This window comes from Pongo pygmaeus, chromosome 5, assembly GCF_028885625.2.
Source record: "Pongo pygmaeus isolate AG05252 chromosome 5, NHGRI_mPonPyg2-v2.0_pri, whole genome shotgun sequence".
Classification (NCBI taxonomy): Eukaryota; Metazoa; Chordata; class Mammalia; order Primates; family Hominidae; genus Pongo; species Pongo pygmaeus.
In genome coordinates, this window is record NC_072378.2 from 126197318 (window position 1) to 126341496 (window position 144179).

Genomic DNA, 144179 nt, shown 5'->3' on the forward strand with positions numbered 1-144179 from the left:
AAAAAAGTCACATATATACATAGAATATGCAATTAAAATATATTTTATAAACTATCTGCTATGAAATCTGTGCCAGTGTGAACTTTCTCCAAGTTTTAATTTATGGCTGGCTGTGGATTTAGTCCTGAGTCTAACAAATAACACAACCTAATAATTATTGCCTACTTTGAGGAAGACATTCTTTTGGTTTTTGTTAAGAATAGAGTGAACCATAAGAGATTATCTCAGACCTCAAGAGTTTATTATAATTGGGTTATAAGGCATGTGCTCTCGAAAAGTTGTTACATAAATACGAAAAGTATACTAAGTGTTAAATGACTGGTTCAACTAAATCAGTTCCCAAAGCTGTGCTGGTTAGACAAACCTACAAGGAAATGGTGAAATTTCAGTCCAGTTTTGAAGAACAGGTTTTGAAGGGCTGTAGAGAAAGCTGGAAGCACACTCCAAGTGGAAAGATCACTGGGAAATATACTGTCTTACTGTCACAGGCTGCTCCTGAAAACCACGCGTCCCCACTCACCAGCTACCAGCGCTGGGAGACCCCTAACCACCAGGCATTCGCAGGTGAGGAAGCCCCTCCCACAGCGGCCAGAGTTTCGGACTCGGAGCGCGAGAAACGACGGGATAGCGCCTGCCTCGCAGAGCTTCCGCTTCCGGCCCTTCAGGCTCTGTCTCAGTGGAGACTCGGCTTTGGGAGGGAGAAAGAGGTGGGACCTAGCGCCGGCCGCGCAGGCGCACGGTGGGCAGCTGCAATGGCGCTGTCGTGTACCCTTAACAGGTATCTGCTCCTCATGGCGCAGGAGCATCTGGAGTTCCGCCTGCCGGTGAGTTCGTAGCGCCCTCCGGAACTTCCGACGGAAGAGGACGCTGGAGTGGAGTGGGTGTGTGGGTGGAGGTGATCTGCATAGCCCGAGGAAGCTGGGATTCGGGGGTCTTCGCTGGTCAGCGCGGGTCACGCGTCCCCAGTCCTCGGGCGGGGTGAGCTTGGCGGAGGGTGTGTGTGAGAGAAGTCCGAGACCAAACCCCTCGGCCTGCTTAAACGTTTTCATTCATTCTTTTGCCCGTGTACCAAGTACTGGAATTAGGCAGGTGAATATGACCGGTCATCTCACTCCCGGAGCTCTTCGTCTAGCGGAGAATAGAGACAGCTAACAAATGCACAGGCTGGTGTTTTAAGTATTGGAATCTGCGGATCAAGCTCAGTGGAGGGGATGGTGGTGGGGGTTAGATGATGGAGAAGTTGAGAAGAGTGTTTTATTTATTCAAGAAACGTTTTCAGAATGCATGTAGTCGAAGATCGGTACGCTGGGCATATAACGATGATGTAAACAACCTCTGCCCTCTAGGAGCTTACTGTTTAGACTACGGGTTGAGCAGACACATAGGCGTAGAATGACAAAAGAGCGTCGGTAAGTGCAGTGATAGATGCACATGGAAATATGAGAGCACGTGGAAGGGAAATCTAATCTACCTGAGGGGTTGGGGATGTTGGCCTTTAAGAGGGCTTCCAGAGGAGATAACACTTGAAATAAAGGATGAATAGGAGTTAGAGGGCCAAGGAGATAAATCAGTAAATTAGAATTACAAGGTGTTCATTATTACTGGATCACTAGTTATGTGGCAGAGAGTGGTAAGAAGAGGGCAGGGGAAGTAGATAGAGGCCAGAAAATGAAAGCCTTGAATACCCTGGAGCTTGGAAGGGGGATTTATTGAAGAGCCTTAAATAAAAAAGTGACCACAAAATTAAATCAGTTTGACAACACTATGGAGGATGGATTTGAAAAGAATAAGACTTGAGCCAGAGATTAGGAGTCTCTCGGAATAGTCTTGTTAATAGATTAAGAAGGTCTGACCTAGGGCAAGGAGTAAGAGGATGCGATAGACTGGGAAAATATTTAGGCCATACAATCATTAAGGCTGAATTGATTGAATATGTGGGAAAGGGGCACCAGTCAGGTATGACCCCTGGGGTGTATATAGATAGGAGTGTCTCCATTTAAAATAGAGAACATAGGCAGATGTAAGATTTAAATTTTGTTTACACTGAATTTGATGTGCTTGTGTAACATCAACCTGAGATGACCAAGAGGCAGTGGATATATGAATATGCATAGAGTATGGCAGAGTGATCTGGACTAGTGATAAATATTTGGGAGTCTTCTTCATATGAAAACTAGGAGCGGGGATGAAATTACTCAAAGGATAAGGTCAAAAGAGCAGTGGGCCAAGTATAGATGCTTGGAAGCATTGATATTAAGGGAAAGTCGGAGGAGGCCATGAAGAAGATGGGCAAGTGCCAGAAGGATGTCAGACCGCAGAAATCAGAAGGGTAAAATTATAGGAGGCAGGGACAAATGGATAATGTCGAATGCAGTTGCTTTTTAGTGAGAAAAGAATGCAAAAATGTCATTGATAGTCTCAATTAGAAGATAATTAATTGGTGAATTTTGCTAAATCAGATATGTTGAGTTTTAGTAGGAGAAGCCAGGTGGCTTGCTTTAGTAATCACTGGAAAGTGAGGAAGGGGAGATAGGATAGACTGAGTGCCCTTAGCTAGAGCATAAGGGAAAGTAAGAAATTGGTTAACAGTTTGAGGAGGACCTAGGGTGAAAGGAGAATTCTCCCATGGAGAGAATGAGATTGAGCTTGAGTGTATTTGTAGGCTGATGGGAAGAGAAGGGATATAAGGGCATGGTGGCAGGGGTTCTTTTTTCAGTAGGAGGGGAGATTGGACAAGGAAAGTTAGGGTGGGTGTGGAGTAGTTGCCTGAGGGCCTGTATTGTAGGTAATGAATGGGTGGAAGTTATTTTTTGAGAGATGATGGGCCAGCCGTTGAATGGGGAAATAGAGACAAATAGTAAAACTTGAAATAGTCATTGAGACCAAAGGGGAGAGTTGACAAGGAAAAGTAAAACGATTGAGTGGAGAAGAGCATAGGTATTAGAGCAGTGCTGAAAACCAGCTGAAGGTGAAAGTCGTATATCTGTAATCATGCTAAGATTCTGTGATTTTCTTCAGTTGTGTTTGACTCATGGGCCTTAGGAGTCATGAAGGAAGACTGTGGCATTGATTCAGTATTAGTGTTTTGAGTTTCTGGGGGAAATAAATTTTTAATTAAGTCTTAATTGACAAAGGACATGCTCTGTTGGTGAAGAGGATTGGAAAGCCCCCTTCTGTGAGAAACAGAAACAGGCTTAAAGGCACAGAGGTGTGATTGGTTATGATAATTTGGAAGGCTTGGGGAGGAAGATTGAAGTAGTGGGCATTGAGGCCAGAAAGGTGGTAAGATCTAGATTTGCAAATGTTTTGACACCATTCTAAGGAGTTTGGATTTTTTTTTTTTTTTTTTTTTTTGAGAAAGAATCTGCTCTGTTGCCAGGCTGGAGTGCAGTGGCGCCATCTCGGCTCACTGCAAGCTCCGCCTCCCGATTCAAGTGATTCACCTGCCTCAGCCTCCCGAGTAGCTGGGACTACAGGCTTGCACCACCACGCCCAGCTAATTTTTGTATTTTTAGTAGAGACGGAGTTTCACCATGTTGGCCAGGATAGTCTCAATCTCTTGACCTTATGATCCACCCGCCTCATGCTGGGATTACAGGCATGAGCCACCGCACCTGGCCAGGAGCTTGGATTTTTAGATTTAGTGGGTAGCCACTGACTGTTTTTCATTTTAAGCCAGGAGGTGACAAGATCATTTGTGTTTTAGAAAGATAATTCTGAAGTACTAGAGAAAAGATACCACTTAGAGAATACTGGACCAGAACTAGAGAGGCTCAGGGGTGTGACTGTGTAAAGTAAGGCAATGCACTGACAATGGAGTGGTTAGACTGTGGTCTTCAGAATAACAACCTTAATACTTGGTGGTTTTTACTTGTTTTTTCTGTCATAAATTCTTCTTAGTGTATTACCCTTGTGCCAGTTTATTCTTCCAAAAACTCTGTTCTGTTTTACACCCTCATTCTTAAGATGAAAATCTTTAGTCAGGCATTCAAGGTCCACCACTGCATGGTTCTTTCCTTTGTGCTTTCACTGCCCACCTAGTCCTTAGTGCTGCCAGAACTGACTCATTATTCCCTGAATTCCTGCTTTCACCTTTGCTCCCCGTGCTCCCTTTAGTCTGGTTTGGGTCTTTCCCATTCTTTATTGATTTTTACATAGTAAGTATTCATTTAGAGTTAATCACATATTTATTTCTTTTAGCTTTATATATTTTACATGATTATTTTTCAGATCCGCAGTTTCCTTTTTGTAGTTTTTCCTCCTCTGCCAAAATTATTTTTTTCTTCAATCCCCTTCAATGTAGAAAGCGTAGTTATGTTAAAGTACATGATAAAAGGGATCCTGTGGGTCTGTTTCTATTGTTTCTTTTGGTTCTCTTTAATATAGTGTGCTGGGCTATTTTTTAAATATATGCCAGATGCCGTATTTGAAAATTTATTTGAAAAAATAATTTGAGGGCTGGGATGATGTACATCCTTTTGAAGAAGATAAGAACCCATAGGAGCATGAGGAATCTAGGATGGGTTTAACTCATTTTCAGGTGTTAAGCCCTGTTTGTGTTCTGATTCCCATGTACTCACAGAGTGTAGCTTTTTGACATCCTAGTGTAAATTAGGTGGTTCATCAAGTATCCTTTTCTCCCCCTGGGTGGCCCTTTCTCTTTTTTTCCCTTTCTATTGGTCACTCAGAAGGGCTGTTCACTCTTGCCGCTGTTTTTGGATTTGTAAATGTCTCAGTGAAAAAGTGGCTCCACCTTGGAATTTTTGTCCTCTCTTGGATGTTGGTTTGGTAATTTTTGTTATCTTTCTATGCCTTCAATTAGATGGCCAGCTTTTCTAGTTCTTTTCTGCAGGAGGCTTAATCTGAATTACCTCTTTTGCCATCCCTGGAAGTTGAATTTCTCTGTCATTGGGTTAGATTTTTTTCAGGGATTAAGGCAGTTTCCATGAAACTTTACTTCTCAAACTGAAGTAATCTTTTACTCTCTTGTACTCTAATACTTTTTTGCTTTTACCTGTTTAAGAACATGTACTGTTTTTTACACTTTACATTTCAGTTGTGAGGTGGTTTTGTTAGTTCTACTAGACCGCAATTTCCCTAAGATAAATGTGTGTGTATTTTTACATAGATCAGGGACTTGCACATATTAGTTGCTTAAAAAAATTTTTTGGGGGTCCGGGCGCAGTGGCTTAGTCCTGTAATTCCAGTACTTTGGGAGGCTGAGGTGGGCAGATCACGAGGTCAGGAGTTCGAGACCAGTCTGGCCAACATAGTGAAACCCCATCTCTACTAAAAATACAAAAAATTAGCCAGATGTGTGGTGTGCGCCTGTAATCCCAGCTACCCGGGAGGCTGAGGCAGGAAAATCGCATGAACCTGGGAGGTGGAGGTTGCAGTGAGCCGAGATCACACCATTGCACTCCAGCCTGGGTGACAGTGTGAGACTCCATCTCAAAAACAGAAAAAAAAAATTTTTTTTGGAGACAGTTCTCTCTCTGTTGTCCAGGCTACAGTGCAGTGGTGTGACCGTGGCTCACTGCAGCCTCAAAGACCCAAGTTAAGCCATCCTCCCACCTTAGCTTCCTGAGTAGCTGGGGCTACAGGTGTACCACTATGTCTGGCTTATTTTTTTATTTTTATTTTTGTAGAGCCAGGTGTTGATCAGAGGCTGAGTGTTGGTGCGAGGGGGTGGGATTGAGATGGGGTCATGGGAGCTCTCACTGTGTTGCCAGGGTTGGTCTCAGACTCCCGGTCTCAAGTTATCTCTTTGCCTCGGCTTCCCAAAATGCTGGGATTGCAGGTGGAGCTGCAACACCTGGCTGCTTAAAATATTAAAATCAGTGATATAGAATCTCTTCTGGGAAAGGCAATCCAAAGGACAGTCTATACTTTTGGGCCCATCTACTACATTAGAACTGATAAACAAGGAAGCTATAATGAATGGCTGCTTTTATGAATTAAAATGAGAGATCAGGAATATAAGCGTGGTCCAGTTTTACCTCTGATAGAGTTAATCAGGGCCAAGTATAGTTGGCAGCTACTTAATGTAGTACTTATTGTACTAAATAACGTTTACTAAAGTTCAAACTCCTGGGTTTTATTGCTTGTCCTGAAGCAACCTTTTAAATGGATGAAAAAGCAAGTAGCTGAAATAATAGAAAAGCTCATGGAATTAATGCATCACACATGCCCCAGATCATGCTACATTTTTATATCCAATGTTCAATATAAATTATTTTTTATTCCTAATGTAGAAAGAGTCTCAACTGGAAAGTTGAATTTGCCATAAGATTAATGAACATTTTGTGTTTTGCTTTTTCCAAGTAGGTTGATGAAGTAGTTTAAACATGTTTTGCTTTTCAATTTGAAACTTGGGTTATCATATTTATTCTCAGTTTTAGGTGGCTGCTTAAGTTTTGGGTGGCAGAGATAATGCTATGCCATAAAACTTTAATCTTTTACTTTTTTTCCTCACCTAACTCTTAGGATCTTTGTGTTTTAGCTTGTTGCAGCTTTTTAACAGTATATTCCAGGAGCAGCAAACTTCGGTGTTTTAACTTGGTTGTAGTTGGATGTTTTAAATGTAAAACTGACTTTACAATGTGCTTTAATATAGAACAAACAACAGTCATGCAAGATCAAGTAATTTAATCTATAACTTTATTTTTTTTCTTTTAAGTGCTATAACTCTATCAGTCTTGGTTGACTTCTTGAGCCACTGGACTTCTAGGACAGTTATCAGGGTCCTCATCATTTTGATTCCCTTAATAACTGCCTAGGTTCTATGCTTCTCTCTTTATAGTTCACCTAACCTGATGCGGTAGCTATGATTCCTGTTTTACATTTGAGGGAACTAAAAGTTGGAGGATTTAAGATTCTTGTATAAAGCCACATCGCTAGTATTTGGAAGAGCTGATAATCAGATTATGGTCTATTTAACTTCTAAGTCTCATGATATCTCCTATTCAGATTTGTGTTTTCCTTGTTGCAAAATAGCCTTTGGGCTTCCTTCACTGATTTATCAGTAGTCTGTGATAGTTCTTGGTCGATCCATCTGATTGGATTGAATTCAGCCCCTTCTAACACTGAATTTTAAAAAATGATTTGTTGCATAGACAAAGAAAAAATAGAAGTGGCACTAGTAGCTTGAACTTCTCATTCTTTTTGGTGTTGGAGTGGGGGACTTCCTGGTCTGGGTATATTTTCCCTTTTGATGGCTGTGGGCTTGGTGTTAAAGGCTCTTCCTTCTGATTGGGAGGAAAGGGAATAGTAGGAAGCCAGCAGTGGGACACTTACCTCTCATTAGGTTCCATCTTCCGTAAGACCTATATGGAAGAGTGTGATTCTACTTGTTTTATGTGATTTAAGGAGATAACTTGTTAGTCATACAAATTATAAAATTTGTATAATTATTTGGGTTTATCAGTACAAAGTGATTGCTTCAAAGAATATAAACACTATCTGGACAGATTTCAACTTTGCATGAATGAAGCTTTTAAAGTATCTATTATGTTAGTTCTTTTTCTAGTTCTGTAACTTCATGCAGAAAGAAGATGAGATAGTTATTTGTGCTTAATGAATACATAGTGGTATGCCCTGGCTGATTATTTTTTTCTTTTCCAAACATCTTCAAATCATCTGATTTTCAGTTTAACTTTATTCATCAATTGTCAGTCTTACTAATCTGCACTTTGTGTGATCTGTTTTTTTCCTTTTCAAAATCAGGGAATTTTTTGATCAAGTGTTTCCTAACTCTTCTGTTGTTGAAAATTTCTCAGAAATTACTTACCTGTGGTTTTTACTATTAGATTTTTTCTGAACCCTTAACTGTAATTGTCTGATGTTGAAGCTTAGATGCCTCAGTTACATCATCAGCCTACTCTTATTTTTTAGTCATGTAATACCTGTCTCCCTTAGTACATTTTTAGTTCCTTTTGTTAAAATATATTTTCTCTATAATATTTTCAATACAGGAAATAAAGTCTTTGCTTTCGCTTTTTGGAGGTCAGTTTGGCAGCAGTCAAGAAACTTATGGAAAGGTAAGTTAAATTTTCATTAGACCATATGGAGTATATTTAGAAATAGAGCCTTGGGTTTGAAGAGAAGAAGTGCATATCTTAAATTTATATTTGTATGGTTACTTGTATCTGTTTTGAGAGGCAGTGGAATAAAGAGGATATTTTGGGAAAATTTGCGGTTTTGTTAAGTAATTTAGATTTATTTCTAGTATTTTATTTGTTTTAAATTTTTAGTCAACAGTTGTGTCATAATTTGTATCTGTCCTTTCACCTAAAAAAGGGCTGTGCTTCATTGGTGAGCTGTGTTTAGAATTCGAATTTAGAATTTAGCAGGATGTTGGGCTTGTGTTGAGAATCATTTTAAAATTTCAAATTATGCATTGTATAAGACTGTGAATTTATGAGCTTTGTATTTTGCATAAAACTATAGTTTATCAGTGTTTGACAGAAGTTTGGAAAATAGAAAAAATAATTTGTAGTTCCTCCTTGACATGACTTATAATTTGGGGTGCTGCCTTCCAGTCTTTTTTTTTTCATGTACTTTTTTTTCCCTATTGTAATTCTACTTCTGCAGCCTGTGTTTCTCACCTGATAGTGTCAATATAGGCCTAAGTTGTTACTTGGCCTTTATCTCTAACATAGCTACATAATATTTTTCGTTGACTAGCTCTACCATAATTAACCATTTCATTTTATTCAGGTTGCTTTAAAAATTTTCTCAATAAAAGTAATACTAAGATGAAAATATTTTTTCTTGTTTGGATTATTTTGAATTTTTTTGTTGGGTAGGGTAAATATTGGAAGGAAAAAAACGGGGTATATACCCAAAGTAATGTAAGTCATTCTATTATAAAGATACATGCATGCATATGTTCATTGCAGCACTATTCACAATAGCAAAGCATAGAATCAACCTAAATGCCATCAATGATAGACTGGATAATGAAAATGTACATATACACCATGGAAGCCATAAAAAGGAACGAGATCATGCATTACTGTGCAGCCATAAAAAGGAACGAGATCATGTCCTTTGCAGGGACATGGATAGAATTGGAAGCCATTATCCTCAGCAAACTAATGCAGGAACAGAAAACCAAACACCACGTATTCTCACTTATAAGTGGGAGCTGAATGATAAGAACATATGGACATGTCCACGGAAACAACACACACTGGAGCCTGTTGGGGGTGGTGGAGTCTGGGGAAGGAGAGCATCAGGAAGAATAGCTAATGGATGCTGGGCTTAATACCTAGGCGATGGGATGATCTGTGCAGCATACCACCATGGCACACGTTTACCTATGCAACAAACCTGCACATCCTGCCCAGGTTTCCCTGAACTTAAAAGTTGAAGAAAAAAGAAAAAAGCTAGGTGTGACAGGAAGGATTTCCTGCAAAAGATGAAGGAGCTTAAGTTGAAAGTCCTGTAGTGTTGGACTTTTATTCCTGAATGACTTTCACTTATTGAGGGGAGGAGGAAAGGAAGGAGAGTGCAGGTATAATTGGCTAAGGGTGATGAAATGAGGTCAGGATCCTTTTGGATTTTGCTATGTTCTGGCAAGAGGTTATCTGGGTGCAGCTTACCAGTGCCTGTAATCTTGGGTGTTGGGATAGAGGATTGGGAAAACACCCCTGATGCACTTGGAGCTTTTTTCCCCTAGACAAAATATAAAATAGTAAAAGCTAATGAGAATTTAATAATGTACCTCATGATTTTCTATCATAGTTGTTTCAAAGGGCCCCTCCTTCACCCTCAGATGGCCACACCTACCTAGAAAAAGGTCTCATTTAGCAACTAAGAAATACATTACTTAGAAATTAAAAATAAAATAGCTGTATTATAAGGGATGATTAGCCATGATGAATTTCAAGATTATACTTTGGGACATAATATGCATTAATTCCTTTCATAAAGCTACATAAAAGGGCAGATACAAAATTAATGTTTCATTTGAGGATATATTCGTTTATAGGGTCATTATAAAAATGTTTTTACTATATTATTCTAATTTAGTTTTTTACTATTGGAACGATTTTTATTTTGGTTACAGTCAGATCAGATATTCTTACATGAAAGTAGCAAATAGGCACTTCCCCTTATTGACTTATTGAATAAAAGCATATGAGGCCATGTAGCCACTTAGAATTAAGTTGCATATTGTTATTTCTTTTAGTCACCATTTTGGATTCTTAGCATTCCCTCTGAAGATATTGCAAGAAATTTAATGAAACGGACAGTGTGTGCCAAGTAAGAGAAACTTATGTTCTCCTGCATGAATATACTGGTACTTTTCATAACCACTCAGTCCTGTTTTTTGCTCTATTGGCATAAAGTAGTGTGAAGGCTCAGTTTAGCTTGCAGTTACATACAACTGCCACTGGGTGGTGGTGGGGGACCAGAGGAGGATTACCTGCCGAAACCAAGGATGAAAGAATCTCTGGGGAAATGTAGACACATTTGTTTTAGAATAATTTTTTAAAACTTCCATATTATGCAGGAGTATAGTATGACATATAAACACTATGTTCTTACGCAGGATAGATGCCACATGTAATTATAACCAAAGTGCTGAAAATCCAAAAATCCTTTTTTCGTAGATGGTTTTTAATTGGATGAGCAGATTAGTGAAGTGTAAAGTAACAAAAAGTGAGGACTGCCATGAGATATGTTTTAGTGTTTCAGTTGGTAGAGAAAAGAATTATGAGTATCAAGTCTTGGTATAAATTAATGTAATGATGCTGTTCATTGTTTATATTCAGTGTTTCTAGACTTTATCATTGGCATCCACTCTTTTTTTCTTTTCTTTCATTTCTTTTTTCTTTGTACTATTGGAAAATTTTCTGTCATCAGATTTGAAAATTAAACTGTATTTTTAACTAGCATCTTAAATATCAAACAGCTTGTGTTATCTTTAAGCTGCTTTTTCTTCCTGAACATTTTGGCAGATTGCTGAAAACTTTCTGTAGAAATTATATTTGCTAATGCAGTGCAAATAAAAATTTACATATATCTAGTTTTATTAACATGGTTAGCAATGTTTTATATCATCATATGTAATTGTTGTATTATGGAATTGGATACAACCCAATATTTAGTTAACTTCATCCTATTGAGAACTACCTGCAGCCTTTAATCTTTTACAGTGAAGCTTGTTAACAGGCCTTATGAAATAAAAATGACTAGAAAACAGAAACATAACTTTTAAAAAACTCTTTTTGAATAATTGCTTTTTAGGTTTAAAATAGCCACTGGAGTACTAAGAACTTGTATGCTTCTTTCATAACTGTTCTAATTAATATATTTGATTAATGGTACAATTAACAATTGTATAATATGATTTTTAATTGCTTTTTATTATCTATATATTTTGTGCAGCTGAGGTATACCTTAAGTGATAGCTAAGTGAGATTAATATTCTTGTAGAGCCTTTTCTCTGTAAATTCAGTAGAAAAGGAAGAAATCATTTGCAAAGGAAAAAAATTACAATTTAACTATATCAGAATGAAGATAGACTTTTATAAAAGCATAGATTCAAAACCAACTTAAATTCAAATTTTTCTGTGTTAGAAGGGATTGAAAGTTAATTTATTATTAACATGAAATATTTTGAGCATACGACAAAAAGGTGAAAAATATAACAAGTACCTAGGAATATGCCGTATTAGATCTCAACATTTTGGGTAGCTTAGTTACTAAACTTGTGTGTGTGTGTCCATACGTGCGCACACGCATGCATGACAGAGTCTCACTCTGTTGTCCATGCTGGAGTGGGGTGACATGATCTTGGCTCATTTTAGTTTCAAATTCCAGGGCTCAGGTGATCCTCCCACCTCAGCCTCCCAAGTAGCTGGGGCTACGGGTGTGTGCCACCATGCCTGGCCAATTTTTTGCCTTTTTTGTAGAGACAAGGTTTTACTATGTTGCCCAGGCTGGTCTTGAACTCCTGGGCTCCCGTGTTCCACCCACCGCAGCCTCCCAAAATGCTGGGATTACAGGCATTAACCACTGTGCCTGGCCAGCTAAATGTTAATAACATTTTTATTTGGTCATTAGTCTTTTTGTATTATGGAGAAGACATGGGGAATAATTGGCTTTTCTGCAGCTTTTTACCCATTTATCTAAAATAACTGATTCATTTATACTTTGCAAAACATAGGCAATAATCAGTGGAGTGTGCATAAAGAACTAGTAAAATGACTGTACGTATTCCTGTGTGAACTAAGTTCTTTACTGAGGTTAGTACCAATCATTTATTTCCTAGGTCTATATTTGAACTATGGGGTCATGGACAATCTCCTGAGGAGCTGTACAGTTCTCTTAAGAATTACCCTGTGGAGAAGATGGTGCGTAGTAAAATGTGGTTTTATATAGGCATGCGTGCAGATTCTGTAGAATTAAAATGCTCAAAAAACTGATTTCCTTTTATTTTAGGTTCCATTTCTACATTCGGACTCTACATATAAAATAAAGATTCACACTTTTAATAAGACATTGACACAAGAAGAGAAAATCAAGCGAATAGATGTAAGTAAATTTAGCAAAGCAAAAAACCTACATGATGAATGCAGTCTAGCCATTGTTGATATATAGGAATACCTAATGTCTGTGAAGTGTTTATTTTGTACCACATTTTGTGCTAAGTGCTTTTCATGTTTTATTTAATGTGGACTCCAGGCTTACAAGGTAATGTTATTAGATAAGTGCCATTTTTCATTGTGAATTATTATAAGACATTAGCATTTCTTTTGTTTCCTTTAGGCACTTGAATTTCTGCCATTTGAAGGAAAAGTGAATTTAAAGAAACCACAACATGTATTCTCTGTTTTGGAGGATTATGGTTTGGACCCAAACTGCATCCCTGAGAATCCACATAATATTTATTTTGGTAGATGGGTGAGCAAGTGTTCTTTCTACCTATGTCAGTTTGTTGTTTTGAAAGCTACATACTAGGCCTTTTGTTGACTTGTATGTAGAACTTTAAAGCAGCTAAAGAGTCAGAACTACTGAATGGATTAAAATTGGTGAAGAGTATGTGATTATGTTTTGTTTTGTGTTTTCCCAGAGATTCTTAAATGAAGTGCAAGAGGCTTGTTAGATATAGGGAGGAGTTGGTATACCTGGAAATGTTAAAACAAGACTTACCAGAACATCTGGACTGTTTTTTTTGTTTGTTTGTTCCTTTTTTTTTTTTTTTATAAAGCAGAGAAAACAGAGTGCTGTGGTAGTTGAGGAATCTCATTTGTGGAGATTTCCAGTCTGGGCCTTCCATTCCAAAAGAAATGGAATTACTGTAAAGCAGTTCTGCCGACTTCTCTGAGGCTTTAAGTGGGTGATTGGAAGCTGTGAGTGGAAGTTGTGACTTATGTTAGAGATTATTGTTATGTAGGAGAACAAAGAAATGGGCATACCTTAACACCTACCTCTGGAATAATTGCATTCAAATGCAGTTCATACTTGTTTTGAAAAGACAAAGTAAATGGAATGACATTAAGAAAAGGCTTTGTTCATAACTACCTCAATTACATTATTTTAGATAAATAAGTTTAGAGCAGTAATAAGTGGAAAGAAGTTCTTATCAGCAAAATACAGTGGTCTTATTGTGAGTGATTATCTTGTCTGTTCTGTATGGCTATACTAACATGAGAAATATCTCTGATTTAGATTGCAGATGGACAGAGAGAGCTTATTGAGTCATACAGTGTCAAAAAGAGACACTTTATTGGAAATACAAGTATGGATGCTGGTTTGTCATTCATTATGGCTAACCATGGAAAAGTGAAAGAAAACGATATTGTCTTTGATCCATTTGTTGGAACAGGTATTTTTATTTAACTTTTAAGCTAGTGTAGAGATGTTGCTTATTAATGAAGGTCATGGTAATATTTTTGCTAAAAGAGTAAATGGATAATCTTTTAATTGTGTTTGGATAGTGGCCAAGAGACAACCACATACTTGTGTAATAGCTAGTATTTAACACTTTTGCCACTTCAAAGATGATGCTGATAGGATTATGGGTTTTATTCCAGATAAACCACTAGGGGGGAGCATCCATCTAATTTTTTTGTAGCAGAAAAGCTTGCAATACCATACATTGTAGAAATGTTGTAAAGCTATATAGTTTATTTAAATAGGAAAACTCTTGGTGCAAGAAAGACTTGAATGACAAGATCAAAAAAAGTATTCATCCAGTTTAAATGTATTCACACAGTTTAAATTCATAACTGTATATGTGGATGGAGAAAAATAGTTAATATATCCTATCTTTGAGTTGGTTTGTGGAGGTTTATAAGTAAGTGTGAAATAAGAAAACTGTCAAAGTATCAGTGGGCTAGATAGCCTAGTCGCTGTGGCAGTGACCTTGGTTTTTTGTGCATATGATTGGGATAATTTTTTATGGAAGTCCTAAAACTCCATCTGACTCTGTGCAGACTTTTTCCTACTTCCACTCAATTTTGCTGGATCTTGCCCATACCCAGCAAATACTTGTATTTAAATTTGTTTGACCAAACTCATTATGGCTCAGTTTGTGGTTGGAGCCTATCCCTGTAGCCATCTTTCCCCTTGGGCAGTGATGATGCAGAGCTAACGTTTATTGAATAGTAAATGTATCAGGTACTATGCTATGCATTCTGATGCTACTATGTAGTTTAATTCTTACAACAACTAACATGGAGATACTTTAAAAATTTGCTTGAGGAAATTATGGCAGAGAGAAAGGTGAAGTGACTTGGCCAAGGTTATACAGTATATTGGTTTCATAGGATTCAAACTCAAGCAGTCCAACTCCAGAGCTCATGCCCTTAACTTCGAGCTGCCTCTCTCTGCATTGGGATCTGCTAACCAGCTATTACACCATGTACTATCTTAAGGAATATGACCACATATGCTTAGGAATAAGTAGTATCAAGGTCAATAAATTTCTAATTGATGGAATAACTTTCTCTGTTTATTGTTGAGTTAATTCACTAGTGAGTCTTTCTTCTCTGCCAGTTTCTCCATATCACCTACCCTTAGCATACTCTATATTCTTTTCTTCCCCACTCTCATTATCCTAAGTAACTCACCCCAAATTTTAAACTTTTTATTGGAAATAATATCAAACTTTCAGAAAAGCTACAAGAATAAAAGTAGGACAAAGAACATGCATGTATCCTTAACTTAGTTTAAGCTGTTGTTAACATTTGGCCTCATTTGCTTTATCATTTGTTCTATTTGTTTATATTTACATAATCTTTTCTTTCCTGCATCATTTGAAAGTTGTATCCATCACATTCCTTTACCCTTCAAGTAATTATTTCTCAAGAATAAGGATATATTCTTCTACATAACCACAGTACTGTTTTCAATGTTAATAGATGTATTAATACAGTACTTTGATATTCATATTCCAGTCTTGCCAGTTGACCCAGTAATATTAATATTTTTGACAGCATCCTTTTCCCTTTCCTGGCTAGGATGAGGTATTCTATTTTGTTGTTAATATTTCTTTGATGTCTTTGATTTGGAACACAGCCAAAGTCTTTTTTTTCTTTTATGAAATTTGCACTTTTCAAGATGCTATTTCTCTTCCCTTTATTTTTTATCTAATTTTTCCTCATTTTGGGTTGTTTGATGTCTCCTCAAGATTAGGATTAGATTATACATTCCCAGCTGGACCACTACATCAGTGACTTTTGTGGCCTTCCCAGGGGTGTGTACATGATGGCATTCTGCCCTGCATTGGTATTGGTAATTTTTGATCACGTGTTCTAGGTTGTGTTTGATTTTTTTCCATTCATAATCATAAACAGTAAAATTACTGGTGGTTTTGTTTTATTTTATTTTTTTTCTTGCTATTAAGCAATCTGTGGAGAGACACATTAAGACCGTGTAGTATTCTATTCCTTATCCAGTCTCCTCTCACCACTCAGGTCGTCAGGTTTAGTAGCCGTTGATAATTCTTTCCTGAACCAGTTTTTACTTTGATGGTTTCAAAGGGATGATTTTCCAACTCCAGTGCTCCCTCCACAGTTACAAGTCAACATTCATTATTCTACTGTAAGCAAAAGCCCTTTCCTCTCTTCTATGTATTTGTTTTTCTATTTGTTATTAATATGAACTAGTGGGTTCTCCTTTTTAACCCCGATGGTCTATAATTCATTATATTTCTTAATTTTCTTAATTACTTTTGTTCCTCAAATTGTGATTTGCCCAGTGAGAGCTCTTTCACATTGAATCTGTCTTTGTGACATGTTCCTATCCTTTTTTCTTTGGAGTACTTCCTTCCTTTCTCTTCTATTTGTTCAAGCTCTGGTATCAGTCATTTCTCCAAGGAATTTTTGTTTCTTTTAGCAGGGAAATGAAATCTGGATTATAGATCCTTTCAGTGGACAAACTAGAATATATATATGCATATATACACAATATGCGTGTAAGTGAATGTGCAGATATACATGTATATATTCCTATATACTGTGCGTATGCACATACACGTGCATATACATATTTTAGACACTGTGAATTTGCACATATACTACAAATTGCAGTCAATCCTTACAGATTTCCTTTTGACTACCCTATTCTGTGTTTATGTGCACCTTTTTGCACAGTGAGAACCCTGATTCCTATCTACATCAATACATTTACTCTTTTCCTCATTCCTATATCTGAAATGGTTTCACAGTTGTTTTGCTTATGCCACTTAAAAAATCCCGTGAATAAGAGTTCAGGATGTGTTTTCAGTTCTTTACCCTAAGGGGCAGTAAAGTCAAATACTGTACCTGCTTTTTCCCTTTTCATTTAAAATTCATTTGGGTTCATTTGTTCCAGTTTGCCCTCTGTTTTAGGTTTTTACCTCCCATCCCTCACTCCTTATTGATTTACTTTTATTTTCAAATATGTATAAGATGAACTTGCTTCCAAAAGTCAGAACTACACAAGAAGTGGTACTCAGAGAGGTGTCACTTTACCTTTATAACGCTTCCAGCCTGTTCTCCCACCTATCCTAGGTGACTGACTTCATTGTTTTCTAGTTGATTCTTCCAGTTTCTTTTTGTAATGATAATACATTCTCTTATTCATAATGGAATATATACATTTTCTTATTTTCACTACTTTCTTACACAAAAGGTATCATACTGTGTGTGTTGGTTTTAACTTTGCTTTTTTCACTGAACGGTATTTCCTGGAAATCACTTCCTGTTAGTTGGTGGAGCTTATCTTTATTCTTTTTTAGTTTTGCTTCATGAGTGTATGTACCATAATTTATTCAAACAATCTCCTATAGTTGGACATCGGTAGTTTTCAGTATTTTACAGTTACAAATAATGCTTGAAATGACTAATACCTTTGTAATGTTGGAGATGTAGCTCTAAGGCAAGCTTATCCAACCCGCAGCCCATGGACCACATGTGGCCCAGATGGCTTTGAATGTGGCCTGACACAAACTTGTAAAGTTTCTTAAAACAGTATGAGAATTTTTGCAATTTTTTTTAAGCTTATCAGCTATCATTAGTGTTAGTGTATTTTATGTACAGCCCGAGACAATTCTTCTTCCAATGTGGCCCAGGAAAGCCAAAAGATTGGACCCCCCTGTCCTAGGGTAAATTCTTACAAGTAGGATTTCTGGGTTGAAGAGTGTGTGCATATGCAGTTTCATTAGATATTGCCAAATTTGTCTCCATTATACTATTTTGGATTCCTACCAACAGTTGTAGGAGAGTCCCTGTTTTTCCACAGTCTCACCAGCAGAGTATATTTCAGGCTTTTGAAGTTTTGCTTGTTCCGTTGGGTAAAAAATGGTATCTCAATGTTGTGTTAATTTGTATGTCTGTGGTTACGAATGAAGTATCACAACGTTTTATATTTTAAGGGCCATTATGACTTTCTTTGATTTGTCTTTTTTTGTCTTTTGCCCATTTTTTGATAGCATTTTTGGTCTCTTTCCCTGATTTTTCAAGGTCCTTTGTAAGCTTGGGATACAACCCCCTCACACTCCCCCTCTTTTTCTGTGATGTGTGTTGCAGTATTTTTCCCTTAGCTTGTCATTTGTCTTTTGACTTTGCTACTAATTGATTTTTGCCATGCAAAAGTTTTCCCCACACTCAAGTTATAGAGGAATTCATTTGTGTTTTCTTCTAGTACTTTTGTAGTTTTACGTTTTTTCTTTTTAGATCTCTGGTTCATTTGGAGATTATTCTCTGGTATGATGTGAAGAATAGATTTAATTTATCTTTTTCCAAATGCTAAAGCTTTTATTCTTAATCTTGTTCTTGGACTTTAAAAACTTTTTTTGTCAATTGAGAATAATTCTTTTAGATATATACATGTACAAAATGATTAATATATATACATACACATAGACTAGACCACAGAGTTAAAAAATATGGTTGCCAGTATGGGTAATATTTTTTTGTTGAGTAGATGAGGCTAGATTTTGAAATTATCTTCACAGCTGTCAATATATGGACCATTCATAGTGTGTTCAGGGGCAAGGAGACCTGCTTCTGTTTGCTTTAGGGCAGCTCCTCACAGTGGGTAGTATATTTGGAACATCTGACTGTTCATATAGGACAATTAATAGAAAATCAGAAGAGGATCTTTGCAAAGGTGCTGCTGAAATATATTTTCATAATTTGTGTTTGTAGTTTAAGTATAGCTTTAGGACCTCAGTCAATTTTTGGTGCTTTTGTTTTGAAACATAATAACCAATAATTGTGAATAGACACAGGTCTTAAGCACAGTTTGTCCTTTGTTGGGCCTTTTGCCTCATCGATGGGTGGGTAGTACCTTCTGAAGGACTGGAGAAATATGTAGCTCTGTGTCCTTCTCCATGGCCATAGTTTTCACAAAACATTTGTTGATATTTTTCTTTTGGTTGCCTTTTAAATAGTTTTTAAAAAAAATTCACGTGTCTAATCCCCTTTTTATTTTAAAGGTACAAAATTGAAATGTATGTCGTTTCCCAAATGTGTTGCCCACTTACTACTCATGGTTCGTGATTTTTCTCAGGGATGTAGAGTAGGGTAGAAAGCTTCTGGGAGACTGAAAGGAGAAGAATAATCTTTTCATGCCTAAATGTTTTTCCTTTTTTCCTTTAGACTGTTTGCTACTGTTATTTAGAATGACATTATGAGCAGCAGAAACACACTTTTCTTTCTATTTTAACAAATACATTGGTTTTCATTTTAGTAAAAAAAATTTTTTTTAAAGTGTGTGTCTCCACTTTTCCAAAGGGGAAGAGACATAGCATTGTGTCAGCTCTTAGTTGTTAGGAAGTGCTACTATTCTCATGTGAGTTTGGCTAAAGGAATGATCATCATGAATTTATTGAATACCTGTTAATGACACAGCCCTGTCTGTGATACAGTACAAGACTTGTGAGTGGCATATATAACACTCTTATTAACAGAGTATGTAGCTTTACTTAATTTAATATAACTTGTTTAGTAGCATATTTTGCTTTTGTTTATCTAATTGGTGAGTGAATATGTATTTACTTCAATTGGTGCTAATCCCAAAGGAGGTAGTATGATATAAAGAAAAGAATAAATAGAGCAAAGTTTAAATCTTTTTACCAATTAGTATGTGGCTTTGGGCAAGATTCTTAACTTGTCTGGGTTTCACTTCTATCATTTGTAAAATGGTAATACTAATATATTGTGAGGATTAAGTGAGGCAATATGTGTATATAATATTTCTAGGAAGTTGCCTGACACGTGGTAGACATTTAGTGAACTGTAATGGTTATCATTATTACTTTTTAATTATTATTTTGATGAGATTTTAGATGTCTTTTTGGTGAAAGATGTTAGCTGTAGCTAATATTAAATGGTGATGATAAAGAATTTGACCATAAACTCATTTTCTAGTACTCTTTTTGGCTAATTTCCAAGATATTAATAATTTGCACCTGTTGGCAGGTTATAGCAGCAGGCAAGGGAATTGAAATATAAAATTATAAATGTCTAATTCTTTGTTTATAATTAAAATAATATGTGCAAGTGTATGCCAGTTGCTTTAGGTAGCACAGAGCTCTGCAGCCATAGATCTGATTCCCTCTCATCCCCTCTGTCAAGTGAGTCAGCTCCTCCAGTAATGAGAATTCACCCAGAAGACTAATGTATACTCCTTGGCCATGTCTACCTTCAGATGACCCATAGGAGGAAGGAAAGGAGTGTAGCTCCTTTTGAAGTTTTATCATTGCAAAATAGTGGACACAGAAACCAGGTGTTAGGGAACTGACTATCCTGGTTCTGGGAAGAGAAAATGGGGAGAAAAAGAGAAGGTTAGGGGAGTGAGATAATGGATCTCTGTAGGTTTGTATAATATTTTCTTTCCCATTTTTTTCCCACTACCCTTTGTAGTCCCCTTTTCCTGGAATCTCATGGTTTGTCTAGTAGGAGTCCTATTGTCTAGCAGTGTTCTTTTGCTTGGTCTGCTAGTTTAATTTATTTAAGTAGAATTCTTTTTTTAAAAAAGATAAAATAGATGCAATAGTATTGCCATTTTTCTTTCTTTTTTTTCTCTCAGCAAAACCAAAGCCCAGTCTCTCATTTCTCCACGTTTGCAAAGCTTTCCAGTTAGTTCTTTAAAGATGAAAATCATGGATTAGTTTTTACATCGTGGAATAAATTCAATTCTTATTGTATTGTTTTGCCTGTAAGATATTACGCTAACCTTAAAGTGCTTACTATTTAAGTAATGAGAAATTGAAACACCGAGTTGCTAGCATAGATCACATATGCAGTATTTTTACTTTTGGTAACGTAAAAAGAAATGGGTGAGTCATGTTACTTGCCTCCTTGACACTTCACTCTCTTTTTTTTTAGCACCCCTTCTTCCACCAAAAAGATCCCCCAAAAAACTCCAACTGAGGTGTAGCTAAATGTAAAAAGTGCTTCAATTTAATCAAAAGAACAACTAGATGACTACCAGTGATTACCCAGTGACCAGTTCAGATAAGCTAATTTATTATGATTTTACTTAAAAAAAATAAAAGCTTAAAAGGCACGAAGTTAAGTATCAGGTGCAGTCTAACAGATTATTCATCTCCTTTCAGCAGTGTACTTGTAAATTGGGTCTTCTCAAAACTCACTCTAACCAAATGGATAAGGTTCTGTTTAAGGAAGCACAGGAAAGCTTTTCTGTTCCCTTTGACAACTAGTTCTTCTAGGTGAGTATCTGCCTTAATTGGCAGAATTGTAATTCCTTGTAATTTGGGTGAAGTGACTTTGTGAGTATTCCAAGTCATCACTTATGCTGCCTTTTCTAAATATGGAATGTTCCATTTCCAGAGTCAGAATTATGAGGACTTTTTAACCTTCCCTATCACATAAATGCTTTTTGTAGTTAGTATGAGAAGACATAGGTTTTGGTTTCCGCTGTACTTTTAGTCTTTCATTTCTCTTCTTCATGGGTTCTAAAAAGAACTAGCCAGTTATAATATTTTCATGAACAAAGTATTTTTAATTCCATGCTACCAGACTATGTTTTAAATGGCTATGGAAGGAACACCATTAATTTATGGATCTTGACCCTCCAGAGGCACTACCCATCTTAGTTACAGAGATTACATCTCAAAAGGATATAAGGGAAAGAGCCCTAGTATTTTTTCCCCTTGTCCAAGTCTGTGCATATTTTGTCGTTGAAGAATATATTTATGATTTTAGCTTGACTAGCAGGCCTTCCTAGAGTATAGCTAATTAAGACTTGCCCAAGCACTAAAAGCATTTTAATTTGAATGATTAAAAGAAGTGAAGTTTAATTAAAGTACAATTATTAAAAGTTCAGTTAATTGTGTACAATTTTTTCTTAATTTAAAAATACTATTACCTTTCATTTTAAAGAGTTTCATTATTATTTTAACCTTTATTAAGATTTCTCTTCATGCATGAGCTGGTCACATCTGTCACATTACTTTGGTCAGATTGTATTGGGACAGTTGTTCTTACTTTGGTCACAGCACTAGTAAAAACAGTTTATTAATTATTTTGTGCATGTTTGATAATCGTTATTCAGAAATTTGTATTTACAGTTTAAAACAAGAGATAATTACTTGATTGGTTACAGGAGTAACTATATTAAAATAGTTAATTCTTACAAAAATTAAAATATGTCCTAACCTTTTAATTTCTGTAAGAACTAATGTCTCACATAGTAATTATGCCCTTTATTTGTTTGAAACTCTGACTTCAGTGGGAATCGAGCCTAGTTGTCAGAATTTATTCTGTTTATTGCCAGCTCTTTGTGTAAACAGCCTTATATGCTCATTTTTAAGAAAGGAGCAACATGTTTGTGTGTAGAGCTCTAAAAATAAGATGAAAATGTCTAAATATACATTATTTTGACCAAAAAAAAGATAAAATAGTGCTGTTTAAAATAATGATGCCAGGGTATACATTAATTTCTCCACTTTGTTACTAGTTTAGTGAATATAGCTTAGGGGTTTGTTTTTTCAGTCCTGAGGGTAACTCAATATGTCATGACCAATGTCATTCCAGGATACTCTGCCTGCAGCTAGTTTCTAAGACTGGATGAAGTTAAATAGGAACAAACAGGAGTTTGGGACTTACTGGTTAACAGGTTAAAACTGTGTGATTTTTCAGGTGGCCTGCTGATAGCATGTGCTCATTTTGGTGCATATGTGTATGGGACAGACATAGACTACAACACAGTTCATGGCTTGGGTGAGTAGAGATTATAGACAGTGTTATAGTCATTGCTGTGGTACCAAATGTACCTTTAAAAATACAGTTGACCCTGGAAGAACACAAGTTTGACTTGCACAGGTCCACTTATACTCAGATTTATTTCCATCTCTGCCACTCATGAAACAACAAGGCCAATCCCTCCACTTCCTCTTCCTCCTCAGCCTACTCAACATGAAGGTGATGAGGATGAAGACCTTTATGATGATCCACTTCCACTTCATGAATAGTAAATCTATTTTTACTGAATAAAGTAAGTATAACAGTAGGCTGTTAGTAGTTAAGTTATGGGAGAGTCAAAAGTTATATGCATATTTTTGACTGTGTGAGGAGTTGGCACCCCAACCCCCATGTTGCTCAAGGGTCAACTGTAGTTTTATATGGCATTATTTTAATCTTCAAATACAAAATTGTGATATGATTTTACTTGTTTTTATAAGACTTCATTGGGTATCTACTTTTATGATCCATTGTGTACAGAGTGATTTCCTGGGGGAACACGAAGGTGAATGAGAAAAAGTCCTGCTCTCAGAGGGCTTTAAGGAAGTGCAGGAAAATGATAACCCAGTGACCAGTTCAGAGCTATAATTTATTAATTATAACTAATTAATAAATATACATGATAATGAAACATATTTGGTTAAGATTATCACCACTCATTTAAAGATTATCACCAAAATTATTCACTAATCATACATTGACTATATACTGGATTAATAACTAGTCTTTGAGGTACTATTTATGTTTCTAATTTTATAACTGACCAAAACCTCTTTAAAGTAACTTTAAAGATTCTGCCTTGAACTGAGGGTACTTGAAACAGTCATCTGCTTTACTTTTCAGGTAATTATGGAAAATATTTTAAACTCTAGAAGCTTGAATAATGATGTGTGATTGGATGGAATTGAATCAAACTGAAAAAGTATTTCCTTATAGCTTAATGGTATTGAAAATGTCATTTTATTGATGATTTTGAGATTATTTGTGTTTATGTTGGTATTCATTATAATAACTGAGATCAGCCCTTATAATACTCTTTTCCTTTTCCTCACCCAGTATAAGTTATTGTATTGGTGAGCATTTATTATACTTTATTTTCTTTTGTGGAAGTAATTTGATATCTTGTACTGGTGACCTGTCTTTTTCCCTACCTTGACTGTAAAGAATTTAGTAACATTTATTAGGAGAATGAGTTATAATTTATTAGGTGTACATAAATGGGCTAGCAAGAAAAAGATATTCTTTATCTGAAATCTGTTTTAAAAAGTACTAAGAATTATTCCAATTTGCTTTTAGTAGAAGCAGTATATTTCTTTTAAGGAAATTGTCTTATATAATTTACTTGAATTTTTATTTATTAAAGTTATGTTTGGAAACTTATGTTGTAACCTTCAGTCTACTGGGGTAGAATTCTGATTGAGGTAGTTTCCTTAGAGCTTATCCAAGATACTGTTAGGTATACCCTCTGTTTCCTATGGTTCTGAACTCTTACTTTATCCTAAAATATTCTCAAGTTTCTCCTGTTTTAAAAGTACAAAACTTTTTTTTTAGCAAATCTGTAGAGGTTCTCTAGCTACCACTTTGTTTTCCTTTTCCATTTGCCAAAATGCTTCTTGAAAAACTAGTATAACTTGTTGTCTCCTCTTCTTCATCTTTCACTCTCTTCTGGCCATTATTTTCCAGCTTCTGTGCCTATCATTCTGCTGAAAACGCTAACAAAGGCCACAGATTTATAGCATTTGACAGTGTTGACCTTCATACAGCCGCTCTTGGTTTCTTGACAGTGGTCTCGGCGGGTGGTACTTTTACTTTTTTGTTTCTTCTCAGTCTACTTGATGCCCTGCAATTTTCTTTGATTTCTGTTTATATATTGTTTTTTTCCAGGCGTCTACCTATCTTTGAGCACTTTTCCATCACACTGCATGTTTTTCAGAGTCATGTCGTTCTTCTTCTTTTGATTTTATAAGAATAATTATAGAGCAAACATGTCACTGCCTCCTAAGTGAACAAAAAGAATGTTATTCAGCCTTATGGAGTCAGTATAAGATTATATGCTGATAATTCCAAAGTCTGTATATTCTGGCCTTCAACTACCTGCTGAATGTCCCCACTGCGTATCTTTTTCTGAATGTTCTGCAGGTACCTCAAGGTACGTCAAGATTGATCTATCTTAAATGAATCTCATCTTTTTTCTTAAGCTTGTTTTTCTTCCTGGTTTCTCTGATATTAATCACTGGTGTCATCATCCTAAACTATCATGTCTCCTAAATAAGGAACTTACGAGCTTCTTTAGTCTTCCTTCCACTCCCACTTTAACTTTCATTAGCAATGTCTCCATTTTGCCTCCCTTCTCCATGGTCACAACTGCGGCGTTTCCCAAGTTCGCTCTCTTCATTTCTGTTTCATTTATCTGATTCATACTATCTCTACACAGGTCTGTTTACTGCTGGAAGAAAGGAACCATATTCTCTTCAACTCTATCTTACTACAAAAATCTTCATACTTGAAAATATTGAATGAGTGTTTTAAGGCAGTTTTACTTGGAAGTTGACAGAACAAGATAAGTTAGACATCAGTACATTTTACTGTTATGTTGAAATTAAAATAACTATTTACTTGTATATATAAAATTAAGATTTTAAATGAAAGCAAATTTTGAATAAATGTAGGTTTCAGTGAGTTAAAACATTACTTCTTCTAAATGACAGAAAATAAGAATACTCTGTTTAATACTTTCTCTCTTCCTTTTTCTTTCCCTTCAGGAAAGGCTACTAGGAAAAACCAGAAATGGAGAGGACCAGATGAAAACATTAGGGCCAATCTTCGTCAATATGGTTTAGAGAAGTATTACCTTGATGTCCTGGTTTCAGATGCATCTAAACCTTCCTGGAGGAAGGGCACATATTTTGATGCAATCATTACTGATCGTAAGTTTATTTTTATACAAAAGTAGGAGTAGGATTCGTTTTGTAAAATCATTTACATTTAAAGTACAAAATTTACCAACACATGCACAAAATGCCAACTTGTCAGTATTTCTCCCATCTACCCCCAGCTTCCTCATCTTGTAAGGAGAAAGTTATGAAGGTACTTAACTACCTTGTTAAGGGCTTACTGTTTTGTCTTTCTAAACAAATATATTGACTTGCCATCCACTTTTATATCTTTTTATATTAACTTGTCACCCGTTTTTCCCTTCAGCTTATTTTTTTGAGGCATATATTTAGTATTTGTTTTTGTATTGACTATAATTGGTTATTATACCAACTGGAGCTCAAATGTCATTTGCAATTATGGTGTCAAATTTTGAACAGAGTTTCGGATATCACACATTTCTCTATGTGTAAGCATTTGTGTTTTTGTAGTGCCTGTTTTCACTGGCATCTCCTTTCTAGCATTACAAGAAATTTGGGGTTCTGTGGAACCACTGGGCCTGTGAACCTACTGAGCTTCAGGAATGTGCATGAAAATTTATTTTCCCATGCCTCATGAGGTCGTGAGTTTTTTAGGCAGCCTATCTAAGAATAGGTCTGCCTTTTCTATAGTATTTGACAGTAAATCTGTAAATAGTGGCAAAGTTCAGCCCTTCTATCTCAGCTCTCTTTAGTTCTTTGCTAACTTAGATTTTGTCAAATGTAATGTAACAAAAGAAAAATTATCAAGGCATATGGTTTCAGTGTGAATATACTTGATGAAAATTTAGTTTTTTTTAAATTAACAGTTTGCTTTATTATTTGCTCTCCCACTCTGTGTTTACTTATATAAAATACATTTTTTTTTTCTGATCAACTTGAGAGTAAGTGGTATACATTGTGGCGTTTTACTCCTGTACTTCAGCGTGTATTTACTAAGAATAAAGATAGTCTCTTAGCAAAAATACAGTTATCAAGTTCAGTAAATTGATAAAATACTTTCATCTACAGTTTGCCATTCAATTTTGTCAGCTGACTCAGTAATAGCTTTTATGGCATATATTTTCCCTCTAGGACAGGCTCTACTCTAGAGTCAGGTATTGCATTTAGTAATGATATCTTTTAGGCCTCCTTTAATTTGTAACACTTCCACAGCTTTTCTCAATGACTTTTATGACATTGACATATTTTAAGAAGACACTTGCTCCTCCCCCAAGTCTTTATGTTGTACATTTTCAGTTGGATTTGTGCATTGGTGATGTTGTGTGCTTCTCAGGGTGTCACATTTGAAGGCAGCATGGCTGTTTGCCCTTGATCCGTGATTTGGTGACTTTTGACTATCTGTGTTACCTTTGTTTTCTGTCTAGCTCCATATGGTATCAGAGAATCTACAAGAAGAACAGGTTCACAGAAGGAGATACCAAAGGGGATAGAAAAATGGGAAAAATGGTAAGTGAAATTTAAATATGACGTATTACTACTTTGAGAAGAAGCATGTGGCTTCCCCGTTAACTTAGCACTCTTAAAATTTTTCACTGATTTTGAAATTTTCTTTCCTTTGTGTAGTCCAGAAAGCCATGTTCCTGTTTCCTTGAGTTATCATCTGAGTGATATGTTTCTTGACCTGTTAAACTTCGCAGCTGAGACCCTCGTTTTAGGTGGAAGACTAGTCTATTGGTTACCGGTGTATACACCAGAGTATGTAATCTTAATTTTATTTTTAATTTCATTTTTCTTACAATGTTTGCATATCTAGTATAATTTTCTCTTTATCTCTTCTTGCATTTGGTGCATCTTTGTATTTAATTTGTAATAGCCTTTGTTTGCCTTCAAATGTGTGTAAAATAGTCTTTTTATTTATTTAGTTTTTTGAGACAAGGTCTTGCTCTGTCGCCCAGGCTGGAGTGCAGTGGTGCAATCATGACTCACTGCAGCCTTGACCTCCCAGGCTCAAGTGATCCTCCCACCTCAACCTCCTGAGTAGCTGGGACTACAGGCATGCGTCACCATGCTCAGCTATTTTTTATTTTTATTTTTTGTAGAGGTGGAGTCTCACTATGTTGCCCAGGTTGGTTTTAAACTTCTAGGCTCAAGCAGTCCACCTGCCTCAGCCTCCCGAAGTGTTGTGATTAGAAGAGTGAGCCACTGTACTCAGCCTCCTTCTTTTCATCAACTGAATTGTTTTGACCTTGTTATTTTGTATCAGGGGTTGGCAAACCACGGCCTATGGGTCAGATATGGTCCTCAGCCTGTGTTTGTAAGGTTCTTGAGCTAGGACTAGTTTTTAGATTTTTAAAGTGTTGTTAAAAAATATCCACACAAAATAATATGTGACAGAAACATACAGTATGTGAACCACAAAATCTAAAATATTTACTCTCTGGCCCTTTATAGAAAAAGTTTTGCCAGCCCTTATTGTACCCTACACTTAGCTTAGTACCTATGGATCACAGCTGTTTTATAGCTCTTTTGCCAGTCTATAGATGTAATTTTCAACAGCTTACCTAAAGGATTCACGCATCTACTACCTTCTAATGCTAGCTTTAATATATATTGGCTATTATGATTATCTTAAGTACAATAAATCAAAAGCTAAGACCAAAATAAGAGCTGTGCATATATTTAAAGCCCTGATTATGTTCAGCATTATTGCTTTGAGTTATGTTATTCAGTAACTATTAAATATAAAGCTATATATATTAACAGTAAAAGACAAGATGTTTGAACAAGACGGAATGTTTAAATTTGAAAGGTATTGCCAAGCTCAGTAGGTTATTTCTTCAATCTGCCATAGATCTATTTTGTAATGCAATTATTTTAATTCCTACATTTGTATTTGTATTTTATTTTATTTTATTTTATTTATTTTTTGAGACAGGGTTTCACTTTGTCACCCAGACTGGAGTACAGTGGCACGATCTCAGCTCATTGCAACCTCCACCTCCTGGGTTCAAGCGATTCTCCCACCTCAACCTTCCAAGTAGCTGGGATTACAGGTGCACGCCACCACGCCCCGCTAAGTTTTGTATTTTAATAGAGACGAGGTTTCACTGTGTTGGCCAGGCTGGTCTTCAACTCCTGACCTCATGATCCACCCACCTCGGCCTCCCAAAGTGTTGGGATTATAGGCGTGAGCCACCGTGTCTGGCCAATTCCTATATTTACTATACATAATTATACAGTGGTAACTGTCTTTTTCTACAAAGATTGGTAGTCCCTCAGCATTTGGGACCCTCAGCTATTTCTTGTTGTTTGTTTTACAAATGCTGTATTTAAAATTACCATGGCCTAACTTTAGTTGTGCATTTTGTTATCAGCTGATAAGAGAAAATACATTTGTACCCAGATCCCTTAACACTGAGTTTTTTTTTGTTGCTAATGATCATCTCATTTAACCTCTTTTAGAAATGAGGAAACTTAATTCCAAGGAGTGAAATGACTTATCTAAAGTTAAAAGCCAGCTAGCTAATTTGTTTCCTTATTCCCAGTGCTGTATTCACTTAATTCAACATCCTGCCAGATCTCGTATACTTAGTACATGAAATGATAGGTGAGGTTTTATTAATATTTTCATATAAGAGTATATTTGTTCATGTCTTTGTAAAAAGGGTTGCTGCCTTAGACAAACTGAATTCCAGCAACAAGCTACTTTCTTTTTGTTTAATTCAAGTTGTAGGGCTAAAATTAAAAAAAAAAAAAATACTGTGAAGTAATTTCAAACTTACAGAAGTTTCAAATACAATACAGAAAACTCCCATCTCTACCCTTATCCAGATTTTTCCAATATTAACATATATCTACCTCCCCCCAACTCCTGCACATATCTATTATCACTAATCTTTTTTTTTGAGACGGAGTCTCGCTCTGTCACCCAGGCTGGAGTGCAGTGGCGTGATCTTGGCTCACTGCAAGCTCCGCCTTCCGGGTTCACGCCATTCTCCTGCCTCAGCCTTCCAAGTAGCTGGGATTACAGGTGTCCACCACCGCGCCCAGCTATTTTTTTGTATTTTCTTAGTAGAGACAGGGTTTCACCATGTTAGCCAGGATGGTCTCGATCTCCTGACCTCGTGATCCGCCTGCCTCGGTGCTGGGATTACAGGTGTGAGCCACTGCGCCCAGCCTATCACTAATCTTTTTGAAACCATTTGAGAAGTTGGTTGGTATGGTGCCGTCTTACCTCTATATATGTCATTGTATTTTTCAGAAACAAGAACATTCCTATCTAACCATGATCTACCCTGCAAGTCTGGAAGTTAGCATTTATAACACTATTCCATCCAGATCAGAGACACCATTCAAATTTTACCAATTGCAATCCATGTAGGAAACTGTGCTGTAATCATCTATCCTGTCCTTTTTTGGTCTTCTGCAGTCCGGAATATTTTCTGTCTTTCCATATCTCTTGTGTCCTTGGAAGTTTTGTAGAGGACATGGCTTATATTCTGAGTGTTGACTCTCAACCGGGGCCATCTGATATTTCTTCTATGACCAGACTGAGGTCATGCTTTCTTGGTAGGAATACCACAAACATGATCTTTGCAGCACATCACAGGGCACACAAAGCCACTCCTCCTGGTAATGTTAACTTTGATTGTCTGGTCAGGCTCTTCTCTGTCAGATTTCTCCTCTCTGAATCATCATTTTCTTCTTTGATTTGTATTTTATGGGGAAATAAGAAGATTACACTAATATCTTGTTTTTCATCAAACCACTACTCAGATTGATGACTCCATTGTTGACAGCCACTTCTGAGGTGGTTGCCAAGTGATTCTTTTTTCCATCATTTCTTTTGCATTTGTAAGTTGGTATTCTGTAAGAAAGAGCTTTCTTTCTGCCCCATTTACTTCATTAATTTATTTATAGTGGTATGGAGTCATGGATTCCTATATTATTCATTGGGTTGTAATTTATTAGTAGCAGTATTTTGTTGCTCAAATTGTCCCAGATTTAACCAGTGGGAGTTTCTTTGAGCTGGCTCTTCTGTCCTTTTGAAATATCCTCAGTAGTTTTTTATGTAAGTCCTTCCTTTTTAGCATATCTGACTGTTCACTGTTTTGTAGTTTATTATTTAATTATAATCAAAATCATATGTGGTTGAGAATTTATTTTGGAGTTCTTTAATTCCTTTATAAAAAGTAATATTGGAGGTTCTTTAAACTGAATGTATTTCTAAAGACTTTAAAAAGTGGCCACTGGATATTTCTTCAATGACTTCTCTATTTTAGTAATTTTAGATGAGGGAAGATTTCCAAATACGTATAACCAAAGTGATGTTTTAGAAAGGGAAAAGGGAGACATGTTTTAGTGACTTTTTTTGTCTTAGATGTTTTATCAATGGATAGATATCTTCTAGTTATGTGTCTAACACATGTGGGAAGACTATGGTGGCATTTATTTCCCTGAGTTTTTGGCCCCTGGAGAGGGTTATTTTCAGATCCCCTGATGTTCATTATTAGACCTCAATTGTGTCTTCTCTCTTTAAGCCTAAAGCGATCTTATTAATTATTAATAGTGAACCAAATTTGTCTTGAGTTTATGCTAGAAACATTAACTGTTTTCATATTCAAGGTCTTTACTCTTTTGAAAATTCTTTACTGTTTTGAAAATAACACAGTATCAAGATGAATTTGAGTCTAAAGTCATCTGTAAAAGTTTGAAATAATATTCTTCTGAATTAAACAGTTTAGAATTAGTTTAACTCTGTTATATTGAAAATGTAGCTTTATAATGGACCAGGAATAAAAAGGAATTCAATTTACAATTGTACCTTAGTGTAGTTTAATTTTAAGACTTTTGTATTTTTGGTGTGGTGAATGTAGGCTATTAGTTCTATTACTGAATTAATTTACTCTCAGCCAAACCCTGTTACATGATTCAAGTTACACATTATAACCAAGTTCAGTTATTATTTTAACCCAGGATTGATTGAAAAGTATCAGACATAAAAGCAAAATACTGCCTAAAAGCTTAGTTGTATATGGAAAATTGTGAGAGCTAATGATTGAAAAGGATTTTCTCACTGACAATTTAAATTGCAGTAAAGAAACTGCTACTCAGAAACTTCTGCTGTTCTTTTTCCTTCTAGTCTACACTCTCCCCATCCAGTATATCAGACTTTTTGCCAGCATCAAGATACTCTGTGCTTTTATGTCTTTTCACTTTTGTTTATTCTGTCCCCATTGTTTGAGATGCCCTTTCTTCTTTCCTCAACTGGTAAAAATCTAGTCATTTTTCTAGGCCTGGCTTAATTGTCACCACTTCTGTGACACTTTCTCAGATACTTCTCAGCAGAATTAATCAGTCCTTCCTCTGCGCTGTCATAATAGCTTGTTTTTACTGCTTATAGAGACTTAACACATAAAATTACTGTAGACTGTTGGTATTTGTGAGTTTATTATTTACAATTTTGACTACTTACAAATGACTCAGATTATCTGTGTTGCAGTCATGTGTACAGGGCGTCAATCCAGTGTGTACACATACAATCCAGGTGTTTGATGTCATAGGAGTCAGTGTGCTACTGAGTGAGTGTAGCTGTTTGCCCAGGCTCCATATATCCATTTAGCTTTATCTAATTTCATTGTACACAGATAACTCTTGAAGTGATTAGAAACAGTGTTTCTTTATAAATGATGACCTTTATAGAAATCCAGCTGCTAGTGTTAGTGATAACATGATGACATACTTATATTAAAATAGCACATTGTACCCCCCAAATATATATGATTATAATTCATTAAAATTTTTTAAAAAGGTGAGAAAGAAGCTAATAATGTGCCCCAAAGTAGGACTTGGAAATAAATTTTGATTGTAGTAAGATGAACTTTGCGGTGCCTGTAATCAGTGAAGAGAACATGTTTTTCATCTCTTACTTAGGAAAGAGGATTGCTGTTTTTAGTAAATGTTCAATCAATGCAAAATCTGTTTCTCAAATGGGAGCTGAAATTCTAGTGACATTTGGAAAGTAGTTGAAGCATGAAGATTCACAGGAAAATGAGTGACAGTCAAAATTGATTCGTGGAAAATCTAGGGGCCTATGTACACAATTATTTTTGTTTTTAATTGAAATAGAAATTGTATACCATGAAATTCACCCCCTTAACGTATACAACTTCATGGTTTTTAGTTTATCCACAAAGTTGTGCGACCATCACCACTAGGTAATTCCAGAACATTTTCCTCACTCCCAAGAAGTAACCCACAGACATTAGCAGTTACCACCCCGCTACCTCTGCCAACCACTTGTCAATCTCTGTGGATTTGCCTATTAAGGATGATTTAGTTTTTAAATAGATAACTTGGGTTGTAGGGGGATATTAATAAAAACAGGGAGTTAAGACAGGATTTGGTACTGTCATAATGGTCCAGGCAAAATATAGATTTATGCCTTCTACTTAACCATTTGCCAACATTCCATTGGAATGAAATATATTGGTAAATATACAGTGAATAATTTTATTTTACTTTATTTTTTTTGAGACAGTTTTGCTCTTGTTTCCCAGGCTAGAGTGCAGTGGCGTGATCTCGGCTCACTACAACCTCCACCTCCCAGGTTCGAGCGATTCTCCTGCCTCAGCCTCCCAAGTAGCTGGGATTACAGGCATGTGCCATCATGCTTGGCTAATTTTGTATTTTTAGCAGAGGTGGGGTTTCACCATGTTGGCCAGGCTGGTCTTGAACTCCTAACCTCAGGTGATCCACCTGCCTTGGCCTCCCAAAGCACTAAGATTACAGGCGTGAGCCACCACGCCCGGCTGAAGAATTTTTTAACTGCTCTTTTTAATCTTTTTAGTACGGTACTTTGGGAGTATATTGTTAAATTGATTGGCTCATTAATATAATAGATTAATTGTTAAAAATGAATTAAGATCGAGTCAAAAAAGGTAACATGAAACATGCAAATATGTTTTTCTGCTGTTAAACCAAATACAGCAACTTAGTTCAGCAGTTTAGCATCATTCATGTCATAGATGTTAATTAAAATTGTACTGGTACTTTGGGATTTGGTTGATAAATTTGCTTTTTGGGTTTTATAGTTATATTAGGGATCTAAACATGAAGAGTTTATATCTAATTTATGCTTGTGCATATTTAAGTGACACCTTAATAAAAAAATACTTTAAGTCAGTCCACCAGGAAGTAAAAGATTTTTTTTCCTTTAAAAATTAGTATATTACTTAGTTTGACCCAAACTGTTTCCAGCATCTATAGATCCTACGGTTTGCACGCTTAAGGTTAATTAAGGCTATATCTTCTCTCTGTTAGCACTTTTTATTTTAGTCTCAACCATGGTGTAGAATATATTATTTCTACTGTACTCCAGCCTGGGCAACAGAGCAAGATCCTGTCTCTGAAAAAGAAAAAAGAGAATGTTTTCTTTCATGTCATAAATGCATTGCATGAAGATTCAAAATCTGATGTCATTGTTATAAGACGTACAACATTTCTGGCTATGTAGTGAACATTAAAGAATTACTAGATGAGGTGAAATCTGAAGTGCTCATTGCTTGTTGGAAAGCTCTAGGAAGAAGTCAGAGAATGACTTCCAGATAATTCTTTCCACTGATAATAAAGTGAAGTGCATTATGAATGATGCTTGGGAAGTGGGTGATGATGGGTTTGAGCATATGGTTGAGGTAATAGGGAGAGCTTGTTAAAGGTCAGTGGGACCTAGAAAAGTTCATGAAAGAGTGGTGGTGAAAACAGTGTTGATGCATTAAAACAGGTAGCTGAGATTGTGGTCCTTTACATGAAAAACTAATCAGCACCTTTGCTATTTTGGAGCAGACCTTTAAGATTACCTGTGTAATAAATGTGTGCAGACACCATCCAAAAAGGTGTAAAAAATTGCAAAGGAAAAATAAATATTGGCCAACACAGTGTTCTTAAAAGTCCCCATGCCTAGTGAGTCCTCTCCCTTGCTGTTCTTTCACATTCTGTTCCATAGCTGTTTCTCCCACCTCTGTTACCTATTTATTTGGCCAAGATTGATGCTAACAACCTGTCAGATGCCAGATTCTGAACTCCTGCTATTGACTCCTACTTTCTAGACATTGTCATCATCTTCATCCATGTAGGACATGTGCTGTACAGCATTAGTCTCCACCACTCATTGGCATATTTTCGTTTTGTTTCCTGGTTCATATGACCAGAAGACTGATGTAATCTGTAGTGTTTATTTTAGTTGTAGTTTATTTGAATAATTTTACAAATAACTTTAGTTCTGTATTTACAAACGTAATAGAGGTCTCAAGATGTTATTAAAATTTTACGGGGCACTTCATTTTAGAGGGGAAAGTATATACTGTAGTGGATTATACACTTTGGGAATTTATAAAAATCTACAGATGAATCAGTCCTTCATGAACGTCAAGGGATGTTGTTGAGTGTATTTTTTTCTACTCTTGTGGAATTCTGTAGGGTGGAATCATCTTGTACTTTTGTGGTTTAAATGTTTAGCATTCTTCAACAAAACGTACTTACAATATTTCTCTCTCTCTTATTCTATAGGTAAAAAATTTAACTGCATTTTTGGGATATGATAAAATTAAGCTACTTTGCTTATAGATAGTTTATGGATCATGTGGACAGTTAGCATATGTGGGGAAAAAGAGCATGTAGTGGAAGAACATCCCACACTACACTGGACTATCCCCATGATTCTGTGTGGCCCACACATGTGAATGTTCCTAACAGTCAGCTGTTCTTTCTTCAGATACACTGAAGAGATGGTGCCTTGGCACCCTTGCCTGGAACTCATTAGCAACTGCGAGCAGAAGCTTTCCAGTCACACATCAAGGCGCTTGATCACAATGGAAAAGGTGAAGAAATTTGAGGTAAATTGCTTTAGTATTTTTGGGATAAATTCTGAAAGAATCAAAAATAGTTGTTTCTAAATAGTTTTCCTGTGATAGAGTTTGGAAATGTTATTCCTTGATATTTTAAAAATTACAGATGAATTTAGGAAGAGGCAGAAGTTGAAGAGATTTGTGGCATCCAGTTGGGATTGAAGGGTAGGAGTTGGATATAGACATAGACATTGAGTAGAGTTCAAATAGATGTTGACCCTCACTTCTCAGGCTTTATTTGATATCCTTGTTGCTAACTCAGTTATAAAACAGCATTATTAAACAACTGGCATCTAATTAGCAATGTCCTAGTTACCATTTTTCTCCAAAAGCAGAACCTACTTGATTGCAGACTGTAATGAAGAGAATATGTTGCTTTATAAATAAAGAGAGAAAGTAAATGTCCCCAGTTTGTTAGGACCCAACACATTCTCTCTATGTCTCTCTCTTACATGCAAAATTCTTACTCTCTTACATTCATTACATTCTTATAAAATTCATACTCTCTTACATACAAAATTCATTTAAGCTTAAGAAAGAACAAGACGTTTGTTATTTCATGCCCAGACGAGAGTTGACATGAATAGTGCCTCATAATGGAGCTTAATTAAATCTACAAAAGCCCTTTGGGCTGTACTTCTGTCGATTGACAACCAAAGCTCTCTTAAATTCACTGGAAACTTGCATGACCCCCATTCTTTCTTTGGACCTTTAGGGTAAACAGAAGAAAGGTGGTAGTGTCTGTGAAGATTTTTCCTTATTGTTTTTTTTTTTTGAGACGGAGTTCCCCTCTTTCACCCAGGCAATCTCGGCTCACTGCAACCTCCACCTTCTGGTTTCAAGTGATTCTGCTGCCTCAGCCTCCTGAGTAGCTGGGATTACAGGCGCCTGCCACTATGCCTGGCTGATTTTTTTTTTTTTGTATTTTTAGTAGAGATGGGGTTTTACCATGTTGGCCAGGCTGGTCTTGAACTCCTGACCTCTTGATCTGCCTGCCTTGGCCTCCCAAAGTGTTGGGATTACAGGCGTGAGCCACCGCGTCCAGACTGAAGATTTTTCATACCCATCTCTAGCCTGCATTTGATTTGTTTTTATATAGTTCCCATCTTACGGATTAGTAATGAAAACTAATATTTGTACAGTGCCTTTTGCATATATTATTTTATATCATTGTTTTTGTCCTTTTTATTTCCATTTGCTGTCTCTAATTTAGACCCTTATTACCGTACACCTGGTTTATGTTCACAGTCTCCTAAATGATCTCCTTCATGCCGCTAGTTTATATGTTAAATGAATTTTCCTAAAAACACTGCATTCATTATGTAACTACCTTATGCAAAATCTTTTTTTATTACTGAAAAATGTTCACAATTTTCAGTGTGACGTAAACTATCTTCTCTAATCAGGCTCCAATATCAGGGTATTTCAGAAAGCTAACCTATACATCTATATAAGTAGTTGATTGGTATCTACTATATGTATATATAGGTATATGTGTACATACATATAAACATATGGATGTATAGGTATATGTGGTGTAATTAAAATGAAAATGTATGGCAGTCATTTTTAAAACAAAAATACTAGAAGTTTATATTCAAATGATATCCTTAGAGTGGAATCTTTGTACTCATTCTATTTCTGTCATAATTTTTCAGCATGTTCCTGAAACTTACCTTTAAGATTTGCCTTTAAAGAAGTATTTTTTTATTAATCAGTTATTTTGTTTTATAGTAACACCTTGCTTTTCTTAAAATGATTTTACTGTACTTTGCTGCCCTTATTTTATACCAGATTAATTATTTAAAGTTGTTTTTGGAAATCAAATTCTATTTCAAGGATGATGATTTGCCATTAAACCATTAAACATTTAAAACATTGCAGATTCAGAAATTCTATAAATAGTTTCCAAATTGTTTGGCATCATTACAGCCTTCTAGAATGAAAATTTTAAATGACTAACATTTATTTGGGTATACAGTAGAAGCCCTCTTATCTAACGTCCATTTCAAACCCTGTTGATTAACCAATACTGGCCATTCCTTCTCTAAAACACACTGCCTGGGCCAGGCGCGGTGGCTCACGCCTGTAATCCCAGCACTTTGGGAGGCCGAGGTGAGCAGATCACGAAGCCAGGAGTTCGAGACGTGCCTGGCCAACGTAGTGAACCCCATCTCTACTAAAAATACAAAAATTAGCTGGGCATGGTGGCACACACCTGTAGTCCCAGTGACTTGGGAGGCTGAGGCAGGAGAATCGCTTGAACCGGGGAGGTGGAGGTTGCAGTGAGCCAACATTGCATCACTGCACTCCAGCCTGGTGACAGAGTGAGACTCTGTCTCAAAACAAACAACAACAAAAAAAATAAAAACCACACTGCTTGATGCAATAATATGTTGTATGTTGAATACTTTCAGCTGGTGAGTCGCTTGATCTCTACTATATTTATATACAGTACTTCTGCTTCTATGAGCTGAATTATCTGTTTAACAAGAGTCTGTTGTGTTCTCAGAGCTGTTTATGCCAGTTATATTTGTTACAGTAATTATGTAATCTACTTAAATACTAGTTAGACCAGTGAAATATTTGTGTACAAACACAGTTGTAATTTCAATAAAAACTAAGTTAATGCTTTAGGAAGAACAAAGTGAGTTGCTAAAAAAAAGACTTGAATTGGGAATGGCTTTGAAAAAAGTAATTGCAATCTAGGTTTTTGCACCCAGATTGCTTTGTAAGCTCTTGCATCATTTTATAGAAGCCAAAACTAGAATTCTTTATAGGTCTTGATTCTGTATGAATGTATACAACTGAATATTATTTTTTAAGTTAAAATAAGTTTAATGTGTTTACAAAGCATTTTAATTTCTTCCTGCTTTTATTTACCTTATCCAATTAACTAATTGTATTGGTGTGCTTGGGCTGGCATAACCAAATACCACAGACTGGGCGACTTAACAGAAATTTATTTTCTTACAATTCTGGAGGCTAGAAATTCAAGAGTAAGGTGTCAGCAGACTTGGCTTCTTGCAGGTATCCACTGTCTTGCTGTCTTCACAAGACCTTTCCTTTGTGCATCTGCACTTCTCGTGTCTCTTCCTCTTCTTTTTGTTTTGGATTTAGACAGTGTCTCACTCTATCACCCAGCCTAGAATACAGTGGCACTATTACACCTCACTGTAACCTCAAACTTCTAGGCTCAAGCCATCCTCCGGCCTTACCCGACTGTCTTCCTCTTCTTAAAAGAATGACAGTCCTATTGGATTAAGGCCCCGCCTTTAAGATTTCATTTATGCATAATTACCTCCTTAAAGGCCCTGTCTTCAAATACAGTCATATTGAGGGTTAGGGCCTTAACGTATGAATTTTAGGGTAGAACAGAATTCATTCCATTACACTAACCATTACCAATGTCCATCACATTGAATAAGAGGACTCTGTTGTATGTTAGACGATGCTTTTTTGTCTCCTCTCCTAGTCACTTACTTCTCATGTATGTGTTTGTCTTTTGGTATTTTAAAGGAAGTAAGGCATTTTGATAATTCAGATGGTAACATTACAGCTCTTAGAAATCATAGCATTTAATAGAATCATTTGAGTTAGTAATATAATAGTAACTAACATTTATGTGCCAGGCACACGAGTAATACATGTAAAAAACAAACATTACCTGTAGATTTTGCAGTTTTAAGTCGTGATATTAGAAAGTAAAGTAAATGGCATTAGCATTCTTTATTGTGTAGCCTACATAAATTGTATTCCAAAGAATTAGGAGGACAAAGCTGTGGAGACTCTTTAATAATTCATGGAGCCATATAATAAATCAGCCATTCTATTTTCATGGAAAAATTTAAAAATTAAGATCCATTGTGGACTAATTTTTATACTTGCTTTCCACTGAGTTTTATTTGTTTAAGAAAGTCTGGTATTTTTTCCCAGATTTATAATATTTCCCTAAGCAAATTTATTTGAGACTCAAGGAAAACTGGGCGTTTGAGAATTTTTGTCCTATATTAAAATGATAAATGAGGGTACTCACCTTTGGTATTTTTAAACCTATAAATGCAATGCTCATTTTTGTCAGGTTTACTTTTTATCATTTTACTTTGTTCTTTTCCAGTTGATTTAAAAAAACAACAACAAGGAAAAGCCTCAAGTAATTTTTTGAAATGGTCTTCCCATATAAGATCAAATTTAACTAGTGAATTTTTACCAGTATGATGTTTACTGTAACGGAAAATACTTTGTCATGTTAAATTAATCCTGTTTGGTTTTTAATTAATTACTTCATTTCTACCTTTTGTTTGTGTGGAGAGGAATGTATATAATTGCAGCAAGATCTCAATCCTTTATAATGCAAGTAGTGACATAAAATTGTCAAACAGTTCTCACACACGTCTAACAAATTATTCTTGGGCTTGTTCAGCATTGTTGATTTTGGCAATGGAAGACTGTTAGTTTTAGATTTTTACACTTTTGTATACTGTGTCTCTTCATTTTTGATTTGTCACTTGTTAGGTTTAACTTCAGTATAACTTTTGGCCCACTAGGTATGCTGTTATAAAATATTCTCCCTATCCCTCTTTTAAAAGTGTAAATGTAAGTTACAACAAAAATTATCTAAGGAATATTGATATTTTATAAAATGTTAAAGTTTTAGATTATTGGTCATAGTTTTCAGACTTGCTTATGGCCCATATGTAGTAAAGAAGAAAATTCTTGACAACCGTATTGAAATTTTGAAATTGCCTGATAAGAAGGGCCAGGTTTTTTCATTATTCCTTGTTGATATATTCTGAAAGCCAAGTGAATGATGAGTAACACTTTTATAATGCATTATTGTTTACAAAACTTCCCTATCCATTTGACTTTATTAATTTCCCCATTTTAGAAATGAGGAAGAGTAGCCTGGGACTATCCCATTTTGCTTAAATAGTAAGTGGAAGAAGTGGAAGAAGTGGAAGAGTTGAGACCAAAACTCCTCTTTGTACTTGAAATTCTGTGTCCTTTTTTCTACATCTTGCTGCCTCTCTACTGAAGCATATTTCTACCTTTAGAATGTGCCAAGATTAAAAGGCAAATATTCTTTTGGGGTTTTTTTTTTTTTTTTTTTGAGATGGAGTCTCGCTGTGTTGCCCAGGATGGAGTGCAGTGGCGGGATCTCAGCGCACTGCAAGCTCCGCCTCCCGGGTTCATGCCATTCTCCTGCCTCAGCCTCCCAAGTAGCTGGGACTACAGGCGCCCGCCACCCTGCCCGGCTAATTTCGTTTTTGTATTTTTAGTAGAGACGGGGTTTCACCGTGTTAGCCAGGATGGTCTTGATTTCCTGACCTCGTGACCCGCCAGCCTCGGCCTTCCAAAGTGCCGGGATTACAGGCATGAGCCACCGCGCCTGGCGGTTTGTTTTACTAGATCTTGCTGTCCCATTTAACACAACATGTAGTTGATGCTGCTATATGTGGTTGTAGTCACAGTGGTTACTTCTATAAAACATTTTTCTTATATGAAATGTATAGGATAAAAGGCTGATCTCCAGAGTTGTCCACAACAGACTGAGGTATAATAGTTACGTTTTCAATGACGGTCACCTGAAACAATTCTCTCTCAACCTTCTCCATAGAATCTACTTGAACAGATGAAAAGAGTACCCAGGGTAGCCTTTTCAAGATTTCCTTGAAATCTTTTCAAAAAATTCATGCAACTTTTATAGTCTACTCTATAATAGATACATGATTAAAAATGAAAAATTATTTTAAATTACTATTACATTAAGTGGGCCATCATGTGCCGTATTTATTTTGTGGTTTATTTACCTGACACCCTACCTTATATTCCTAGTGGTTTGAGAAGTTTTGAAGTATGAGTACGTTTAATTCAAGATATTATATGGCTGTTAATTTAGACTAAAGTTATAATGTATAAATCAGTTGTCTTTTTTTTATAGCTACATCATATAGTTTAGATTATTTAAAAGAGGAATACTGGAAGGTCACAGTGGCAGTTGATGACAGTTTATGTAATTTTTTATTTTGGATTGAATGAAAGAGTCCAGTAACATGAAGCTGATGAATGCATTAATCAGAATGGAGTGTGGCCAAAACTGAGGGTTTTAACTAAAGGACTGAAAGATTTTGAAGCTATGAAGGACAAAAGAACCATTAACTTTATAACAGTATTTTTTTAAACAAAGGAGATAATAGACACTGAGGTCACTTCAGAAAATGACTTATAGATGGCTTGAAGTGGAAGAAATTAGTCTTTATGATAAATAGTTTACATATTAGAATGATAGTAGTGTTGCTGATCATAAACTCTGCTGTTTTGCTGGCATAATGCTGATGCCTATTTCCATTAGACATTATCCTTTCTCAGGATTAATGTTGTTAGTTGTGTTTTTCTTTCACAGCTATTTGAATTAAAGTGAGTCTCTTCTGATTGACTTTTCTTTCTGAAATATATTGTGATTTTTGCCTGTCTCTTCCCAAAACTGTGGGTTCCCTTTTGATTAGAGGTATAAAAGATTAGAGATTAGGTATGAAGCATTTAAAACAAAGGGTAAGATAGATATAGGTAATAACCTCATTTATTGGTGAGAAAAACAAGGCATGGTGACACTAAAGACATATTGGACATAAACTCATTCTAGGTCTTCATAGAATCCAATATTTATCACCATCAAAGTTCATGTGTGTATCTGAGAGAAAGAGTCTTTTTAAAAATTATTTTGCATAGCAAGTCAGAAGGAAACCAATTTGCATTATTTATAAATTATGACTTAACTTGAGGTACTTAAAAAAGACTCGGAGAAGCAGACAGCAGCCTGGTGATGCTGCATATCATGCTGCCTGAATTCAGTTTTCAGGTTCATTTGGTCCACTTAGTTCCAAACGAATTTTCTTTCGCTGTTGGTGGTACTTTTTCGCTGTTGGTGGTACTTTTCGCTGTTGGTGGTACATTTCATTTCACTCTCTGCTGATTTCTTTTATATTTAGGCAAATAAAATGATTTTGTCAAACGGGATTTTTAAAGTTAATACTATCATAATAGTTTTAAACTATTGTTTTTGATAAACCATGAAAAAGCAAAACTCTTCCCCACTAGCTCCAGGAAAGCAGGCATTTAAGATATCTGGATCCTGCATCTTATGGTTCTGTTTAGAAAGAACTATTTTATTTGCAGAAATAAGCAGTTCTCTGAAGCCTGAGAGAACATACGTCTTTATGGTTCCAGCATGTTTTTAAGCTATGCCAGTAAAACAGTTTTTAAAGTACTAGTGTTATAAGAATCTTAGGCATAGGTCAGTTGAAAATATAAATATAACTCAGGGATTCTGAGGTATGAATGATTTAGAGAAATGGGAAGTTTCTATGTGGAATCAACATAATCCTTTAGAGCTTCTTTTATAATTCTTGCATGAGTGACAGATTTTCCTCATTGTATATTTTTGTATTTTTCTTATTTGTCATGTTTATTTAACTTAGAATTATCTTTCTGGTGTTTTTCAAATTCACATGTAAACTTATGTCCTCTTTCCACTTTATGATCTTCTAAGAATCTAACTCTGAGATTTTTAATGTGTATTTTTTACATAAGACATAAATATACAATTTAGTAATTATAAAGTGAACATCCATGTACCTGCCACCAAAGTCAAGGTTATAGAGTAATGCAGCACTCCAGAAGATCCCCCCTTTTGTGGCCATTGTTGATCATAAATACCTCCCCCTGCAATGTAACCACTATTCTGACTGTTACGGTAACCATTAGCTTGCTTTTCTTTTGTAATATTACCGCTATTGAATTCATCCCTAAGCAATATAGGTTTGCCAGGTTTTGATCTTTGTATAAATGCATATTCATTTTTATTGATTTTTATTTTAATGGATTGTGGAAATTTAAAAAACTCACCTAGGAGAGGAATAGTCTCTACATTAAAGTGAGAGCATATATATGTGCATGCCTGCACATGTTTTGGTCTGCTACTCATTTATTGCTAGTCAAGAAGGTGTTAAACAAGATTTTTAGTTTTAATGAAATATTAGATACAGTAACTAACAAGTGGTCATTAAATGTTTATCTAGTGTGTTGACTTTGTATTCTTTTATCATTTGAGATAAAGTTTTGACTTTTATAAAGTATAGATTCTAGTAGATAGCATATAGAAAGTGTTAATACTTCTATGTTGTCATGATAAGGACTAATATCCCCAATGTTTTTTTAATAATTATTAAGAAATTACTTGTTGAGTGCCAGATGTCAAAGTTTAATCATTGTCACTCATTTTGAGCACTCTAGATATGAAGATTTTAATATGTATTAAAATACTTTCATAGATTTTAGGTAACTTACTATCATGTAGTGAAATTTTTAAGAAGTATGGATTGTATGTAAATACCTAATTCAAGGATGAAGATTTCCAATGGTACCTTGTTCTCATTAAGAATAATGCTAGAGGTTTCTCTTAATAGTATTGGATGCCAGACTTTTGACCTGCTTGTCCTTGGTTTGGAAATGGCCTAGTGCTGTTTATAGTTGTATAACTTTAGCACAAGTGGTTTCTATAGCTACTGTCCAGTACCAGATGTAGAACAGTGGGAAGCTTTGATAAGGAGAGCAGGATTTTTAAACAAAAGCCGGACATGGGTAATTACCCTGAAGCTGAACTGAGCCCCATTATATTCAGCACTGTCATTTACATTTCATTTCACTCTCTGCTGATTACAAGAAAATAAACCGACCCATTGTTTTTCTCTTCCATCTCTTTGCCTTCTTCCTCACACCTTACTTAAGAATGTATATCATAGCTTTAATCGGTTCCATGAATCTAAAAAGTTTTTCCCCACAAAATTAGATGAACACTTCTAGTTTGGTGGCTTTCACTATGGTGACAGCATCACTGGTTTTCACTTATCATAGAATAAATTTCATAAGCCATTTGTATTCAAGCGTTTGCAATGAAACTGCTGTTTTGTATAAACTACTGTCACTTTGAGACTATAAATGACTTAAGGTTAATACTAGTGAGGTAGAAGAAATCATTATCTCATTATCAGGAACTGTCAGTGAGTAAAAGGACAGCTTAAACCTGACCTACAATTAAAATAGAAGCCATTTGGTTTTCTGCTGAATGACTGTAGAGCTCTGCAACTTCATCCTCTAGAAAGTGGAAATATCTTATTTTTAAAGAATAGTGATTTTATAAATTGATGACCATCGTTGGATATTTTCACTGAAGTTTCGGGAATTCTATTAAATTAACTCTTGGCAATGAAGGGACACCAGGAGAGAATTTTGACTTTATCATTATATTGATAGGGAGTGGTGCAGGAGATGAGACTTTACAGTGAAGCGAATAGGAGCCAGTTTGTAGTAGAGGATGGGCATGGTGGTTGGAGCAAGGAGGTTGAGGAAATTCATATCTGATAACTGCTGTTTGCTCTGTAAAGAAGGATGCAAGTTTTTTTGTTTTTGTTTTTGCCGAGAGTAAATAAGCAGATACTAATGTAAGAATTGAGGACAGGTGAACTTTTAGAAAAGGTACTATGAGAAATAGGAAAAAAAGCCATTTGCTTAACAATTTTTACATTCATATACTTTTCCTATTTTTATATACTTTATTTCTCTTACTTAATTACCTGTTCCTTGAGAGGAAGGCCATAGTTTTCATCACGCAACATGTGTTTATGGGACCATTCGTGTCAGGTGTTGGGGCTGAACAGACTAAGGCTTCTTATCCTTAGAAAACTTGCACATCAGGAGAAATGGCCACTCAAACCATATTCCAACATAGCATCTTGTGTTCTGTAGTGATCTGTGAGAGGTGTTGTGTGAACATAGGACAGCACCTACCTAAGGAGATGGTGCTTGAGGCAAGAGAGGTGGGGAATTTGGTTGGAAAGCCAAAAATTTAAGCAAGATACAGAAGCATGAGAGGCATTGTGGTACATGTGGGGAACCCTGGACTTCAGTGTAGCTGGAAATACTGAGCAGTGGGGGAAGAACAGCTGGAGATGACCTGGAAGACTAAAGAGAGAGAAGCCCAGTGTTGAGGGACCTTACCTACCGAACAGTTTCAAGTTTATCCTGTTGGTAAAAGGGCAAGCCCATGAGGGATGTTTGGAGAGTGGCAGAAGCTCTGTGTTCTGTGAAGGTCCTCCTAGCTTTACTATGTTAGTGAATTTGAGCTGTGGAAAGTTAGCTGTGATACCACTGAGGAGGCTCCTGGAATAGTCAGGCAAAGATGATGAGGCTATAAACCAAGGAAGCTAGAATAGAGATTGTAGAGGACTTGGTGGAATTGAGAATTTTGGGGGGAGGTAGATGTAGCAGGACTTGGTGACTAATTGGATAACTGGGGTGAGGGAGATGAGCTAAGGGTGATGTTTCGGAAATCTGGCTTGGGACAACTGAGCGGATGATTGTTTTCTTGTATATGTTTTTATTCCCCACCCCTACTCCCAGGACCATGGGGCAGTACTGCTTTCTTAGGCTGCTGTAATAATCTTCTACTGATTTCTCTGCTTCTGCAGTTTCTCCCTCCATTCCATGCCCTACATGGTGGCCAGAGTATCTTTCAGAATATAAATAGATAAGGAAACTCCTCTGCTTAAATCTCATCGATGGCTTTCTGCGGAATTTAGAATAAAATTCAGAATCCTTTACATAACCTTTATGTCAGCCTGATCTACTTCTGGCCTGTCCAGTCTCATCTTGTGCCACCTTCCCTTTTGCTTACCAGTTGTTATCCACCCTGGCTATCGTCTTTCAGGTCCCAGAATGGATTTACCTCCTTTTAGTCTCAGAGTCTTCTCACACACACTGTTTCCTCTTCCTAGAATGTTTTCTTCCCCTCTTTTCATATGAGTAAATTTAATTCATCCTTTAGGTCTCAGATAAATGTCACTTCCTTAGAGAAGCCTTTCTTGTCCTTTCCCTTCACCCCTTCTGAATAGGTGTTTCCTTCTATTCTTCCTGTATTCTTTTCTTCCCAGTGTTTAGTCACAGTCTGTAAGTATATGTCTGGATGTACATTGTTTAATGTCTGTCTCTCCCACCACTATACAAGCTCCGTGAATTCACAGACCTTGACTCTTTTGCTCACCATGCAATAAATATATATGGAAAGAATACTGACTTTTAAGTGATTACTCTAGGCCGTTCTAGAATAAAAACAATCATATCAGTGGTATTTAAATCATCCATTTGAAGGAAGAGTAGGAACAGATAGTTATGGCTAGCCAAAAGTTTTCTGTTTGAAAATACTTTGAATTTTATCATTACCCTGATATTACTCTTCAAAAATCAGTGGGACAAAAACATCTTAATCCTATGATCCCTAGGCCTCATTTCTCATGAGAAGCAAACCAATAAAGCAGCTGAACTGACGTATTGTGGAAAATTATAACACTTTCCCTTTATTTAAGAAGGAGGTGATAAAAGAGAATAGCAAATTCTGGGAGAAGGCAGTAATTAGGAGGATAGTTTTATCTAAGCGGAATTCTCAATGAAGAATCTTTCGTATGTTGGAAGTCTGAGCAGTTTATGATGGTCAGTTTGAGAAACCTTTTTTTACGTATGTATTCTCACGGTATAATCCGGAGGGTCATGAGTTGCGTTTAAAGCAGCAGTTTCAAATGTGACTACAGAACATACAGCTTGATTTATTTTCTTGAGAATGAATTCCCCATTAGATTAAAATTTATTATAAGGGGCTGAAATAGTTTCAGCATCTTTTTTGGTTCTTTTTAATGCTGTATTTTTGATATATAGTTGTAAACATAAAGATTGACTTGAATAAGGTCACGTTTATATACTTTTTCTTTCTTGTTCTGGAGAGTAATTTGGAATTTTAGGTTGGACACTGAGACAGTGTTACACGTTAGAATCGCTGAGGTGAATATGGAGTTGTCTGTTTCTCCATCATTATTTAAAAATGAAATGGTGTGAAAAAATGTTAACATTCCCTGAGGAAAAGGCCAGCCTGGTCATGTTGGGACTGTGGGACTCTAGATGTTTACAGCAATCCAGGACTCACAAACAGCTATCAAAACGGTGCTCCTGGCAGATGCATGGTCTGCTGTGCTGTAAGCTATTTCAGTTCACATCAGGAAGTACTCTAAAGAAGGACTGCTATGCTCCAGCCAGCAGAGGGTAGTGTACACATAAAAGTAAACTACCAATTTGTAAGCCTTCCTTTGGTTTCTTTGGCAAGTGTGTTAAAATTCCTCGAGTGGTTTATGTTTAGAATTAGCAGTACTGATAGGACAGGAAATTGGCTGGGTGGGACAGTGGTTAAAGGAGTCCTGCCTAAAAGTTTAGATCTGAAATATGTGCTATCATAATGTTGCTGTTCAGTGAGGAATGTCCTCTGAATGTCAAACTCTATTTTGAATGACCCACTAATCCGCTATGTGGGAAATTAACTCTTTAGCCATTGTTTTGATGTAATTTCTACTAAAAAAAAAAAGAGAATCATAATGGGAAAAACATGAGTTTTGAAGTCTGATTTAGGCTACAATTCTGGCAATGCAACTTACCAGCTGTGTGATTTGTGGTAGATTATTTAAACTCTTTAGCCCCCTTGTGTCCCTATCTGTAAAATTTAGATGATACTCTTCTGCAAAAAGATATGGAAAATTAAATAATTATGTAATAACACATAGTTGGTAGGAAATATATCTTCCTTTCTTGAATCATAACTTGTATATTTCTTATAATGTTTACAATTGCTGATTGTCTTAAAAGGATAAATGATAGGGCTGAATGCTGTATATCTTCCTTATGTAGCCATTTATGGCTAGGACAAATTTACCTACGGAAACTCTTCTGATTATAAAAAATGATAATAGTATAGCCAATAGTCTTAATATTTTATTCATATCATCTTAATTACTACCAATGGTTAAGAAATTTGGAAAGTGTAGTCTTTTTATCACCATGGTATTCTCTCTTGCCATTTCCGAATTCTTGTGTGTTTTTATTTTTCCATCAAATAGGTTTTGCTTACTAAACATTGGGTTTTATGATACGTAGGTTTCATAAAACCCATGTTTTATGGGTTTTATGTTTGCTTACTAAACATCGGGTTTTATGATACGTAGGTGATATCACAATGGATAGTGGTAAACAGATTTAGAAACGTTAGCGAAACCAAAAGTCAAACACTGGGACGAGCTTGAGTTAATGGGGGAGATCAAAGATTGTATTTGCTGAGGATACTCTTCTCCTTTTAAGTAAGCACTTTGGCCTTTGAGATACTGTGCTGAAAAAAAAAAAAAAAAACTTGCAGATATTCCTGGTTGAGATGTGCAGGGAATGTGAATAGAGAAGAGTCATGAAAAGGTGATGAAAAATATGTAGAGTTGAATATCATTATCTCAGATGTAAGCCCTGGCAAACTAAACCAAAGATAGGATGAAAGAGAGGTAGAGAGAAAAGAGAAAACAAAAAATGAGTTTGCCATTTTTTTTTAGCATTAAGGTAATGTAAGTTCTGAATGCTGCATAGAGTATAGTATATTTCATATGGTCTGGGTGTATTTTAAATGTGTATTGTTCATAGATATGTGGTGTTTATATGTATGATTATATGTGATATGTGTTGGACCATAGACATACTGAGTGTTTCGTGAGAAACATTTTATGAACTATGGTCTTTCCACTTAAGTGAAAATAGTAGCCAAAGTCCTTGGAATGTCTTACTCGAAGCAGGACTTGTGCTGCTAGATAATAGACTGGCGCCTGCCAGATCTCTGGCTGCATAAGGGATTTGGAGCTTTTGGGTTTTCCAGAGTGTCTGTTATAAATGATAGATGTTGTGTTTTGCAATCAGGAGTCATTTGGTCTTCTAGAAAGGGGACATTTTAGCACAGAACCCAAACATACACTTCACACTGATTCTGCTCTACTACCTGGGAAATAAGAAAATAGGATTTTCCCCCCAGGAGTTGCATTTCTAAGGTTAATGATCTTTCCCAACTTCTCCGGTAGCATGTATGTCTTTGCCATCGTGTCCCCATAGCACTGAATAGAACACATGGTCGGTTAAGGGCTTATTTTGCCTTTATTCTGAGAGGTCTAAACTATTACAGAAAAGAATGTCTTAAGTAGTGAATGTTTTCTCAATAGTCGTTAGCATACATTTTAATCATTACTTTTGGATTTTTCAGGCTTCTGCTGTTCATTCCCAGTCTCTGACTCTAATCTTTGTATTCTCTGATTTTATTACCAGTAGCCCTATTTCTGTCCCTCTGGTCAAAGATAAACTATTTTATTAATCCCTTCCTTTGGTCCATGGAGGAAGCCCATCTTCCATTGTGCTTTGGGCTTTGTCTTCTGCCTCCCTCTTGTGAGCTGCATAACCACAGCTTAGGTCAGCTAGGCACGCTAGTAATTGGACCTGGGTCAGTTTGCTGGAATCACGTTTCTGTCCTACCTTAGCCTCCTTACTACTACAGTTCTAGAATATTCCATGAAGTAATCCACAGGCAGTTTGAGGGGGAGGTGATCTTGCATGGCCTAGAGGGTCCATGAGGAGAGTAGTGGACATGAGGGCAGAGCTAGAATACCTGACTGCATTCTGATTCCCCTTGTACGAGGAAAGTGAGATGTCATTCTGCAAAGTGATAGGTAATTGAATGTAAGCCCCAAATATCAAGGGAAAGCCTGAGAATTATGGACAATTTGAACTTACTTAGATTTTAGCCAAGCGGTTGGCATATTAAATTTGCATTTTAATAAATTAGGTTTGGTCTCAGTATGGAGAATACACTAGAGAAGGAACCACTGGAGGCAGGGCAGCTGGCCATTTACAGAAAAGAGGTGGGGATGAGGGAGGCCTAGATTACATGTTGGAGTTATGAGTGGAGAGAAGTGGATTTGAGATGTTTAGGATATACGAGCTAAGATTTTAGGACTGACCAAATCTGAGAAGAGGGATTTGACCCGGGTTTCTGATTTTGATGACTGGATGGGGAACGATGCCAAGAATTGTGAGGATCAACATAGTAGCTGAAAAGATGACAGCATCTGGACATAGCTTTAAAATAAAAACCGAAGAAAAACATTCTGCCAGGATTGAGCTAACACAGCTCAGGAAGTGGTCAAGTTTTTAGTGATCTTACTGACATAAGGACAGAATTTCGAATACCTGGAGGAGTAGTTGATGGACTTCAGTCAGACTTTTGATTAAAGTTGAAGTAGTTGATGTTAAATGGTGGAACATTGTTCTGTGTTGCCGTTATCCTGGCACAGATATGTCTGATATGTGGACCAGACTTGAGTCCACCTGTGGAGTCACCTGTTCTTTCATGGTTTTGTTATCCTTCAGCTTCCCTGTGGCTCTTATACCTCCTCTTGATATGAAAAGTCTGTGCCATTGAAATATATCCTTAGTTAATAGGCCTTCATTAGTAAGACCTCTCATCCAGTTCTACTTCTTTCTAGGTGGGCAGCTCAGCTGTCATGGCCTTAGTCCATCACCTATATTCTCAGAGCTCCTCCTGCTTCTTGAGTTGGGGAAAAAGATAGCTCTTTTGGAGAATACCTCATTATGTTGTAATTAAGGGTGCAGTCTTTAGAGTCAAACAGATCTGTGTTCAAAGCCTAGCTCTGCCACTTACCAGGTGTATTATCTTGGGCCTGTACTCTTAAATAATTCCTCATCTGTAAAGTGGTACAAATCGTTTACTTATTTCTTAGAGCTGACAAGTTTTGTTAGGTAGTACATATAAAGCATTTAGTATTGTTTTTGGTCCATACAAAATACCCAGCAAATGTTACCTTTCATTTGGTATCTTTAGTTGTATACCTACACGTTGACTCTCTAAAATTTATCTTTTTGGGGATTGTATGTAGCCTGAAGTTATTAATAGTAACCTTTAACATGTTTTCATGTGTTTGCAGGAATTTGGAACTGTAATATACTTGGGTGCCATAAAATTTCAGTAGCTACCTATTTCTCTTTGATGAATCAGGAAATCTGGGCATGTTTAATTTTTAATAATCTGGGTTTTTGGTGTGATTTTAAAAATATATATGGCAAAAATAGTTTCTGAATAAACAAATGTGCCAACATTATTTTGGCTAAACCTGGATTTTTATTAATGCTAGGTATGATGGAAAAATGAAGGTACTCATTTTATACAGGCAAAAATATTTTTGCAAAAATGAAAAAATATTTTGAGGATTGTTATATTCCAGATATATTTTTATATTTTTAGCTACCATTTTGATACTGAAATCTGGATAAAAAATTAGTCTTCATGTTTTCCATTTAAATCTCCATACCTGTCCTAAAAAATCACATTAATCCAGGTGTAATTGAATATGAATTTATAGAAGCACATGGGAAATGAGATTTTATGTCTAATTAGATATTTTTCACAGTTGGATGAGAAGCCAGTGTTTCAGTGTTTCCTGCCAGGAACCTTAATTTTCTAAGCCAAAATATGTTTGACATTAACCCAGGTTGCCATTACCATTAGATGTCAGTCTGAGCAGTAGTCCAAGTAAGGACTTCCACAGTCTACAAGTGTGGAAATCTCTTGTTTAGCCTGTATCTTCATCTACTATGTTCACTTAAAGTTTCCACGAATTGTTTATTTCATTAACTGAATATAGAAATACCCCCAGACAATTTTGTGTGTCTGTATGACCTCACACAAATGCATTATTTTGTTGGTTCACACCTTTTTCTTGAGTAGAAGCTTCCTTGTTTAGTACTTTTTATCCATAGACACAAATGACTTCAGTATGTGCTGAACTGGGAATCAGAAGAAAGTTATAGCCTTGACTCTGTTACCTGGAACCACTCTCTTTGCCCTGAGGCAAAAAAAAAAAAAAAAAAAAAGAAAGAAATTTGTCCTCTGTACAGAGGACTTTTGTGAGGCTTTAATGAGGTAAATGAAAACACTTTGGATATCCAAGCATGATAAGGATGTAAAGTGGTGGTATATTTCTAATTCAAGTAGTGAAGGAAGATAAATATGCACTAGAGAGTGAGATTTTGCTTAAGATTTTGCTTAAGGTAAACAACTGCTTTGGCATAAGCTAACTAAAGAAATAATTTTTACATTTTGTGTTTTCCAACCAGAATCGGGACCAGTATTCACATCTGCTAAGTGATCATTTTCTGCCATACCAAGGTCATAATTCCTTCCGTGAGAAATATTTCAGTGGGGTTACAAAAAGAATTGCCAAGGAAGAAAAATCCACCCAGGAATGAAAATTAAGATTTTGACAATGAAGAAAGAATGAGAATTTGATTTAAAAAGACATCTGGATGTGAACTTTCATATATGATCCAGAAAATAGGTACGGTTTTAAAATATTTTATATAGAAAAGCTACAAAGTAAATTGAGCAATGCTTTTAAAGTTATCTTTGTTTTATAGACTTTTTTGTTGTATGTATTACAGTCTTTATAATCTTATTTAATGTATATTTGTACTTTCAAGTACTGATGGAGATAGACTCAAAACAGTTATTTTTTTACAATTAATCTACAAAGGGAATTAATATTGTTGACTTTTAAAACATCTGCTGGATATATTATAAGCAATTAATAGTATTTAAAAATTTATTCATTTGGTAGATATGTTTATTTGGTTTTTGATTGTCATCGATTTACATTGCCACTAATAAACCATATTGAGAATTTCTAAAATTGTGTCATATCTAGTTGTCTTCAGGGGGGATGTGATGAGGGAAATAAATTTTTATTTAGAAATTCCAGACAAGGTAGTAATAACAATGCTAATAGTGATGATAAGAAAGGCTAAGACCGGACAACCTAGAAAGATTCCAAACTCCTTAAGGCCTGTCTACATTTGAAGCTCTTTTGTACCTTGGATTTGCTCCTGCATTCCTAACCGTTGACTGTTGGTCAAGTTAACTACCCACAATTTTTGGTTTAGAAAGTAACTGATAGTTAAAAGCAGTAACAACAACACAAATGCTTGATGGTTCCCTAATGGTATTAAGCCTAATCAGTGCCCTTTGAAATAGAAGCTATATTTTTCTTGAAGGAGAAACTTTGCTGAGTCCACATTGTGTCCATCATGAAAATATCTTGCTTGAAAACCACTATACCCATTAATTCAGGATGCTAATAGCTTTCTTGCCTTTGGTGGTCAAATGTACCTCAGCAGGGTGGCAGTAAACGGATCCTCTCTCTCTAACCAGAGCCTATATTATTTATTATTATCATTATTTTAGTGTTACTGCTGACTTTTATGGACTCAGAGTATTAATGTGCACAGCTTAGGACCTCTAAAAGTCTAGTGCTGCCCAAGCAAAGAGACATCAGGCTATCTGCTTTGGTCTCTCTCCTTTTCTTTTCTTGTAGTTCAGGATTTCAGCAGCAGATCTCAAACATTTCACTGATTATTTTGTTTGGGTTTCTGGATATGATTTGTGGTACACTGGGGGGAAATCTAAAAGTATTCAAGGATGATTTATTTTCAGTTTTTCTGTTATAAACCATCTTATTTAAAATGTTTCGAGGTTATATGGGAGGTGAGTTTGAAACTTTGTCACTGACTCAATTTGGAATATGAGATTTTAGCTTAGCCCCTTTTTTGGGTGGTCACAACAATTAGTTCAAATAGTTCTGGAAAGTTGGAATATTAATTGTAGTCACATTATCCTTAAAAATTATCCAACACTTAAAAAAATTTGAAATTATTTGTTATTACTACTAATTGAGGTCTTCTAAACTATAATTCTTATTATGAAGCTTATTTTCGTATTAATCAGGAAGTTCAGTTTCCCATTCCTGAAATGTCACTAGGCTCACAGTATAATTTGTTTAGTTGGTACTCATAAATAAAAAAGAAACCTGATTACTTCCAAGCTATTTTGGTTTTAGAGCATAGGTCTCAAGCCCTCTTATTTTAACGAGAGAGTTTTATTTTTTGGCATTAGGATCTTATTACTTTTGGTGTAAGTTACAGCAGATCATTTCCAGGATTGCTCTGGTTTTCTATGTTACCACTGTATTCCTCATGTGCTTACAGCAACAATATCACCTAGCAAATTGCCTGCATTTCAGAAAGTCCTGTAGTTTGGATTTACAGTATAATCTGTGAAGGAATTCTAGGTGGTCTGTGGACTGGCCTATTTTAATGTTTATAATATGACAAAATGTGTAATTTTGTTTCTGGCATATATTAAATATCCATAAACTCCAGATGGTTACCTTGGTGGTGTTCATCAGAGGTGCCTCCTTCCCGTCTATTCTGGTGAGTACTTTTTGCTCTGATAGCTGGGAGGGAATAGTGGAGTAGGTGGTCTTTGTGTTTAGCCAAAGTGGCCAGCAGATTTTGAAAAGTTTAAAATCTGCTACAATTTTCTCAGCCACTTCCTGCCCAGGGTGACCCAGTTTTGGGCTAGCTTGCCACTGACTTCCTTATGACTAACTCTTTAAATACAAGGATTGAGCAGTAAAACATTTTCAAACTGTTTAAGCTCTGGGAGGTAAGTCAGTATTGCCACTATTTCCTTGTTGAGAAAACTCACTCAAATATTGAGATTCCCTACATATTTAAGAAGGATGGCAATTATAAGTAAAAACAAAACAAAAAACAACAACAACCTTATTTCAAGTTTTGTAGGGGAAAGTAGAGTATGTGTTAACATCACAGGAGGCATTGTAGTGGGTGTGTTTATTTTATTGCGTTAAAATTGTGCTTTAAAAGTTTGAGACATGGAAATAGTTTTTGAGGTAGTATGTTTTATACTCGTAAATTAAAGAAGCAGGGATTTGACTTTTTTTCAACACCAGGAAATTAGACGTTGAGATTGTGTTATATAGATGCCAATATAAGCAACTCTGGCTCTTGAATAAAAGTTCTTAGTCGTTTGGTGTTAGAAGAACTGCTGACATCTTATGCTGGAAATATTATCAAATATTGCTTATCCAAAGAGATATGGAATAAAACATAATGTTTCTCTGTTGAAAACTGAAGGTGACTTTTTTGGGAAATGATCTTATTTTCCATCCCATTGTAATAAATCTCCCTTGAAAAAGCACAGTGGAACTAGGCTCATGTTAATAGTTCTAATAGGAAAAAAATTCTTTGTAGATAAAGCAAGGCATAAATAAACTCATTAATGCATTGCAGTGGTGGAAATGGAGGTGAGTGTTGCCAAGGCAATTGATGACCTTATTGTTGACCTGCTTGACCAAAAGATAATAAATTATTCCAAAATAAGAACCTTGGCTCTTTTTGCTGGGTTATGGTTCTGTTCCATTATAAAGTTATTTAGAAAACTAAACACTTGCAAGAATCTTTGTTCTTAGAAGGACTGTATTCATAGAATAAGTGAAATCTACTTTGATTTCCAACTTACCCACTCCCATTTTTCTCAGATATTTATCAAGTAATGTGGTTTGTAATCCAAACAAAAAAAAGTGCCTTAATCCAGAACGTACACATGGAGACAATAACAGCAGACTGATGGTGTTTGTACTTTACTAAAACATTGAGATCTTCTCTAAAACAGAGTGGTTTGAGAACATAGTGTCTAGAGTGTAAAGAATTATAATGGAATGGTAAACATACTGTGATTCTATCTGGTCATAGAATCATAGAGACCAGCACATTCCTGTCTATCCTTTGGGGTGAAAAACTAGGGAACCTGACCCCTTTCCCTTAAAAGAGATCTGCCTTACGATGTTCATATGTTTCACTGTGTGGGATAAGCAAGTTGACATTTAGACATAACTGAGGCCAACCTGGAATTTGGCTCTTAGCCCTTCCTTTATAAGCCCTTGTAGACAGTGCTCTTTGGGGGATGGAGGTTTAACTGTAATGACAGTCTTTTAAGCCTGGGTCATGGAACAAAATAGGGCTTGATAGATGAATGTTAAGATAAATCAGCTTCCCTTATGTAACTGCTAGCCCTATTTCTTGTGATATTAAGATGTGCTTAGTATATTTTTGTTTTAAAATTTGAAAGTTCTTACTAAGATAATCATGTTGCAGTCATGCCAGACTGAATTGCCTAAAAAGGAACCTGTTTTGACCTCTATGACTTTAAAAATCTCTCCTTTAATCAAGCTTCCCTGGCTCTCTCCTGAGGATTTATCAGAAGAACTCTATTTTGGCTAGCATGCAGCAGTGAAGATTAGCTGGGCTTATGTGTGAAGTTAGTCAAATTAAAAGGAAAAAGGCTGAGGAGAAAATTAAAATTGAAAATGTAAATGGTACTTATGATATTGGAGTTGTGCTTTGATGGACTGCCAAAGTAATGTGTTGTAAGTTGGTGAAGTGGGTCAATATGGGCTGAGTTGTTATTGGTGAGTTTTAAAAATCTTTAAGAGTCCTTTAACATTTGTGTATAAATCTTGGAGTATCTCACCACAAGTTGGAGTGACTTCTGCACAAAGAGCAAAATTGCCTTTGCATTTTTCCATTTTTCTACATACCAATTGAGAAGCAATTCTCCATAGATCTCTTGCATTTCTATATGTCTTTCTAAGAAAGGCACAGACTTCTTGTGTCCTGTACTGTGTTTTTGAGGATATTTGTATAGTGAACAATCTTGGAAGATATAGAGTCTTTCTCTCCCCTGTCTCCCCCTCGCTTTTAACTTCTGGAGCAGAGGTTTAAGTTTGTGTACAACCTTGGAAGATAGTGTCTTCCCTTCAGAGTAAAGGCATGCTTACTGCCCATTATAAAAGATTGGGTTCCCTAAGCTTAATATTTCTTCTTTGTAATACAGCCTACTGTAAGGCACCCATCTGGGCCTAATCTGGTCATTCTTCTGAGACTTGGGTATAAGGAAGAACTGATTGTTAAAATGCTGATTATCAGGCCAGGCACAGTGGCTCATGCCTGTAATCCCAGCACTTTGGGAGGCCGAGGCAGGTGGATCACCTGAGGTCAGGAGTTTGAGATCAGCCTGTCCAACATGGTGAAACCCCATCTCTACTAAAAATACAAAAATTACCCAGGCATGGTATGGTGCATGCCTGTAATCCCAGCTACTCTGGAGGCTGAGACATGAGAATTGCTTGAACCCGGGAGGTGGAGATTGCAGTGAGCTGAGATTACACCACTGCACTCCAGCCTGGGTGACAGAGCGAGACTCCATCTCAAAAAAAAAAAAAAAAAAAAAATTGCGGATTATCATGCCCTGCTTATTGTACCATAAGTAATAAAGTTCTTTGTATGTGACCTAGGAGTATGTCTTTTACCGGTTTCAATGAATATGTCAGGTGCTTGCAATAGAGCAAAATCTCAGATCCTTCACAGTTCTTGATGGTTTTTGGTCATGAGGATGGGATGCTGACAGACACATAGCTTTCTGGAAGAGGAGGAGGGCTTTGGGGCTCATTAACAGGATTCATAGGAAGTCCTTAGTAATTGTTAGCAAGCATATTGACCAAATTTCATGATCAACCTGATGATACATGGTCCTCAACTTCATTGCCTGTTAATGAGGAGCAAATGGGGCAGTGGTTGCAGGCCAAGTATCAGAAAGTAGGTCCAGTGATAGTTACCCAAATGGTCCCTTGTTTTTTGCTAACCCTTTTCTGGGCGTTTGGAGAGGTGTTTCCTCACCAGTTTGCCAATTAGCTTCAAGTCCACCCCACTATAACAATTAGTACTAAGATATATCCTGAGTGGGCTGAAGGGTGTACCTTCTTAGACAATAGGTGAATCATTAGAACTTTGGCTGTTTTGCTTGGGACATATGGTGGCAGGGCACATCATGGTTGTTAAGGAACAAGGGCAACAAGTGGTCTATTTTATGGCTCAGCTCCTCCTGGCAGTCTGTCATGCCAGACTTAATATCCATTCAGAGAAAATAATAAAGGATTTTTTTTTTCCAGTGGGTCTTGGTTGCTTTCAGAGAGCATTGGCATCTCAGGGATATATTCCTGAGACAAACTCCTGTGGGAAGGGATAGAAGAGGCATTAACTAGTATTTGATCTTTTACTGTCCTGAATTGAGTTTACCGTTCTGATGAAGGCGACCTACTGAAGAATGAGAAACTGACCCAGAGAATTCTAGATAAATTCTTGCAGTTGGCCCCCCAACCTTGGAAAACTGCTCTACCTTTTATGTTAAAACTGGGCCAGAACTTAAGAGATATTTCTTGGTACTGGTGAAGATGCTGTCAATTAAGATGAACTCCTAAAAAAAAAGAAAAATGTCAATGTAAGTCAAGCTAGAGTCAGGCAAAGGACACAAACCCAGTGGCTTCAGTCTGAAGACCATGTGTCCATGGTTGCTGAGTCAAAGGGTCCCCAATGCCAAAACATTGTCAGATTTTGCTTTGTTTTGGAGACCAAAATCATTGGAATTTCATTTATTTGAGCCCCAAGCAGCTGCTATACTACTCAATACTAAAAGTAGATGTAAAGCCTTGCATACTGGCATGGAGCCTCCCACGGCTTTAAGGAGAAAAATGATTAGGGATGGGGCCCAGGACTCCTTATCTCAAAGGAGGACCAACCACCACATGTACCCATCTGAATATGCTGGGGGACTTTCTAGGAGAAAGGGGCACAAACTTGTATGGCTGTGTTGAATACAGGTGCCCAGTTCACCATCTTACACAGTCCTGTGGGGGAAGGGTCCGCTCGATTTCAACTGATAGGGTTTGGGCAAGGTTCATAATAGGAAAGGAAAGTTAACATGACCTTGTGGGTATGACCTGTTGAACCAATTCAATGGACTGTTGTTCTTTTTGTATCTGAATATATAGCAGAAAATGACATGTTATATACTTGAACTTTTCTGCCCTATAAGTGCTAGAGCCCAACCAGAAAGAGTCCCATTTAGATAGGTACTAGTATCTTTGAGGCCACACAAACCTAATGATACCTTTGAGCTACAGAATATCCTGTAACTGATTACTTTGCTGATTGGAGACCCTGGTAAAAGGAGATACTCTTCATCCAGAGGTGCCCTTGGAGTTTTGGATGCCTGGACCCCTTGACATGGCTGGCCAGATACGCGCCTTCTGAAAAACAACTAAATATTAGCTACTACTGATACAGACAGGAGGCAGGGAAATACTGGGTAGAAGAGGGCAGCGCCCTGACAAAGGCCTCACCCTCAAGCCTGGAAACCCACGGCCCTAATTGGGAACAGGCATTCCTGTTTTTGTGCCCAAATGTTGCCTTTTGGCCTGCCATGCCCCCTTATCCTGTACCCATATAAACCCTAAACCCCAGGCTCCACAAGCAGAAGAGTGGCAGGGAAGGAGAGAAGAGAAGGAGCATCTGAATGTCAAGAGGAGTTTGGCTGGAGATGGTTGGAGAGGAGATTGGTTGCAGGACAGCTGAACTCCAGGGGAAGATCATCTTCCCACTCCATCCCCTTTACAGCTCCCCATCCATCCCGCTGAAAGCCACTTCCACCACTCCATTAAAGCCTCATATTCACCATCCTTCAAGTTTGTGTGTGACCTGATTCTTCCTGCATGCTGGACAAGGACCCGGGTATCAAGAGGGCAGGGTGTAAAAGGCTGTCACCCTGACTCGCCAGTGAGCTAGTTTTAACACTTAGCTGTTCACAGACGGCAACTGCTAAAAGACCATTAATTGTAACACACTCCTAGATGCTACTGTGGGGCTGGAGCCCAAAAGCGCTCGCCCCAGGTCCTGCATCTACCTGTCTGTGTGCTTCCCTTCCCCTAAGGGGTTTGAGCCACACCCCTGTCACAAGTTCATCGAAGGAGTCGGGCAACTCTCCTGTTTCACTACTGGGCTTCTGTCAAAACTGAACACTTAAGCCATCTAGCCTGCTGTTCCCTTTTTGGAGTAGATCAAACAGACCTCATGACTACTAAAATGGAAAGGGCCCAACTAGCCTTGCTTGTCATATAAAATCATTATATGTAATAATCATTAATGCAACAGACCTAGCCTCAATGACATCTTGGATTTACATGAAAAAGTGGCAGCTAATCCTTTGGGGGAAAACTTTATCGTCCATTCTGTTGCTTGAAACAAAGCCCCTGGCTCAGCACCCTCGTTTCATAAAGGTTACATATAGGGGCTTTAAAAATACATTTAGGTGGCATTTAGGAGATTCCTCAAATTGCCTGTTGCTTCTTTCACTGATAGATTGGCTAAGCTGAAAACCAGTGCCATTTCAATGGACTGCAATGGCTGTTCAACCTCAGTGCCAGGTAAGCAGAACTGAAAATGGATGTAGTTGATCTGGTCATTAAGTAGAATTCAAGGCCATTCTCAAAGCTCTGACCAATACCCTCCTTGAGGAGCCTTGTTATGTTTTTACTGACTGTTAGGTTGTTGCTAAAGATCTATGGTTTGATCTGCCACTTGGAAAACTAGAGATTTGCAGATTGAAGACATCCTTCCTTAGGGGCTTCAAACAGTGGAAACAAATTGCGGCGGCTGATAGAACTGTTGGGGTCACTCATATTGACATCCATTTTAAAGTCTCATTCTCTGATGAGACCAGCTAGAATCACTCGGTTAGCTAGCACCACCCAGATTGCCATCATTGCTGCCTGGATCCATTATTGTACTGGACATGGCAACACATTTGCTGTTATAGACAGGGCACAAGTAAAGTACTTGATGTTTCTGATGCAAAGGCTACCATTTGGTGCTAGACTTGTGACTCCTGCCAAAAGTTGACCTTGTTGCCTCTTGGTAAGGACGAACACACTGCATGGGGTGTTGTCTCCACTACTCCTGGCAGATTGATTAATTCAGACCTTCCTCCACCCCTCTTTAGAGCTATTGGTTGTTCATTAATGCTATTGACACTTTCTCAGGTTACAGGGTTGCTATTCCAGTGCAATCATTTGACTCCAGCCACACCACTTTGGCGCTTGAAACTAATCTGTGTCATGTGTTTGGCTTTCTGGACCATTTGATATGACAACGATACACCTTTTATTGCTAAAGCCACTCAATCATGGGCTACAGTCAAGACATTTGACAGACTTTCCATACTTCCTACCATCCACAGGCATCTGGAACTTGTGAGCTTTGAAATTTGCTCTACGTTTGTTCTAGATTTTCTCTGGCAGCCCTTTACCAAACCTTCACAGAAAGGCTCAGCACATTGCTCCAAAGTTACCTCGCAACAGGGCAGTCTTCTGTTCTTTGTGGGATGCGTAAGTCTTTTAATTGATGGTTTTAACTCAGACAATTGGTGATTAATAGTTTGAGTCTCAGGCCGAGAAGATTTTCCAAAACCAGCAACCGAGAGACTTGTAACAATCGGTTGAAAAGGACCACTTTACCTAGTATGCTTTATTATTGATGTTGAAGCAGGCAAATAAATATTCTAGCTGACCTATTATCTTCAATTTTCTTTCTCTTTACATTTTTCCATAGATTCCAAGAGTGTTAATTTTTTTTCTATTTTAATGTCAATTGTTGTTCCTCTGTATTTGTTGTATGTGTTACTCTATTTTTCCTGTAATACATGTTCTAAGGCTTGTCTATTGGTGATTGGTTGATGTCTGTGGGAGTTCCATGCATGGATTTAAATAATGACAAAGGAATTTATAGTCTGGTTGAGGTGATGAGACCTACACATAAAAAGATAGTTAACACAAGGCAGAATGAATTAAGTACCCAGGAGAAGCCTCAATGAAGTTTGGAAGGATGAGAATTTTCTTCAGAGAAGAATATTTAATACAGATTTCACAGAAGGTGTGGTGCTTAAGCCAGAATGTTACAAATTTTTTAAAAATTCAGTTAAGTGGAGAGAGGAAAGAAGCACATTTCAGACTGGGGGTGTTGTGTGAATAGTGTGAGGAAAGTTCAGATGTGACAATGTGTGAGTCAAGTTCAGAAGATGATAGGTACTAACTAGACTAACTAGAGGGAAGGGTTCATGTGTATGATGGTGGGAGAGGACTTTGAAAAAGGTAGACTGGGGTCATGTTGCAAAAGACCTTGAATGTCAGTCTGAAGAATTTGTATTGGACTGGGCATGGTGGCTCATGCCTGTAATCCCAGCACTTTGGGAGGTGGAGGTGAGCACATTACTTGAGGCCAAGAGTTTGAGACTAGCCTGGCCAACATGGTGAAACACCATCTCTGCTAAAAATATAAAAATTAGCTGGGCGTGGTGGCACACACCTGTAATCCCAGCTACCTGGGAGGCTGAGGCAGGAGAATCGCTTGAATCGGGGAGGCAGAGGTTGTAGTGAGCCAAGATTGCGCCACTGCACTCTAGGCTGGACAACAGAGCACGACTTCATCTCAAAAAAAAAAAGTAAATAAAATAGACAATAGAAAGTTGTCATGGGACTAAAGATGTGAGAATAGGGACTGATTTCAGAAAGGTGATTTGGGATGTCAGTTGCAGTTTCTCACGCCTGTATTCTCAGAGCTTTGAGAGGCTGAGGCAGGAGGATCACTTGGGGCCGGGATTATGAGACCAGCCTGGGCAACATAGTGAGGCCCTGTAATTACAAAAATAAAGTTGGCCAGGTGTGGTGGCACATGCCTGTAGTGCTAGCTACTCAGGAGGCTGAGGTGGGAAGATCACTTGAGCCCGGGAGTTCGAGGTTACAGTAAACTATGATTATGCCACTGCACTCCAGTGTGGGCGACACAGTGAGATGTGGTCTCAAAAAAAAAAAAAAAAAGTGATTTTGGCAATGGAATGTAGGATGTGCTTGAGACAGGCCAGGAAGTAAATATATAGTCCATGTGAGAATCTGAACCAACAGTGGGAATAGACAATAGAGACAGATGGAAGACATGTTACTCATCTATTCATTCATTCAACAAATATTTTGTCCTCATTGGTATGCTAGGCACTACAGGGTCAAAGATTAGAAATGATAATCCGTACCCTGAAGAAGCTTGGAACCTTCAGTAGTTGTAGAGATAAATAATCCTAGCAAGGCGTCAAGTGCAGTGAGATATAGGGGGCCCTATGGGAGCATGCAGGCAAGGAATCCAGCCTGCCCTGAGGCTGGGGGCGTGGGAGGTGGTTCCAAGAGGAGGTGTTTCCTGAACTGCCTTTTGAAGTTTTTATATTGGGTTTAATAACTTTATTGTGAGATATATTATTTATACCAAAGAGTGCATAAAGCGTAAGTACAGTTTAATGAATAATTACACAGGGACATCCCTACAGCACCATCCCTGAAATGAATTTGGAAGGGTAGGTAGTAGTTAGCCAGGTTAAGCTGGGGAAAGATCCGGGAGGAGGTAACGATGTGTGAGGCAGAGGACATAGCAAGGGAATAGAGAGCATGGTATGTAGGGAAACTGCATGCAGTTCATGGTGGCTGAAGTGTGAACTGGGGATCAACAATGTAAAGTCATAGAGTAAGGCAGGAAGGGGTTTGTATTTCTGCTTGATTACCTTGGGCATACTAACCCACTCCCCCTACCCTGGATTTTCACTGGGAAGCCATATTATCAGACTTGGTCAGGCCATCACTCTGATGATAGTAGTTTGGAATGGAGGGAGATATGAATAGAAGCTGGAATGCTGATCAGAAGATTGATGCGGTCATCCAGGTTAGAGAGCAGTGGTAGTAGGGATTGAATGGAGAAATATTTAGAAGGTGAGTGAGCAGGTAGGTCCTGGTAGTTGGGAACCAGATGACGAGTCAGGGATGATATCTGAGATTCCAGCTAGGGCACTGAGTGGGTACAAACTGGAATAGATGATAATGGGAAAAGGATGAGTTTAGGTTTGGACATCCTGAACAAGAGGAGCCTATGGTACAAGCATGAAGAACTGCATAGCAGGCTTTTGAGTATTCAAGAGCAAAGCCAGGCAATGATTACTTATGCAAGAAGCAGAAGATCCCTGTATGGGACAAAAAAACAAAACAAAACAAACAAAAAACCACTGAATCAAGATACATTGTACAGCTCCAAGATTCCTTCTGTGCCATTTTCCCCCCAGCATGATATATATATCTGGCAAAGAGAATTGACATGACCCAATACTCTTGAGACTGGATCAGGCCATTCCACGTTCATTACAAGAAATTTATACTAGAATTACTTAATGAGATAAAATTTCTCCACTGTGCCACTTGAAGCTGCGAGAACAACACTGGCTTTGGGTGATGTGCTTCTGCCCAAACTGGATGGGTGGACGTGCTCCATTTGCTGTATAAGTTAGTGAGCTACATTGTAGAGTTAGGACATAAAGAAACTGATAAACTGTTGTTAGTTGTCTCTAAGAAAAACCTGCTAAAGAAATACACAGGCCGCCGCTGTTTGGGCTCCAGACGCAGAAAAAGAAAAACCCAAAGGGTTTTCCTTTCCTCTCATCCTTTAAAATTAAAAATACTTCCCCTTCCTCTCTTTTATTAAGTAACTACATAATACCTTTCAGGCAGCAGCATAAAAATTACAGAGTAGGCAAGAATATGGGGAAAATTTTAATTAAATCTGGGGTTTCATTTGTTTTTTAATTTATTAAAAAATGCTTGGCCAAAAAAAAAATCCCAATTTCCCTCTGCCCCCCTTTTTATATATCCTTATGCATTTGGCAGAGCTCATGACAATGTCTTTCCACCTGTGGACCAGCCAAAAGCCTTTTCTGAAGCTCCTACTAATTTGGATTAAACTGACTGGTTAAAAGCTTCACACAGAAATGCTGCCAGGAAAGTCATGAGGTCTGATGACATTTAAGTCTACAGTCTTATCTTTTGGACCAAAATAAATGAACAAAGATCTAGTTTTTGATCTTGCATTTGTTAGCTTGTTTTCTCTCTTAGTTTTGGAGAAACAGATCAAGACCCTGAAAACAGGAGAACCATGTTTTTGCCTCCAGTCTGGCTTTCTGAACCCAAGGAGAAGCTCTTTCATGATCCTAAGTGGGTTCCTAAGGAAATGAGAAGGACAGGACTGGTGCTGTGTGATGAATCAGGTTTCTGGGGAAGACCTGACCCATTTCTGCTAGGGGTAAATGGCCCAGAAGACTTGCTCCTATGGGGGTGGATGTCACCTGATGCATTGGAACCTAGGGCTAGACCTTGAAGTGTATCAAGTTCATCTCTGTGTCCTTTTTTTTGCCTCAGCAAGGAATTAGACATAGTCCTATCCTCAATGAGCTCATGGTCTGGAGGATGGCGGTGGTATGAAACAAAGAGGTAAGTAGTCAATTAAAATAGTGTGATCCATCTTTCCACAGGGCAAGCCCAGGGTGAGTCTAAGAGGAGCACCTAGCCACTTCTAACAGTGGTAGTGTATTGACCATGTGTTTCTGATGTTTTGACATCTGGGGCTTTGCTGACCCCGGAGAGACCAGAACCAGCCAATTCCTAGAGATAAAGGTTTCACCTTCCTTCAAGTGTGTCTTGTATAGAAACTAAACAGTCCAGAGTCTATTCACTGTTTCCTCTTTTATACAGCTTTTATGCTTTGGGTCACTATTTCTCAGACCTAATCACTTTTGGGCCAGGTACCAGGTAACTTAGGGACAACCCCTATACCCCAGAGCCTGCTGAAATTATTCAAACTAGCTAATCCTATGCCTGCTTATCCTGCCTCACCTGTTCCTTCCTCTGGAAACCACAATAAAGGCTCTTGTCCACATATTCCCCTCCCGTCTGCCTCCTGAACGACCCTGGTGCTTCCCCACATGGCCCTGCATGGTGTGGTGTGTCCTCTCCTCTTGGGAGCTTCAAGGAACAAACTGTCTTTTCAATGACAGTTGTCTTCTGATCTGTTGGTCTCACCATACCTGAATAATAATAAAACCTACATTTAAAAACACATGTGAGAGAGGACTGGGTCAAGGAAGAAGTCTGAGAGATGACATCTAAGTTAACCCCTAAAGAAGTGGAAGTTGCTTGATCATGTCAGGGGGTGAGGGCGGGAAGGGGGATTCCAGGCAGAGAGAATAGCACTGGAAAAGCATATTTGGGTAACAGTTCAACTAGTTGGTGTGCCAGGAGCTAAATGTATTAGCCAAAGAAGAGAAATGAAGCTGGACAGGTCATGAGATCCTAAAGGACTCGTACACCCTGCTGCAGAATCTGCGCTTAGTTCTGGGAGAAGCCCACTCCCTGTGACCTTCTCTCCCCTTTGGTAATGCCAAGGCTCTTTGGGAAGTTTTAATTTCTTTCAAAATGGTGTCCTTGGCTGAAGTGCTTGAGTTCCTTGACAAAGGGTGCCTGTGAAGAGGGAGTTTGTGGCTTTGCCTTTGCTCCGGGGTCTGTTTCTGCCTTGGTTCTAGGTCTCAGTTAATGCTCTCTTCTAAGTTGGGTGAATTGCATAGCTGAGGCTGCTTGAATTAAGGCATTGACACCACAAAGCTTCCATTTCCCCATCTATAGAGCCCCCTTAGGTGCCCAGTTACACTGTGGTAAGAGATTTCCCAGATAAATACAGCAGAAACCTCCCTGACCCTGGCTGACAGATACTTGCTCCAGAGCCAAGAAACAGTCACATGTTGGCCTCCTGCACCGAGGGAGATGATTTTTATTGATTTCGCTCTTCACACAGTGCTGACGGTGTAGGCCTGCAGAAGAGCAAGCTGATGAAAATAAAGATTGTGGGTTGCCAGCTCATGTTTGTCCTTATCTCCAAGGCAAAATACAAACACTGTTTCAGGGAGCTGCTTCTCCACTCCAAGACAAATGAGCTGTTGAAGTGTCATGATTTTAAAATCTGGTGATATACATAAAGGATATTTTACTGATCAACCTCAAGAAATCTGTCATAAATAAAAAATGGTTTGTGATTCAAGCACTGTTGCCTATTTCAGAACTTCACCTTGGAGCCCACTCTGCTGTCTTCTAAGACACTGGGTGCTCCCCGAAAGAAAACAGCTGAGAACTCCCAACACTACTCATTCCCATCTTTCCTTGAAGATGCTTACCAAGAGCAACCAGGCTTTTTGAGTCACCGTATGCTGACGAACATTTTTGTTGTTTTTTGAGACAGGGTCTGGCTGTATAGCCCAGGTTGTAGTGCAGTGGTGCAATCTTGGCTCACTGCAGCCACAACCTCCTGGGTTTAAGCAATTCTCCCACCTCAGCCTCCTGAGAGGCTGGGACTACAGGCACATGCCACTTCACTCATCTAATTTTTATATGTTTTGTAGAGACAGGGTTTCTCCATGTTGTCCAGGCTGGTCTTGAACTCCTGGGCTGAACTGATCCCCTTGCCTCGGCCTCCCAAAGTGCTATGATTACAGGCATGAGCCACTGTGCCTGGCCTTGACGACCTTTTAAAAACCCATTGCTAATGAGGATGAGAGGAAGGACAGCATGGAATCCTCTAGCCCTTGCTTGTGGCCTGCCTTGTCTTCTCTAACACTCCCTGCCTGCTTCTCCTTCACTATTTACTGCATGCCTGGCATATGCCAGCCAGCAACCACTATGAACACCAGATGAATAAAAGATACATGTCTTATGTTGAACAGTTGTACACAGTTCTTGGTTAAACTCATTTTTGTTAAATTGTTAAGAACTCATATTTATTCTGAGTCCCAAACTCTGGCACTTAAAAAAAATAAACAAAAAACAAGACTATACCACTTTCAATACACTGTTCTCTGGATGAGGTACTGGGTGAGATTGGGAAGGGCAGAGAGGTTTTGTGGGGTGCAACATCTGATCATAAAGGAATTGACGTTTTTTCCCTTTAGTATATACGATTTCTTTGTATGACTAAACCCGTTTCTTTAAGTGTTTATGTTTCCTCCCATAAAGTTCTACAGCCATCTTTTTCATGCTTCCTCAGTGTTCTATAAAGTTCTACAGTCCATTTTTTAAAGCTTTTTATTTAAATTTTTGAATAAGCAATAAATTTACATGGTTTAAAATTCAAAACAGTTCAAAAGCATATACCCAATGAAAAGTTTTCCTCTTTCTTCTTCTCCTTCCCGTGGGTCTCTCAGACACCCAGCTCCCTGCCTTGAGACAACCACTGTCACAGATGGCTTAGCTCAATGTCAAACAATACAAGAGAGTCCCAATGTGAAGCCATCATTGAAGCACCCATGTGAAACAATGGCAAAAGCAAAGAACCAGGAGTAAGACGTCCCATCCGAGTCCTCCCAGGACAGCTCTGAGTTCATCTTTGTCTTATTTTGCACTGTTAACATAAGATAATAACCTTTCCTTAGCTATCTCTCTTGGAATGAGAACTGTTGGGATGATTTGTGTGAATGCATTTGGAAAAGTTTATAAGGGTTATAAAGACCAAGGAAGAGAAAACACAGAACCTAAAACTAAATCCATTAGGTGAGGAGTTGAATCATGGTAAGGAGTCAAATTGTTCAAGATGTTGCCCAAGAAGTCCTTTTATTTGATTTCAAAGCTTCCACTGCTGAGATGTGGGGAGGTTATTGGGCCAATAGGGAAGGATAAAAGGTAGATTTATTTTCTGCCAGTTTTCAGATCCTCTCTTGAATTCTGCCATCACCTAGCCAGAAGCGGTAGCCTCTCTTAGGTGCATACCTAAGCAAAGAATGTGACCTCCTTTGCAGCCTCCTGATTGGCCACCTTTGGGGTCAGCTGAAGCTTATTTCCTGGGCTACTCACTCCTTTCTTGTTTGTAGAGTGGTTTCCCATCAAGTAAAGATATAGGCCAGGCGTGAGAGTTGGGAGAAAATACAGACTGCTGTAAGGCTATTACTTCAGGACTGATGTCACCATCCTCCTTGAGGCAAAGCTTGCCATTTACTTCAGAGGAAGTTTTGCTTGGGAAGGAATGCAGACTCTGATGTGCAGTTAAATGTGCATGTGTGAAGGGGAACTGGCCTGATAGCTAGGGGCTGGAGCCCTTCTTTATCCACAGAAGATAGGAAGCAAAGAACGGTGATAACGTGGCTTTCACTTCTGTGTGCCTCCACCTGGCCCCAAGGCTGTGTCTATTGAGATAGGAGCTCTGGGTTGGGCCCACTGAGGCTTTCTTGGTGCAGTAATTATGGAAGGGATCAGTGTCCTTCTGTTCAGTGAACTCTGGTGCAATTTTATCAAAGGAACCCTAAGCCTATGTCTTTTGTATGTTTCTTCCTTTTTTAAGTGACAATTATTTATTTGCAGAGGCTTAGTAAATAATAAACTTGTCTTGAGCATTATCTTTCTTTTACAAAGCGGCCTGAGCAAAGCTGCAGGATTTCTGGGAGAGAGTTCGAGGTTGACAAGCCTTTGCGGCTCTCCTCTCTTCCTCTTTCCTCTCACCTAGTCCTCCGTGGCAAGAAGTAATCTGATGGTGTCTATGGTTGTCTTGATTTTCTAATGCCAGGAATTGAATTGAATTCTTATGTCTTAGGTTATCTTTGAAGCTACTTATCTCCTGTATTAGGGAAAAGTCAGTACTTTTTGAAGAATTGCTGTTGATGAATTATGGTGGGATATTTGGCTGGAGGCACTGACTGTATTAGCTGCCCTATTAGGGGATGTCTACGGAAACTTCAAGTACCCTATTGATTGGAAGGGATTAGTGGCTTTTTGGTCAGTGTTGAATATAAATCAGAGCTCTGAACACTGTAATTCTGTAATTTGAGGAGAAATCATTCTGTCCAGTGAACCAAAGAGGCTTGGTTAAATAAGTTGCTTGAAATTCACTGAGACCAGGAGCTTCGTAATATGTTTGGCAACCATTAAAATAGTTAAAATGCTTCTGCCTAGGCGGTAATTAGTCTTCAGGAAAACACAGAAAATGTGTCATCTACACCACTGCCTTCAGTCCGTCAAACCCGGCGTCTGCGTGTGAGTTGGTTTTAACATTTTGACAGCACTGGGGCTCAAGGAACCTAGGTCAAGACCTAATGGCCTAAGAGATTACCTCCTCATTGCCTTCGTCTTCAGAGTCTTTCTATTAGAGCAGCTTTGCTAAAGGGCTGGCAAGGATTGGAAGGCTTAGCTAGACAGCTCCATTTCCCCAGTGGTATTTCTTTTTTTCTTTTTCTTTTTTTTTTTTTTTCAATTATATAAGTTCTGGGATACATGTGCAGAATGTGCAGCATTGTTACATAGGTATACACATGCCATGGTGGTTTGCTGCACCCATCAACCCGACACTACATTAAGTATTTCTCCTAATGTTATCCCTCTCCTAGCCCCCTACCTCCCGACAGGCCCCAGTGTGTGATGTTTCCCTCCCTGTGTCCATGTGTTCTCATTGTTCAACTCCCACTTATGAGTGAGAACATGCGGTGTTTGGTTTTCTGTTCCTGTGTTAGTTTGCTGAGAATGATGATTTCCAGCTTCATCCATGTCCCTGCAAAGGACATGAACTCATCCTTTTTTATGGCTGCATAGTATTCCATGGTGTATATGTGCCATATTTTCTTTATCCAGTCTATCATTGATAGGCATTTGGGTTGGTTCCACGTCTTTGCTATTGTGAACAGTGCTGCAATAAACATACATCTGCATGTGTCTTTATAGTAGAATGATTTATAATCCTTTAGGTATATACCCAGTAATGGGATGGCTGCGTCAAATGGTATTTCTAGTTCTAGATCCTTGAGGAATCGCCACACTGTCTTCCACGATGGTTGAACTAATTTACACTCCCACTAACATTGTAAGAACTAAAGGAGATAGGGACACGAAAAACCCTTCAAAAAATCAATGAATCCAGGAGCTGGTTTTTTGAAAACATTAACAAAATAAATAGACCGCTAGCCAGACTAATAAGAAGAAAAGAGAGAATAATCAAATAGACACAATAAAAAATGATAAAGAGAATATCTCAGCTGATCCCACAGAAATACAAACTACCATCTGAGAATACTATAAGCATCTCTATGCAAATAAACTAGAAAATCTAGAAGAAATGGATAAATTCCTGGACACATACATCCCCAGTGGTATTTCAAAAGGACAGGGCCCATGGAGATGACTGAGCCGGCTGGATTTTGTTACTATACCTCAGAGAGGCCTAGGAGCCTGCCTTGGGTTTTGAGATTATTTTCTTGTATTTCCCTGGAGACTGAATCGAAGAATGAATTGGCTCCTTGCACCTCTTCTCTCTCTCTCTCTACTTATCTTTTTTTTTTTTTTTTTTGTAGAGACAGGTTCTTGCTATGTTACCCAGGCTGGTCTCAGAATCCTGGCCTCAAGTGATCTTTCCGCCTTGGCCTCCCAAAGTGCTAGGTTAACAGGCATGAGCCACTGCACCCAGCCTACCTCTACTCTTTATTGGGACACTTAGTCTCCCTGTCAATGCCCAGGAGTTGGAACAAATAACAGCTTTACTATAAATTGGGTTAGTTGCTAGATTTCTGAGTTTCTATCCTCTCTAAGATTCTGGACCCTGAAAGATCCCAGAGTTGGTGCATGCCAAGAGCAAATCACACTATTCAGGGTGATCCTCCTTACTCTCCTGATATACTTTGGACTGGGCATTATTTGGCTGAAAGGAGTATCTGTGGCAGCTTTTATAAACAGAACAAAAACATGAATAGCAAGAAAAGCAGTTCATGGACAGAAGGCAGAGGCTGGGAGTGAGAGATTCACTTAGCTGCAGTACTTATATTAATCATTACTAGTATATGCTAAGTATCTGACATTGTGATAAGTGCGTTTTATGTGACCTTTAATCTTCATAACCATTTTATGTCCTAGGGATTATTATATCAATTTTGTAGATGAAGAAATGGAAATTTACAAAGCTTAAGCAACTTGAGCTGTTTAATAGTGAGTAATATGGAGGTGGGATTTGAACCTACATCTGACTGATGAGAGCTGTGCTTCTGACCGTTTTACTCTACTATCAATAGCAATTGGCTTTCATCTCCTCTAGACAGTAAGTACGTTTCTCTAGGATAAAGACCCTGGCCCATTCATCTCAATGTCTAATCACAGTGTCTGGTTGAATGAAATTAAATCCTCCTTCACAAAACCCTGAGGCTTTCATTGGCATGGAACTGCATGTCACCACGTCCAAAAACAGCTCTGAGGAAATACTCAGAAAATTTATCTGGAGGAAAAGAAGGATAAAAATCATGGTCAATGGAAACGTGGGCAAGAACTGTTTCTGCAGACCATGATGTTGTCACTAGTCTGCCATGCTCCAGCATTCTAGTGAACATGAACTGTCAAGAACCAGAGAAAGAGTATATAAACCCCATGGATTTACCTGAAAAGCACAGGAACTTTTCCTCTTCATGAGCAGGTTCTGTTTTATTCTTCCTTTCTTCATGCGGTGGACCTGGTTGCAGGATTTTTATTAGACTTTTTCAATTCAGAATTTTAGGTCAAGAACTCAAATGTCAACATTGAGGAATGTTTTCTCGTAAGTGATAGCTGCTCTATTACAGTCTCTAAAAATAATGTTTCGCCTCAGAATCTGACATCCGCTGTTTCTTTTTAAATTTTATCTTATCATGGGCTCTCTGGTTCAAGCTGTCCACCAGAGAAGTGAAAGGCCAGAGGGGCCTTGCAGTACCCCCACCTCTCCTTCAAGCAACTCAGACCAAGTGTAATCTAAGAGCCCTGTTAACTCTGCCCTCTCTCCAGAGAGAATAGTCCATTCACGAATGGCTCCATCACTCACTGTGTCTGTGACACGACGCGGATCAAAGGGCGTCACAGCACCCAGAGAGTCTGGATTGGCCCTGCTCACAGGATGTGGCTAGTCACTGCTGGAGGTGAGGACAAAGCCTGGGCTCTGTCCAGAAGGCATACAATAGCTGAGTTTCAAAGCTTCTTCTTTTTTCTTTTGATTGAGAAATGAATCCCCCAACCCTGATGACAGAACAGTGCCCCATTTGAAGGGCGGGGGTAAGTCACTATATTAGATTTCTGAGTCTTGCAGCATTTTGAGAACACAACATAGACTACTTGTTCGCTTTTAGATCAGAGAACAAATGCATTGTTTATGTAGTTTCTGTGCTCAGGGATATGGGATCACTGGCATGGGTGAAATACACAAAACTTATTGGAATGGGCAGTTTCAACTTTCTTCCCCACCAAATCTTTCTAAGAGTTGCCAAAAGGCAAGTGGTTTCTAGGAACTGGAAGTACTGGTGAGAAGTACAGTGGCTAAAAGAGGGCCCGCATAACAGAAGGGGAGAATCACAGATCCCCACAGGAGCAAAGTCTCAGTCCTCCTCTACTTGGCTATTCAAAGTGTTGGCTATGGACCACAGCACATCTGAAGCCCCAGAGCTTTTTAAGAATGCGGGATCTCAGGCCCCATGTCAGACCTGCCAAAGCAGAATCTTTATTTTAACAAGATGCCCGGGTGATTATTCTATGGCTGTTACAATCTGGGAAATATGGTTCCCAACTCAAAACAAGATACCACACATGCTACAGCTGTTGTCTGCTGGCAGAGAAGAAAGATAGCTAAAGTCATTAATATAGTTCTTAAACTTTTGTTATTTAGGTGAATTATTTGTTTATTTAAAGTAAAATGGCCTGCTTTCTCTGAAATCATTTATCTTGCCTCTCAGTAAATTGCTGTTTTAAATTCACAGGCTTCCTTACTTTCTACTTGCAAGACAGTTCTCAGAATGAATTAAGGATCAGTCTTTTTTTTTTTTTTTTTTTTTTTTTTTTAGCTATTAATACCTGTAAACAGTTCAATCTGACATTAGAAAATACTGACTGTTGCTGTTATCTGCCCAGGTACCTATTTCTCCTTCATTTGGTAATGGCACCTTCCTCCTCAGAAGCCAGCAGGCTGGTGGAGCTGTCACGTACAGTCCTCTCTCCTCTGATGGCCCCTCCAAAGTGAGGTTAACTGGACACCCTCTGATGAGACTGAAGCTCATTTGCTCTATCATACTAGCTGAAAGGACCATTTCCTGCCTAGATCCCAGAGCTTCCAGATCACCATCCTGCCCAAGACCTGGCTCTTCAGCTTTTCCTTTATGCTAGCCTATATCCAGTCTTTTTCAGTTTTGAGACAGGATCTCCTTCTCTCACCCAGGCTGGAGGGCAGTGGTGTCATCACAACTCACTGCAACCTCCACTTCCTTGGCTCAAGGGATCCCACCTCAGCCTCTTGAATAGCTGGGACTACAGGTGCACGCTGCCACGCTTGGCTAATTTTTGTATTTTCTGTTTTTTTTTTGGATAGAGATGAGGTTTTACTATGTTAGGCTTGTCTCTAACTCCTGGCCTCAAGAGATCTGCCCACCTTGGTAGCCCAAAGTGCTACGATTACAGGTGTGAGCCACCATGCCTGGCCAATATTTTTCATTTTTATTTGCCTAAGGTAGCCAGGATCTCTTTCTGTTGATTCAAACCAAAGAATCGTAGCTGAGCAAAGGAATCGAAATATAGTTCGTGTTGTGGAAAAATACCAATTTTGTTCTTAAGGAAGAGAGGGAAGACACTTTTGAATCGCTACAACTTTACATTTTGTGGTTGGTTCAAATTTTATTTACAGGTTTTCTCCCTTACCTTGAGGTACTTTATTGTAATATGTATATATCTGTGAAAAGACTAATATTGATTAATAATCATCAAGATATGGGTAGCCTACTTTTGTGGCAACTTCAGACTTAACTTTGGTGTGGTTTTATTTTAGCTTTTAAACCTAGGACTTAGGTCTTCAGGTGCTCTTAGAACATCCAAGTGAGTTGAAAATTGGCCCCAAATCAAAAAGAACACAGGAATAACTTATCAATCGATCATATGGAAAATAGCAATGTTAATACAGGCTAATCCACTTAATGACTGTCAAAAGATATTACTTGACAGGTTTTTAGTTTTATCATTCATAGAGTAGCATAAAAATTCACACATCTTTCCCATAAATGTGTTTCCTTATTTTGTATTAGTGAACGTAAAGGACTGAAGCTGATATAAATTTGTTAAATGAATAAATAATACTGCCTTATAAAAAATAAATTGAATCAAGCCTCAAGAACAACTAACATAGCTCCTATCCTCTTTTCAAATGCCTTTGGAAAAGGATGGCAATGGATTCTGGTGAAACACAGGCTGATTTAATATCCTGTATCATCAGTACTCTTCAGCCATTAAACAGTATCGTGAATTAATATTTATTGGACATGTTTCATAATAGATAATAAAGGGTATATATCATGCGATCACATTTTATAATCCATTATTTATAATAATGTTACATATAAGTGAAAGTATTCTAATATCATATAGTTATCTCTGAGTAGTTTTGCTTTATTTTATTTTATTGACTTGTTTATTTCATTCTAGTGATATGTATTTTATGATTTTTCTATCAGATACATTTTGCTTTTATAACATGAAAAAAGGAAAAGGCTATTTTTGGTTAAAAATAAGGACTCAGTGGGCTTTGTGCATCAATTAATATGAGAAGATATGTTGAAGTTTAGATATCCAGACTATACCATGTTGTACCATGCAGAGTAGTATAGAAAAACTAAATTTCCCTAAGAATGTGGGAAAAGTCTTATTAGCTTTTATTTTTAGTTAACCAAATTCAATGGAACTTAAATTCAGAAAACGTTTCTGTAACAGTTCTGTTTGATTTTGTGAAGAGATCTCACAGTTGGAGATTTTTTTTAAAAGGATAAATTAAACTTTGTGTTACAACAGACATTTCTGCTTTCTAGACCAGAGCTTCTCAAATGTTAATGTGCAGATGAATCCCCTGGGGATCTTGTGAAATTACAGATGCTTCTGAGGTGAAGCCTGAGATTCTCTGTTTCCATCATGCTTGGAGGTGAAGCCAGCTGCTGCTGATTCATGGGCCATGCTTTGAGAGGCAAGGGTCTCTAGACAGAACTTGTCATTCCTAATGACTTTGTAAATCACTCTGAGCCATGGAAAAATAAACAATCAGTGAGCAAAAGCTTTTACAGCCCAGGGTAGAAATCTGGGAGGATCCGAGCCTTCTGGGTCTGCAGCTTGAATGTGTCATCAGAGTGGAACTGGGGTTGGAGATCAAGGAGCAAGAGTGAGGCATGGGATGTTGGATCAAAACAGGGAAGTGGGCCGAGGAAGGACCACAGGAAGAGCAAGGCCGTGTCACTGATGTGGCTGTGTCCTACAATATGATTTGGCATCTTACATTTCTGAAGCTGCCATTGCAGGGTTCCTTCAGTCAGTGGATTAGAAGGAGCTAGAGGTTGGCAACCTTTGGTGAGGAGAAGTTAGGAGAATGGTGGGCTTGTGAGCATTGGGGGAGGGAGGGAGAAGATGGGGGTGAGCTCTGAGTGTTGGTGCTGACTCATGAGCAAAGGTGGGCGTGGGAGGGATGGAGAGAGAAAGGGCACATGCAACAATTTGGGACCCTTGACCTCTGATGTGTCTGAGGGCAGCCCATGTGTCTCTGAAAATCTGCCTGTGAGCTGACTGATACCCTGGATTAAACCACAGCTCTGTGGACCCCTTTAAGCACTTGTAAACAGCTCCAGAAGGATTAGTACCTTCTATTCTCAAAATAGGATTCAAATAAATGTAATACACAGCTGCCGGGGTAGCCAAGAGCCGTGGGCTCCTGGATTGAGGCTGTGTAAGGTAAGTGAGGCAGGAGCTATTAGATCACATTTCCTGACTGACTTGCATTCTGAACTGGAAAGGCAGTCTCACAGGAAAAAATTAATTTGCCTCCAAGGTAAAAAAAAAAGTCACCACGAAAGATTAGAGACAATTTTGAAACTGTATTTAATAACCGTGACAATTTATGGCAAGATAAAAACGCCCAAACCATAAAGTGCAAATACCAGGTCAGACACAGGGTTTCTGTAGGCCAAAAAAAATCAGGTAAGTTAGGCCCAGATTCATAGAAAAGGAAGGAGACAGCTCTTAGGCTGCAGATTTACCCTAAGGTGAATGTTTACTTTAAAAATCTGTGATAATTTGTTCCACCCAGAGGTGGTTTTTGTCTTATGTTCCACATCTTAATCATTTGTTTAGCAGCCTTGTTTTATGTTTGTTTAGTTAGAACCTTCTGGTGTGGAGCAAGGATCATTAAAAATTATAATTAGCTGTAATTACTTAATACTAGAACAGAAACTGCTTTTACTTTAGATGTGTGAGCTGATCCCCCAGGCAGCGTTGGTGATCCTGCTTTGAGTCTAGGAGCATTTCCATTCACAGCTGAGTCCTTATCAGCAGAGGTGTATAGAGCCACCGGATAATATCTCACTCACAAAACGTGAACCATTTGCCTGTGAAAATGAGAGCTAAAAAAACCAGAGAACTGAATATGAAACTTTTTCTTTTATTGTTAGGTACATAGTTCGACAAGTCTACCTACTAAAAAGGAAATATGTTAACTAGAGTAGTGTAAAGGAGAGAAGATAATTGGCCAAATAATCTTGTTCTTCTATCACGTGTCCACTGCTGGAGAACTGCAACGATGGCGAGGCAGGGCTGGAGTGGGAGCTGAGTCCTGCAGGCTGAGAGGCAACCACAGAGAGCCACACCTTCAGGCAGCATGTAGGATACCCTCTTCGTGTTTCACTCACTGGTAGTGACCTGCTTTTGGTACATCTGGAGATTTCAAACTTCAAAACCTTATAACCTACACTTTAATTCTGGGGAACTGCTGGCTAAAGTTTGTGGTTAAGCAACCTTGGTTCATTTCTTGACTCCTTCATTCATTAATTATTACGATCTTGAGAAAATGACAGTTTCTCTGTGCCTCAATTTTCTTAATTGTGAAATGGGAATAATAGAAGTACTTATCTCCTAGGATTGTGGGAAGAATTATAAAATGAATACTTGCAAAGTGTTTAAAACATGCCTGATACATAGCAAGTGCTCAATAGATAATACTTAATAACAGAAATTATATTATTACTATTCTTTAGCTGTATAGTCTTGGGTAAGTTGCTTTGTTTCTCTGACGTTGTCCTTCAGACGAGATTGGGAGCGTTCAGGGTGGTATGACTGTAGACTGAAGTTGTCCTTCACATGTACAATGAAAATAATAGTACCTATCGTGAATTTATCATGATCATAAAAGGTCAGTTGCTGAGACAGATGCTCAGACTATAGAAAACCAGAGCTCAAATGCTGCTAGACAAAGTTGGGAATGTCCTGGGTGCCTGCATAGCTATTTACATTTGCATGGGAGCAGAGGCTTCTTAGGGAAAGGCACTAGGGTTCAGACCCTTTCCTTTGTTTGATGGTTGGAGGGAGCAATGATCAAAGCTGGATCGTGAAAGTAGGGGAGCAAGGAAACCCTCTAGAAGAAACTCACTTTGAGCGCCAGGCCCAAAGCTGACCTCTGCCTCCAGGCCAGGGTGTGGCTGGATGCTGTGGGGTCAGAACCCATCCCGTCTGGGCCTGGCTGTGAGTGAATCACAAGTCCAGGCCCTTTGGGTGTGGCCTTACATGGACTGTCAGTCAGTTTGGGCTGCCATTAACAGAATACTATGGACCAAGTGACATAAACAACAAATACCCATTCCTCACAGTTCTAGAAGCTGGACGTCCAAGATCAGGATGCCACCATGGCTGAGTTCTTGGGAAGGGCACTCTTTGTTATGGCCTCATATGGCCTTTCTTGGTGCATGTATGTATGTCGAGAGGGGAGATGGGAGAGGGAGCTCTAACCTGTTTCTCTTCTCACAGGGACACTAATCCTATCATGGGGGCCCCACCCTCATGACCTCATTTAACTCTCAAAAGCCCCACCTCTGAAAGCATCCCATTGGGGGTTGGGGTTTTAACATAAATTTTGGGGAGACACAATTATGTAGTCTGTAACACGGACTGAGTTATAATCCTGTAGTCAGGATACTCCATTCCTTCGCCTAGAGATGCTTGTAAGCCCTAGGTGAATTGTTACACTTGTCCTGAGGGCAGCGCAGTGGACAAGTCACATGGCTTATCAGTGATGAGGCTTGGGGGAGTACCATCCACCCAGCCAGCCAGGACATTGGTGTCTGGTCTTTAGCCACAGTGAAAAACAAGGGTGAATTGCTTAATGGCTGCAATGCTGGGCAACTGACCAACTTCATTCATGACTTAAAAAAAAAGGGCCAGGCACAGTGGCTTATGCCTGTAATCCCAGCACTTTTGTAGGCCAAGGCAGGCAGATCATGAGGTCAGGAGTTTGAGACCAGCCTGACCAACATGGTGAAACCCTGTCTCTAATAAAAATACAAAAGTTAGCCAGTTGTGGTGGTGTGCACCTGTAATCACAGCTATTCAGGAGGCTGAGGCAGGAGAATTGCTGCCGAGATCGTGCCATTGCACTCCAGCCTGGGCGACAGAGTGAGACTCCGTCTCAAAAAAAAGTTGTTTTGCCAGTAAAATGCATAAAATATGCCTATTGCTCAATAAATTGTCACAAAGTTAACCTCATGCAATCACTACTTAGATCAGGAAATAGAATACAGTATTGTCAAAGTGCTACCTCAGAATCACCTCTGTGCCTTCTAAGTGTAAGCAATATCTTGACTTTTAGATAATCCTTCATTGCTTACCCGTATAGTTTTACCACTTAAGATGGCATCTTCAAACAGAGTTCAGCTGCTTATTTTGCTCAATAGTTTTGAAGATTCGTTTATATTGTTGCTTCTAGCTGAAGTTTGTTCATGTTCTTTGTTGTGGGGATTTTACTGTGTGACTATACTGTAGTTTAAGATTTGTATCCATTCTAGTGATGATGGACATTTACATTTTTCTAGTTTTTGGCATTCATGAATAATATTGCTATAAACATTCTTTTACATGTTTCCTGGTGAACATATATGTGCATTTGGTTGGGTTGATACCTCAGAATTTACTTGTTAGATCATACATAAAATATCTCTGTTTTCTACTTTAATGGATTATGCCAAATTATTTTCCAAAGTGGTTGTACCAATTTACACTCCCATCAGGAGTGGTTAAGAGTTTTAATTGCTCCACTTTCTGACTGACACAATCTTTAAATGTTATTCATTTGAGTAGGTAGGTGTACACTACTTTTGCATGTGTATTTTAAAAATAATAGCTTTAATAAGATATTGTTTTCATGCCGTACAATTCATGCATTTAAAATGTACAACTCTTTAGCATTTTAGTTTTTATCATATCCACAAAATTGTGTGATCATCACTTACTGCTTATAAATTTTTATTTTTCTGACTCCTAATGAAGATGAGAACCTCTTCCCATGTGTATAGATCATTTGGATTTCTTCTTATGTGATGTGTCTTTTAAAGTCTCTGGCTCATTTTTCTATTGGATGGTCCATCATTTTTTATTGTTTCATAAGAGTTTTTTAAAAATATTCTGCATATGAGCCTTTCTTCTACTTGTATTATAGCTTTTTACTCATTTAATAATACTGTCTGATAAACAGAAGTTTTCATTTTTGTGGCAGTTAAACATTATTTTTCCTTTATGGTGAGAACCTTTTTGTGTTTTGTTTAAGAAATACTGTATTCTCTTGACTCAGGTCGTGAAGTTATATATAATCTCCTATGTTATCTTCTCGGAAGTTAGTTGTTTTGCCTTTCAGGTTTGTTTAGATCTGTGGTTCATTTGGAGATAATTTTAATGTGTGGTGTGAGTTAGGGATGTCAACATCATCTATGCCCCACTGCTTGGCAGTGCCATCTTTGGCATGAGTCAGTATCAGTTTATGCATGGGTCTGTTTTAAGGCTTTGTTTCTGATTCCATCAATGCAATAGTACATCTTTGTGCCAATACCACATTGTTTTAATCATGTAACTTTAGATGTGATTTGATATTTTATATCTGTCTAAGCAAGTCATCCTACCTTTTCTTATTTTTCCTTTTCATTCAAGAGCATATTGGCTATTCTTACCTCTTTGCATTTTACTATAAATTTTAAAACCAAGTCCCACAAAATATGTTTGAATTTCGACTTTCTGTATCCATCTTTTTTTCTTTCCATTTTTACTAAGTGAATCCCAAAAAGATTATTTCTTCTTACTTAGTGAGTGACAATATGCCAGGTCTACCAAGTTCAGGTGCACTCTAGAAATGATGGCTGTAACAGCAGTCTGGCATTGGTTTCTGTAGGAACTAACCTTTGGGCCAGTACTTGTGGAGTTGTCCAGGCTTGAAAGCCATCTGCATTTTTGCCCTATCAGATAGGCTACAACTAATTCAGATGAATCAGGATATCTGGGGATTCTTGGACACATGAGAAGGTAACTCTGGGAAAAGGCAAGAGTCTGCTAATTTGGAAAGTCAGAACTTACAGTCTTCATAATTTAGGGTACCAGGGTATACACTTTGAAGCTGAGGAAATCCAATCATTTTGGTTCCATGATGATTGAAGGAATGAAGCCCCAAACAATACCAAGTCACAGAATATGCTCAGTAAATAACTGACCTCCTTCCCTTCCTTGGCTTTGCCTTAACCACCTGTAAGGCTGTGCTTGACTAAGCACACAGCTGAAGCAGGCTGTAAATGTTGGGCCACATGCTACAACAGCAGTAGACCAATGGCTTCGGTGTTTGTGATCAGGGAAAGGAAATTCTTTTGGCTCTGCCATGTTGTCCATGATGCCAAGGAGACAAAGCTGTGAACACCACCAGAACAAATGTCTATTGACTGTGCCCTGCATTATCTTTACTGTTTCTCGGCAAATTCTGAAAATATCCCCAAAGCAATAATCATTTTGGTGTCTCTGGTTTCTATCTCATTTTCTTTTCTTTTCTTTTTTTTCTTTTTCTTTTTTTTTAATGAAGTCAACTTCTCAAACAAAACAACAAAACTGCAACACTGAATTATGCCTGGTTTTGCTGTCAGACCCTTGTCCAAGCCATGCACTCAGAAACAGTCATCAAGCTGCGAAGCTGTGTGTTATCCTAACTCCCCTTTGTTAACAGCTTCGTGTTGGCGCCTCTCCAGTTGCTGCCGCCAGCAGAGTGTCTCTGTTTTCAGACCATGTCATCTGGGACTTGCCAGCCTTCAGAGGCATCATCTTCTCTGGTTATTGGAGACTTTGAAGGAACACTTTTCCTTTTGTTTTTGGAGGCAGTAACTGTGGACATGATGTGAGAGGTTGACAGTAGTGATACCTTTGGTTTCTGTAGATGAAGTTTTTTTTTTTTTTTAGGTTTATTGAAACAAATGAGAATCTGTCAGCAGAAATGTCCTTTGAAATCACCCTTACTTTTGAAGAGTCACATAGAAGAGTTAAGATATGGCTACTTTCCAACTGGTCCCCCGGGGAGGGTTTGGAGCAGTTAGAGAGTCCTGTGAAAGCACAATGACATGAATAAAAATAAAACCAAACATACAAATGGCACATTAAGTAGTAGCCATGGGCTACCTTTCCTTTTCTGATTTCTCTGGATAGAAACTAAATGCAGGAAAGAGATAAGTATCTGAAGACAGTGCTTGAGGTGTGCTTCCCATCAGAGAACCAAGGAATTTTCACTTTTTGGCTTTCTCTCTGGGACTTCCATATCAGGATCAAGAGGCGAGTTGGTTCCTATAGTGGTTTCCAGTTTGCTGTGAGTGGTGAGAGTTCAGAGAACTTCGGCAGTGTGCTAGACTTGACTTTGCAGCACAGACACCCTCTTCTCTTGTTGTCTTTCTTTTTGCCCCCTCCCATTTGCCTGGTACTGTCACACATTTCTCTTTCTCCAGATTTGAATAAAAATGACTCTCAGATTTTACATTCATCCTAAGGGAGAAATGTTTGCAAAATCAGATGGACTCATGAGATCAGAAACCTGAAATGAAGAAATAAAACTCCATAGGCAGAATTCCAGGAATCATCCAGTTAGTGAGAGAGTTTTGAGTGGTTTTCTCTCCTTCCCTCTCTTTTCTTCTGCCTTTCTTTCATATCAAAAAGTCACAGACCTACTGCTTATTCTCCAGAAATGTAGTCTAGTTAGTGACACCATCCTACATAAACCAAATGTGAGCAATAATGACAATATAATAGCACCATGTATTCAGCATTTACTGAAACAATGTGCCAAGCAACTTAAATATGTCATCTCATTTAATTCTGAAAATAACAATTCTATGATATTAGTAGTAGTATTCACCATATTTTTACAGATGGGGAAACTGAGGTTTAGAGAGATTAAGAGCTTGCCCAACAGCACACACTTACCAAGTGAAGAGTCAGACTGGTCTGACTCCCAGCCGCTACGCCATTCACTGTGCCTGGCAGGCCACAGTGATTTTGATTGTAGGAGAAGGAATGAAAAGGTCAGTGAGGGAGGCTTTTCAGAGTTGATGGGACCTGAGCTGGTCATGAAGAACATGTGGAAGAAGGGAGCAAGTGAGTGTCATGTATGGCCTTCTTACACCCTCAACTCTGATCAGTTCTTTCCTTCAGAAGTAACAGTTCTTCTCCTTCCACACATGAGCCTTTGGAGTGCAGTAGTTTTCCACTCTCAGTGAAAACTGGTTATCATTAATCACTGCATGCAGCCCTGTTTCCTCGGGGGGTGGGGGTGCTTCTTTTGGATGCTGATAAATCTTTCTAATTAGCTGTAAAAATCATGGAAAGTTGATGTCATGTTTTAATCATAAACCACTTGGGCCACTGGCATTCATGTCCTAGCTTGAATTCTTTTTATTCTCTTTTTTTGTTTACCAAATTGCCCTGAGTTTATGACATCTTTAGTAGATCTCCTGTAAGTCCTCAGAGCTTGGGATTATAAAAGCTATAAATTGTTTTCAGTAATTCAATCAGAGAAAAGCAAAGCAAAACAAAAACAAAAACAAAAAAACAAAAAAGGCATTGACACATTGTCAGTGGTTTATTTTCCCATGTGTTGGTGGAATATTAAAGATCTTTGAGATCTTTTTAGATAATTCAGTGCAGGCCTGGTTCTAAGAATATAAGCTGGCACGATGATCAGGGAGAGAGTAAATGGGTTTGCTTTTTTTTCTTTCTCTCAGAAGCTAAAGTGAACTCTTCCAAGAATTGGGAAGAAGAATGTGGAATTAGAAGTCACACTACAATTGTCCTTTAGCATTGAGTTGTAGTGTCAGAACAGTTTCAGAAAATCAAGTCTCAGCTAAAATCTCCTCCATGTCATGGTATATCAATGATACTCAAACTTCAACATGGATCAGAATCATCTCGAGAGTTTTTTACAACACAGATAGCTATGCCCCAGCTCAGAGTATCAGAGTTAGTAGGTCTTGGATGGAGCCAGAGATTTGCATTTCTGACAGCTTCTCAGATGATGCTGATGCTGCTGCCACCAAATTTTGAGGGTCTGACTTCAATCTGAGCTCAGTGCTAACCAGCTGTGTGATTGAGCACTTCGTGGCTCTGTCTCCTCGAATCACTTGCACCTAGTTCAGAGCAGGTTTAGAAACCACTGAGAACCACTGTGATATCGTTAACAGCATCTACTAGGATCCCAGCTGACAAAAATATTTACTCAGTGTTCCTTCCAGTTTGAGTAGGATTTGCTTTTCCTGAAAAATTGGTGGGGATTTTCTATTTCTAGGGAGCTCTGAAGTTGAACTAATGCTGCCATTTAGCATAAGGTCATAGAACACATGCTTCTGAGTCTGATCCTCATATGAATGTAAAAGCCCCAACATTGAGCACAGCATATTGTGGTTTGATATTTTCTTTCAGCACTTGTATTATGAAAGGAAATCGGTGTTATTTCTGCAAATCCCATGCTTGTGTTCTTATCTTTGTGGATTCCACAGCACCTAACAGAATGTCTTGAGTATGACAGGTGTTCAAAAAATGCTTACTGAGTTGAAAATTACAACTTAAACTTGATACCGAGAGCTCGTGTGTAAAATAGCATATATTGAGTATATAAAAATAATCAGAACAATTACATTTTATATGTGTATCTTAGTTCAGTTCAGGCTGCTATAACAATATTACATACTGGGTAGCTTAAATAACACAAATTTATTTCTCACAGTTCTGGAGGCTGGAAAGTCCAAGATCTAGGTGCCAGCAGATCTGGTTTATGGTGACAACCTTCTTCCTGGCTTGCAGATGTGTCTTATTGTATCCTCACATGGCAGAGAGCAGAGATCCTCTCTTTTATGTTTCTTCTTATAAGGACACTAGTTCCATTCATGAATGTTCCACCCTCATGATCTAATTACCTCCCAAAGACCCTCACCTTCAAAACCATCACAGTTGGAATTTAGACTTCAACATATGGATTTTGGTTGGGGGACACAAACATTCGGTCCATAGCAGTGTGTCTTAGGATTTCAACAGAGTTGGAAAACAAATATTTGTCTTCTTTAATCTTCACAAAAGTTACATGAAATGATAGAATCTTTGGGATTCAGATTATGGAAGATCCTACTTGAATTTTAGTGATCCCCTGAGCAAAATTTCTAGGAGCAACTTTCTAGCTCTATGCCTCTGTGAAAGGAATTTTCCCTGTAGGTATCAATGGCCAGGTGTCAAATGCAATTGGAAATGCAGCTTTATATTATAGCAGATACACTGTGAGCCCAAGTTGAGTACCACTACAGAGGGAGCATTGTCCACTCTGAGCCCAGGAGAATGAGTGCTCTCCTGCAGTCTCTGCTCTCCTTATGACTACTACAATGAGAGACTACCAAAAAGAGAGAGACTACTGAACTCTTTTCTCTTGGAAAATACAGTCTAAATAATTGAATGCAGCATGCCAAATACGTATTGATAATTGCATTTTTAATTTTCAAGTGTCAGGGAAAATTACTTTTTTTTTAACTTAATAGAGTCCGTTAATGGGAAATTATGTGTGACCCACTCTTGTTATCCATTCTCAAACGGATATTTAAATCACAAAGTCACAACACGAAACCACTTCGGAATAGTTACTTACCTAGTAATCAAACAATTCATGCGACATGAATATAAAATTGTTCCTAGTTTTTTTTTAGTCCTCTATTACAGTCAGTGGATATCAAAAAGTTGACTAGTTATATAGTAAGCCAAGATACTTTTATGGTTCTTTTAAGTATGTTATATTATTTTTCAGTGTCTTAGGGAGGACTCTGTTTATTAGTCTGTTCTCATGCTGCAAATAAAGACATACCCAAGACTGGGTAATTTATAAAGGAAATATGTTTAGTTGACTCACAGTTCAGCATGGCTGGGGAGGCCTCAAAAACTTACAATCATGGCAGAAGGGGAAGCAAACACCTCCTTCTTCACATGGGGGCAGCAAGGAGAAGCGCCCAGCAAAGGGGGTAAAGCCCCTTATAAAACCATCAAATCTCGTGAGAACTCACTATCATAACAGCATGAGGGTAACCGCCTCCATGATTAAATGTCCTCCCACCAGGTCCCTCCCATGACACATGGGGATTATGGAAACTACAATTCCAGATGAGATCTGAATGGGGGCATAGCCAAACCATATCACTCCAGGAGATTCTTTTGGATATTAATCTTAGGAATATCAGTATTTCTCCTTAACAAATAATTTAATAGTGAACAATATGAAACACATAGCTAATCAAGTTTCTGTTTTACAGTAGCTGTTAGGCAGTGTGGACTATATTTGTGACTCATGTATCAAAAGTGTATTTTATGGAGTATGGTTTTGAGATTTTTGCCTTTGTATGTGTGCACATATGTTCCTATTCCTTTCTCACCTACTTTATAAAAAAGACTCTCTGGTTGTAAAATAATGCATATTTATCTTAGAATATTTGGAAGCTATAGAAAAGCAAAAGCAAAACCAAAAACCAAACCAAATAAACCCAGAATATTTTTGCAGTCTTCTATGCATATATGCATCTCTCTATTTAAGTAAATTGGCATACAGGTGTGGTGGTATGCACCCGTAGTCCCAGCTACCCGGGAGGCTGAGGTGGGAGGACAATTTGAGCCCGGGAGGTTGAGGCTGCAGGGAGCTGGCATTGCACTGCAGCACTTCAGCTTGGGCAACAGAGTGAGACCTTGTCTTAAAAAAAAAAAGAAGAAAGAAAAAATGAGATATAATAAATAAATTGGCATAATAGTATGTAACTCTGTTGTACCTGTGTTTTTCTTTAAACAGTATGCCTCTCTTACCACTCACTCTTCTGTTCCTCTTAATTTATACCATTCTTCTGTGTTTCATATGTTTTGTAACCTACCCAGAAATCCTTTTAAAACAAGGGAGGCTATATGTGAATAATCAAACATAAAACAAACAAACATGCATCTGGTGACTTGGTGCAAACTGATAAAGGAGGGAGAGAAATCAAATGAAAAGTGAAACATTTAATGAAATCCCTTATGATTTCCATAAGCAATGATCTTTGTGATGGAAAAATGAATAAAGTGTGTACGTGTCTTATAGATATATGCCACCTTCATATCAAAATATATTACTGATCTCCCCTCCAGAAAATATGGCCTCTAAGTGTTGTTTTCATGAGAGTGGCAGATCTGTACCAATTTAGCCACATTCAAGTGTTGGCACAACTAGGTAAAGGTCCACTCCACAGTCAAGGTCCAGAAGGCAGCTCACTGAACCACACAGGGTTTAGGTGCAGGTTTGTTCTTATTAGTCACCAGTTAGTTCAACCTGCAGGTCATTGTCTGCCTACCTTCTGGCTGGCTCTCTTGGGGTTCCTGACAGTCCTTGCAGGAGTAACAATGTGAAATGCCTTATCTTAGCTTCATGGGATGAACTGAAGGGCAAAGAAAGTTCTCAAACCAAAGATTCATGCAACACCCTGTGAATGTTCCTTCTGAGAAATAAAGCACAACTTTGTTGTAAAATCAAGTGTTTTGAAAAGATGTTTGATGAGCTGCCAGTTGGCTCCAAATAGATTCCTGAATATCCTGATTACATAAGAAATGCAACCAGCTATCTTCCTTGCTCTCTTTCCCTCTGTGCTTGAGCTCTCTGCCTGGAATCCCCTTCTTTTGCATTTTCACCAGGATGGTTGTCCCTGAGGACAACGCCGAGGTATCGTTTCCCTCAGGGATGCCTTCTCCAACTCCTGTATGTGTCTCTGTGTTTAATGCTCTCAAAGCACTTCTTATTACCCATAACTGCTGGATAGCATTGGACTGAAGCTTTCTTAAGCACAGGGCACAGGTTTTGTTTCTTCTGACAGGAGCATGATATTTGTTGAATAAATAAGTTATATCTAGACTTTTCTCATCAAGGTAGACTTCTTGGGGTAGGTGTGGAAATACCTAAGCTCAAATATTTTAAATACCACTTAGAGCTAAAAAAAATTACAAGAAGGCCATTCAAATGGAGAGAAAAGACACTAGGTCCTAGGAGTTAGCTTTTTATTACTTTTGCTAGTTAGGCCATGGGGCAATGTCTGTTTTTCTACATTCTTAGTGTAAAATATCTTTGTCAGACTTTTTTTCTTAAGAATTTTTTTATGTTATTTTCCTCAATCAGACAGAACATGCATCCAAAATGACAAAGTCTCAATTTTTTATTTCAATGAAACCTATGTAAATAGTAACTTACTTAATTCACCAGAATCCTCAGTGAACTGGATCCTGCCTGCATCAGACTTTAGGGAAAAAAAGCAAATAATAAGAACAAATAATTAAACAATTATTTTCAAGACTAGCTGTCAGAAAAAAATCTAAAAGTCAGTATTCATTCAGTTCATTTTTTAATTTATTGAAGTATATCAAAATAATTGATTTTCATGATTGTCTTCCATCTGCACAATTTTTATTAATTTTTTAAAAATAAGTTGGTAAACAATACATTTTAGAAAAGTTCTCATAAGACCTCAAAAAATCATTTTAACATAAGCTGAACATCCTTTTCAGGGTGTCAAGTTTCTGCTATTGTGTTCTAAATGCCAATTAAGTGCTCTGTGTAAGAAAAACACATATTGTCTGCAAATTAATCAGGAAGACACATGCAGGATACCTTGAAACAACTGCTTTTCACTCTCTTATTAAAGGAAAGTGTCAATGTAAAGAAGTCTTTACATTGAAATAACTATGTGAGATCCATAAATAAGGTTTTATTTAACTGCTAGTTCTTATTGCACTACAGGGCCTATGAAATGGCTTGGATTTGTGCCCCGCCCGAATCTCATGTTGAATTGTAATCCCCAGTGTTGGAGGAGGGGCCTGGTGGGAGGTGATTGGATCATGGGGACGGATTTCCCCCTTGCTATTCTCGTGATAGTGAGTTCTCATGAGATCTGATTGTTTAAAGGTGTGTAGCAGCCTCCCTCCCCCACTTATCTCTCTTCCCCCTGATCCAGCCACGTGGTGCTTGCCTGCTTCCCCTTTGCCTTCCTCCATGATTGTAAGTTTCCTGAGGCCTCCCCAGTCATGCTTCCTGTACAGCCTGTGGAACTGTGAGCAAATTAAACCTCTTTTCTTTATAAATTATGCAGTCTCAGGTAGATCTTTATAGTAATGTGAGAATGGACTGATACAGGCTGCTGAGAAATGGTAATATTGTAGTGAAGGTAATTACCTCTAGCTGCTGCAACAGACAAATCCCCAAGTTTCTCCCTCAAATAAAATAAAGTTTATTTTTTGCTCATGTGGGTCCAGTTTGTCCATCCATCTGGACCATAGATTCTCCAAGGTCATGGTTACAAAGGAGAGGGAAGGTGGAAAAGGCACATGGCCTTTATCTGCCTTAGCCCAGAAGTGACATGTGTCACTGTGGTTCAGCATATTTGGCCAGATCTAATCACAGGGCCCCAAGGAACTGCAGGGGAGGCTGAGAAATGTATTTTATGAGTATGCATATGGTTAGTGAACATTAAGTGCTTCTGCCACTATATTTTTGTCAACTAGAATTGTATGCATCCCATTTTTCTACTTAGTGTGCTATTAAGGTTAGTAGGTTGTGGGGGGTTGGGGGTGGGAGGTAGGGAGAAACAGAATACAAGGATATGCGTAGTGATGTCTTCTATCTTTTCTAGTAGCAGAACTCACATTTCCTTATGAGAACTGTCTGTCTCCCAATTACAGCTCTTACAGTCTGGCTTGACTGTTCCCTGGGCTGGGCATGTGCCCTATACCTGACCAACCAGAGATCATTGTAGGACAGAAGGGCAGGGCCATATCTGCCTATGTGACAATAATTGTGCCCATATAATGCCATCAGTGAATGTGTCCTTTTGAAAATGAAGCCAAATCAAGAGACCATTGAGCCAAGAGAAAAGAGATAATTTGGATGGCATTGATAGATAGAACCTTTGGATCAAGCACTGCCAGTTCCTATCTTGACTTCCTCAATTATGCCAGCCAGGTATTCCTTTAGTTTGAATTAGGTTGAGTTGGATTTCTGCAACTTGCAAATAAAAAAGATGAGCTAGCGGTTTTCACTCCACAAAACTTCAAAACACCATCCTTTCACTCCTTTGTCTCTAAACTCGAGTAACTACCCATTGCCTAAAAAATTACTGATTATTGCCTCTACCTTTACATGGTAGAATTGTTGCTTTTATGGTACAGGTACCATATAAATAAAAAATGTCTAATGTCCTGTGTGTGTCTCTCCTAACCCTAGTTCAACCATTGTAGAGTTTTTTTAATTAGCAGTTAGCTAATTACTACCTGAATTAAAATGGATTTAATTTTGGCAGCTAATCATTTCCACCTGTGAGGAATCAAATAGAAAAATCAGCTTGTAGAATATTAAGGGAGAGACTCCCCTCTATTCTGATCATCTCCACAAAAACCAGACTATTAGTCAATAGAAGGTTTTGCAAATATCAAAAGTCAATCTGAGTAATGTTTTCTCTGGCCATGGCAGCATAAAGACATAGATCCCACAGCCAGATCCAAACTCTGTGGAGTGTTTCAGGGGATTTGGCTCAGTTACCCTATTTAACCCAACACTTCACAAGAAAAGTCTGAAAGAAGATATGCAATAACTTTCTGGTGACCCAAACTATTGCAACCTCAGTCTCTAAATCACATGACATTTGTTTACTTTCTTTCCAATGGGCTGATTAATTATTTGTCTTTATTTAGTGTTCTAAATCAGGAGCCAAAAGAAGTTGGAGCACCTCGGGCCAATTTTTACATGTAAAACTAACAGAGCAATTTGGCTGTCTGATGCTGAACTGAAGAGTGACTTTCCTTTAACTTTGTCATCACTACAGCATCCAACCTGCCCTGTTCCAGATGTGTGACAACTGGGCTTTGAAAGAGTGTGACTAGAAAATCAAACAAGGCACGTGGACACACAAAGGAGATAAGAGGCTCCAAGAGATCACGTTCCTTTTTTGTGTAATTTCTTTCATCTAATTCTGTCAACATTTACTGGAAACCTCTATCTGGAACACAGAATTCTTCCTCTTTTACAAGCAAGGCAGTAAATGTAAAGAAAGTTTTATTGTCCAAGATAATTAAATAAACTGAATAAGAATCCACATGAAAAATTCTCTAAATGTTTCCCCATAGAATATTTTCAGGTAATAAGTTGAATTAAACCAAACTCTCTTACTGGCTGGATAGAAAGTGTTACTGGCTCTAGCTGGGTGGGTGCCCTGGAGAAATCAAGATTCGTCTTCTGGCTGGGTGTGGTGGTTCATGCCTGTAATTCCACCATTTTGAGAGGCCATGGCAGAAGGATCACTTAAGTCCAGGAGTTTGAGACCCTGTCTCTACAAAAAATGAAAAAATCAGCCCAGTGTGGTGGCAAACGCCTACAGTCTCAGCTACTCTGGAGGCTGAGGTAGGAGTATTGCTTGAGACTGGGAGGTCCAGGCTGCAGTGAGCCATGGTCATGCCACTGCACTCCAGCCTGGGTGAAAGAACAAGATCCTGTCTCACTGGGCATGGTGACTCATACCTATAATCCCAGCACTTTGGGAGGCTGAGGTGGGTGGATCACTTGAGGTCAGCAGTTTGAGACCAGCCTGACCAACATGGTGAAACCCCATCTCTACTTTAAAAAAAAAAAAAAAGGATTCCTCTTCTAAGAGAAATATATTCTAATTATATTCTAATGCATTTCCTTTATTCCACACTGGCACAGTTTTTCCTTCAACACATATAAAGTAAACATTGTTTTCTTCACCATGTTAGAGTGATGATTTAATGACACAGCTGACAATTTCAAATGACAATAATTGATACACAGCAATTTTGGGAATGGCTAAGGTTAAGTTTTAAGTAGGACTATTCAGGTAGAGAAGGGCCTTGTCATTTGACCTCCTCCTCCTCCTCCTCCCCCTCCCCCTCCCCCTCCCCTTCCACCTCCCCCCCTCCTCTTCTTCCTCCTCCTCCTCCTCCTTCTCCTCGAGTTTCTCTCTGTTGCCCAGGCTGAAGTGCAGTGGCACAATCTGGGCTCACTGTGATCTCTGCCTCCCAGGTTCAAGTGATTCTCCTGCCTCAGCCTCCAGAGTAGCTGGGATTACAGGTGCATACCACCACACTCAGCTAATTTTTGTTATTTTTTAGAGATGGGGTTTTGCTATATTGGCCAGGCTGGTCTCAAACTCCTGACCTCAAGTAATCTGCCTGCCTCAGCCTCCCAAAGAGCTGGGACTACCGGCATGAGCCACCGCGCCCAGACAACTTATAATCCTAATCAATCATAATCCTAATGATCGTGTTAGAACAACATCTGTTGTCAACCAATCATTGAGTATTTGTTGAGGATATTCTTCATGCTACATTAAGTGAATGCAGACAGCAGATCAAGTCTCTACCTTTTTCACAGCCTAGTTTGGTGAGATAATGTTAGTATAGATTAAGCAATTGTTACTAGTAAAAATCAGTATATTATTAATACTAAGTTATGTGGCACAGACTAGAACTCTCAGAAAAGAGGCTGCAATAATAAATATGGTGAGAGTCAGAGATCGTTCTGGGCTTTAAAGAAATGCTTAATCATAGACTGTGCACCTATCCCCCTGCTGAACAAGACACATCCTTAGTTTCAAGACAGACTGGGGTTTGGGAATATGGGTAGCTGTGTGCTAATGCATCACCCCACTGAGGAAACAGGGTTTGTATTCTACTTATTGTGGCTTCATTGCATAAATTTTATGCTCATTGGAGAGAATATTTACTCATAATCTAGCCCATCCATTCTTATGAAAGAGACCTCTGAGAGGTAAGAGTCACTTTCCTGAGGGAAATGCAAGACTCTGGGAGAGAGAGGGCACTTTGAGAATGAGAAAATTGCCTGTGAAATCAAATTTAGGCGAAAAGATAGCCCAGCAGCCATATGTAAATCGTTCCCTCATGTAGGAACAATGCTGTGCACTTGGTAATTCAATAGAAAACATTAGTCATTTATCATCCTTAATTATCAGTCATCTCTAACTGCATCTGGTTTGCGTTTTTTATTAGAAAGGTTTTTTTTTTTTTTTTTGAGTTGGACTCAGGCATTTTTTTCTTCCATTCCTGATTTCATTTTGTTATTCTTTTTAAAATTCCGTCACTAATTCCCATGATGTGAAGAGGTTTCTATTTCATAAGACACAATAAATCAAGCAACACCTCTGTTGTAACGTCGTCCTTACTGCGCATTTGTCATGGGCCCTAGATTGCTGAGTTTACTCAAGGTTAGAGAGTCAAGCTGCTTTGAGGACACACTTGGCCAGTGCCGTGAGTATGCACGTAGCCCCATCAGAGCAGCCGAAGGTATAAAACTTCCGTCAACTTGAGCAACCACAGCTGCTTCAGAAAAGTCATGGGGCAAAAAGTGACCCTGGGAGATTTTGAAGTTTGAGGGCTCTTGTCCTGGCACTCTGGACAGTGTATGATGGCCACGTCGCACTTTTGTAGGAGAACTCATGGTAACCAGTCATATTTTTCTCTCATAGGATAATAGTAACAACTAATATTTATTAAGAATTTTCTGCATGTTCTGCATTGTGCAACTTTTAAAATATGTTGTCACATTCAATTCTCATGATAACCCTTTCGGGGGAAAATATTATTTATGTCTTTTAGATGAGTAAACTATGGACTTAGAAAGATGTAGTTGCTTGTTAAATTCTCAGCTGGTGAGTCCCTGGACCATAAAGGTAAAATAAATCATAACCCTAAGCCTTCAGGAGCTAGGCCTATGTTACAGTGTCTCCAGAGAGAATCATTTTAAACATGAAAATCCCAGGACAAGATAGCTAAGCTCCTTATTTATTTATTTATTTTTCTACAGTAGGGGATTTATTTTTTTACTGAAGTTGTAAGTTTATATGTTTAATTTAAAAATAATGGCTGTATTTAACAATTGGCTCATGAAACTTCTGAAAATTTAACACTATGCTCTTGTGAGGTGGAGTGAGCTGGCGTGAGCACACTACTGCCCGTATTTAATGAGGTTGAGATGCCACAGCTTCCAAGGCATGATGAGGAGAAGGGAATCTGAAGACAGGCAAATAGGAATGTTGAAGTGGCTGTATCATGCTAACTGCACACTCATTCCCGACTACATTCCTCTAGAAAGCCCACAAGATATCTTCTTCACTAAGACTTCGATTTTCAAAAATTTTATTTCTTGTTATTTTGTTTTAGTTTGGTAGTACGTTAGGAGGAAGGCAAGGGCTGAAAAACTACCTATTGAGTACTGTGCTCACGATCTGGGTGATGGAATCATTTGTATTCCAAACCCCAGTGACATGCAATCTACTCAAGTAACAAACCTGCATATGTACCTCCAAACCTAAAATAAAAGTTGAAAACAGAAAGAAAAAAAAGATTTTGAACTATGCATTGGTGAAGGGATCACCAGCATCCTTGCAAAGCTCCGTGGTTGCTCTCATTTGTAAACTAACTATGACCATGGAGGATGTGCCATTGATATGGGGATTCTAATTTCAATGGGGATGGTGGATTCCTGGAGTAGTAAAGGCCAAGTAGCAGCACTGATCCACCAAACACAAGGTATGCACATTCACTATAAAGAGCAGCAGACATACTAGTGATCAGAAAGCTTTAGATCTTTGGTGGTGGCGAATTGACCATGGTGATTCTAAAAATGAAATAGGTGAGCAGTCTGCTAGTGTATTTTTTTATCTACATAACAGGAAAAAAAAAGCCAACTCTAGTTCTGTTTTGTTCTGTTTCGTTGTTTTTTTTTTTTAGAGACAGGGTCTCACTTTGTTACCCAGGCTGGAGTGCAGTGGCGTGATCATAGCTCACTGCAACCTCAAACTCCAGGGCTCAAGTGATCCTCCTCACTCAGCCTCCTGAATAGCTAGAACTACAGGCGTTCGGTTATTTTGCTTTATTTTTTTTTTTTGGTCTTAATTTTTTTTGGTAGAGAAGGGGTCTCGCTATGTTGCCCAGGCTGGTTTCAAACTTCTGGCCTCAAGTAATCCTCCCACCTTGGCCTCTCAAAGTGCTGGGAATCAACAGCATAAACCACCACTCACATCCTGAAAAACTCTAGTTCTTACAGCCAAAAATCTGACTTAAGTTTCCATAATGGACAGTCAGGGTCACTCACCAAGTATACTGACCTAAGCTAATTCACAGATTTAGAGCCCCTTGATTGAAGGGGAGTCCAGGTCTCCTTGAGGAAGGATTCTGCATCATTGCTGTGAGTAAATACTATAAATCTTCATCCACGTGTTTTCTCAAAGAGGCCTGTGGCTATTAGAGTGACTGTGCACTGTGGAAAAGGAAGTGCCCAGATATTTCAGTAATTACTAAATACTCTCTCTTAATTATGTTAACTCCTGTGACCTAAACTACCCCTGGTAGCCCACTAGTTAAAATGGGAGCATTCAGTGTTCAAGATACAGATGATGTCTGAGCCCAAGTTTAACTCACAGTGGGCCCAGTTGGTCAGTTGACCACCCTGTAGTTATTTCCCCAGTTCCTGAATGTATAATGGGAATAGACATACTTGGCAACTATCAGAATCTCCACATTGGCTCCATGGCCCCTAGGGTTAGAGCCATTATGGTAAGAAGGATAAAGTGGAAGCCTCTGGAACCTCCCATTACTACAAAGATAGTAAACCAGAAGTGATATTGCATCGCTGGGATGAATTGCAGAGACTTGTGCCACTGCCAAAGACTTGAAATGTACTGGGTGATACCTACCACATACCCATTTTACTTACCTGTTTGGTCTGTACAGACATTGAATGGATCTTGGAGAATGACCATGAACCATAAATTTAATCGGGAGGTAATTCTAATTTCAACTGCTATCCAAAAAACGGTATCTTTACTGGAATAAATAAACACAGCCCTTGGCACTTGGTGTGTAGCCAGTGACCTGAAAAATGCCTCTTCTTCCATACCAATCTGCAAAGGCCACTGGAAACAGTCTGCTTTTATCTGGCACAGCCAAGAGTGGACTTCATGCTCTTGAGTCAGGGCTATGTCAGTTCTCCTTTCTTCTGTTATACACTCCACAGAGAAATTGATTAGCTTGACATTGCACAAAAATGTAGGGGACACTGGTCTTCTACATTATGATATTGACTGGCTCTAATAAGCAGAAAGTAGCACATCAGATGCCTTAGTGAGAAATATGTAAACTAGAGAGTGGGACATAAACTGTACAAAAATTCAGGGGCCTTCAGTGAGGTTCCGGGGATTCAGTGGTCTGGAGTAAGGGGATGATAAGTTTCTGCATCTAACACCATCTACCATGAATAAAGAGGTAAAAATGCTTTATACGCAGTTAAAGCAATTTTTTTGGAGGTCACATATACTACATTTGAGTATACTACTTCCACCTATGTACTGAGTTACCCAATAGGCTGCCAGTTTTGAATGTGGACCAGAGAGAGAGGGGGCCCGGCAGCAATTCCAGCTTCGGTGACTGCTGCCCTAACACCTGGGCCTATGTTCCAGCAGATCCAGTGATAATATGTGCATAGCAAATAGGGATGCTGTTTGGAGCTTCTGGCAAGTACCAAAAGGAGAATCATAATGCAGATCTGTAGGGTTTTGGAACTAATCTATGCTCTCTTCTTCAAGTAATTTCCTTTTCAAAACAGTTTCTGGCTTGCTACTGGACCACCCAAAGACTAAATGCCTAACCATGGGGCATCAAGATACTATGTGATGTGAGCTTCCCATTATGAATTCAGCATTCTCTGATGCACCTAGCCATAAGGTTGAGTGTGGACAGTGCAATCTATCATCAAGTGGCATTCCTTACAATCAACTAAATGACAGATCTTGAGCCTAGTTTAGAGATGGTCTTGCATATTATGCTAATACCACCAAAAGTGGACAACTCCATCGTTACAGCCTTAGGGGTGACTCTGATAATATGTATGTCCTATTGTTCCTGTTTATTTGAACCCTGGTTAATAGAATATATAATATTGCTGTAATATAATATACTGTATTATATTATCAATATATTATTGTGTATTTTATTAAAATACTAATATTATATATCACAACGTAATATCAATTGTGCACTATAATATACATGTGTAATAATGTAATAGCAATTGACCATTCACTTTGCGTTCTCTTGTTGGAAGACTTGGTTGCCACCTTGCAGAATCTTGTCCCAAATCATTGTCATGTTTACTTTTTATAGTTTCTTTTTCACATTGAAAATTAGTCTTAGGGCATATCCTCTATGCTCTAAAATGATTTATAATCAAATTGTGATCTACTTTATGTCAGGTTTCTCAGTCTTCTATTTTTGAGCCAGGAAACTTTATCAAATGTATAATGGGGACTCATAGAGCCTTGAAACCTAATCAAATTTATAAAAGGGACTTTATTTTATTCTATTTTTTTTTGCCATTTTGGAATTTTATGTCCTATTTAAATCTAGCTTTTAATTCAAAGGTCACTGTTTTCAACAGATAAAGAAACAAGTACAAAGATTCACCCTAATACAATAAGCGTCATTGACAAATTATAGTCAAAAACAAGAAGTGGTTAAATAAAGAAGTGGTTAACAAGGAAACAATAAGCAACATGAAACAGCAGCCTACAGATTAGAAAAAAATATTTGCAAACCACATATCTCATAAGGAGTTAATATCCAAAATTTATAAAGAACTCATACAACTCAAGAGTGAAGAAACAAATCACCTGATTATAAAATGGGCAAAAGACTTGAATAGATATTTTTCCAAAGAAGACATAAAAATGGCTAATGGGTATATTAAAACCTCTTCTTGTTTTTAACCATGATTGTTTGCTGGAAGCCTCAGCTTATTTGGAGACTTTCACTTTTCTGACATTCTTTCGGGCCCTGACAAACTGGTGTCCCATCATGGTTTCTCTCTATGAGGCAACCTGAAGTGCCATCATTGAGTTTACCAACAGTAGTCTCTAACCCTTCTTTCTGTCTGGAGAACTGTCCATTTCCCTGGCCCCACTGTACCTAAGCCTAAGCATTAATATCTTTTGCTCTGGAAGATCTATGACTCTTTGCACTAGGTTTGATCCCTTCAGTTAGGTAATCTGCTATTTACTTCCATAGTATTCCATACCTTCCTTTTCCGAATTTTCAGCAAACTTTCATTATTGGTTAAGCGTATTTATTATAAATACATTATATTGTGCATATGTAAGGTATACAACATGATGTTATGGGATACATATAGATAGTAAACAGATTATTATAGTGAAGCAAATTAGCGTATACATCAGCTCACACACTTTGCCATTTTTGTTTTTGTTTTTGTGGCAAGAACAGCTAAAGCTACTCTGCATGAATTTCACATACAGAACAATTTTATTACATAAAGTCCTCATGTTGTACATTAGATCACTAGACTTATTTGTCGTACATATCTGCTACTCTGTATCCTCTGAACTACATCTCCCTATTTCCTTCCCTCCCAACCACTGGTAAACACTATTTTGCTCTCTCTTTCTGTATATTTGATTTAAAAAGATTCCACATATAAGAGAAATTGTTTTCTGTGTCTCATAATGTTCTCCAGTCTGATGCATATTGTGGCAAATGGCAAGATCTCATTCTTTTTAGGACTAACTAATATTCCATTGTATATATGCACCACAGTTTCTTTTTCCATTTGTCCGTTGACAGATACTTAGGTTGTTTCCATATCTTAGCTCTTGTGAATAATGCTGCAATAAATACAGGAGTGCAGGTATCTTTACAAGGTGGTGATTTTATTTCCTTTGGCTATATGCCTAGAAAATAGATTGCTGGGTCATATAGTAGTTTTAATTTTAATTTCTTTAGAAGTCTCCATACTGTTTTCCATAATGACTGTACCAATCTACATTCCCATCAACAGTGTATAAGAGTTCCCTTTTTTCCAAACCCTCACCAACATTTGTTGGTGACTTCTGACTTTTTGATACCAGCCATCATAACAGTGGAAGGTGGTATCTCATGGTGGTTTTGATTTGCATATCCTTGGTGAGTAATGATGTTGAGCACATTTTCATACACCCATTGGCTATTTTTATGTCTTCTTTGGAAAAATGTCTTTTGCCCATTTTATGATCAAGTGATTTGTTTTTTCACTCTTGAGTTGTATGAGTTCTTTATAAATTTTGGAATATTAACCCCTTATCAGATATATTCCAATCCATAGGCTACTGTTTCATTTTGTTGGTTGTTTCATTTTGTTGGTTGTTTCCTTTACTGTGCAGAGCTGTTTGGTTTGATGTAGTCTCATTTATGTATTTTGCTTTTTGGCCTGAGCTTTTGGTATGGTATCAAAAGTATCATTAACAAGGACAAAGTCCAAGAGCTTTTCCTCTCTTCTAAGAAAACATAATCTTATATTTAGGTCTTTTACACATTTTGAGTTCACTTTTGTAGATGATGTAAGATAAGAGTAATTTTGTTTCAGCCTTAAGAAGAAAATCCTACCATTTGTGGCAACATGGATGAACCTGGAGGATATTGTGCTAAATGCAACAAGCCAGACACAGAAAGACAAATGTTGCATGATCTCTATAAGTCTAAAAGAGTCAAACTCATAGAAACAGAGTAGAAGGGTGGTTACCAGAAATTGAGTGGTGGGAGAAATGCAGAGATGCTGGCCAAAAGGCACACACTTTTGCTTAAAAGGTAAATAAGTTCTGGAGACCTGAGGTACAGCGTGGTGACTATAGTTAATAATAATGATGTTCTGCATATGTGAAATTTACTGAGAGTAGATCGTAAGTGTTCTTGCTCCTCCCTAACAAAATGGTAACTATGTGAGGTGATGGGTATGCTAATTAGCTTGATTGTGGTAATCATTTCCCAGTGTACACAAATATCAAAACATCATGTTGTACACCTTGAACATATATAACTTTAATTTGTCAATTATACCTCAGTAAAGCTGAAAAAAATTATTCCCCTAAAAATGTCCATCTTTTTTACTAGCCTGTACATTCTGCTAGGGCAGGGATCTGACTTGGTTCCTGACATATAGAATCAGTTAACATGTGCCAGGCAGTACTCTAGATCATTAGTTACTTAGGGAATGAACCTATTCTTATTTCATAGGAGGCCTTTTTCCCATTTTCTTTTGGTCTCTTGTTGTTTCAAATTCCTTTAACTTCTGAACATAACAAACATTAGAAAAATGTTTGCTATGTGAGGTGGCATAACATATTTAACATGAGAAAAGTTGTTTCCTCAGGCCCTGATCGTGCCTTAATGTCTTCCATGTACTCATGAAGGCACACGGGGTCTGTAAGCTGCAATAGGCCAATCCTTGACATAATGGAATTCAGCAGTCAGTTGACATCCTGGCTGAGTTCAAGGTGATGCCTGCCTGTTGTCTCTTTTCTAGACTCAGAGGTTAAAACAAATGGATGATTTAGGGCAGTAAACATAATCTGTATGATACTATCATGATAGATATATGTCAGTATACATTTGTCCAAACACTCTGTACATCAGGAGTGAACCCTAAAGAAATACGTATTTTGGGCGATGATGTGTCAATGTAGTTTCATCAATTGTAACAGATGTATCACTTGGAGAATATTGATGATAGCAGAGATGATGCACGTGTGGTCTGTAACTTCCTCTCAACCTACTGCTGCTCTAAAAAGTAAAATCTTCCTAAAAACAACAAAAATGACAAAACAAAACAAAACAAAACACAAAACGAATGAGAAGTGGTATCAGAGGTCTATGTTGGACCTCTGATGAACAGTTGGAGGAAAATGTCCTTAGATGCTTCATATTAAAAGGATGCATTTTCTAGTCTGTAATTCTTAGGCTGATTTGCTTTAAACTAACAGATTAAAAGGAAGAACTACTCAATTCAGATATTATCTAAATAAAAGTGTGAATGAAAATTTGCCTGGTTTAATACATCAGATCATGAATGAATTACTTAAACATCCATTATTACCTAAACACATTTGTTTCACTTAGTTCCTAGCAAAATCTATTGAAGCCACAATGAGTGTAAGAGTGGATAGATTAGTTACAGGCATCACATCCATCCAGTGTCCTGAGCTAGAAACCTAGATAACATTCTTGATTGCCCTTTCTCCATTCCCATACCTATCCTCGTCAAGTCATTCACCAAATTTTGTCACTTCTACCTCCTACTGCCTCTCAAATTCATCCCTTTTTCTACATTTGAATTTCTACTACTATGGTTTATAGTCTCATTATTTCTCAAGCAGATTGCTGCGTCTACCTCATTCCGTCTCCCTGCCCTCAGTCCATTTTCCAAATCACAACCTGGATAAGTTAGATCGTGCGTTTCCCTGCCTACAGTACTTCAGCGATTCCATGTTGTTACAGAGTTAAGTTCATGCTCTTTGGCATTGCATACTAGGTCTTTCATACTTGACTCCTGTTCACTTCTTTGTCTTATCTTGATCACTTCCTCTATTCTCTAAGTTTCATTACATCACGTGAATTTAAGTATTGGTATATATTGCTTCCTCTGAAGGCCTGAGGTGATCTTTTCTCTTTTACTTGTTCAGCTATAACCCATTGCTTTGACTATAGTTGGGGCACCACTCTGAGAAGTGTTTCCTCTCTGGCCTCCCCATAGCTCCCTGTGCATACCTTTATCATGGTATTATTCATATTGTGTTCTGGTTCTCTTTTATATTTTTCTACTGCTTCCCAATCCTCCAAAGAATTATAAGTTATTTAGAGGCAGGAGCTGTTGAATGAATAAATTAATGAATACAAGAAAAAGAGTAAATATCTAAGAGTTTCCTACTCCCTTTATTAGTTCACAAACTTGGTGAAATTAATAGTTTACCAATTATAAACCATCATAAGCTCTATGCAAGAGCTCGCTTTTGTTCTAATGGAATACACTGTTCCTCAAAGACACAAATGACATTAAATGTTTTGCAAATGAACCCACTGGAGTGCAAGAAGAACATTATGTTGGAAAACATTAAACAACCTGAAACAAAAAGCAGATCATTTCCCAACCACAAATTGCAAATTAAAGAAAAAAAATTCTAAACCAAGATTAAAACCTACTTTAAAGTAAGTACTGCCAACACTTTAAAGGGAGGGCACAGTCAAATCAAAGGATGAAGACAAATGGTAAACTAAAGAACATTAGCCAAGAAAATAAAATGTCAAGAAGCCCACTTGGACAATGAGTGAAAATGAAACAAATTCAAGTTTTAAAAATATTTGATTTCTATAGGATTACTTCTTTGTTTTTATTTTTCTCCATAAGCTGATCTCAGAAACTTTTCCTTTGCAGGAAGAGGCTGTCGTTTTATCATGGTGTGTGTTTGTTCACGTGCCACACAGGCAATGAATTATGAAGAAAGGAGAGCCTTGTAGGAGGCAGGGCCAGGCTGTTCTTGCTTTTAAACTAGGTAGCCACAAATGAGGCTCAGTTAGAAAAACAACTTGAAAACTGAATTCTTCCCAACGTATTACACATCCCAAAAGAAATGCTGAAGTTTCTTCCTCTTTTCTCTCTGTTTCTGCAAATCCTACCACTTCAAGACCTTAGTTTCCCCAAGCTTCCAGCTTCCCCAGAGATTCTGACCACTTTGGCCATTTCTCCTGACCTCCTTAAGGGCTTTGGAATCAGACTATTTAATTGTTCATATTATTGCATTATAGTTATTTCTAATGATGTTTTTGTGTGTATGCATTGCTTCTCTAATCTGATTATTCCCTCTGCCAATAACTCTGTTATTCACTTTTAAAAAATATTTGTGACCATTATTAGCACAATGTGCAATATTAGTATATAGTATACAGTGTATATAGTACATAGTATATATAGTATATATACTCTCTCTATATATAGTATATATACTCTCTATAGTATATAGTAAGCACTCAGTAAGCATTACAGTTAAATTGAATTAAATTTTATGACAGAGATTATTTTCCCCTTTCAAAACTATTAATGGAAACAAAAATCAGACTGTGACCGTCTTCATCATCCCTGTATATAACAAGTATTTTCTTTTTTCCTTTTTCAAATTATAAGCTTATGCCACACCAATGGTTTTCAACCCTGGATGTACATTTGAATCACCTGGAGAACTTAAACAAATACAGATGGTAAGGCCGCTACTTAGACCAATCTACCAGAAGGTGTAAGGAGTTTTAAAAGATCCCAGATGATTCTAACATGCAGACGGAGTTGAAAAGCACTGGACTATACCAACTGATAAGTGAGTCAATCAGTAGCATTTATTGAACACCAGGGCAAATCTATTCAAGATTACCTTGGTAACTATTCCTGTGGGTTTCTATCAACTGCCCAGTAATTTAAGTGTGCAAAGCTATATATGAGCTTTTAGGCTTCTCAAATATCCAAATGTCCACTTTGTGTGTAGGTACTTTCCTTCTAGACATCTCTTTATAGTGAACAGTAAACAGTATGAGCATCTTTTAATTAGAGAGTAAAATGGGAGAACCAAAGTCCAAGAAATGTAGGGGGTTTGGTGAGAACAGACATTTAGATTGATTTTATATACTTAAAGGGAAAAAGATAATTGACTTATGTTGCTAGAGAAATCAAATCCCAAACTGTTTTCATCTGAAACCTACATCACTTTTTATATCTAGAATAGCTAGTTATTTCAAATTAGCTAGCTAATTCAAGAATGAGAATTAGTTCTCAATTATTTGGATAATTGCATAAATTGCTAGTTTTGGTTGTATTTATTTACAGACCAGTATCACCTTGTCTTATTTTGTAATTTTAAAATTACTTATTGAGCTCTCACTACATATTATACTCTCTGCAAAGCTCTTTACATGTAATCTTTTTTTTTTCCCCCAAGATGGAGTCTTGCTCTGTCACCCAGGCTGGAGTGCAGTGGTGCAATCTTGGCTCACTGCAACCTCCATCTCCCGGGTTTGAGTAATTCTCCTGCCTCAGCCTCCTGAGTAGCTGGGATTACAGGCGCCTGCCACAGTGCCCAGCAAATTTTTGTATTTTCAGTAGAGACAGGTTTTCACCATGTTGGCCAGGCTGGTCTTGAACTCCTGACCTTGGGATCTGCCTGTCTCGGCCTCCCAAAGTGCTGGGACTACAGGAGTGAGCCACCACACCCTCCCTACATGTAATGTTATTTAATTATCAGACTATTTATTTGAATCATGTGCTAGTATAACACCTGTTATACACACAAGGAAACTGAGGCTGGAGAAGTTAAGAAACTTACCCTGGGTCACATGGTTACTGAGAAACAAAGGCAGGATTCAAACCCCGGTCTGTTCAGTTGCAAAGCTCTTGTCCTCTGCATTGTGCTCCCAGTAATAACTTCTGCCACCTCGTCCTGCTGAATGAAGAACTGAATGAAATGCTTAACCCGAAATCCAAGGGTGATGGAAAAGAAAGAAATTGTAGAGGTTTTCTTCTTAATTTAAGTTCAACTGTAAGTCATTAGGAATTTATGTCTACTGTAATTGTGTTTGTAACTTTCCACTAGAATGTGTTTTGGATGATCTTGTAAAATTTCACAGAAAATTCATGGGATTTTTTTCCAATGTTAAAAGATGAGGAAGAGCAGCAATGTGGTGCTAATGCACAGTTTATTTATAAGGAAATTATAGACTACATTAATACAACTACCTTCAGCTGAAATCCAATGACAGTTCAACTCCTGGTTCTTGCCTCTGTGAATGTGCACGTGTTGTCTGCTCCATCTGACCATGTATCCTTCCTCCCCTTGGCCATGTCTATGTGTCAAATGCCAGCCAGTCCTCCAAGACGCTCAGACATCTTTCCCTTATTGAATTCTTTTCACCCCTGCCCTGGGAGCCTAAACTTTTCTTTGCACCCCTATCTCAGTCTGTACCTTATCTCTTGCTCTTTTACAGTTTTCACAGATCTCATGGCAACTCTTTCTCGTATGTCTGTCTGACGGGGTGAAGCCTTTTTGGTGCAGAACTGTTTTTTGATCCTTGTATCCCCAGTGCCGAGCATAGAGTATACGTTCAATAGACAGTTGGATGGACTTTTGAGTGAAGTATGACTTAGACAAATTGCAATTTACCTAACAGACCATGCTGTGAAAGTTGTGAAAAGCCTTCACCCTGATCTGATTAGATTTCTACATTTGAAAACCTGTCACCCTCCTAAATTTTTTTAAGGGAAGCATATGTACACACATACAAGTAAACAGTTTAATATTGAACATAGACAAAGCCTTCTCTGGAAGCAATTAGTTGATTTACAGTGCCGTTGGTAGCAGTTTTATGTATGTGGGAGTGTATGAATGTAAATCTTGGCCTCATGGAGTCATTTCTCTCTTTTGAAAATTTGAGATTCTATGTAACACTAAAATTTAATACACCAAGACATCCTTAGAACATGTTTGCTCTAATACATAAGACTGGTTCATTCTGACATTCATTTGTGACATTTCCATGACTGAAATAACCACTTTGAGAGAGAATCTCAATCCATACATGTGCAGTGTGGGTGTTAGTTAATATGGGAAACAGTATCTGAATCCAGCCTCTTTCTTCAAAGCTTTTCTTTGAAACAGATGTCCTTTCTCTTACCAAGAAGAGAGACTTGGGGCATCTTGTTAAATTAAATTTAGCCTAGGCTGGGTGCGGTGGCTCACGCCTGTAATCCCAGCACTTTGGGAGGCAAAGGCTTGCAGATAACTTGAGGTCAGGCATTCAAGACCACCTGGTCAACATGGCGAAACCTAGTCTCTACTAAAAATACAAAAATTAGCTGGTTGTGGTGGCAGGCGCCTGTAATCCCAGCTACATGGGTGGTTGGCAGGGGGTGTGGCTGAGGGAGGTGGAGGTTGCAGTGAGCCGAGATTGCGCCACTGCACTCCAGCCTGGGTGACAGAGCGAGACTCCGTCTCAAAAAAAAAAAATTTAGCCTAAAGCTGCCTTCTTACATATTTTAAGTTCAGCTTAAACGTTACTTCTTAAGTAGTGAAATGTAACCTACTGGAAGTATAAGCAGGCTGTAACCTATGCGTACCAATCACCAACTTTTCGCCACTCACAGGTAGGTGGACAACTGTTTAAATGGTGTTCAAATAAGGCAAATGTCGAGCTGTAGGCAGTCCAGCTGTTTCTGTACTTCACTTCTGTTTTCTGTACATCACTCCTTTTTCGGTCCATAAATCTTCCCCCAAGCTGCAGTGCCAGAGTCTCTCTAAACCTGTTCTGGTTGTGTTGAGGGAGGTGGCTGCCCCATTTGTGAATCACTCTTTGCTCTCTTAAACTCGGTTACGTTAAATTTGTCCAGAGTTTCTCTTTTAACAGTCTCTTGGGTGCACTTGGTCACACCCTGTTTGTCTGGCTTTGTGCTAGGTCCTTTGTGCTGATGCTCAACAGGAAAGGCCTGATGTCTCTCATGGCAACTTGATTGTTTGCATAGAAGCCTAAGGAGCACTAGTTACATTCTTTGACATTGAAATAGTAAAACTCCAGCAGCTATCTCTCAGTCTAAAGAATGCTGTGCAGCTTGATGACACATTGATTGCTTTCCTTTAGTCTTTTCTGGCCATAAAATCGCCACATGGAAATTCATTCAATTTCTTGAGATCTTTTCAGTTTTCTCAAATTCTGACTTCCTAAAATGTTAATATATATCCCGTGTGTTTAAATGATTTAGAATTGAGGTGTTAAAAATAACTCATCACCTACGTCTACGAGTCCAAGAAACATTTAAGTTGCATGTAATCATATGATTTTAAAATTTAAGGAGCTGTTCAAGAAATATAAAACGGCCAGTTAAGGCAGTTATTCAGATGATTCAGATTTAAAGTAGTCTTGTAATAACTTTATTTGGTGTGTTTAATTATGATGACTTATAGTGGTTGAATTCTCTATGTAGATTTAGTTTTAATTTTAATTCAACTACCACACCTGGTGTATTAGTTCATTTTCATGCTGCTGATAAAGACCTACCCAAGAATGGGTAATTTATAAAGAAAAAGATGTTTAACGGACTCACAGTTCCACGTGGCTGGGGAGGTCTCACAATCATGGTGGAAGGAGAAAGACCTATCTTACATGGTGGCAGGCAAGAGAGAGAATGAGAGCCAAGTGAAAAGGAAAACCCCTTAGAAAACCATCAGATCTCATGAGACATATGCACTACCATGAGAACAGTATGGGGGAAACCACCCCCATGATTCAATTATCTCCCAACAGGGCCCTCCCGCAACACGTAGGAATTATGGGAGCTACAATTCAAGATGAGATTGGGTTTGAGTTTGGGACACAGCCAAACCGTATCATCTGGTTTTCTAACTTTGTTAGATAGACAAACTAGAGAACACAATGAATACAACCTGAGCTTTTTGCTCTTCTCAGTGATTGGTCTGTTTCTTTATTTCTTTACTTTTGTTATGATATTTGGAATCCATGGCAATTGCAACTTCTGCATTTGGCTTGGTGATTTCTAGAAACGTCAGGAATTTTTACCAATCCAGTGTTTCTGTTTCCAAAGATTATTTGCTGGCTGATCAATTGGATATTGGAATTATCACCAATAAGTAAATGTGATACACTTTTAATCTGTGACTCAGAAAGTGAGTTCTGCTTATCTTGATGGAGACAAATGACACAGTTCTAGAAACTGGGCAAGAATTCTCAGCTCATTTCAATCTACTCTGGATCCCTTGTTCAAAGTTCTTAAGTGCTGGAATTTGTGGGAAAAGGAATGTAATATTTTAATCTGCCTCATGAACTGTTTATTATTTATGAAATATTTCCCACATTACTTACATAATGGAGGTGGAAAGAGGGAGTCTTTTTGGAGAAAGTATTAAATTATTTCCTTCCAAGTCCAAACATAATTTAGGCAGTTTATAAGTTATCCTCACATTTGGTTAGACATAAATCTGAGTTATCTGGGTAAAATAAAAACAAATAACAAATTGAGAATTTAACTTAGCATATTAACTCTATCACATTGCTTAATATGAATTTCAGACACCTGAGAAACAGAAGTAAACACTATTGGCTCTTCCTGTGGCACTACAAGATTTCTTTCCTCATTTCATACTCTCTGGTTTCTACGTATTTGAAATTTTAAGGTAAATTGACTATAACAATAATTAATTCCAATGTAAGTATGTGAGATGAGGAGTTTGGAGACCAGCAGAAGGGACATGTAACTGCTTTTTTTTATTATGATTATAATAGTGTTTGAGAAAAACTGGGGTGATACTGCTTCAATCTTCAAGTTGTCTTATTTGGTACTCTAGTGTAGGTAACAGGATATATGTGTATATATATATATATATATATATATTTTTTTTTTTTTTTTTTTTTTTCCCCAGTCCTGGAAGATCAATTAGGTGCTGGAACTTGCTCAAGAGCTTAGAAATAGAAAATAAGATTAACTCCTTAGAGTGTTATAAAATTAACACAGTAAGTGAGAGAGTGCAGTTAATCAGGCACTTAAGTAGCTTGAGGCTTATAGTACATGTATACACTCTAAAACTAGTAAGTTAATTTAGCAACTTCATAGGGAATAAGATTAGCCTATAAAAATAAATTCCATTTCTAAATACTAGCAATGAATAATTGCGAATTTCCTGAATGAGTAAAGACTTAACAGAATGCTTTACTCAGCTTCAGAGCTTTTCCACAGTATAATGTGAGTGGCAAGGGAACTGAGTGCTTCATGGAACCATGTCTTTGAGCTGACTTTCAGAGTAATGTGTTCTTGAGCAGTTGGTCCTTGATTCATGGTTATCTAAGCCAAGCGGTGTAATAGAAAATGTGATACACACACACACACCAAACTTAGACCCATCTTATTGCAGTTGGCTCTGGCTACTCTTTTTTTGATGAAATGACTGGTGTGTATTCTCATGCCTGTAGCTATTGAATTTTTTGTGCTTTCCACAGTGAAAAAATCTCATGTGTCATTTAGAGCATGGTAGTATCCTTAAATCCTGTGTGGAGCTAAGAACTCTGTCAAAGAACAGATATTCAGCAATAGGATGGAAAAGTGTGTTCTTTTAGAAAAAGAATTTTCTCATTTAAAATTGCTACAATGTCACATGGCACCATCATACATATATAATTGGCAAATTTTTGTGTCAGTGTTGACACAGGCTTAAGGATCTTTAAATATTGCGGACCTGGTCACCTGAATTTGCCATTCTTGATCTTGCCATAGAGAAAGAGAAAACCTTTGGCTTGTTTCGTCAGACTTTCTGCCCAAACCTTAGGCCACAGTAGGCACACATTTCCACATTTCCTTTAGTCTCAGACGCAAGACTATTTCCTGGTTGGCAGGCATAGAGAATACCAAGGATTTCATCTAGGCCTGGCCTGAGTTTGAATGTAGAAAGAAGCAAGACAATGGTTCCTTTTTGTAGCTCTTAATTACTGATGTGTGAGCTGAATGTTCAGGAACATTCTTGGGACAAACACTGCAGGTCATATTAACTATGGTCTATTTTCTACCTAATTAATCAAGTATATTATGTGGAGATTTTTCAAAGAACTCTCATATGTGTTAACTCTACCAACATATACTACCTTATTTTACCTTCACAATCATTTTGTTAGGCAGATGGAGATCTGCTTTTTGAAATGATGAAAGAAGCCTGGCTTGAGTATCAGATCTAGATTCTAGTGACTACCTTATAGCCTCACTTTCAACTTTCAAGTATGATGCTTCTAAAATGTTCATTGTTTTCATTCTACATTGAGATGAACTATGAAACTCAGAGATTATTTCTTCAAGGTCACATTTTTCATTAGGTCTGGTGCTGACCTTGTAATAGCATGCATCTCTAGAATTTAAGGACAACATATTTGAGATGGCTGGATACCAGGAATGTTTAGAAATGGATACTAGTAATAATCAACACACAATGGATAAGAATGGTCCTTCTAAGTGATAATTTAAGCAACCAATCTTCCCCAAGGAGACAGGTAACCTGAGGAGTACAGATCTGGAAAATAATCTCCTCAGCTATATTGCCTACTGATGATTGATGAACAGTTGAATTATTTGTAGGAATCTGTCAGGCTTTTAAAGGTAGTCTAAGGGAGAGGGAGCCACCATGGTCCTTGTGGGAGATCCTGCCCTAGGATGGAGTTGATTGCATTGGCTAGAATTGCTGGATGACCTGCTCACAGGGAATATTTAACACCCTTGCTTTGTTTCTTTCTTTGCAATATAACCTTCTGATACCAACTTGGCTTTCAATGTAGACTCATGTTATTCAGTCAGAAAACATTTCTTGAGTCTGCCAAATGCTAGGCTTCATACATTCAAATATGAGAAATGTGGTCCTTGTCCTTGTGGGGCTTGTGGTCTACTTGGGGTGGAGGAGGGAAGAGAAACCAAACATATAAAAATGAGATACCTATTATAATAAAGGTATGAATAGAATGTAATGGAAGCAACTAACTATGCTGGGCCTAGGTCTAAGTGGGAGACAAAGTAATCAGAAAATTTTTTACCTGGGGGCTGACAATCTGACTCTCACAGTATAAGAGAGAAGGAGAGAGCTTTTTAAGTGGGATCAAAGATTTCTAAGGCATAGAGGCATGAGAAAGCATAGCTTATTGAGAAAGAATGCCAGGTTTTGTGTGATTGGAGCTTGGATTCTGGGGGCCTAGGAGCAGGGATAGGAGAAAGAAAAGAGGTAACACTGGAGTCACATGGTCCGACACTGGCAGACTTTGATTGCCAGGCCAAGGTTTTTGGGTTTTGTTCTGCAGAAAATGAAGAGCTAATTTCATTTCTTCTCATAAGAGGGAGAAGAGTTTTGTGTGTGCAACCAGTAGGAGAATTCTGTTTCTCTTGGAAGGTAACTTGATGGAAGAGTAGAGGTTTGGGTTTTATGTATAGTCTTTCTTTAGGGCCAGTGGATCCATAGAATTCCAGGTGCATTGGCAATTAACCTGATTGGTAAAGTGGTGTTCTAGTTTATCATTCATTCTGTTGTAAATTTTGTTAGCTTCAGTCTTCTCTGGGATCTGATCATCTGTGGGTATCTCCAGGAAACTTGATTTTCTGGATCTGCACAATGGAAGACCATTCTGTAGATCACAGGTCACCCTCTGTGGTGTTTTCTACTTCTGTAACCAGCTTGTCTCTAACTCTCAGCAGCAGATTGAAGTTGGACTCCAGGTTCTTTTAATCCTAGCCCATTGCTTACATCATTAGGTCATGCTACCTCTAATTTCAAAAGCTCAAATAAATTAGGTTTGAGCTTTTTTTTTCATGAGAATCAAATGCTTTAGATAGCATGCTCACCATGGGCATTAGGGCACTGGTGCTGATTGCAGCCTTGTCTTTAAGCCTCTGTAAGTCAGGATGAGTCTTCCTAATCTTTGTGTCCCCCATAGTCCCTAGAATGATCCTGTACCTGTAGTAGAAACTCAGTAACTGTTCACTGAGGGATGATTTCACAGCCATATTTCTCCTATAAATAGTTTTTGACTTGTACCAGGAATCTGTCTCTTGCTAATATTTTGCATTATCTATTAATATGAAATTGATTTAAGTTCATTCAACTTTCTGGGACAATTTCCTTAGGAAAGAAGCTCATTATAACAGAAATGAGAAGGACCAAAATTTGGAGAACAGAATTTAAGGCAGTGAGTCACTACCGCAGGTATAAGCTTAGGGTTTATAACCACAGTCAATGGCTGGAATCATTTGTAATTACAGGGAACATTATTTGTCTCATCAGACTATTATAGATTGCAGACTTTTCTTCTTTCAAACAGCATAACTTTGATGTTAACATATCAAACATTTGTATTTTCCCTGAAATGTATGATGTGAGGGTGGTAATATGAAATAGAGGAGTGTTCTGATAGTATTGTTAGGAGAGAAGTTTGTCAAGTTAGGAGTTCTAATAGAATACTTCAATTAGAAAATGACTTCCCTTCCTGGGAGGGTAATCTTTCTGCCTCAGCCACTCTGTTTATGAGCATTGTTGGAGGCCTACTAACTGCTAAAACACAGCAATAAATAATGCCTACATCACAAGACCTATATTTTACATCAAGAAGACCATACAGTAATAAATGATAATTATTTTAAATAATACTCAAGGGAAGGCAAACTTCCAAAGAATACATTTTCAGTGTTCCAGGCTGATGAATAAAGGGAGCATTTTACATCATTTTAGCTATTCTTTCCTTAGGGCAATAGTATATAGTGGTGCTTGCCTGAGAAACATGACACAATTTTTATTTTATTGCATGCATATCAAGCATGAAATTTTCCTTTATTTTTAAAAGTGTCTGAAGCATGGTTCAGGAATTTTTTTTTTTTAATTCTTGTGTTTTCAAACTGTTTAATCAATTGAAATTAAAAAAAAATCTGAACTTCAAGATTTTATCTCATTTTTACTTCTCTGGCCTATAAAGATTTAGTTGGCTAATGAAGAGTAAAATTTGTTTAAGCCCTGTATTCCTGAACTCTTTCTATCTTTATATTTCAATGTGTGTGTGTTCTTGGGGCAGGGGCTGGGGTTGTGGGGAGTAGAAAGAGGAAGTGGGGAAAAGTACTTAAAAATACCTCTTATTCTTTTAAAGAAACATCTCCATACTCTTTTTGTTTATTCTTATGGTAAGTGGTTTTACAAAGTGCTGGGTAGGATAATTTCCCTGAAAATTTCCCTGGATTTTAATGACCTGAAGAATTATTCCAAATTTCTTCCAGAACACTAACTGGAAGAGCATGTGGTCTAACCTGGAGTTTCCCCACTGTTTTTCTGGATGGGTCACACCTCTAGCCTCAGAAGGCCACCCTGGAGAAAAAATCCTTTCCTTCTCCCTGCCTTCCCTACCCGCTAAGCTAAGTTGGAGGTACTCACTGTGCTTGGTGTCCACTCACTTCCCACCTCTGATCTCCTGATGTGTTTGCTGCTGCGTTCATTTCCTCGGGGGCAGGCGCTGCACAGCTCTCCCATAGGTCTTGACACCTCCTCCCAGTCCTGCCCACTCCTAACTCTTCCACTCTCTTTAGAATTTGTCTTCTCTTTGTTTCAGTTGCTATTTAAATTTTGAAGAATAATTCTACGTGAATCCTGTATGTTCCTTTTAGACATATTTGCCTTTTATAAAAGCATACTTCAGATGCATTTTTATAATGGAAAAGAAGGAATGGTGGTTATTTCTGGTTCCATAAAGGTCTGAGCTTTTAAAAAGTACCTCAAATCACTCCCTATAGACCACAGTGACTGTACAACCTGTTTGCATCCTCTCCCCAGCAGGAATTCTCTGTCTTTCACCTCCGACATTGTTGCAATTACCTCCTTTCTTTATTCGCTTGTTAGAAATCTGTGAAATGAGATTGGCGGGGGATGAGGGGCTATGAAAAACTGGAGAAGAGTGTAGTTAGTAGAAGCTGACTAAGGAATATTAACATCTCTGTGACATTCCCTTACTCTAGTGATCACTCAAGGATCAGTTTCCCTGTTTGTCACATGGGCCTAGATAAACAGATGGATACACCATTTTGTTCTTTCATGTTTCAGTAGTTTAGGAAATTTCCACAAAGGGGATTTTTTTTAAAGTAGGTAAGAAATTATGGGTTTAAGCTACTAATTAATTCAGAAAATGTAGGCATTCAACAAGATCCATTAACTCCACAAATACGTACTGAGAACTGGCTATGTGTCATTCACAGTTGGTAGGTACATAATTAGGTAGCTGTCACATAGGATTAAATCTACCTAGGAGTTGCTTCTCAGCCTCCCACTTTTGGAAGTTACTTCTCATTGCTAGAAGCTTGGTGGCATTCTTAAATTATTCATTGTTAGCTTCTTATCATTTGGTTGTCCTTCAGGAATATATTGCATTTATATAGAATTGTATACTTCTTCAAACGTGTTGTATTTTGAATTCAGGGGAGAAAATTTTCCCCAGATTTCAGTAAATCTGTGCACTTTGGTGTGAACACTGCACATCTTTGCTCTCACTTGCACATTCTCTACTTGCTCAGCAAGACTCTGGGTAATGGTTTTGCTCTACATATCCTGTATTAAAATGAAAATAAATTTAGTGCATCAATCAAAATTTGGCCACCTACCTGTGACCTGCTGTGAGAACTAATGGGCTTTAGGTAATTGACTTTCCGTGTATTGACAGTTGTGACTTAGTGCTGAGATTTTCCAGATGACTCTGATCTACTTCATGGATGGTAAGTTGGATCCCTCTACCTTCCGAGGTCAGGAGTGCAAGCCCAGCCTGGCCAACGTGGTGAAATCCCATCTCTACTAAAAATTCAAAAATTAGCCAGGCATGGTGGCAGCCACCTGTAATCCCAGCTACTCGGGAGGCTGAGGTAGGAGAATCACTTGTACCTGGGAGGTGGAGATTGTGGTGAGCTGAGATTGTGCCACTGCACTCCATCCTGAGTGACAGAGCGAGACTCTGTCTCAAAAAACAAAACAAAACAAAAGACAAAACAAAAAAGAAGTAGAATACACAACTGTTATTTTTATTTTTTAAATCCCAGAGATTGAAAAGGAAAGCAGTCAGACTCCTGAGTTGATTTTTGAAACTGGAATGAGAGAAGAAGTGGATGTGGGTCTGGAAGAGCTGGGCACCTGCACCAGACTGGGTGTGGAGCCTGGTAGGTAGTTGGGACCTCAGAGGGGCCTGGCTGAGCATGAGCCTGGCAGGTCTCAGCAGCCTGGGTGGAGTATGGTGCCAAGGGAGTAGTGCTGCTGGCAGTTTTTCCCTCTTTCCAGAGACCATGCCAACCGGTGACACTCTTTGCATGCTTTGAGTTGAAAGTTAGATGACTCTCCTCTTTAATTTATTTAAGCCTTCTAGAGTTCTCAGGAGATGATGCAGAGGAAGGAGAAGTGGAGGACCAAGCCAGTATGAGATTCTTGAGTTGGTTTCAATTATATTTGGTGATATAAGAGATCATTTTTGCATCCTGAGGGTGGTGAGAATTTACGTTTTATAGATTAGTATTAAGGCACTATGAGATTATGATTTGCTGTGTCGTGTGTCTAGTCACAATGCTGAGATTTCAATAGCTGGAACCAAATAGCTTAGGCAGTCTCATTTCTTATTCCATTATTTTCCATTAAAAATATTATTTTCCCTATTTTTTATGCTTAGCTCGTTATTGTGTTAGGAATCTTTCTTGTCACATGTGACAGAAACCCGACCTGAACAAGCTTGAGCAAGAAAATTTGCTACAAGGAATGTGCTGTATGGATTTGCTACAAGGAATGTGCTGTCACATACCCTGAGGACAGGAATATGGCTAAGCCTTAAGAATATCATCCCAATTAGCTGTGGCCAGGCTGAACTTGTGCTATACAACAGCAGACCCCAGCCTTTTCGGCACCAGGGGCCAGTTTTGTGGAAGGTAATTTTTCCACAGACAAGAGTCAGGGGAGTGGTTTTGGGATGATTCAAGTGCTTTACGTTTATTGAACGCTTTATTTTTATTATTATTACCTTGTCATATATAATGAAATAATTATTCAACTCACCATAATGTAGAATCAGTGGGAGATCTCAGCTTGTTTTTCTGCAACTAGACAGGTCTCATGTGGTGGTGATGTGAGACAGTGACAGATCATCAGGCATTTGATTCTCATAAGGAGCATTCAACCTAGATGCCTTCTATGCATGGTTCACAGTGGGGTTCACGCTTCCATGAGAACCTAATGCCACCGCTGATCTGACAGGAGGCAGAGGTTACTCACATTACTCAGGGGTAATGTGAGCAGTAGGGAGCAGTTATAAATACAGATGAAGCACACTGCTCACTTCCTGCTGTGCGGCCTGGTTCCTAACAGGCGAAGGACAGGTTCTGGTTTGTGGCCCAGGGGTAGAGAACCCTTGTTATTCAGCATGGAGACTCCTACAAAGCTGACGAAGTCTGGACTGGGAGGGAGATAGTCGAGGGGGCAGTTCCCAGAAAAGATGTGCTCTTAAGCAGACAAGAAATTGTTTACTACAATTAATAATAACTTTGAAATTAATTATATATATTCCACTTACAAAATGATTCAATGAAGCTAATAATAATACCATTCTATATTTTATAAGACTATATATGTTACTTCATATTAATCAGAATCACAACTACCCAATGCAGTGAAGCATCAGGTGTATCTGTTCCCATTTTTATAGATGATGAAACCAATGTGCAGAGAGGTTATGCCGTTTGCCCAAGGACACACAGCTGGTAAGTTGTAGAGATGGAATTCAAGCCTTTCCTCCACATCCTCTTCTTATAGTCTTCAGTTCTTAAAATAAATCAACTCAGTTGTTCAGGTCTTTTTCACTTATTTGAAGGAAACAACATTCTGGATTAATTTTAAGTGAAAATACCCTGGAGGCACACTGAATTTTCAGACGTGGACAGCTGATCATCTGAGGAAGCTGCCGCATTTCCAGTTCTCTTTTGGTTGGGAGAAAGGCCATTCTTCATGCTCCTCTGTTCTTTTGATTTCCTATTGGCATGTCCGTTTCCCTCCATACCTTTCAACATTCAAGCCAGATGCCAATTGTCTGTGTGAAAACACACTGCATCTCAAATATACCAAGATGCCGTAATATTTGACCATATGTGAATATTCCAGTAAACTCCTGGGACTTATATTCCAGTGTCAGTGCTGAACAACAGGAAGACTGTAAATATCATCAGCTAACCAGAAGACTCACATATGCCTCATGTTTATAAATGCCTGATAGATGTAGTGCTTTCTAAATTTGAATTTTTGGTGCAAGAGAGGGGATGGGTGCTCTCTCCATGGAGGCAGTGCAGCTTGCAAACATACAAGTGGAATGGACCTCCTCAGGTTGCTGCTGATCATGGCAGTTATTGTGGAGAGACTTGCAAACAAGGAACATCTCTTGAGATGAACGCTGAAAGAAAAGAAGAAAAGAATGTGTCCGTGGTAGCCAACCACTATATTAAATAAAATAAAGTTTGAACTAACTATATTAACTGGGCCAGAAAAATTCCCCTGAAGCTGGACAGGGTGGGATTAAATTCTAAAACCTTAAGCAAAACACTTCAAAGGACATAGGATGAATTTTGAGCAATATCTTTATCTTTGCCACCCCCCGCAGTCCCCAGCCTCCTGCGATGCTGGCCTCATCGTTGAAAAAACACAAAAGCAAACTGCTTCAGGAGGATTTACTAGATGCCAAGCTTGGTTTTGGACCTGGTGAGAGTTAAGAAGATGAAATAAACAAGCCCTTTGTTCTCGAGTTGCCCAGTGATTTAGTATGAGAATCTTTATTGTCATAAAAGTGCCTAACAATGCTAAGCAGGAAGGCAGGAAGCAGGAACTGAAGGCAATGTGTCCTTGGAATGGCCCAGAGAAGAGGCTGAGACTCTTACCTTGACTCTGAGCTGACTTAAAGGGTCTGGTATAATGGCAATTCTTTTACTGAACTGCATTCTCTTCTAGTAAGTATAAAAAAGTTCTATTGGCAATAATAATAGCAAATATGTATCAGGTTCTTACTGTGCTACACACTTTAATTCTGTTATTGGACTTTCAAAACAACTTATTGAGGATGGTACCATTACTTTTCCTGTATTACAGCAGAGGGAACTGAGGTTTAGAGAGAGAAAATAATTTGCCAAAGTCATATAATTGTTGTCTTATATAATTGTTCATCCCATAGAGAATGGCATTTTCATTTCTGCAGAGATCAGAGTGTGTTAATTGTTTTCTATTTCCTGTCTCAAACGTGTTACTCCTCATCTCTGCCAAAGCAAGCTCTATTTATCCTGTAAGAACTGTGGAACTTCCTCGACTTCCATCGTAAACTCTTCCTGGGACCCAGTGACCTCTCTTCCCACAGCATACTTGGAGAATGTATGCCTGCCTCATGTATGTGGCAATTGATCATAAATGGTCCTATGCTAATTCTCATTTGTCATATGATATTGTTTAATTTTGTTTAATCTTTCCATCCAGATTGTAAACTCCTTCTTGTTTCTGGCTTTGTCTTAAGGATTAAAAGTGAGTCTTTTATACTATTCACCACAGTGCACAATCGAGTTGTCTTTGTATTTATTTGAGTTAAAGTTGTATGGGTTATATATTGCTGCTTAACAAATTTCCACAGACATAGTGGCTTAAAACAACACACATATATTTCTGTAATTATAATTCTGTAGGTCAGGTATTGGGCATGTCTTAACTGGTCCTCTTCAAAGTTGCAATCAACATGTTAGTTGAGGCTCAGTTCTCATCTGGAGGCTCAAGTGGAGATGGTTCTGCTTCCAAACTCACTTAGGTTGTTGGCAAAAGTCATTTCCTTGTGGTTGTAAGACTGAGGGCTCCAGCTTCTTGCTAGCTATCAGATGAAGCCTTTCTCAGCAATTATTGGCTGCCCCTTCCACCCCAGGTCCATGCTGCATGGTTCTCTCTCATATGCCTTTTTACAAAATGGCAATTTTCTTCTTCAAGACAGCTACTGAGAGAGAGTCTTTGGAGCAAGTTTGCTGGTAAGATGGAGTCTTACATAACATAATGTAATATGAGAGTGACTTCCTATCTCCTTTGCTATATTCTATTGATTTGAAGCAAGTCACAAGTCTTACCTAATCTGAAGGAGATGGGGTTATACAAGGGCATGAACAACAAGAATCTGGGGTCATGGAGGGACCACCTTGGAGCCTATCCAGCACGGAAATGAAAGAAGCAAGAAATGTACAAAGATTTGAGACGATTATATTTCACTTAGGAAATTAAAAATAGCACTTACAAATTTAGAAACCTGATTCCGATCTCCTTGTTTCAACTACTAAATAATCACCATCAAAATTTGAATAATCTGGGCTAAACAGCAGGTTTGGCTTGTGGAGATGGAGCCCAGGAGACAAAGCATCAACTAGGAGGTGTGTATTGAGGGAGATAACTTGCTATGAATAGTCCCCGTTCAAAGTGATGTAGTCAACTCAAGCTTTACTCTTGCTGGAGCTGAGATACAAGGCCAACTAGTCAGGAGTGTGTGGCAAGAAACTGGGTGTACTAGGACTGGGGTCCAGTCAGCCTTTCAGAGAGAGAAATTGGGAAGTCCAGGTAGTTGGTCAAGAACCCAGCCTGGAGGAACAGGAATATAGCCTCTTGAAGGATTCAGTCACTATCAGGAAGCTGAGGTTGAGCCACAGCTGTGAAGAATGGATGAACCAACATACAGGTGGGCCCAGTTAATGTAGGATTGTGGCTCAGTGGGCCTGTCCCCATTTATAGGACTATCATTTGGCTGCACCTATGGACAGAGGGGAGGCTCTTAATGTTCTCCTTGTAGAAGACCTCACTGAAGGAAGGGTCTAAGAATTATTGCATGACATTTAGGTTCTAATTCCATATAGGTCAAATTTGCAGGAAGCAGTACATATTTACATTTTGTTTTTTCCTAAATATGAGACACGTTTACTTATTTATAAGATTTCATTTTTATGCCTTCCTTTCTCTTCTCCTATTGTTTAAAGACCTTAGTCTTCATGAAAACCCTTAGATTTCTATCGAGTTCTTCTTTTTTCATTGAAACCTAATGATAAAGATATTATCCTATTGATGGAACAGATTGGATCAGATATGCTTTTCTGCATATTGCTTATTTGTCATACATCTTCCTATGCCTTTTTAAATAATACATGTTTTATGGGGTTTTTCTCCTGTGACTCATTTTTGGAGCTGATCCGATAAGGAGTTATTCTCCAGACGTGGCACCATTGACCCTCATTTCAAACTACATTTTTAATTTATTTTGAAAAAGAGATTTCATTCACAGAATCCCCACTGAGCTTTTTATTGTGAAAAATTAGGACCCATAAATCATCCCCCTCAGAACACTATAAATTTTATACAATTGAAACATTCCATGGACTGAGCTTGGCACTTTGATGAAATCACTTCTTTGCTTCTCTTAATTTGTGAGCTTTCTCCATTCTCCTCCCTCCTGCTCCATCATCACCTTGCCCTCGCAGCAAGAGAGGGGGTGGTATCGTGCCTTTAAATTGCTTAGTGGGGTTTATTGGGTATAATTTGTGAGTGAATTTATGTGAACCTACAATATTGCAATTTATCCAAAATTATGAACAATAAAACTTTTCATTTTCTTCTGGCAGTCAGAAGGGACGTGGGTTGATCACGCAGGAGGTAGCGCAACATGGTGCACTGGGGAAGAACCAAGTACCTGGAAGCCAGATGACGCGGGGTAGAGGCACAGCTCCCCCAGTTGTTCGGAGACTGAGGCCTCGGTTTCCTCAGAGCATGCATGATCTTTAAGATTGTTTTTTTTTTTTTTTAGCTCTCACGCATTTTGATTCTATGGATTGAGATGGTTTTTGCCTTGTTGCTTCTTTTTAAACGGTAATTATGAAAACCAACATGATGTATCTAAAAGTTTGATTTTCGATATGGAGAGTTAGCTTTCATTTTTTAGGGGAAAGAAGGGATGAGAGTAAGGAGAAAGCACAACCATGTAAAAGAGCAAAGTACTCCTGATTCTTGTCTGTGAGGTTTGCACTGGATTATAAGGTCCTTGAAACCAGGGGCTGTGTCTTATTTAACTTTGAGGCCGTGGCTCCCAGTACAGAGAAACTGATACCTGGGTTTCTGATAAAAGTGTTGAATTAATATGGAAAAATCCAAAGGTGGGTTACCTCCACAAATCCAAGTGCCTGGAATAGTTCCAGACACACGGAAGGTGCTCAATACATAATTGTTGGATATCCAACAAATGGGCTACTGGCCATAACTGGGATCTTGGTGTTTCCCTGTTTCCACTCCTGGTCCATGTGACATCCTTATTTTTTATATCTTAATGTTTTTCTTGACTAGGATTCCAGATGGATTTTTTATTTATTTATTTATTTATTTATTTATTTATTTATTTTATGGAGTCTGACTGTCACCCAGGCTGGAGTGCAGTGGCATGATCTCAGCTCACTGCAACCTCTGCCTCCTGGGTTCAAGCAATTCTCCTGCCTCAGCCTCCCGAGTAGCTGGGATTACAGGCGCCTGCCACCATGCCTGGCTAATATTTTGTATTTTTAGTAAAGACAGGGTTTCACCATATTGGCCAGGCTGGTTTTGAACTCCTGGCCTCAAGTGATCTGCCTGCCTCGGCCTCCCAAAGTGCTAGGATTACAGGAGTGAGTCACCACACCCGGCCTCCAGATGGATCTTTTAAGAAACTGCTAGCTTTTTGGCATCACTACTTCTTGCGCTGTTGGAAAGGGTTTTGCTGCTGAGGAAATAGGCTAGAATTGGAAGATAGGGATTGTATGGCAAAGTGGCTGAGCTTCAGCTCTGGAGAGAGACTTGGGTTTGAATGCGGCCTCTATAACATAAGCTCTGTGACCTTTGGTGGAATATTTTCCTCCTGCTAAGCTCTACTCTCCTTCTCTGTAGAATGGGGGATAATAATTGTACTTATCTCTTAGGGTAGAAGTGAGGACTCAAAGCAGCTATCCATATCAAGAGCTTAGCCCAGGGCTGGCATATAGTAAGTATTCAATACATGTTACCTATGACTTGAATTTAATTATTATTAGGAGTATTGGTGTATACATCAGTAATTGCCACAGTTTTTACTTTTGCATTAAAATTCAGATTCTGGCCACTGCACTCCAGCATGCATAACAGAGTGTGACCCCTCTCTCTCTCTCTCTCAAAAAAAAAAAAAAGTCAGACTCTGTGGGGACACTATGATTATGGTCCTATATACAATTTATTTAGTTAACTTTTTCTTTAGCTTTTCAGGATGTATTTTGAGATCCTTGTGTTAAAAGAAAAGAGTATCACTGATATTATTAACAGAACCTCACCATTTTGGATAGAGAGCGTTGCTTGGATTTCTAATTACTTCTAAGTGTAGTTTTATTTAATTTCAGGCCTTTAGAAAAAAAATGAGAATATAGTGCTGAAGCATCTGGTATTTATGTTTTTTCACAAGATGGAAAATTTCCTTCCCGACAGTTGTTGGTTATGACTTTGCCTATGTGCAATTATAATACAGCACACTACTGTTTTAAGAAGAGTATCATTAGTGTCAGAATGCAAAACAGTCTGAAATACTCGAAAATCAAGCTGAAGCCAATTCCCTTTTCTTTGACCTGCTTGCAGGATACCCTGACAAGGTATGAACTGGAGTATGTGTCTTGGAACTATTTACCCCTTAAATATGAAAAATGTAAATAAGCGATGGAGTTTGGGGTGACAGAGGATCTAAAGTGATGGCCACCCAGGCCTTGCGAGTAAAATATGGCTCACTTAATGACATTTTAGTCCTAAATCATGCACAGCAGGTGAGTTTGTGGGCTGAGCGGCTTGCATAAAAACATTCCTTCGGGACCATTTAAAAAGGCTGACTAAGCAAGGAATCCTGTGTGACAATGCTCAGAATACCAAAGGAGCGGTTTAGGTATACATCTTATTGCCTGTGGCTCCAAGCCCAATAACCTTTTCCTCATTGAGATAGATTCCCTGAACAGAAAACAAATCTTTCCAAGTTAGAGAACTCTATCAGATTTATTTCTCATTGTCAGGTCAGCATGCAGGAAACAAATGAAGTCTGCCGTGTGATTCATATTAGAAGGAGAGCAATTTACAGTGCTCACTGGCTTCTCATAAACCTTATTAATGTTTGGCATAGGGTGCCAAGGAGTCATAAAGAATCATCCTGTTGAGCATTTATATCTGCTTAGTCTCTGATTATATGTCCTCGACACAGCTTAAATAATGGCAGACAGAGCATCTCGTGAGCAGGAAATGAGAAAGTAACACATGTTTTTGTCTCATATTCAAATATTCTTCCCTATCTTTTTAAAGTGTTCCCCTGGGAGGCAAAGAACTATTTTTAGGTTTCATTTTTCCTTAAGCTGTTGCTGCTCTTGCCTGTAATTTCCGCTTTGTTTAGATTTGTCACAGCCCTAAAATGGAATTAAGTTGCTTATTTATGCTCATGTCTTCTGTTATTTTGAATTTGGGGCATTTCTTAATTCAGTCATGGCTATATAGTTGCTCCATTTCACATTCCGTTTTGAATTCTAGCCCCTTGTGCCTTCGTGATGTGAACTCATTAAGGATAGTGCTAACTTATTTATGAAGTTCTCAACATATTTGACCTAATAATACTAATAGATGACGTTTGTTCAATGCCACCTATGTCGCACATAAAATATAAATGTATGTGACAGGCACCTTACATTTATATTTTATTTAATCATCATAACAACCTCATGAGGTAAGTAGTATTATCACACTCATTTTAGAGATCAGTTACCCTGGGATACAGTGCTACTAAACAGAAGAGCTGGAAATTGCACCCCAACAATCCACTCTTCACTGAGCTGTACTCCTTCTCTAGAACATTAATTTATAGTTCATTGAATGTGGTGCTGTAGAAAACATGAGCGTAACAAAGAGAGAAGAGAGGAGGAAAATGGGAAGAAATAAGGTTAAATGTAGAAAGATGGACAGCATGACATTCTACCAGCAATTGAGCTGAGGGACTATTAGTTGCACAACTGGCTCTTGAATTTAATTGGCTTCTCAGGTGCCTTGCTAATGGCTAGTGATGTGGATGGGTCATTTGATCCTTCTGATAACTGAAAAGGACACTCTTCTACTATATGGAATTAATTGTTCGGTAATTTTTTATTTTGAAATAATTGTAGGCTCTCAAAAAAGTTACAAGTACAAGGAACTTCCATATCCCTCCAACTATAATATCCTAATTGTTAATGTTTACCACATTTATTTTTATAATTTTCTCTCTATATAGACACTTATTATTTTATGAATCATTTGAGAATAAGTTGCATGCTCAAATACTTTGGTGTGTGTTGTCTAAGAAAAAGTAAATTCTCATATAGCCACATTATAATTATTGCAATCAGAAAACTAATACTGATTCAATGCTAACATCTAAAGTACAAACTTATATTTCACCAGTTGTCCCAATGAAAAGGTTTTGGGAGGGGATGTTCAGGGACCAATTTAGATTACATGTTGCATTTAGTTGTCTCTTTAGTCTCTTTTAGTCTGGAACAGTTTCTCTTTGTCTTTTTTCATTTTGACATTTTTAGAAAGGGTATATAGGTCAACTGTCTTTCAGACTGTCTCTCAATTTGAGTTTGCCTGATGCTTCCTCATGATTGCACTGAAGTTACACCCTTTGGGCAGGAATGACACTGAAGTGATGCTATGTTCTTAGTGCATCACACCAGGATGCACCTCATGCTAATTTGTCCAACTATTGGTGATGTCAACAGATTGCTCTAATGTAAGGCTACCATTTTTCAGTGTACTAAAGTTAAAATTTTATTTAGATTCTAATTTCCTCAGAATTGGGTTCAAATCAAGTCTATCGCTTAAGAAGCTTTGGGTCTTCTGAAAAAGCTAGCTTCCTGATCTGTAAATATCAGGATCAGTCATGGAAAGTGGTGCCTGGCACACACATTTATATTTTATGTGCCACATAGGTGGCATTGAACAAATGTCATCTATTAGTATTATTAGGTCAAATATGTTGAGAACCTCATGTAAGTATTGCTTAATGTCTTGGGACATTAAGCAGACACAGGGACTTCGTACTCCAACTCCAGGGAACAAACCAGAAAATGGCAGAATTATTGTACAAGACCAGGTCTGGGTTGGCACCAAGCATGACTTGAAGAAGGTGCCAAGGATGGGGCTAAAAAGCTAGTTAAACTTTTAGCCTCAAATCTGGCTGGGTCTGAGAGACTGAGAAAGAGAATCAGAAGATTTCAGCTGGGGGAGAAGCAGGGCACAGTGTGTGGACTGAGCTTGATGGCATGACCACCTTATGCTGCTAAAGACCTGAGACTCATAATCAGCAACTGTGCAATCAGCAATAGCAGTTGTACCCACCTCATCTGCGCCACCTTATGGAGGCATTATTATTGGCTTTTTTGGGGGGCATTTAATGAAAATTTCTCACTTTCAAGGTTATTCTTCAACCATACATCACTTGTGCAGTGCTGAGAAACACATAGGATGGTTTGGCCTGGGCTCCATATCCTTGCCAGGAATATCTTAAGACTGAGAAATATGGTCTCTTTTCCATACCTCCAAGTTGCTTTTACATGGATAAAGAGAATCAGAATGCTCAGTGAAATATGTATTCAAAAAGAAATGTACCAGAATAAAATTACATTAGAAAATAATTGCTTCTAAAAATCATCACCCATTCTTACCCTTTGTTACTCTGTTCTCTTTCAACTCTCTGTATTTTAATCCCTTTCTTCTTCCCTGATGTTTTCTATTCATTTAATTTAAGCAATGTTTCTGGATACCATAGCAATAGCAATGAGGTGTTGTATAAACATACAATGGAGCAGAATGGAAATGCTTCCTATGGTAACAGAAACCATAGAAACATGTGTGTGTGTGTGTGTGTGCGTGTGCACACACACACACGTGCATACAAAGCTGTTTTGGGGTCAAAGCTTTGTAGAGTTCATGCAACTAGGAAAATGAAGTGTTTCACTGTGATCACATTGCTATTTGTATCTATTGTCATCATGATTTAACATTTATTGCATGCCTGTAGTCCCCTGGACAGACCCTGGAAGTAGATGTCAACTCTACTTAGTGGATTTATGTTTGAAATTAGATAGCAAAGCCACAAAATGGAAAAAGATGAGAATACTTCCAAAACAGAAATATTGAATAATGCATTTTCAGAAAAATTAGGTAAGGAGAAAATAAGTTTGACCCAGGCAGTTAGGAATGAAGGATATGGGAGGAGACTTAAATGTCTAGATTAGAGATGGTTTGCAGCCATTTCCAAGAACCCTGGGAGGGACTGCTTGTGCTGCATGATCTAACACTTTAATCCTCTTCTGCCACGGCTCAGACCCCATGGGGTGGAATCTTGATGAGGAGACTCCCTGTCTTGGATAATAATAACAAGCTGTCTTCTCTGTAGGCAAATTTTCAGGTGGAAGTCTCACTCTACCACTCTCATAACCAATGCAACAAATAATCAAGTCCTTAAGCTGCCAGGAGAACTGAGGGAATTTTTTTTAAGGATGTAAAGATCATTAAACAATGAAGAGATAGTTTCTTAGAGTAAGTTTTTTCCCTCCTTTGCCAGGTGCTTGAAATCATCTTTTTTGTCTACCTTAGACACCCCCCACACTTTTTAATATTAAAAGTCTCTTAATAACAAAAATAAACAGCATGTTATTTATGGAAACTGCACAACATTAGCTTTGCTAATGACATGGTTACTCACTTTCCCAGGACCAGATCACCTCTTATTTGTTTCCAACTGCTGTGGCCACCATGTGTTTTAAGAGTAAGACGGAAATAATAAACTGCAGGTTTCCAGGGTGCTCACGTATTATTTCTGCAGTTCACACAGGAAATGTACCATCTGGGTTTGAAGGGCACATCATTCCAAGGCAGAATGGAGTGAGTAGGGCTTCCCGATAGAGCCACTGACTCTATGGGGAAATTTCAAATGGAGTTTTGGGGTCAGAGAGACCTAAGTTCAGATGCCTGGCACAATAACTTCCCACTTATATGAAATCTTCTTTGCCTTCTCTGTAAGTAACTTCTCTGCCTCTTGGCTTACTGTATATAAATTGGGGATAATGATGCCTAATTTCTAGTGTGGCTCTGAATCTTAAATGAGGTGATACAATATGGCACTTGCCATAGGGTAAGTTATTACTGAATGATGGTCTTAGTTTCTTTCTACTCCATTTCTGTCTCTTCTAAACTCCTAAGAACTAAGCTGAGAAGGCATAAAAGATGACACACAGACCATTCAGCTCAAAATCCAGAATAAGAAGCCCAAGCTGGAGTATATTCTGCAGAAGATTTGCTGTCTTAAGGGAGCTACTATTAGCTCAGCTTTAACCCTCCTTCCCATCTCTTTCTGGTTAGTGAACTGGTGCCACCACCTGCCCATTAGAGAACCTGAGCTATTTGTTCAGTGATGCATGTCTCTGGATTCTAGCACTGAGCCTGCATAGACTCTCAACTCAGTCAGCAACACTGTGCTAACATCTACTAGGAATGGTTCAGTCCCTGTAGATCTGAGAAATAATTCCTGTGGTTACATCAACTGTTTGGATCTTTGGATCCATAAATTTTTTCTGTCTCTTCTTTTTTGAAGGGTTTTCTATTTGAATGCTGTTTTATCTCAAAAGGCAGTTGGTTCCATTCTGACATGGTAGAGATATGAAGCTTCCTTCAACTGACACAATTTGGCTAGATGCCAGCCAGGAGTACCTCCAGGATATTTTGGCTATCGGATAAGTTACAGATAGCCTGGCCTTGCCATCTGCAATGATCGGTTTTAGTAATAACAATCTCTGGGTGCACAATTAACCAATTCTGAAAATATGAAACATTAATTATCCTGCATTTCTGCTTGACTGCTAGCTACTCTGTCTAGATCCTGTTTCTTGACATTCTCTCATCTGTCATTTCTACCACAAATCCCCTACAGATCTTTAGTTGCCTACGTTCCTCTACTTCATTTTCTTTCTTTCAGCCATTGACTGTTACTGAGATTTTTTTTTTCATGAAATCAGAATTTTAGTATTCTTTTTTTATTATAGGGAAAAGAAACCAAGTCTCCTTGAATCAGTTTATCCCGATGTCTTCTAGTTTCCTATGTTGGCTGCAGCCAAGATAATCTATTACTAAGGTAGGTTGTGTATTTCTAGACCACTAAATCCATTCAATAGACCTTTTTGCGTCTGAGTGGTCAGGTCCTAGATGACACTGGAGACATAGAGGTGAACTCCCTCCCTGGCCTTCAGGTGCTCACATTGCGTTTGGGAACCTAGGCATTAAGCAAACAACCATGATACAATGTGCTAAGTGCTATCACTAAATTATAAACAAAGTGGTTTGAGGGGTGTTATGTTCCCCCATATTGACCTGAAGCTGTAGTATTTTGACTGCTTCTAGAGTACCTGTATGTCTCTGAATGTCCAGGCAGTCTGATTTATTAACAGGGCCCTCTTTTAATCTTGGAGTCTCTGTGTGGATGATAAACTGTATAGTCTTTCTATTTGTAAATCAAAAACCAACATAGGAGGCTAGTTTAATTTGTGAGCAAACAAGTTTCTATTTATTAAGAATTCTTGAGTTGCCTGCCTCTACATTAGTGGTTGAGGCAGTGGAGTGAGTTCCTGATCTGATCTTTCTCACCAACAATGACACTTGTACTTTAGCATATACATGAGAGACTGAGTTGATTCTATAGCCTAACTGAAATTTATTCATTCCTTCATCCATCTGCTCAATGAATCAATTCTACATTTACTGAGCACTGATTTTGTGTCAGCCAATCTACTAGGCACGTGGGATACAGTGATGATCTATATAGATATATCTCTGCCCCCACAGAACTTACAGAGTGGAGCCTCAAAAAGTGATTTCAATTTTATCCATCTGCTTTGTGTCTTCTCTTTAAATCCTTGCTACCCAAAGTAGGCTCTCAATATTAACAGCATCAGTGTCCCCCAGAAGCTTGTTAGAAATGGAGAACTCAGGCCCACCTCACACCTATTGAATCTGAATCTGCATTTTCAAAAGATCCTCAATAATCTGAGCAGATTCTGATTCAGTTGGTCTAGGGTCTTCACTTCTGACAAACTCGCAGGCAATGTCAATGCTGTTGGTCCATGGATCACACTTTAAGGGACTGCCCCAGTGCTTTACAAAATGTGGGTTGCAACCCAATAGTGGGTTATGAAATCAGTACAGTGAGTTGTAACTAGCACATTGAAAAATATTTTAAAATAGGATAGAGCACACAAACAATTCAGAGTGCATTTCATGTCATGATGAAGGCATTGTTGCATGAAACTTGAATCAGCTTTTTATACATCTGCACACAGACGCAAACACAGATGTATGCAGACTGAGTTCTGATGAAAACGTATTTCTTAATATGGGTCGCAGCTGATAACAGTTTGAAAGTTGTTGTTCTAGACAAGCTTATCTAGGCCAGAAAGAAGTCCTCAGAAGTGATTCCAGTCTAGAACAGAGAGCTCAGATCAAAGGGGTTCTGTTAATATTAGAACTATCCAGAATCCCAGTGAGGACATCCAGGAAAAAGTAGAACAGTGGGGCTAGAAAGATCCTCTACTAGGGGTGACAGCTGTGTGCTGATTGGATGATGAGATGCCCATGATTAGTGGCTTGTACCAGTTGGCATTAGGTTTTTGCCTGACCCAAGATTTTGGACTGTGAGCTCCTTGAAGGTGGGACCTGTATGTTACTCCTAGAGAATAAAACAGTGCCTTTCCCGCAGTGGAAATTTCCGCAGTGTACTGTGACTTTTTATTTCTTTCATACTACTCAATATACCACATGTTACAAATGAGGTCTTTTCTGTCTTTCCACTGGGAATCATGTATTATTCATCTTTGCTTTTTTCTAGGGCCTACTCCAATATCTAGAAGATGGCAGATATTCAGTAAGTTTATTCACTTAACAAATATTTTATTTGTTATTCAGCAAAGAAGATTTTCTCTCAGCTATGTTACATCAGTTTTAGAAGGCACACAGATGAACAGGCTTGATAAAGAGCAAATCTGTGAAAAACAAACACTTGTGTACTAAATGGTATCACATTTACAGAGCTGTAAGAGAGATATAAGTCACCCTGGGCACTGAGTTTTGTGCTGTATTGTTTAACTTTCCATTTCCCTTGGTTCAATTTTAGTTTCTCTCTTAAAATTGTGTTTCTACCCTTTGCATTCTCACCGCCAATCATTTATTGCTGCACGTGTCTTTCCCCCTCCATATACTGTGCTCCTTAATTCACTAAGGGACTGTACTAACATAGCCTAAATACCCACCTTCCAGCCACCCTTCAGGAGGGTATTAGCTGTATTTGTGCACAGCGAGAGTGCCTTCAAGGCAGAGGGCTTCCTCCCCTATACCTCACTTCCAAATCTCTTTCCTTTCCACAAATGCTAGTGCTAGGCAGCTCTGCTCACTGTTATCCGTCTTCTCTGTAGTTCTTGACTTTGCCTGTACATTATAACCACCTGGTATTTTAATATTTCCCATGTCCAGGTTGCAGTTCAAACCAATGAAGTCAGAATCTCTGGAGGTGGGACAAAGGTATTTGTAGTTTTTAGGCTTCTCAGATGATTCCAATGTGCAGTGAAGACTGAATGCTATTGCTTAGAGGAAAATTCAGTCACCGGACATTTGAAGTTTAGGTAATTTCTTTAGCCCTCAAGATATGTTCATTTCTTTTCTAGTCCTTATTATCCCTGCCCAAGTCTGAAAATATTTATATTGCTATTTAATCAGAAGTAAAGCTATTAAAATGTACATGTTACTCAAGATGAAGAAACATTAGACCATTGCTCAACTTATCACCTGTGTGGTTATTAAGCTATTGTCTCTATTTCAAAAGCACCTTTCTGTATTCTACTTTGTGACTCTGGGTTATTTTCACCATCTAGCTCTTAGGTGGCACTAGAAGAGGACCACAAGCTTGCCAGAGGGAGGAGAGTATTGCTTCTTCCTGTTCCCATTAGTGTCACCTTAGCAGTGACTTTTCACCCTGGAGTGGCAGGCAAGTTTCTAGATTATTTGAGTACTCCCCAGATCAGTCTTGTTGCACCCCCTGAGAGATACCAGCAGCAATGAAGTGTGAGTCCCAGCTCTGGGCTCCCCCTCCAAGATTCTGCGTAAGCTCTTGTGCTTATTACTGGTGTTACCTTAGTGTCCTTTTTTTTTTTTTTTTAATTTTCAACGCTTGTCCAGCAAGTTTCCTATACTAAATTGCTATATGGAAACATCTATTCTTCTCTTCTTTGACTGTACCTAACTCAAAATGCCTTCTCATTTAACAACCAGTGCTCTGCAGCAAGGTGGGCTTTCTAGGAAGGCAAATAACAAGAAGGCTCAGGTTGGCTTGTCTCCATTTTGGGGCAATGGGAGTGTGCTGGAAGTCTTCCAAGGAATAAGAGTGAGAAGAAGATGCTAGAATGAAGTGGTGGACAGACAGAGGGGAGGAAGTGCACTGGATACAACTTTATTATCTTCATTATTTTGCTAGGTCTGTCTTAGCTGAGAGACTCTGAGAGTATTAATCAGAGATAAATGGGAAGCAAGTAAGAGTCTATAGTAATCCATAGTGGCATTTATTAATAATACAAATCTTGTGGTCTCCATCTCTTCTTCTTCCCATAAGCCCACAGTTTGTCCACACATCAGCATATGTGGTTTTGTCCTTAATAATAGGGTAGTGCAAACAGTTAATTCACTACTCCTACTGCCACGAGTGGCACGTTGGAGACCATCCTGTCTGTTCTTATGTAACCTGTCATAAATCCACGTGGATATGTATCTCATTAAGACAGCCATTTAGGATTTGCTTTTTCAGAATTGTCTACTTTGGTCAGTAGTATTTTAACTGTAAAATAAGGATGGTTTCACTTGGTCCAAGTGCCCCTACTGTACCTAATACATTTAACTTTACAAACAGTTTTATACAAGCAATACATTAACCAATGAGCTGTAATGAGTAGAATTTGGATGTTCATGAGGGAGATTTAAATTCACACATCATTTTCCTAGACTCCTTCACTGTCTTGACACTTTCCTATTATTAGCTCTCTTTTTGGAGATATTTTGTGTTAAAAATCCAAAAAGTTCTCAGTCACCACCTGAGAATTTTTGCGTATACAACAATGTAAAGAAAAACTAGGCCTGGCTAAGATGTAGTACCCAGGATCAACTGGTAGTCTGGGAGTTTGACTATGGTCCACGATTCAAATTGGTGGGCCAAACAATAACAAAGGTGGACTTTTGGGGGTTACTTTTGTACATTTGTTTTTTGTATCCTCGCTAAAGAGGTGAAGTAACTAGTAGCCAGTGTGTTGAGGGGAAATTCAGTACTGCCTGGAGGCTCTACCGTGTATTCTACACCTCCTGGTCTCCAATGAGATCTTTATTTCTTGTTTTTAATACTTATTATTAACTCTAGAAAAAAATTTAGTTCTAGAATCTGGATACTGAGCAACACTGCAGCTCTCTTTTTTAGTTCAAACAGTCTCATCTGCTTTTCTTTGATGAATCTGTTTCTTTGTAGGATCTGTTTCTCTGTGGGATCAACATTTTCTCTCTGTGTGTCAGAAAGAATGTCTTGTACCGTCCTTGACAGGGAGAGTCACTTTCTGTTGCACGTGAGCAATCGGAGCAATCATCCTTCTCTCACGTTGAATGAGTAGGTCAAACAGTATTAGTAATATTGCCTAGTTTACTCTAATGTTGATTATATTAGTTTATTTGCATTTTTTGTGATCTAGAGCTTCAGTTGAACCTTTCATTCTGACGATGATTATTTAGTAAGACCACAGATCCATCCACTAACTTAAAGGAGAATGAATGACTAACTGTAACTCTGCCATCTGATTGGGAAAACAAGGAAACAAACAAAGGCAATAAAGCCCTTCAAAAATGTTTTTAACCAGAAAACACTGAATAGTAGAAATATCACTGTAAATGGAGTCAGGCGATGTGGATTCTAGTCAAAGCTCTACCACTTATTAACTGCGTGACCATAGAATGTCACTTAACCTCTCTGAACCTTAGTTTCCTATTCCATAATGCAAAATGTAAGTTATAATATGCGTTTTGTCCACCTTACAGACAAGGGTCTTTTACAGAGGCTGGAAATTCCTCCAACTCGTCTGTTCAGGTTGACTTTCTGGAAAAGTGCTTTATTCTCAGAGTATTTGATTATTGAGTTATCTTTCTATTCTGCTGCTGTCAGTAGATTTGCCATAAATGTTTCCTGAGAGTCTCTCTCTTGAAGAGATTCAGGCCCCAGTTAAGTTCATCCCAATTAAAAATAGAACCCTGAGATGCAGCAGCTGTAGCACCTCTTAAACCTCTTCAAATAACATTGAACGATTAAGTGGCTGCTACTGTGGAGATAGTGCCCACAAAACCAGCAGCAGGCCCTCTCGGAAAATGATAACACTCTAAGTGGCTGTCAGTCCTTAGTCATTTCTAGTCATTCAGGGGAGGTTACCTTATCTTCTACAAGTTCTAAAAGTTCCTGGGAAGAGAAGAATCACATAAATTCTTTATTTAAAAAAAAATCACCCTTCCCACAACAAAATTCTCTAAAACAATACTAAACAAGCAGGCATGCGCAATTCTAATGAAGTCTATCATTTGAGTGGAAGAGAATTGCTATGGTTACCAATGTTTCTGTCTGGCAGTTTTGGGGTAAAAGTCTGATGAAGTGATATTGTCTGGAAAATGAGCATTGATTCCTAGGGAGATGGAAGAATTTACTTCTTTTCTTCCTATTTCTTGAATACATGACTAGCTTTCAAATATATGACTCAACAATTACATTCGGCTCGAATGGATTTTTTTCTGACTTTGTTTCTTATTTTCTTCTGATTTATCAAGGAGAGTTTAAAAATAAACTTTCCTTATCCCATCCATAATAGAAATTTCAATTATTAAGAACTTACCAAGTGAAAAATTACAGAAATCACTAAAGCTCAGAGGGAGATCTCTTTATTATATTTCAACAGCTATTTGCTTTGGAGACATTTCTTTTCCCCCTTTGTAAAGCTAAATTGCATATATCACTATTTATTAATAAGCAGAATGACAATTATTTGGGCTGCCAAATCTCTTTTATAAACATTTCTTTAGCTAGGTAGGATTTTTATATACTTTCCCAAAGGGCCAAGTTGACAGACATGGGCTTTCACTTTATTTCCATAGAGCTCTGGATCCAAATCCCTGGGTCCAAATATATGCCATTCACTTCCCATATTTAGTCTTGTAATCTCTCTGAAGACTGGCCCAAGAGAGGCCTTTCTGATGAGACATTTAGCACAGCGATTAGTCACTAGATAAACATGTGAAGGGGTCCATTTGCAACGTGAAAGCTCCCTAAACAGAGGCTTGTCCTTTACAAAAAGAGCAGGTCCAATTTTCCTTAAAAGTTCATGGTTGCCTATGTGGTATGATTTGAGAAATCCTGAACCTTCTGTCCCCATTACTTTTCCTGTTGAGCTCCGCATTTCAGAGTGTATCACTCCTGTGGATGAAACCTGGGCTCTCCAGGGCAGTTTCTCTAATAAATGGCCATAGTCCTGGGAAAGGTCCTGATGCCTTAGTGTGCAGTGTGCTTGACACCATAAGATCCTTTCTTCTTTGATAAAAAAAAAAAAAAAAAAAAAAAAGACTAAGACAAGAAAACTGGTGGCTGTTGGGGAAAGAGTGTTGAAAGAATAAAAGAAGAAAACTGATGCGTGGAAAGGATAGTGAAGTACCAATGGACCGGTGTGAGTCAGGTTCTGAATTTAGGAGTGAGGACTCAAATATGCCTGTTTACTGGGTTAGCTTTTGGAACGATCCTATGAACATATATCCTATGAACATTATAGAATTCACTAAAGCTGACTGCAAATTGAGTGTAAATTGAGAGTATCTTTCTGGAAAAACAAATTAGAAATATTTATCAAAGGGATAAAGAACTTACATATATTTAGAACCAAAAATTTCAATTGCAGGACTCTATCCTAAGAAAAACAATTAGCAATGAACGCGTTTCAACCCAAAGATGTTCACTGGGACATTATTTAAAATAGCAAAAATATTAGAACAAGTTACATGTTTATTAATAGAGAAATGAATACTGTGGAAATAAATTTATGCTGTAAAAGTGACCGAATAAGGCTGGGCTCAGTGGCTTATGCCTGTAATCCCAGCACTTTGGGAGGCTGAGGTGGGTGGATCATCTGAGGTCAGGAGTTTGAAACCAGCCTGACCAACATGGTGAAATTTCATCACTACTAAAAATAAAAAAATTAGCCAGGTGTGGTGGCGCATGCCTGTAATCCCAGCTACTCTGGTGGGTGAGGCAGGAGAATCACGTGAACCTGGGAAGAGGAGGTTGTAGTGAGCCGAGATCGCGCCACTGCACTCACCCTGGGTGACAGAGCAAGATTCCATCTCAAAATATAGTATATAAAATATGCTAATAATATGATCTCAAACATATAAAATAGGTAAAAGAAAGGAATTTTAATAGTGGTTGTCCATGGATGATTGCTATTTTTATTTATTCCTTTTCATATCTTCTAATTTTTTCAGAATGGTCATTTATTACTTTTAGGTACAAAAAAGTTATTTAAAAATTCATCCAAAAGCATATGTTTGTGTCAACGTTACAAACCTAAAATATGGATGTCCTCTAAGGAGGTTGACTTCAGCTGTATAGCTATTTCCCAGTGGATAATTAAAGATCTGTCAGACTTTCTCTCATGTATCGGTCTTTTATGTTTAAGGGCTATAATTCTATATAAAATGTCTGCATAGAATAACATTTGGCACCTGATGTTTGATTCTGGATAGTGTTGTAGTTCTCTATTGCCAAATGTGAGACTAAAAAGTTAGATGGAGGTTAGCATCAAGAGATGTTTTCTAAGCTTTTCCCCTGGAGCTGGACAATGGTAGAAATGTGCCAGAAGCAAAGGAAGCCTGTGGAATAAGTCTCTTTCAGCCCAAAGTTATATTAAATAGTTTCACCTATTCACTGGACATAGATTTGAGTCATCAAACTTCTTCCCTAAGTTTGGTTTGCTTCCCATGTTTCAGATATATCTGAAGAGCAGGTCTGGCCTCACTGCGTTGGTACCATTTTGGTGATCTTCCCTTCACCTGGAATGCATCTGAAACCTCTCCTATCTCAGGTTTCTTAGGCCCACATTAGGTAATAGCTCTTTGAAACTTCTACTATTGCCCCCAATGGGTGTGATCTCCCCATCCTTCGAACTTCCATGGCACACTTATATGGTGTTTTCATATTAACTCTGTTAGATTATCAATTTCTTATGCACAAGGTCTGCTGTGCCTTACTCAACTTTGTATTCCCCATGTCTTGCCCATCTTAGCAGAACTGAATTTGTTTATTTAATGAATCAGGTACTAGTTTGGCTGGCCCAAAGTCTGACTTTCTCACTTCATGCCATTTAGATATGATGCCCATTTATTAGCTCTAAAAAATCACAACAAGTAAGAATAACAATGAATTTTTCAAAACTCCTTGATGAAATATCTTTCTAGAATAAACTATTTAGAAAACAAAAACATAGAGCCAGAGCTACAAACTTAAGTTACCAGGGTGCTCTACCATGGTTTATTGAACTTTAGTAGTGTGGAAGAACAACCTGTGCTTTCGTGTTAGAAAGAACTGGGTTTGAAGCTAACCTTGACAATTATTGGCAGTGAAATTTTGGGTTAATGTTCTATCTTCTTCATGGTTTAGTTTCCTTACTTTCAAAATGTGGAATTAGTTAATTAATGGCTGTCTCCTAGTGCTGTTCTGAGGGTTATATAAAATGATGTATGAAAGCACTTAGCAAAGTATCTGGCACACAGATTTAAGTCTCTATGCTCATGAGGACAGAGAATCCATCATGTCCAGGACAATTTATGTTCTCTTGGAAGGTCAGGGTTATATCCCCTAGACTTTGCAGGGTAGTTAATTTCTGGGTCTATTATTCTGAAATCACCAATCTACTCTCATAACCACCCCCCCGCCCTGCCACACACACACACAAATAGCTCATCTGAAAATTTTGCAGGAATACTGATGTTGGGCTCTGATATGGTTTGGCTGTGTCCCCACCCAAATCTCATTTTGAATTGTAGCTCCCATAATTCCCATGTGTCATAGTAGGGACCTGATGGGAGATAATTGAATCATGGAGGCAGGTTTTCCCATGCTGTTCTCGTGATAGTGAATAAGTCTCACGAGATCTGATCGTTTTATAAAGGGGCATTCCCCTGCACATGCTGTCTTGCCTGCCATGTAAGACTTTGCTCCCCATTCATCTTCTGCCATGATTGTGAGGCCTCCCTAGCCATGTGGAACTGGGAGCCCATTAAACCTCTTTCCTTTATAAATTACCCAGTCTTGGGTATGTCTTTATTAGCAGCATGAGAACAGACTAATACAGGCTCAGAAAATAATACCTCCAAATGAGAGTCTACACAGCAGCCTTAGAAGAAAAAGTTTTTCTCTGACCTTCTCTTGCCCTCCTATCTCTCAGTCCCATTTTTCCTCAAAGCTAGGCATAGAAACCAGAATCCTTCCCCAAGGAAGGTCATAGAAAGCAGTACCTCTTTTCCCAAAAGCCAGCCATAAATCCTGAAAATATTATATGTAAGAACTGACCATAAAGAAATTATCTGACCCACATTGTTTGATTCTAGGATATAAGACTGCCATTTCAGAGAGGGCTGTGCCCCACACCAGAAGGAAGGAATGCATGTTCAGAGAAGCCAAGAAGAATCTAGACTGGCTGGCCCTGCTGGGCTTCCCCACTCATTCTCTTAGCTTTAGATCGTACCCTTTTTGTCCAGGCATATTTCTACATGACTGCTCATACTTCGTTGAATCTAAGCATAAAAATGGACAATTTCCCATATATCTTTGGGTTTTAATTACGAAGGCTCTCATGTATACACATTAGATAAATTTGTATGCCATTTCTTTTGTTAATCAGTCTGCTTCATATCAGTGATTTTCAGCAAACCTCTAGGGGCCAGAGCCCTGGTCCTCACATTGAGCTGGAATATTGAAGGAATTTCTGCAGTGAAATCGTATTTGGTTATACATATATAATCTGTGAACCTCTTAAATAATTAAAGCATAACTTACTAATAAAGCAGGAAAGTTTAGTGGGCTCCAGAACCGAAACCAGTTGGATTTAAAATCCTGCTGCTATACTTAACCTCTCTGTTTCTGAGTTTTCTTATCTGTAATGTGCGATGATAATATCTGCCTTGTAGCCTTGCTTTAAGGATAAAATGAGCTAATGTCTAACAAGCACTTAAAACAGTGCCTAGTATATAGTAAGCCCTCAACAAAAGCTAGCAATTCCCAATTAATTGATTTAAAAGCTGGAGCTCTTAAAGGACTATGTTGAGCCAAAGTATTCCAATAACTAAATGAAGCTCCTGTAGTAAAGTTGGAGTCATCTTTTGAGGGCAGGAAGGGAGTGTATGGAGACTTGTGCCTTATAGTGGTTTGGATTTGTTAACAGCACTAGTCAAGGAAGACAGTGCGCTGAAAAAGTTGCCAGACGCCAGATGAGATAAGGAGCGTCCTGTGAGTAACGACAGACTTGAACACTCCCAGCACATAGACAAACGAAGTGATGGCTCTGCCTAAGAAATCTTGTCCTTCAACCTTGACTTCACTGGATTTTTTTTTTCAGACACTGCTAATCATGTAAATAAACACAAGAACTTCCTGATAGTGGAATATCTCTTTGTTTTCAGATGTAATTCCTACCTCTATTTGCAACATGGGTATTTAATAAAAGAGGAATAAAGACGCATGCTTGAATGGATAATCAAGTAAACAGATTTTCTGATATTAAAAAAATAAAGGAAGTGTATAATTTGCTCTGGTTATCCGGTCTATATTTTATGGCTAAGTCATTTTAACATTTCAGGGACTTTCTTCTTGTATAATACCTAGACCTTTACATTCATATATTGGAACTTCTCTACTGATTGGTTAGGTTTGTTGTTGTTATTCTGTCTCACTTATTTCCATTTATTGTCTGTTGTCCTTTTTGAGTTTTTTTTTTAAAAACTTAAGCTTTTGATTGAATATCTGGGTTTTTAAAATAATATTTTTAATTTTTAATTTAAGAGATGATTTACTTAGTTTAAATTTTTTTTTTCTGCCTCCTGCACTGTTTTCTCTGAGTCTCTTTCTAGGTTTTTTGGTTTTGTTTTTTGATTGTGGCTCATACATTTTTTGTTACGGGATTTCCTCAAATGTCTGGAGAACCTAGACTGTCCATTCATAATTATAAGTGATGTACTAAAAGGGTATTGGTAATAGGCTTAATAGCATATTAACAAAGAGTATGCAAACTTTCTTATGGGAGGAGATCCCCAAAATGTCTGTCTTAATTCTTTTCTCTTGGGTCCGTTAGTTTCTCTGGAGAGGAATTTTATTCTATCTGGCTGGTCTTAGGTTGGATGGCAGTATTCTCAGAGCTGAATGTGGGCATGGAATGAGTGGTCTCACACTTCAGCATTCAGACTTTCACTTAATTGCCCTCTTTTTTAGTACAGGTGTCATAGATTGCAATAACAGCACCAATTCTGCATGCCTCCTTGTATTCACACCCTTTGCTGTGTGACTGCTGTTTCTCTCCCTGAATAGGTGGGGTCTTTTTATGGGGTCCCAAGTCTATTCTACTTTGGGCAATGAAATATGACAGGATTGACACTGTATCACTTCCAAGGTTAGGCTTCAAAAAGTGTGCATTTTTGTGTGTTCTCTCAGGCCTGTCACTGGCATAAGAACATTTTGAACATGGCTGCCAGATGACGAGAGGCTTGTAGATCAGAGTGCAGTCCACATAGTCACCCTAGCCAAAGCCAGCCTAGATCAACCAACCAATGTTCCAGCATGTGAGCATGCACAGACAGGATCCACCTCCTAGCCAATCTTCAGCTAACACCGTATTCCTAAGCAATACTGTTTTATGATTGTATACCGCTGGGGTTATGTGATTGTTTGCTATAAAGCATTATTGGCACAACAGATAATTACAGGGTTTCACCACCATCCTCAGATGCAAATCTCTTTAGAAATTAACCTCCTGTCTTTTGCCCAGATTGGGGAGAAGTCACCAAACTATGGGGGTGGGGAGGGATCAGGACATCAAACTGCACCTTATATTAATCTTTAATTAATCTGGGCCCCATACTCAGAGATCTCTGATGTGACAATTCCTGAGCTTTTCCAGGGCCCCGTGGCTCAAGTGGGGTCATTTCTTTTCCAATCTCTCTCTGCAGGCACCAGGTTTTGACCTGGTCTATGCTCAGACACTTTCCATTTTTAGAGGTTTTATTTTTCACTCTTCTTTGCGTTGATACCCTCCTTGGTTCACTTTGCCCGTGGGGTTTGGGCTCTTTAGTTTTTTTCCTCTTATATGAAGACATTTTAGGAGGAAGTGGGGATAAACATGTGCTTTAACATTCCATGTTTAGCCAGAAATATCTCCAGGTTTTAATTTTTCACCTTGACTTTAAAACTTTTTTTTTCACTTGTAAATGTTCATCTGGTAGGTGTGATTTACTTCAGGGTGTTAAATGGCATGATTATAAACATCTCTCTAAATAATTTAATATAATAATAATTGGCTGCTATCCAATGCTTTTTCTCTTCTTCATTGAATCTCATATATAAATTTATTTCATGGATATTTATCAAGGGTCTATTATGGGCCACGTGTAGTGCCAACATCAGTGAAACAGTGGGAAACACAACAGACATGGTCCCTCTCCTTAAGGAACTTATGATATAGTGGTTTATCACTAGTCTTCTTGAAGTACTTCTTTCTGCCTTGTCTTAGTAAATATCCTAAGGTCACCCATCACCTACCTCCGTTGTTCACTGGAGTTTATAGTGTGGTGAGCCAGCGTAAGAGTGGAATCACAGAGTTGTCAGTTTAAATATTGGGCAGTAACGTACCCCTTTTTAAGCCTTGGGATCTTCAGTGTAGGATGAGGTGTTAAAAAAAATTAGACCATATTGTCAACATTTAAAAATCAAGATCTCTCTCTTCTTTCTCCCAAACACACATGCATGCACATTCTAATTTCTTGCTTCTTTCAAAAAATCAAGATACTGCAATATTGGGCCACTTTCCTACATGATATTAAGCAGAACTCAGTATGGGCTGGCCTCCTTAAATGGGCATGGTCTGTGTAATTTGCCTAGGACACCACCACTTCCCATTGTAGTAAGAAAGTTTTATACATTTGTGTTATTTGTCTGGCCTCTATGGGCATTTAAGTTTTCCACCTGCTTTAGATATTAGGAAATTGCAGTGCTATTTAAAAAAATTCCTAAAGGAATATTAATCTGTTAATCTGTAGCTTTCAAAGACATGAGACATTATATTTTTCCCAGATATTATAGATCAGAAGTTCTTAAATATTAATGTATTTACTCATATACACATTTAGTCATAGATTTTAAATATATTTCAACATTTAGTTGTTGAAAATGAAATGAAGTAACAACAGTACTTGTTAATGACTGGGTTGCAGATTCTCAACTAGCTTTGACCTTCTTAGATGTTTCATTTTGTGAAATCCATAATTTATTTGATTTCTGGCCCTTTGTGTTAACTCACTGGACTCATTTGCTCTCTTGGTCTACAGCCTCCTCTGAATTGCTTCTGCCCTGTTTTCACTTTGATCCAGTTTCCACACAGTTCTGAACCCATGGCTCCATTTATCAAACCTCATGCTGTGCTTTCAGAAGCAGTCTTCATGTTTTCTCTCCCTGGCATTTGGCCTGGTTCATTCTTCCAGTCCCATATGCCTCTGATTAACTTTAGTGGTTCAACAGAACTGCATCTCTGCAGGCTCTTGCCTGGTCCAGCCTTGCTTAACCCACCCCTCCTAAGATCAAAAAAGAGGGTTCAAATATCTTGTTAACCCTAGGGTCCTGTGATGGTTATCCAAGTTGAGCAGAATACTGTTGAGATATTAAGATTGATTTGAACACTTGAAGTGAACTTCCCATCCATGAAAATGCATGAATAAGGATTTTCCTCTCTTCCTTAGGGAAAAAATAAATCTTTGTTCCTCTGATAATCCTATTGCCCTTGTATTTTGCCTAATTTCTTCAAGAGATGTGCACTCAACAAAAAATCAAATATAATTCAAGGATGTTGTAGTCGAGAACAATATTAGAAGAAGGAGGTTGATGACCAGTCTTCTTCTCTGCAGTGTTCAGTGCACTTCTGAGAATTGTGCTTTGCCATGCATACCACCAAAGGAGGGAGGGAGTTGCAGATAAACTAGAGGTTGTCCTCAGGAGAGCCTTTAGGATGGATTGTGGGAACCCAAAGGGAACCCACATGAGGAGTAGTTGAGAAGATGGGGAGGAGTATGCTTGGAGAAGAGGAGACTTTGGGGTTGGGGGTGGTAGTTTGAGAGAGGGCAGGAACATAGCTGTCATCAGAGCTATCAAATTGTCACGTGGAAGAAAGGGTAAATTACTCCAAAGAATTGAAGTTGATTCAATGGGTAGAAACCTCAGAAAGATATATTTGGGTTATGGTTTTCTTTTTCTTTCCCTTTTTTATTTAAAGAAGAGCCATCCAAATCTTTTTTTTTAAATTATACTTTAAGTTTTTTATTATACTTTAAGTTTTAGGGTACATGTGCACAACGTGCAGGTTTGTTACATATGTATACATGTGCCATGTTGGTGTGCTGCACCCATTAACTCTTCATTTAACATTAGGTATATCTCCTAATGCTATCCCTCCCCCCTCCCCCCACCCCACAACAGGCCCTGGTGTGTGATGTTCCCCTTCCTGTGTCCATGTGTTCTCATTGTTCAATTCCCACCTATGAGTGAGAACATGCGGTGTTTGCTGAATGCACCCGATCTCGTCCGAATCTTAAGTTTTCTGTTAGGGAGAATAGTCTGGACCTCTATGCAACTAAGCATAAAGTGGATGACCACTTGGTGGGGATATTGTAGAAGGGATTGACTCATTGACAGGGTGATTGGACCAGATGATCTTTAAGATTTCCCTCTATCCTGAGATTCTACGGTGTTTAAAAATTGTCATGACAGGAGATTTGTGCACATTTTAAAAATTAAAATCACAATATTGTATGTGCTTTAGAAAGCCTAGGGGAATGGATTTAATTCTGCCTATTATAGTGATAATAATGAAATATTAATATGTGGATATGATCTGTTTATGGATTACTCATATAGACAAATTAGACATCTTTATTGGTCAACAAGTGCCACTACACATTGTTGGAATACATGTGGCTGCTTTTTTCATAAATTAATCATTGGGGTCAATTAAGATGAGAACATAACAAATGTCAGCTCATAACAAATGTCATCTAATTCTAGGCCCCAATTTATAGATGAAAATAATATGTATTCATTTTCTTCCTTCTCTCTTTCCAAATTAGTAGAGAAAAGATATAAATATTCCTCTTATATCATCACTTAGAGATAAGAATATGCTAAATCTGGAAAATTCTGTTAGGAGGACCTATAATGGAATAATTCTGTGTCATTTCTTTCACATGAGATAAACTTCACTTTTATTAATATTTCTCCCCAGAGTCTTCTCTAATCTTCTCAATTTGGGTTCTTCCCATTTTCTCCCATGTCCTTGGACCACTTACTGTGTTTTAACTAGAGCATGGTTATATGTAAATATGTCTGTTTTCCCCAGTGGATGGCAAAAAGGAATCTTCCTTGCACATTTTTGTAATCCCCACAATACCTACTGCCTTTCCTGCATGGGGCGATTCTCAATAGACGTTTGTGGTTTGAAATCATTTCAAATCACAAATAAGCACCTTCACTTATGCACTACATGTTTGGTCCAGCAGTTAATATGATAGTACTCATTAAATATCCCATGTGATTTTGTGATGAACTTGCTTTGGAAGTTATTGATCATGACCGTTATGTGAGAAGAAGAAAAACCTGATTACTCTGAACATGTAGGAGCATGGCAGAAAAGAAAATACACCTAAAAGGATTTTTGTTTTCTGATTTTTTTTTTTTGCACAGCTTTCAAGTGCAGACAGCTTTTTCTTGTTGTCTAGAGCCATTGCTTCCAGAGCTTATGAGGAGTTATAAAAGAGGTCAGGACACCTGGGTCTTGTC

At 38.2% G+C, this 144179-nt stretch overlaps 1 protein-coding gene across 9 annotated transcripts; it reads left to right on the forward strand.

The window, feature by feature from the left end:
• The first annotated feature begins 646 nt into the window (after positions 1-646).
• TRMT11 (tRNA methyltransferase 11 homolog) lies at positions 647-118458 on the forward strand. Of its 9 annotated transcripts, XR_010126776.1 has the most exons (17): positions 674-824; positions 7974-8039; positions 10196-10269; positions 12284-12365; positions 12454-12546; positions 12781-12915; positions 13684-13840; positions 22608-22688; positions 25472-25636; positions 26989-27070; positions 27188-27319; positions 35337-35457; positions 52558-52778; positions 54655-54705; positions 65469-65540; positions 116589-116643; positions 116754-118458. XR_010126776.1 is itself a non-coding variant. In XM_054491375.2 (13 exons), exons 1-13 carry the CDS (start codon positions 753-755, stop codon positions 52687-52689), a joined length of 1392 nt encoding a protein of 463 aa, XP_054347350.1. In that variant the 5' UTR covers positions 647-752; the 3' UTR covers positions 52690-53129. The 9 variants fall into 9 exon arrangements, 5 of the variants coding, with proteins under 5 accessions (XP_054347350.1, XP_054347351.1, XP_063522629.1 ...); XR_010126775.1 differs by lacking the exons at positions 65469-65540; positions 116589-116643; positions 116754-118458 and adding an exon at positions 60550-60618; XR_010126777.1 differs by lacking the exons at positions 674-824; positions 65469-65540; positions 116589-116643; positions 116754-118458 and adding exons at positions 884-978; positions 60550-60618.
• Positions 118459-144179: the final 25721 nt, after the last annotated feature.

Coding starts and splice junctions, on each gene's coding strand:
- TRMT11 (XM_054491375.2), top strand. CDS start 753: ATGGCGCTGTCGTGTACCCTTAACAGGTATCTGCTCCTCATGGCGCAG. Junction 12,916..13,683: donor ATATTTATTTTGGTAGATGG/GTGAGCAAGTGT, acceptor TCTCTGATTTAG/ATTGCAGATGGACAGAGAGA. Junction 27,320..35,336: donor TTACCGGTGTATACACCAGA/GTATGTAATCTT, acceptor TTCTTTCTTCAG/ATACACTGAAGAGATGGTGC.